Source organism: Lutra lutra, chromosome 16 (genome assembly GCF_902655055.1).
Source record: "Lutra lutra chromosome 16, mLutLut1.2, whole genome shotgun sequence".
Classification (NCBI taxonomy): Eukaryota; Metazoa; Chordata; class Mammalia; order Carnivora; family Mustelidae; genus Lutra; species Lutra lutra.
Window position 1 is genome coordinate 50804152 of NC_062293.1, and position 112405 is coordinate 50916556.

The following is a 112405-nucleotide window of genomic DNA, read 5'->3' on the forward strand; positions in this document are numbered from 1 at the left end:
CTGGGACCCCCGTCCGCTGGTGCATGTGAGCCATCGGTCAGGACGCCAGCCATCATGGTCACCATCCTACCCATTTCCGGTGCATGTTCTGTGGTCTCAGGCACATCCATGTCAATAGGAGCCATCACCCCGATCTGCCTCCAGAACTCTCCATCTTGCAAAACTGAACCTCTGTCCCTATTTGACACCAACTCCCCTGCCCCTGGCAACACCATCCTCCCTTCCGTTTCTGCAAATCTGACGACTGTAGGTACCTTTATGGGTGGAATAACATAGGATTAGTCCTTCTGTGACTGGCTTTCTCCACCCAGCATGAGGAGATGAGCTCACGGTTCATCCACGTTGGAGAAGGTGCCAGAATTTCCTTGCTTTTTAAGACTGAATGATATCCCATTGGACGCAAAGACCACGTTTAATCCGTTCATCCATCAATGGGCACTTGGGGTGCAGCCAATGTTTTATTTAGCTCTTGTGAGTAATGTTGCCATGAACGTGGACACACGGATCTGTTCACATCTCTGCGTTCAGTTCTTGGGGGGCTATACCCAGAAGTGGAATGGCCAGATTCTATGGTAATCTGTTTCATTTATGGAGGACACACCATATTGTTTCCCACAATGGCTGCTCCATGTTACCTTTTCCCCTGCACAGGGCTGGGGCTCTGGTTTCTCGCACTCCCAAGGATACTTCTCCCAGCTGGTGACCCACTCATCACAGTGGACTGGTGGGTCTCGTGCTGTGCTCCCCAAAACCCACTCTTCTTTCCCCACTGATCTGGGGGGCTACTTCTTCCCGAGGGCGAGTTCTACAACATTCCCAGTCCTGCACCTTTCTAGAATGTCCCCCAAGCTTTGGAAGTTACATATGACAAGTTCTCCCACAGGTCCCTCTGGAGGGACTTGTGAGCAGCCCTGGGCTCTCCGTCTTGCTCAAAGCACTGTGTTGGCCTGGGTACCCAAAAAGCCAGAGATAAAGGCTCATCTTGGCTGCAGGGACTTCACCCAGGTGTGTGGTTCCAGGGGAGCCTGAGTGAGACAGGGAAGGAAGAAAGCCAATGGGACGATGTGCTGCTGAGTGTGTGACCCTCGATCGTGGCAGCTGGCATCTGTGGGACCTTATGAGGACCAGCCGTTATGAAATGCATCAGGACCAGGCTGGCTGGTCTCAGGAGAGTGTAGCACAATGAGGTCAGCCTTGGCCTCTGCTGCGGGCAGGCTGGACATTAATGAATATATCCGGCTAGGCCCATGGGTAGCCTCCAACTCTGTCCCCATGGACGGCTTGTGGTGGGCTCATGGTGCATGCACCAGGGGGCTTGGACCCAGGCATGCTGACTCCACAGCACAAGTCAGCCTGTCCACCCAGTTGGCTTATTGCCCCCTCTAGTGGCCATAGATGTGAACTACACCACTTTGTGCCACTTCCAAGGCCATCCACTGGCCGGCCCCCTCCCCAGGTCTCAACTCCAATTTTTCAAACTTGCTTCTTCTAGTCCCTCAACCACTCAGCAAAGCCATTCACCATGGCTCATATGCTTGCACGTGTCCTGACCTCTGACCTCTCCTCCCCGCATACAAGGATGACCAGGCATGCTCCCTGAGGCCTTGGCCCACTCTGAAAATGGGGTCTTGCCTGTGATCCGCTCCACCAATCCGGCAGCACCATTTTCAGTTTTTTCCTTTTTCCCCCAAATTCCTTTTTGCTGCAATCGGCCAGAGACACTTCTGCTTATGGTAGATGACAATGGCCACAGGAATTCTTCCATCCCTGCAGGCGGGTGGTTTTGTAATCTGTTTTTGCCATACTTCCCGGGGCAGGGAGTCTATTTCTCCAGCCCTTGAATCTGGACTTGGCCAAGGGGATATTAGCAAACATGGGTCAGCAGGGGCTTGAAGGGTGCAACGGCCCTGTGGCACGTCCTCTTAGGTCCACGGGAGGACCTCTTAGGTCCTCGTGGCGTCCACGAGGCTGGGCTAGCCTGCCGGGTGATGACGGACAGGACGGCCAAATCATCTTCGATGCCCCCCGCCCCGGCTGAACATCCAGCGAACCCACACCTACAGGTGAAGCTCCCTGAATCACAGCACCAGCCGCGCGGAGCCCAGATGGGATCTATTTCCCTGCCCCGTCTTGGGCTGTCTTCACATAAGAGCATCCATGGTGTGGCTGAGAGGAGGGACTCTAGGAGGCGAAGTCCGAGGCAGAAGTAAGAGCAGCCCCGGCCCCCTTAGACTCTCCGTCTCTCCATCTCTCCTTTGGGACCAGCCCCAGGAGGGGGTTGAGAGAATCTTGGGGCAAGAGTTTCCCGGGGGGAGGGGGATGCGGTTCCAGACTCAGCTCACCACCTCGCTTAGAGAGGGAGCTTCTGGAAAGCACCAGGGGAGCTCTCTGAGCTTTGTCTTTGTGAGATTTGACCTTGCGAGCATCTTCTCTAAGATCTTCCTTGAGCTCTCTAAAGGGGTCCATGACAGGGACTCCTTGGCGAGGCCTTCCCTGTCTGCTCCCGTCTACTGGGCTTCCCTTCCCCTCCCCGATCCCCCCTCCCCCCACTCTGCAGGCACTTGGTCCTCTCTCTTGGGGCACAGTGAGGAGAGCCCAGACCCATGCCAGGTCCCATGGGCATCCAGGACGCCTCATTCCTGTGGGTGGCCGCTCACTGTCAGCCGGGGAACAGGACGCATGATTTCAGAGGGAACTTTCAGTTTACAGACACATAATACATTTATTTCATATTTTAGACATATCAAGAAAATAGAGCTAGAATGTTTGTGGATGACCGGCCCTGCAACAAGGCGTGGGGGGCTTAGTTTTGTGGAGTGAGCGTGCCCATGCTCCTTGCTGAGAGGAGGCAGGGGCCCAGAGACAGGCTTTCTGGCCTGTGTCCACGCTTGGATGCTAACTTTAGCAGTTAGAACAACTCCAAGCACCTGTTTCTAGGAATAAGGCCTCCAGCCCAGCCCAAGGGAGCATGGCGTTGCATATTTTTAGTATGAAAAGCAAAACGACCCCCATTTATCGAACCCTTGCTAAGTGCCAGTCATGGTGCAAAGCGCATTTTCCCCACAAAAACCGCTTTAGCAGGTACCCCTTGGCAGGCTCAGGAAGGTGAGGTGACTTGCCCAAGGCCACACAGCAAGACCAAGAAGCAGAGAACACCGTTTGTCGAAGAACCAAGAAAAACCAAATCGCTCCCCCAGAATGTCCCAGAACTAAGAATCGTGCAAAACATTGTGCCTTCTGTATGTTTGCTGACAGTTTCATGAATTGTTCTAAAGCAGCGGGGGCGCCCAGGCTTGGCTTCTGACCCACGGAGATCAGTTCACATCCGTGTGAGCTGGGTCCACTGGACACCAGGGATTCGCGAGGAAAACTCATCCTTCTTTGGGCACCACGGGCGTGTCCCGGTCGTTATTCCTTGCATCTTGGGTGCCTGCCTCTTGTGCCATAAATCGACATGCCAGTGACCAGCAAACTACCGCCTGCGCATCAGGCTGATACGTTAAGAGTGCTTTTTGGTTTTTTTTACATTTTTAAATGGATGGAAAATGTAAAAAAAAAAAATTATGTAACCCATGAAAATTCCACAAGATTAAAATTTCAACGTCTGTATAGAAAGTTCTATCGGAACAGAGCCGTGTCCGTGTGCGTATGCTCTGTGGCTGCTACTGGGGGAGGTAGGGTTGAGGAGCTGCAGGGGAGACCCCATTGTCCTCAAAGCCTGAAATCCTTACTGTCTGGTCCTATCCAGAAGGTTCGTGAATGCCTAGTATCTTGGACCACCCCGGCCCAGATCTAGATGTTTTTCGGACCCTGCAAGAGGAAACCGTGGTCTCTCCAACACGCTGCTTGTGTCCTAAGCGTCCCGTTTCCCAGATACACACCGGTTTTTGTATTCTGAGCTGACTTGCTCCTGTCCCCCGCTGGCTTGTTTGCGGGTTAATGTTGGCGTGTCGTTCATTCTCGGTGGAGGGCAGGGCTCGTGTCGCCGAAACACAGACGTGCCGAAGAGAACACAGCACAGGGCTGACGGGGGAAGAAAGAGAAGTGGCTTCGGGGCTGGCCTTGGTGGTCTGCGGGGAAGGTGTAGCTGGGAGTTCTTTTTTTTTTTAGAGGGAAAGCAATCATCTTAGCAGGCTGCAAGCCCAGCGTAGAGTGCGTGAGCCTGGGATTGGGATTTTTTTTTTTTAAGATTTTATTTATTTATTTGACAGAGATCACAAATAGGCAGAGAGGCAGACAGAAGGAGAGGGAGAGGAAGCAGGCTCCCCGCTGAGCAGAGAGCCCGATGCGGGGCTCGATCCCAGGACCCTGGGATCATGACCTGAGCTGAAGGCAGAGGCTTTAACCCACTGAGCCACCCAGGCGCCCCTGTAGCCGGGAGTTCTAATCCCGCTGCGGCCCCGTACCCAAGGGAAGGAGGCAGAGAAACTAGCGTCCAGGGGAGAGGACACCAAGGGCTCTTGGATCCACTTCCCTCCTCAGAGCTGGGTGACTCAGAACATCTGTGGCCCACCATGCCTGGGGCTCATTTATTCCACTGCTCCCCGGGCAGGCTCCTGACAGGTCACAGGGGAGGGGGTGTGGTGGGCACAAAGGGAATGTTCTTATTTCCCATTAGCCTTTCCCCCGCCTTATCCTCCCTGCGCTCCTCCTGGTGCCCCGAGGGGCTGGCAAGGTGTGAACCGCACACTGGACAGGGCCATGTTGACTGTGTGAGGCCATGGCGGGGGGGACACTAAGCAGTTCCTGGGCCAAGGGAGTGGAGAGGGAGTCCCCTGGGCAAGCCTGGCATCGAGGCTCCTCTCATCCGGGATGGGACCAACTCCCCGCTGTCCATTCTCACTGGCACACGTGGAAGTGAACAGGGAAACTGCAAAATGGGTCTAGCAGGACCAGTTTCTGAAACCTACTGCTCTCGTGCTCCAGCTCCAGGCCAAAGAGGGGCTGGCACAGAGCTGCGGGCTCACCGACTTCTTGAACTCTGCAGCCTCCTGCGATGCAGGAGATATTCCAAACCACACAGAAGCCTGCCTTTCCCCCTCCTCCTGGACATCACCAGAAAGGTGTTCAAGGACATGGGGGTGAGCAGGTCTGGGGCACTAGGCACATCACACGGGGAGGAGAGGGCCCTGCACACAGGCCCCCCATCCCAGCCCCCAGCCTGGCCATCCAGCCCCTACCCCAGCCATGGAGACTTTCTCTTGGGGGAGGGGTGTTGGATTACTCCCCAAGTCTGTTTTTCCATCTGAAAAATGAGGCAAGTAAGGGTTGATATGAGGATGGAATAAAGCAATAAATATTAGGTTGAAACAGACATTTGCCTAAAATGACAGATTGCCAGATTTGCCAGATTGACCCCAAAGGGCAAATAAGGGACGTGTGAACGCAGCTTGCCCGGTGGGTCCGCTGGGGAAGGAGCCGCACCCTTTCAGAAGTCGTCCAGCCGGAGCAAATGTGGTTCCAGTGAGCCCTAAGGCCAGGCCTTGCCCTGAGCAAACACACTCCTCCCCAAAACCAAACGGCAAGGGGCTGTGGACCTCCAGCGCTCACCCTAACATCTAGTGTTCCCAAGGGTAGGCACAGGCCCAGGGTGGCTCAACTTCGTGCTCAGGAACTTGTTCCATCCTCGCTGTGACTCCCTGATCTCTGTGCCCTTGACCACCCGCTGGCAAATAAAGACGCATGAGCCCAACAGCACATAGCTGTGCACGAGGCAGCTGGAGGCCCAGGGCACCCCCACGCCCGGGGAGGTAGAGAGCCGTTTCCAACGAACAAGGGGCAAGCTGGCCTCTCCTAGAGACAGATGCCAACTCCCAAAGAGCAGGACAGTCCCAGAGCAGGACGGTGCCAGGTGGCCTCCCCGAGGGCAGACTTTGGGGAGCCTCTGTGCCAGGGTGGGAGGTGTGGGGCTCCAGGAAGCCCCAGTGCAGAGTCACCTCTGCAGGCTCCTCGGCTCAGACCCATTCCTGGGAGGGACCCTGGAAGCTGTTGAGAGGGACACCCTGAACGAGAAAGATCTTCAGGGCACACCGAACACCGAGCTAAGAGCAGAGGCCCTCTGGGGAAAGGGGGTCAGCCTCGGATGAGTTCCGTCTGCAGGGCATGGACGTGGGAGCTCTCGCTCTGCTCAGCCCCTGTGGGGACAGCAGGATCTCTGCCTCCGTGCCTTCCTCTACCACAGTCAGCTCCCGATCACACCAACCCATCAGCTGTGTGGCTCTGCCTCTCTCACAGGAGCTGGGATTTTCGGGGCTGACTGCCCGTTTCCCGAAGGAGTGTGGTGCTTTCCCAGGCGGATGGCTTTGGATGGGGCTCCCTCTGGTTCCTGCAAGGAAAGGGCCATCTCCACACTCTCCCGGAGGCGTAATCTCACAAGGGCTTGGGGGAACCACGAAGGGGCATGAGTAGGTCCTGAGAGCTTCCTCGGCTGAAGATTCAAGGGTCCAGGCCCCAGGCGTAAGTTGTCTCGAGGCTCCGTAGAAGTCACATTCCACTCAGCTTCTTCCTTCTCACGCTGGGGAGACTGAGGACGCCCCAGCCCTGACAGTAAACTCCTCTCCGGGACTCTGTTAGTCCTCTGGGCGGGGAGAAGGGAGCGGGACCTCAGGATGCACAGGGTCCGGTACCGGGCGCACTTTGGGCAAACCCTGACCACACGGATACCCGGTCAGCTGATTCACCGGGCACTCCTCTCCTTCCGTCTGTGTGGTCGCTGACTTCCCGCGTTCTGGCTCGAACCTGGGCGGCAAGCCATGAGTGTGCTTGTGAAATCGAGGATACGAAATTAAAAAGGTACTCATGGAAACATAAAGCATTTATTATTGCTATAGTCAAGGCAAAATCTCTGGAAACAATTGGCCTTGATAATGGGGGTAGAATCAGAACCATTATTCATGAGTTTACAGTCTGTTCTCCGCCGTCCACACGTCACAGTTTCACACACGGCATCTACCACGGGACGGACCTTTGTTACACAAGAGGGAGAAGAACGAACTTGGGAGTCACAAAGCATGGCTTACCTACCTCCCTTAGTTACCTGACTTCAAACCAATCACTTGCAGTGAACCTGTTTCATCCTGTGCTGATTCAAAAAAAAAAAAGATGGGATGGGGCGGAGGGGCCTGAGCGAACCCAGCTGCTTGGAGGGCCTCTTGAGATAATGTGAGTGAGAACCAGGAGGACATAAATGAAATTGCCCAGGAGGCTTGAAAAAAATGATACAAAACAGAGTATTCCTAGTAACAGTGTTTGGAAGCCCTGCAGGGAAGGGCGGGAACCCCATCGCGTACCCTCCAAACGTGGCAGCGGGCGGGACAGTCACTGAGCATCCAAAATCTTGGGCAGGACAAAGGACATTAATGCCCAAGCCTCCAGACTCACAGAGGAAGGAGCTGGCTTGACAAGCCATGTAATATGGACCCAGCTTTACCCTAGAAACACTTTGTCAGTTTTATTTTACCTTAATATACATCTGTACACACAAGAATAAAAAGGCTATTACACAACGATTCCGTGAGTTTTACCTAGTTTCAAGAATAATGCATGCAGTTACAAATGAGAGGTAGAAACACTGTATTAAAGACCTAAAAATACAAACATTGTATAAATAAATGTTCAAATTAACTGCTGGAATTTCATACAGATAAATAAGGTAAAAATTACATTACTTCGTCAAAGTAAAGGAAAAACCATGTTTTTGTCTGTCTGCATCAGTATCTTAAAATTAGATTAATGCCAAAGAGCTTCTGTGCAATTTGTCAGAGTCTGGATTATGTTACCTAAAAGGGTAAAAATAAAAGGATTAAAACTGGAGAATGGTTTATTCAAGTATTCAAGCAGGTGCGGAATAGAAACGAAACCATACACGATGCAGGAACCATTTCTGGAGGGACGTGACCTGCCCGCGTTCTCCGTGACCAGCCGTTGGTGGACCGTCAGGATGGACACGAACCATGCACATTAGGCTGCAAAGAGCCGCCCGTCTTCCTAAGAGAAGACAAATCTCATTTGTCACTAACTTCATGGAGAAACTCCACATCACCAACAAGCCTTTAGATCACCAACCTTGTTTTGGCCCTATTAAAACTCTTGAGAGGATCCCGAGTTGGTATTTTTCTCTAATACTGCCCAAATAAACCTAGCCTTTAGTAAACCTAGAGATCACAGGCATCGATGCACACTCTGCATGCACAATAAAAAATACAACCGAAAGCAAACGGCCAGCAACTCAAAGACACCACTGAGAAAATCTGTATGTGTAGATGGATAGGTTAAAAAAATGCAAAGGTTCACATGAACACAAGTTTTTACCATTTAAAAGTCCACTAGAGGTTACATGTGAATTCTGGAAAGGGTGTGTGTATATAACATAATCAAGTAAAATATTTTAAACAAGTCCATTGTGCCTCAGTTAGTTTTAAATTGCAAAATCCAATACACAGGTGTTTTAATAAATTAGTGCAATATGAAAGAGTTTGGAAGATGAACATGTGTCCATATTCGATCAAATGGAAGAGTTCACCACTTCTGCCAAGAGCCTTCTCTCAGCTCGTTCTCGAGCTCGCTCTTCCTGGGCTGTCGACGGATGCGTGCTCAGGTTCAGACAAACCGACCCCAGTTATCACACTGCCTGGATGAGATGTCGATTTTTATTTTATTTTATTTTATTTACTTTATACCTCAGTAAACACGTGGAATTTCACACACTGCCCTGGTGAACTGAGTATAGAGCCACCTACTTTGTTCCCTTCTTAATTATCCTTAGGAATAACTGCACTGATCATTCTATTTCTAAGGTCCATTTATTGACCCCGTCAAAACTGAGAGCCAAGTGGAATACTTGTGCTTCTGCTTCTACAGAGAAAAGGGAAGGGCTGACGCCTCCAATAAGGCAGATTTCCTACAAGTCTGTAGTTTTTTTGGGTGGTTTTCCTTTTTGAAGTCATGCTTGTTCTTTGGTAGTCACCAGGTGGGAGACTAGGGTTTCCTGGGGCTGGGGAAACCCAGAACCCAAGCTGTCATCCCAAACCTCTCTTCTCAGTCCCACTGCTGGTCCAGGGATGAGCCTGCAGCTGCTCACAGGGTCGCGGAGCTACAACAGAGTGCTGACAATCTTCTTTCAATACTAGTTTTATCTAGAAATAAAATAAATTCATAATGAAAATCATGTCTATTGTCAAAACCAAAGCAAGGAGAACTGATGGGGAAAAAAAACAAACCCATCACCATTAATTCTCCACGTGCACCCTTGCCCCTGACCTTTCTTTGGCCCAAAGTTGGCCATTCTGAGTATTTTGTCTTCCTTCTGCCTGATAATTGTTTGCATGCAATTTCCAGCTCAGTGACGCGCAGTGGCAAAACTTAGGCTGGCACGTAAAACACAGGACATTTAGATCTGAATGGCCAGCTTACTCCCAAATGCAAGTCATTTCAGAACTGGCATCCCTTCGAGGCTGTGTGGTGTGAGCACGTACACTCCGAAGGGCCCACCATCCCCTCCTCAAAACCCAGGGCTTCTTTCTGATAAATGATACCATCACCCGGCAGCCTATCAATCTCCACTCTGCTGTCTATCCTACATCTACCCTGGAGTCTTCATAAAAGTCTTCAGTTATCAATAAGCTCACGAGGCTTAGAACAGTTGCCTTCATTATTATTAACAATAAAACCAAAGCTCTCTACAGACACAAACACACATCTGCCAACACGGTCATGCAGTGTGAAAATCCGAAGCCACCAGGACTTCATGTGCGTTATCTCGAGCCCTCGAACAACTCTCTCATCTTTCAGAAGAAGAAACAGACCACGGGTAGGGTAAGGGATTGGCCCAAAGCCAAGATCCAAACCCAGGCCGTATGGTGCCGAACTCTGCCCACTCCTCCTACTGCACCTGTAGGAGACAACTGGGTTGCCTGTGTTCTAAGTCGACTTACATTTATGTACATTTTCGATGTCGGCAGGGTCCTGGAGAATCTTAGTGAGGCCTTCCGGAAGAAGGGCTGCCTTATGGTAGCGATAAACGATGTCTTCGGTCTGCTGAAACATCTCATCCAGGGCGGCAGACTGAACCTGAAGCCAAGTCGGCAGAAATGAGAAGAGTCTCAACTTTTCCCCAAAGATACGAATCCATCTGGGCAAATGCAGCTTTTAATGGAATCTATCTAAAATTAACACATTTGACAAAATGATATCCTCTACCAAACTATATAAAACTCCAAAATTCATCAGAGAGGCAAAATAAAACAGGAGCTGCTTGACGAAAGAGTTTGTCTGCGATCTCACGTCATCTCAGACTCAGACACAGGACTCGCAAAACTTACGTTCCTGAACTGGCTCTTCTAGGACTGCACTAAGAAGCTTCTTTTAAACATACACTTTCACACTAGCGCAGCCTGACACTTCATTAAAGTACATTTTGTAATAATAATGGGGCGTCTGGGTGGCTCAGTGGGTTAATCCTCTGCCTTCGGCTCAGGTTGTGATCCCAGGGTCCTGGGATCGAGTCCTGAGTCGGGCTCTCTGCTCAGCAGGGAGCCTGCTTCCTCCTCTCTCTGCCTGCCTCTCTGCCTACTTGTGATCTCTCTCAGTCTGTCAAATAAATAAATAAAATCTTTTTTAAAAAGTACATTCTGTAATAATAAGTAAGTGGTGTTAGAAGTCATCTCTTGGGGGGGGACGGCCCGGGAGGTGAGGGCGCGGAGGCTGCGTGGGGGAAAAAAAAAGTCATCTCTTAGCCTGTTTTAACCAAAGCATTTTCAAAAGGGCGTAGTCGTTCATTTGTTCAGAGATGTGTGATGAGCACCTTCCCTCGTTCCCGGCGCTCTGCACATGGTGAAGGAGAGCGCACCGTCTAGAGGGACGTACGGGGCTGGGAAACATGGCATCCTAACGCCAAGGGATATGTGGTACTAGAGAGGGAGCCCCGAATGGTAGGGAATACAGGCTGGGTGCGTCTAACCCAACTATGGATGGAGAGAAGATCCGGGAAAGCCTTCAGGAAGTGGTGTTTAGGCTGAGTCTGGAGGAGGAGCAGGAGATGGCCAGGTGATGGGAAAGGTGGGGAGGAGCTTTCCAGAAAGAAGGGACAGCAGAAGTAGTCACAGGTTGTGAGTATTTCAGAAGTTTCCCCAACAGTATTCTGAAATGAGGCCCAGATGGCATCACTTAGGGTGAGTCAGCGAACCAGGACTTAATGCCCAACCTGAACGCAGTCTCGGTCACTCAGGAATGTGACGTTACCCAGTCAACATGGCATTTCCTAGTCAATGGACACGTTCTGCTCCCTCTTAGGAGGGCAACTTTGCCCGAACAATGCACTTCTGACTAATAAATTCCGTTCTTCTTTTTTATGACCTCTCCCTTCCCTTTTAAAAACCTTTGTTTTATTGAGCTCAGCAAAGGTCCCCACTGCTTGCTAGGTGGGATGCTGCCTGACTCGTGAGTCATTTAACAAAGACAGATCTCCAGTTTTACTTGGCTGAATTTTGTTTGTCAACATGCTCTTTAATCATTAAATGCCAGGACTGTCAGTAACCCAGTATCCTAATGTATTTGTCGATATCATCCGTGTCTTCCAAACAATACTTTAAAGTCACTTACAATTAAAAAAAATTGGGGTACAGAAAGTCCATTCTGAAAAGGAAGAAGAAAAAGCTAACTAAAGATAGTGCTAATATCCGTGAGTTTGCTGTGCAGCCTGGGCAAACTTACTCAAGCTACACTGCTCTTACTATCAGAAAAGAAAGAAGCACCGTGAGTGCTTTGGAGAGAACGTTTTCCTGGCAAACTTCTAAAAATCATATACCATATGAAGTCTTAATTCAGTACAGAGAGACAGAATGCATATTATTCATAGCAGTAGTTTAGAGCAACATAATATCTGTTATTTTTATCAACAGTTTATATTCCAAAATTATTTTCCTATGACTTGATAATGGCTTTCAAAATGAGGCCAAGGGTAACGTAACAGTACAATTCCAAGTGGACAAATTTGGAGGGGAAGTGGGAGAAAATAAGGTTGGTCAATAATTCCCCCCACTTAATAACTTCTTTTTTTTTTTTTTTTTAAATTTTTTTTTATTTTTTTTCAGCATAACAGTATTCATTATTTTTGCACCACACCCAGTGCTCCATGCAATCCGTGCCCTCTACAATACCCACCACCTGGTGCCCGCAACCTCCCACCCCCCACGCCTTCAAAATTCTCAGATCGTTTTTCAGAGTCCATAGGCTCTCATGGTTCACCTCCCCTTCCAATTTCCCTCAACTCCCTCTCCTCTCCATCTCCCTTTGTCCTCCATGCTATTTGTTATGCTCCACAAATAAGTGAAACCATATGATAATTGACTCTCTCTGCTTGACTTATTTCACTCAGCATAATCTCTTCCAGTCCCATCCATGTTGCTACAAAACTTGGGGATTCATCCTTTCTTTCTTTTTTTTTTTTTTTTTTTTTGCAGCTTTATAAACATATATTTTTATCCCCAGGGGTACAGGTCTGCGAATCGCCAGGTTTACACACTTCACAACACTCACCATAGCACATACCCTCCCCAATATCCATAACCTCACCCCCTCTCCCAACCCCCTCCCCCCATCAACCCTCAGTTTGTTTTGTGAGATTAAGAGTCACTTATGGTTTGTCTCCCTCCCAATCCCATCTTGTTTCATTTACTCTTCTCCTACCCCCTCGACCCCCCATGTTGCATCTCCTCTCCCTCATATCAGGGAGATCATATGATAGTTGTCTTTCTCTGATTGACTTATTTCGCTAAGCATGATACCCTCTAGTTCCATCCACGTCGTCACAAATGGCAAGATTTCATTTCTTTTGATGGCTGCATAGTATTCCATTGTGTATATATACCACATCTTCTTTATCCATTCGTCTGTAGATGGACATCTAGGTTCTTTCCATAGTTTGGCTATTGTAGACATTGCTGCTATAAACATTCGGGTGCATGTGCCCCTTCGGATCACTATGTTTGTATCTTTAGGGTAAATACCCAGCAGTGCAATTGCAGGGTCATAGGGTAGTTCTATTTTCAACCTTTTGAGGAACCTCCATGCTGTTTTCCAGAGTGGTTGCACCAGCTTGCATTCCCACCAACAGTGTAGGAGGGTTCCCCTTTCTCCGCATCCTCGCCAGCATCTGTCATTTCCTGACTTGTTAATTTTAGCCATTCTGACTGGTGTGAGGTGATATCTCATGGTGGTTTTGATTTGTATTTCCCTGATGCCGAGTGATATGGAGCACTTTTTCATGTGTCTGTTGGCCATCTGGATGTCTTCTTTGCAGAAATGTCTGTTCATGTCCTCTGCCCATTTCTTGATTGGATTATTTGTTCTTTGGGTGTTGAGTTTGCTAAGTTCTTTATAGATTTTGGACACTAGCCCTTTATCTGATATGTCATTTGCAAATATCTTCTCCCATTCTGTCAGTTGTCTTTTGGTTTTGTTCACTGTTTCCTTTGCTGTGCAAAAGCTTTTGATCTTGATAAAATCCCAAAAGTTCATTTTTGCCCTTGCTTCCCTTGCCTTTGGCGATGTTCCTAGGAAGATGTTGCTGCGGCCGACGTCGAAGAGGTTGCTGCCTGTGTTCTCCTCGAGGATTTTGATGGATTCCTTTCTCACATTGAGATCCTTCATCCATTTTGAGTCTATTTTCGTGTGTGGTGTAAGGAAATGATCCAATTTCATTTTTCTGCATGTGGCTGTCCAATTTTCCCAACACCATTGATTGAAGAGGCTGTCTTTGTTCCATTGGACATTCTTTCCTGCTTTGTCAAAGATGAGTTGACCATAGAGTTGAGGGTCTATTTCTGGGCTCTCTATTCTGTTCCATTGATCTATGTGTCTGTTTTTGTGCCAGTACCATGCTGTCTTGATGATGACAGCTTTGTAATAGAGCTTGAAGTCCGGAATTGTGATGCCACCAACTTTGGCTTTCTTTTTCAATATTCCTTTGGCTATTCGAGGTCTTTTCTGGTTCCATATAAATTTTAGGATGATTTGTTCCATTTCTTTGAAAAAAATGGATGGTACTTTGATAGGAATTGCATTAAATGTGTAGATTGCTTTAGGTAGCATAGACATTTTCACAATATTTATTCTTCCAATCCAGGAGCATGGAACATTTTTCCATTTCTTTGTGTCTTCCTCAATTTCTTTCATGAGTACTTTATAGTTTTCTGAGTATAGATTCTTAGTCTCTTTGGTTAGGTTTATTCCTAGGTATCTTATAGTTTTGGGTGCAATTGTAAATGGGATGGACTCCTTAATTTCTCTTTCTTCTGTCTTGTTGTTGGTGTAGAGAAATGCAACTGATTTCTGTGCATTGATTTTATATCCTGACACTTTACTGAATTCCTGTACAAGTTCTAGCAGTTTTGGAGTGGAGTCTTTTGGGTTTTCCACATAGAGTATCATATCATCTGCGAAGAGTGATAGTTTGACTTCTTCTTTGGTGATTTGGATGCCTTTAATTTCCTTTTGTTGTCTGATTGCTGAGGCTAGGACTTCTAGTACTATGTTGAATAGCAGTGGTGATAACGGACATCCCTGCCGTGTTCCTGACCTTAGCGGAAAAGCTTTCAGTTTTTCTCCATTGAGAATGATATTTGCGGTGGGTTTTTCATAGATGGCTTTGATAATATTGAGGTATGTGCCCTCTATCCCTACACTTTGAAGAGTTTTGATCAGGAAGGGATGCTGTACTTTGTCAAATGCTTTTTCAGCATCTATGGAGAGTATCATATGGTTCTTGTTCTTTCTTTTATTAATGTGTTGTATCACATTGATTGATTTGCGGATGTTGAACCAGCCTTGCAGCCCTGGAATAAATCCCACTTGGTCGTGGTGAATAATCCTTTTAATGTACTGTTGAATCCTTTTGGCTAGTATTTTGGCGAGAATTTTCGCATCTGTGTTCATCAAGGATATGGGTCTGTAGTTCTCTTTTTTGTTGGGATCCTTGTCTGGTTTTGGGATCAAGGTGATGCTGGCCTCATAGAATGAGTTTGGAAGTTTTCCTTCTATTGCTATTTTTTGGAACAGTTTCAGGAGAATAGGAATTAGTTCTTCTTTAAATGTTTGGTAGAATTCCCCCGGGAAGCCGTCTGGCCCTGGGCTTTTGTTTGTTTGGAGATTTTTGATGACTGTTTCAATCTCCTTACTGGTTATGGGTCTGTTCAGGCTTTCTATTTCTTCCTGGTTCAGTTGTGGTAGTTTATATGTCTCTAGGAATGCATCCATTTCTTCCAGATTGTCAAATTTGTTGGCGTAGAGTTGCTCATAGTATATTCTTATAATTGTCTGTATTTCTTTGGGGTTCGTTGTGATCTCTCCTCTTTCATTCATGATTTTATTTATTTGGGTCCTCTCTCTTTTCTTTTTGATAAGTCTGGCCAGGGGTTTATCAATCTTATTAATTCTTTCAAAGAACCAGCTCCTAGTTTCGTTGATTTGTTCTATTGTTTTTTGGTTTCTATTTCATTGATTTCTGCTCTGATCTTTATGATTTCTCTTCTCCTGCTGGGTTTAGGGTTTCTTTCTTGTTCTTTCTCCAGCTCCTTTAGGTGTAGGGTTAGGTTGTGTACCTGAGACCTTTCTTGTTTCTTGAGAAAGGCTTGTACCGCTATATATTTTCCTCTCAGGACTGCCTTTGTTGTGTCCCACAGATTCTGAACTGTTGTGTTTTCATTATCATTTGTTTCCATAAATTTTTTCAATTCTTCTTTGATTTCCTGGTTGACCCATTCATTCTTTAGAAGGATGCTGTTTAGTCTCCATGTATTTGGGTTCTTTCCAAATTTCCTCTTGTTATTGAGTTCTAGCTTTAGAGCATTGTGGTCTGAAAATATGCAGGGAATGATTCCAATCTTTTGATACCGGTTGAGACTTGATTAGGACCAAGAATGTGATCTATTCTGGAGAATGTTCCATGTGCACTAGAGAAGAATGTGTATTCTGTTGCTTTTGGATGAAATGTTCTGAATATATCTGTGATGTCCATCTGGTCCAGTGTGTCATTTAAGGCCTTGATTTCCTTGTTGATCTTTTGCTTGGATGATCTGTCCATTTCAGTGAGGGGAGTGTTAAAATCCCCTACTATTATTATATTCTTGTCGATGTGTTTCTTTGATTTTGTTATTAATTGGTTTATATAGTTGGCTGCTCCCACGTTAGGGGCATAGATATTTAAAATTGTTAGATCTTCTTGTTGGACAGTTCCTTTGAGTATGATATAGTGTCCTTCCTCATCTCTTATTATAGTCTTTGGCTTAAAATCTAATTGATCTGATATAAGGATTGCCACTCCTGCTTTCTTCTGATGTCCATTAGCATGGTAAATTCTTTTCCACCCCCTCACTTTAAACCTGGAGGTGTCTTCGGGTGTAAGATGAGTTTCTTGTAGGCAACATATAGATGGTTTTTGTTTTTTTATCCATTCTGATACCCTGTGTCTTTTGATTGGGGCATTTAGCCCATTAACATTCAGGGTAAGTATTGAGAGATATGAATTTAGTGCCATTGTATTGCCTGTAAGGTGACTGTTATTGTATATTGTCTCTGTTTCTTTGTGATCTACTACTTTTAGGGTCTCTCTTTGCTTAGAGGACCCCTTTCAATATTTCCTGTAGAGCTGGTTTGGTATTTGCAAATTCTTTCAGTTTTTGTTTGTCCTGGAAGCTTTTAATCTCTCCATCTATTTTCAATGATAGCCTAGCTGGATATAGTATTCTTGGCTGCATGTTTTTCTCATTTAGTACTCTGAATATATCATGCCAGCTCTTTCTGGCCTGCCAGGTCTCTGTGGATAAGTCTGCTGCCAATCTAATATTTTTACCATTGTACGTTACAGACTTCTTTTCCCGGGCTGCTTTCAGGATCTTTTCTTTGTCACTAAGACTTGTCAATTTTACTATTAGGTGACGGGGTGTAGACCTATTCTTATTGATTTTGAGGGGGGTTCTCTGAACCTCCTGGATTTTGATGCTTGTTCCCTTTGCCATATTGGGGAAATTCTCTCCAATAATTCTCTCCAATATACCTTCTGCTCCCCTCTCTGTTTCCTCTTCTTCTGGAATCCCAATTATTCTAATGTTGTTTCGTCTTATGGTGTCACTTATCTCTCGAATTCTCCCCTCGTGGTCCAGTAGCTGTTTGTCCCTCTTTTGCTCAGCTTCTTTATTTTCTGTCATTTGGTCTTCTATATCGCTAATTCTTTCTTCTGCCTCATTTATCCTAGCAGTGAGAGCCTCCATTTTTGATTGCACCTCATTAGTAGCTTTTTTGATTTCAACTTGGTTAGATTTTAGTTCTTTTATTTCTCCAGAAAGGGCTTTTATATCTCCCAAGAGGGTTGCTTTAATATCTTCCATGCCTTTTTCAAGCCCGGCTAGAACCTTGAGAATCATCATTCTGAACTCTATATCTGACATATTACCAATGTCTGTATTGATTAGGTCCCTAGCCTTTGGTATTGCCTCTTGTTCTTTTTTTTTTGTGAATTTTTCCGCCTTGTCATTTTGTCCAGATAAGAGTTTATGAAGGAGCAAGTAAAATACTAAAAGGGTGGCAACAACCCCAGGAAAATATGCTTTAGCCAAATCAGAAGAGATCCTGAATTGTGAGGGGGGAGAAAGGGGATAAAAGGGGTTCAGAAAGAAAGAAAAAAAAACTATTAAAAAAAAGAAAGCCGATAAAGAAAAAATATAAAAAGAGGAAAAAATATATATATATTAGATAAACTATTTAAAAAACGTTAAAAAAGAAAACGGTAAAAGTTAAAAAAAATTTAGCAGAAGAAGAGAAAAAGAAAAAAAAATTGAAAAAGAAAAAAAAATTAAATTAACTGCAAGGCTAAAAAATCATGGGGAGAAAGTCATGAGTTCCGTGCTTTGCTTTCTTCTCCTCTGGAATTCCGCCGTTCTCCTTGGTAGGTGAACTTGGTCCTGGCTGGGTTTCCCGTAGATCTTCTGGGGGAGGGGCCCGTTGTAGTGATTCTCAAGCGTCTTTGCCCCAGGCGGAGTTGCACCGCCCTTACCCGGGCCACGCTGAGTCATCCGCTCGGGTTCGCTTTCGGGAGCTTTTGTTCCCTGAGCGCTTTCCGTAGAGTCCGGAGGACGGGAATAAAGATGACGGCCTCCCGGTCTCCGGCCCGGAGGAGCCGAGAGCCCGGGGCCCCACTCCTCAGTGCGCCCTCAGAGAACAGCGCCAAATGACTCCCGTCACCCTGGCCTCCGGCCGCGCTCCGAGCTGACCGAGCCCGCGACCGGTTCAAGGCAACCCTGAGCTGAGAGTCACTCCTCGGCTCTGTCTCTGCAGCCGGCTTCCCCGTTTGATTACCGGTAAGCTCTGCGACACTGAGACACCCCCGATCCTTCTGCGACCCTGCGGGACCTGAGGCCTCGCTGACCCCGCCTGGGCTTCACCCCAGTTAAGCCTCTGGAGCGATGTCCCTCAGCGGAACAGACTTTTAAAAGTCCTGATTTTGCTCTGTTGCTCTGCCGCTCGCCGGGAGCCGGCCCCTCCCCCCGCGGTCTATCTTCCCGTCGCTTTGGATTCACCTCTCCGCCAGTCCTACCTTGCAGAAAGTGGTTGATTTTCTGTTTCTGGAATTGCTGTTCTTCTTCTCTTCAATCTCCCGTTGGATTTGTAGGTGTTTGCAATCTTTAGATAAGCTATTTAGCTGATCTCCCGCTACCCGAAGTAGTCTCAGCCTGCTACTTCTCCGCCATCTTCCACTTAATCACTTCTTTAACAGTCCCTAATTTCATCTCTACTTCAGAGCGATTCCCTCCCCATGAGACAGAAACAATATTTCCAATAGTACAACAATACAGTTGGAAAAGCAGATTTTACTTTGCGTCTTTACTCAGGTAAGGTCAGTAAGCAGTCGGGGCACATGCGCTGGTGAACAGCAGGATTTCTCCTAATGTTTTATTCCCAAGTTTCTGAAACAGTAGAAAATGCAGAAAATGCAGATCTAGCTAAAGCCTTTAGATGCGAAGTATAAAAAGATTAGACTGTGCCTAATGTGAGCAATTTTTAAGAGGTACAATAAAATGTCACCACATGTGGTAGCCAATGTCACTTAATGTGTTACTTGGGCTAATGACATCCAATTACCCCTGTCATTAAGAGGGAGTCACAATGTTTGGGGCTTGGGAATGGTTAAGGGCAGAAACTTTTTTTTAAAAGGATAACGTCAAAGGGCGCCTGGGTGGCGCAGTTGGTTAAGCCTCTGACTCTTGGTTTCTGCTCAGGCTGTGATCTCAGGGTCGTGAGACTGAGTCCTGCATCGGGCTCTGTGCTGAGCACAGAGTCTGCTTGAAACTCTCTCTGCCCCCGCAACTAGTGTGCTCTCTCTCAAAATAAATACATTTTTAAAAAAAAATAATAAAGGGAAAATATGAAGTAGGTATTCAACTCAGAAGATCGGCCTATATAATATTCAATATTTAAAAGGGTTACCATTTCTACAGCACAAGTATAGATGAGTTTCTCTGCAGTCACGCTGTTGATTTCATCAATAAATCTCTGTTTGTCAGAGAAGAAGCGATTCAGCTTTTCTGTAAGTTTCTTGCACATGGTGATGCAGAATTTGTATCGTTCATTCAGATTTTTAACAACTGGAAAGAAGTCGAGATGAGAACTAATTTTAATTTTCCTCCCAAAATAAAAATAAAGTCATAGTGACATGCACCTTTTCTGCCAATTTAAGGAAAGTGGCACTAAATGATCCTTGGGGGAAAAAAATGACCAGAAATCAGGTTCTTTCATGGGTTCTCTTCCAGTTAAGGAAAAGTTGAGAATAAAGAAAGCCCTTTTGGCTGTTCTCTGTATCAATTACATGGCAAGAGCACAACCCAGAAAAGTCAGCATCTTTGCCCATCTAAGAGTTTTTACTAGCACAGACTCCACATCAAACTCTCTCTCGGTGTAAAGGGGAAGAGGGCGGTGCGAGGGTGCGGGCGTGGACGCGGGTACTGTCGCACACCCCCTGTACCTTGTTTCACAGCTGTGGACGGGCTCAGCTTCCCGGACTTGATCTGGGCTTTGGCGAGATGCAGAGAGGCTGCTAAGAGCTGTGCGGCTTTCATGTATAACACCAGCTGCTCCACGCGCCTGCGCCGGAAGGAAGGCAGAGAGTGTTATCCCCTGAGCCAACGCGCCCCATTCCGCCCTCTACGCATCGGGTCACCAGAGAGCATTTCTAAAGGAGTATCATCCTCCTTGACATTTTTTTAAAAATATTTTATTTATTTACTTAACAGAGAGAGAGAGAGATCACAAGTAGGCAGAGAGAAAGGCAGAGAGAGAGGGGCAGGAGGCTCCCCTCTGAGAAGAGAGCCCAATGCAGGGCTCGATCCCAGGACCCCAAGACCATGACCTGAGCCGAAGGCAGAGGCTACATTTTTAATGCACAAATAACTCCTGAAGGGAAAAGGTTCAGCACAGAAAAAAAACGTGTGTGAAAAGACTCAAGAACCAATACAACCTCTTCATCATCAAATACCTTCAACAGTATAAGTCACAAGGAAGAGGCAATACTAAGGCTGCAGAATCTTGGAGTCTTGGCTCACAAGTGGAATCTAGGCCAGTGACATAACCAAGAGCTCCCTTGAAGCTCTTCATGAGACACAATCCCTAGTGTCTGACAGGACCTCCATCTCAGACACGAATTTACAGAAAGCAGGGAGAATTTGGAAGCGAACGACAAAGGGGGCACGTACCCCCAGTCTTTGCTCAGCTGGCTGATCTGGTCCACGACCACACTCTCCTGGATCTGGTACAAGGAGACAGCGGATGTGCACAGCTCCGGGTGGCCGCCCCGCACGGCCGTCAGGTCCAGCACGCACTCCGTGAACATCAGCATCACGTTGAGGTGGCGTAAGGTGTCTGTGTGTTCTCTCTGTGGCAAAGCCAAACTGTCTTAGAAACTTAGAAACTAAGAAGACGGGCATACTTGTTTCTGTATATACACCGCGGCCGAAGCTACCGTGTTTTTATACTTGCGAACATCAGAATGAGTAGAACAGACTACAGTTTTTAAATTCCCCAAAACTAGTAGGAAAATAAGCACAGGTGAAACACAATGTGGGTGTGTGGGAATTGTGTGCATGCGTTTGTGTGTATGGATGAGAGCCACAAAATTAAGTTTCAAAAATATGAGGTCACGTGCTTTTACTAGAAACAATAATGACAACAACAAAACTAAACAATAAAATCAACATCTGAGACAAAACATGACAAAATAAATACCGGGATTGAAAGGCTATTCCATACACTAAACCACACTTGTTGACAGGTCTGCAAATTCTACTGACTTACAGTTTGAGAGATGCCTTATTTTAATTTCCAGTGGGTTTTCAGTTCACAGTGATTCCTGACACCAAAGCTCTAAAATCTTGGTGAGCTGTCCAGTTAGTTAAAGAGGGGAGTAAGCGTAGACATAATAGCAGGCATTAAAAATGAGTAGTCTAAAATTAGTGTTGTTTTGAGATGTGTTTTTAGCTATAAATGTTTCTCGAAATCCTAACTAAGACTAAGCTTCTCATTCTCCTTTTATGATTAAAAAAGGATGAAAATCATTTCCTCGAGAAAAGAGAATAAAACCAATTAACTTGTGATGGTCTCCCTACTCTCTTACATATATATGTCTACATATACATGCATATAGCACTATATATTCTAATATACCGTTAAAAGTACTGGAAAGCAATTTGTGTCTAATTTGATTGAAAATACTCTGACAACTGCCTTTCCAATTGTAGCCCTGGGTTAAACACATGTTCAAAATTACGACTGAATTCACTAGGAAATCACTGATATATTTTGCATGCACCATTTTATAACTTCTCTGCGAAAGAACAGACATTCACACAAAACAGAAATGCTAGAGGTCCAGCATGGAGAGAGCATCTGTTCTCTGTTGGTCTGGAGAACTGATCATTTCGACTGGAAATGCAAGCCAAGTCAGCACCGTAATCAGCAGGAGGACACAGTGTGGGCTCCCGAACGATGTCCGGGAGGCAGGACTGAGGAACTGAACTGGCACTCCCTGTGCAGTCACCGAAGGAACCTCGCCTGTTCTCAGTCTGTGTTCGCAGGATTCTGATGCGGGTCTCCCTGCACAACTGGCTCCAGGAGGGCAGGGGCTGGTCTACCAATGCGAGCGTCTGCCTGCTGGGGTTATTTCTCCGGGTTAGTGACGCATCTAATTATGCTTGATTACTTTTTAAGCCTAAGTGTGTCATTTTTATGTTATAAAGGGAAGCAAACACTGAAAATAAAAAGTTCTGGTTTCAGGACCAAGATTATGCTTTCCAAGTCCTACCGATGGAAAGAAACTAAACTTCAGACGAAAAATCTGTATCTGTCGCTTCCTATCAACCAAAGCTTGTTCTGGATGAGTGTCACTGTCCACATTATTCTGAAAGCGTGTCAGCAGTGGCTTTCAAATAGAAAAGACAAGGCGAGGTAAAGAAAAGAAAAACAACAACAACAACAACAAAAACAAACAGGCACTTTGGGAGCAGTCTGCTCTCCCCCGCCCCCATGGCTAGAACGCCCTCCGTGGCTCTTCTCACCTCCATCAGTGTCTCCTCCGGCAGCTCCGGGGCTTCAAAGGTGACGAGCCCCTCCAGGCTTGGGGGTGAAGCACCATAGGGCATGTATCTCAGGCTGGGAGCAGCCTCGGCTCCTGGAGGGGAAGCTCCCCAACCGGGCCCCGGCGGGGAGCCCACACACACGGCGTGCTGGCAGAGCACAGGGAGCCCCCGGGGCTGCTGGAGCCGGCTGCAAGGGGACAGGACGGTGAGCACATGGGCCGGTGGGCTGCGTCCCCCACTCCCGCCAGGCCAGCAACCGTCACGGACCCCCCAGTGGAGCCTATGAAGAGGTTTTATTTCTCCAAGGTCAACTTTATTCCTTGTTTATACATCTATTTTATCGACATCATCATGGCTAGGTCGTTTTTTTTTAAAGATTTTATTTATTGATTCGAGAGCGAGTGAGCCAGAGAGAGAGAGAGAGAAAGAGAGAGAGAGAGATCAAGAGCAGGGGGAGGGGCAGAGGGAGAGGCAGACACCCCACCGAGCAGGGAGCTGGATGCAGGGCTCCTTCCTGGGGTTCCAGGATCATGACCTGAGCTGAGGGCGGCCGCTTCACCGACTGAGCCGCCCAGGCGCCCCTTCATGGCTTGTTTTAAACAAGTTTATAGCGTATACATTTCTCCCCGTAGCCCCATAGTCCTCCTCATCATAGAACGCAGCAGAGGCACAGCAGTTCCCTAAACTTCTGTATGTGATGACTGTCTGGAGGATTTACACTATTTCTGGTTTTTTAAGCCACAGATAACACTGTAATGAAATCTAAAGTTTTCCCTTCATTTGGATGATGCATTTGTGATTAGGTACTCTGAAGTGGTATTATAAACAGGAATGGGGTTACCGCAGGTCAAATGTTACATCTTCACAGCTCTTGTGACAACTGCCACACTACTTTCGACCCCAGGTGTGAGCACACACACAGACCCTACCACACCTCAGCAATGCTGGGCACCTCCATCTTCTAGCGCTGGCTTAGCTAACAGGTATAAAATGTCACTTTCTGAAAATGACATTTTACTATTATTAATACTTTCAATAATCCGAAGGACAAGATTATTGACTCTACTTCCTCTCTCACTACCTGTTTATAATCCTTTGCTTATAAATCTCCTGACATTTTGATTGGTAACTTACGTAGCAGAAGAGAATTTAAAGGACACAAGGTACAATACAGATGACAATGCTAAGTGATAACTCATTTCCAGTCCAAGCTAAATGCTTCCTTAATTTGGGGTATTAATAACCAATTTATAGAGAATGGATGATAAAACCAATCTACTGGCCTATCTAAATGCAGGTAGGGCTAAGTGCAAGATTAGGACCCGAACTATGAAAAAAGGTGAAACTGAGGTTTCTAAGAACAAAAGCAAAGATAAACAACCATCTACCATTTCCAAAAAATTTACCAGAGGTACTGAAATACGCCTTTAATATAAAGACATAACGAGCACCGCAGACGCGCCGCTCCTTCATCATGGAGAAGTCACAGGTACATTATACCACTATAATACAGTGTTATCAACATGCAGTGCTCTTATCTTACAAAGTTTCCCCCCTACAAATAACATCCCATTTATGCCTTATAACCCCTTTAAGGTCAAGAAAGTGATGATCTCAATGTCACTGGTAAGGAAACTGAAGTCCAGAGAGGCTGAGGGACTCGCCCAAGTCGCATCATCAAGTCATCGACAGAACACTGCACTCCAAACACAAGCCAAAATGATAATAAGACAATTCTTCACCTGAGGTTGTTCTTGTTCGAAGGACCATATGGGTACAAGTGGGGGCCGTGGCACTGTGTGGAGGAGATCCTACAGTGAACAGGACAGCTCTGGAACTTGCTGCTGTTCCTATAGGAGGTGCCAGTCCACCACCACAAGCTCCTGCAGGGGCTACAGCGAAAAGTTCACACAATGTTACGTCGCTTCCACGGTGTTTCGATTTGGGGGTGGGGTTACAGGGAGACCATTACTTTTATAGTTGGGTTTCTGGGGGCTTTTTTACATTAGGTACTTATTACTCTTAACATCAGAAAGTCAACACAGATCTGCATTAGTAGTATTTTACAGTACTCTCTTCTCAGCTGTGAACCTTCCTTACACCAAAAGTGACTCAGAGTCACTTCATAGACTTCTAAGGGACATGAGCTGCTGTCACACCTGTTAAGGATCATTCGAAAAAGTGGAAACCAAGAACTTAGGATAAAAATATGAGGGAAAGATGAAGGGAGATCAGCACTCTCCACGGTGTAAGAGCCAGAGAAAGTTGAGTCATAGTACACGTGGGCCTTGGAATTGCAGCCGTACATCTATCAGGAAGAAATGGGGGTGGACCCAATGTCAGGGGCCCTGATGGGTTGGTGTGGGTTAAAGGAAGGGAAGGTGGAGAGTCCCTCTCCACCAAACTACACAGAATCAATAAAAGGTGTCCAAAGCCTTTTCACACTCAAGCATCTCAAAAACATTACATTTCTGAGGACACAGAATGGAGGTGGGAGTTAACAATACAAATCACAAATTTAAAACCAGATACAGAAAAAACCTACCATCAGTGTCCATCCTATCCACAACAGAGCATAACAAACTTGAAGCATCTAATTAACAGAACAGAGAGTTTATACAAATCTCCTAGGAAGCCATGAACAGTAAGTGGAAATTAATTAAACAGTATCTATTTGTAGGTATTCCTGTATTTAAATATGATTATGGATGTATTTTAAGAGACAATGACCCTACTTCTTTTAAGGTCTTAAGTTTTTCCTATTATCAGCAGTTTTTATTTTCAGAAATGGAGACTTCATGATTAGAAAGAGAAATCTGTGATTTCGAAAGATGACAGTAAAGTTCATGTGGAAAAGAGAAGAGAAAAAGAGGATAAAAATGATCAAAGATGCATTTTATGCCTAAATGTTGTTTAGGGAGAAAAATCTGGTTTCATACACACAAACTTGGACTTAAATTACAACACATATTCATGCAGACCTTGCAAACCCTATAAATTTAAATTAATTTGTAAAAGGGGGTGAGACGTAATACGGTTTTTCAAACAAGCTAATTCCAAAAACTGTTCCAACTCGTAATGACTGACTTCTGGAAAACAGCACCAGAACGACGACTTTCAGAATGGCCGTGTTAAGTGTGAGCAGCATCAGAGACCTGCTTCTCAGTGCAACAACTGTAACTGGTGAAAATTAATTTTCTTATTCATTTAAGAAAGAGAGTGGGGAGTAGGGAGTGAGAGACACAGAGTCTTAAGCAGACTTGGTACTGAGCAGGGAGCCCAACATGGGGCTCGATCTCACGACCCTGAGATCACAACTGAGCAGGAACCAAAAGTCAGATACTTAACTAACTGCGTCACAGAGGCACTGTGGTAAAAATTCTCTCTTTAACAAACAACCACTTAGGGGCACCTGGGTACATGCACCCTTATGTTCAATGCAGCATTATTTACAATAGCAAAGATATGGAAGCAACCTAACTGTCCATCAACAAATGAATGGATAAAGAAGATGTGGTGTAGGTGTTTTACTTATACAGTGGAATATTACACAGCCGTAAAAAGGGATGGGCTCTTGCCCTTTGTGACAACAGGGATGGACCTAGAGGGTATTATGCCCAAGTGAAATAACTCAGACTGAAAAAGACAAATACCATGTGATTTCACTCACATGTGGAACTGGAAAAACAAAATAAACAAACAAAAAGCAGAATCAAACCTATAAATACAGAGAACAAACGGATGGTTGCCAGAGGGAGGGGAGGTGAGGGGAAAAAGGCAAAATGGGTGAAGAGGAGTAGAAGATACAGGCTTGCAGTTAAGAAATGAGTAAGTCATGGGAATAAAAGGTACAGCACAGGGAATACAGGCAATGATGCTATGATAGTGATGTATGGGGACAGATGGCAGCTACCCTTGTGGCGAGCACAGCGTAATGTATAGAGATGCTGAATCACTATGCCGTACACCTAAAACTAATGTGAACTTGTATGTCAACTATACTCAAATAAGAAAAAAATTTTAAGGTAAAGTATGATCATAATGTCTCATCAAATAGAGAATATCATTAAAGAGAGAGATTATAAAAAAGAACCAAGGCAAATTCAGGAGTTAAAAAGAACAATAACTGAAATTAAAAATTCACTACAGGGGTTCAGCAGCACATGTGAACTGGCAGAAGAAAGAATCCATGAACTTGAAGATAAATCGATAGAGACTGTACAATGTGCAGCACAGAGCGAAAAGAGAGCCTCAAAAGAACTAGGAGACACCACTAAGTGTACCTATGCATAATGTGGATTATATGCATGCTAGGGGTGCCAGGAGGAGAGGAGAGGCAGAAAAAAGCAGAAAAGAATATCCAAATTAATAATGGCTGAAAATTTCTCAAGTCTGATGAAAAACATCAATCTGTATATCCAGGAAGCTCAACAAACTCAACGGAAGATAAACTCAAAGAGAGCCACCCAGAAATCATAGTAAAACCGTAAAAGCCAAAGACTAGGAGACAACCTTCGGAGCAGTAAGAGGAAATCATGTGTCACATGCAGAGGTTTCGTTCAGTCTACAGCTCAATTTGGAAAGTACAGCAACTTAACAATATTAAGTCTTCTGATCTATACATACAGGGTTTCTTTCCATTTATTTATGTCTTCTTTATCTCATCACTGTTTTGTAGTTTCCAGAACCAAAGTTTTCTAGTTTACAAGTATAAATTTGTTCCTAAGTATTTTATTATTTCTGATGGTATCTTACACAGAATTGTTTTCTTAATGTCACTTTCAGATCGTTTCTTGCCAGTGTATAAGAAATACAGTGGATTTTTGGGTACTGATCTTGTACTCTGCAATGCTGCTGAATTTATTAGTTCAAATAGTTTTTTAGTGGATTACTTAGGATTTTCTACATACAAAATCATGCCATCTGTGAAGAGAGGTAGTTTTACTTCTTCCTTTCCAAGCTGGGTGTTTTGTTTTTTTGTTTTTGCTCCACTGCCCTGGTTAGAGCCTCTGATACAATGTAGAATAGAAGTGGTGAGAATGGGTATCTTTGTCTGTTTCGTGATCTTACAGGGAAAATATTCAATCTTCGACCTTTAAATACGACGTTAGTTGTGCATTTTTCATAGATGTTCTTTATCACGTGCGTAAATTCTATTTCTAGCATATTGAGTATTATGTATTACATTAACTGATTTTCATATGTGAAAGCAACTTAGCAGTCCAGGGAAAAATTTCACTTCATAAAATTTCCATTTCACAATGGAAACTCAAGGACCCAGAATAACCAAAACAATCTTGAAAATGAAGAACAAAGGACTCTCATTTCCTTGGTTACTATAATGGTATAATAATCAAGGCAGTATGGTACCAACACAATAAAAGACATATAGATTGGTGAAATAGAATTAGGATCCAAAAAATAAACACATTTATAGTCGACAGATTTTTCTGACAAGGCTAACAATGCAATATGGAAGAAAGAATAATCTTTGCAATAAACGGTGCTGGCACCACTGAATATCTACACACAAAAGAATGAAGTTGGACCCCTACATCACATCATCCACAAGAAAGTCAGTTAAAGTGGATCACAGGTCTACATGTAAGAGCTAAGATACAAAACTCTCAGGAAAGGGGCGCCTGGGTGGCTTCAGTGGGTTAAGCCTCTGCCTTCGACTCAGGTCATGATCTCAGGGTCCTGGGATGGAGTCCCGCATCAGGCTCTGCTCAGCAGGGAGCCTGCTTACCTCTCTCTCTCTGCCTGCCTCTCTGTCTACTTGTGATCTCTCTCTGTCAAATAAATAAATAAAAATCTTAAAAAAAAAAACCTCTCAGGAAAGAATACAGAGTTAGGCAAGGGTGTCAGATGTTATTTAAGAAGGGGTATCTACGGAAACCCAAAAAGAAAACAGAGAGGGTTAGCCTGACACCTACAGCTACAACAAACACTAAGCATGGCCTAACTCCTAGCCGGGAAAACAAAAAAACCTCGTAATATTTAATTCAATTCCTGCTATCCAATATATCAGGTCAGGCTTTCAAAAAAAAAAAAATTAAAAGATATACTTAATGGTAAAAACAGTTTGATGAAACAGAGCAATCTTCATAACCAGACTCACATATAGCACAGACTGGAATTATCAGACTAAAAATTTAAAATAAATATGGTTAATATGCTAAGGGCTCATTAGGGAAAAGTAAACAACATGTAAGAAGAGATTAGTAACATAAGCAGAGAGAATGGAAACTCTACAAAAGAATCAAAAGGAAACATTATAAATCAAAATCACTGAAACAGAAATGAATAATGCACTTGATGAGCTCCCCAGTAGATGGACATGGCTCAGGAGAGAAACAGTTAGCTTGAAGATGAGCCAATATCAACTTCCAAAACTGGAAAGCAGATACAAAGAAAATGAAAACAAAGACGGAATAGTTAAGAACTGTGGGACAGCTACGAAAGTATAGCATATATGTAAAGGGAGTATCAGAGGGGAAGAGAGAGAAAGGAACAGAGAAAATTTGTAGTTGTAATGATCGAGAAGTTTCCAAAATTACTGCCAGAACCAAACCACATTTCCGGGAAACTCAGAGAACACCAACCAGGATGAATCCCAAAAAAACTGTATCTAGACATACATCAAATTGCACAGAATCAAAGACATGGAAAAAATCTTGAAAGAAGCCAAAGAAAAAGCACCTCACCTATAGAAGAACAAGAGTAAGAATTACATTGGACTTCTCTTCAGAAACCATGCAAGCAAGAAAAGAGTGGAGTAGTCTCTTTGGATTAGAAACCATGTTCAATCAGATATTTGATAGTCCACATTATTTCCTTCTTCAGATGCTAATGGGGGAGTCAGTAAGAAATTATAGAGAAAATGAGAAAAGATGACAATGGTGAATCCCAAATTTAGGTGTATATAATAATCATGGGGAGAGTATTTTTTTTTTTGAGATTTTTATATGAGAGAGCATGAGCAGGGGTGGGGAGGGGCAGTGGGAGAGGGAGAAGGCGGCTCCCTGCTGAGTGGGGAGCCCAATGTGGGGCTCGATCCCAGGACCCTGGGAGCATCATGTGAGCTGAAGGCAGACACTTAACCAACTGAGCCACTCAGGAACCCAGGAGTTTGTTAAAAGTACTGATTCCCAGAATCCATTCCCTGAAAATTTGGTTAAATAAGTCTGGGTTATGGTCCACAACCTGCCCGTTGTTTTATTTTTTGACAAGCAGTAATCCAAGTAATCTAGTTGTGGATCTGTAGACATAACAGTCCCTGAAACAACTATGAAAAAGGCTAGGGGATCTCAGTGACCCATGGTATTTTTTATAGGATCTACTCACTCACTGTATAAGAAATGCTCAAGAGTACAAGTGTATTTAAGCTAACTTTGGTCAGTATTACCCCACCAATAAAAACCAATCTTGGGTCAGAAATCCTCCTAACTCATAACTGGTGGTGATTAAGACACCCCACAAGCATCTGTCTTGATGGGCTAAGACAAAAGATGAAGTGGCAGGGAGTGGGTGAAGAAATCTCAGGGAGTGTGTGAACAGTCAGCAGAAGCAGATAGGTAAAACAATTAATTTCTCCTGCCCTCCAACCCCACCAAAGATGTCCATGGACTAACATCTGGAACCTGTAAATAGGCTACATTACATGGCAGAAGGTAATTAAAGTTGCAGATGGAACTGGCTTAAACATAAAGAGATTATCCTAGATTATCCAGCGGGTCCAACGTAATCACAAGGGTCCATTAAATGTAGAATAGGGAGGCAGGAGGCCGGAGTCTAGACCGGCCATCGTTGCCTTTCAAGATGGAAGGGGACCCCAAGCCGAGGAATGAGGGCAGTCTCTAGATGCTGGAAAAGCCTAGGAAATGCATTCTCCCCTACAGCCTCCAGAAGGAATGCAGCCTTGTCAACATACTGATTTTAGCCCAGAGAAACCCACTGCAGGCCTCTGACCTCGGAAACTGTACAACGCTACGTTTGTGTGGTTTTAAAAACAGCACACTTGTGCTAATCTGTGGCAGCAATAACAGTAAACCAATGCACATACTAGCAAATTACCTACCTAGAAAGAAACCCCATTTTCTTACCTATATCCATTGGTCGTTCTGTATTTAAACTGTCCGTGCTGCCCTGATGTCCACCTAAAGGTATCTTCGCTTGTTGGTCTGATAATTTCCCAGCACTGACAGATCTAGAAAGAAGGCATGATGTTCATAATGGAAAGTATACTTTATATTTATTTATTTATTTATTTATTTATTTATTTATTTATTTATTTATCAGTCAGAGAAAGAGAGAGCACAAGCAGGCAGAGAGGCAGGCAGAGGCAGAGGGAGAAGCAGACTCCCTGCTGAGCAAGGAGCCTAATGTGGGACTGGATTCCAGGACCCTACGATCATGACCCGAACTGAGGACAGAAGCCACCCAGACATCCCTGGAAAGTATATTGTAAAAATCCCAGTATTTAAAATAATAAGGGAGATTCAAGGCAAGCCATAAAAGGGTTAAAAGGAAGTCAGAGAATAAGGAGACAAAAAATAGATACCAGACAATTCAGGGGAGAGACGAACTTCAATAACCCAAACAAACAAAAAGCATACATAGAACATTCAGGAAATTCAGTGAGGACTCTGTATTCAGTCACAGGAAGCACCTGTGGTTTTCAGAAATTCTAAATGTATACAGTTCATATCATTACCCAAGTGGCGTAGACCAGCTACGAAACTAATTTGGTCTGGTCTGTCTTTATCGTAGACATATATGTGCTATTGCAGTTTTCACACCGAAGGCTGGGAGGAAACGGTGTCTTTTACCTGCCAAACACCGTTTTGTTCTGCTGCTCAGGCTTCTGCCTCTCGCCGCCTTGAGCCAGGAGACAATGAGGGCACTCCCGTGGGTCACTCCCGTCTTTAGTCTGCCCTTCAGAGGGCCCGTGGCGAGTCACCAAGGCTAGCAGGTTGGAAGACGCTTGCGTTTTAGGTATTTTGAAAGGAGCCGTGGTCTGAGGAAATACATGCAAGCCGGTTACTACCCCACGTGCAGCATTCGGAATCGTCAGACCTAAGTCAGACCTCGATTCACATCCTGACTCTTCCACTGACAGCCTCTGCGGCCGTGGACAGCTCACTCGTTCTCTCTGGCCTCAACTTCCTTTCTTCGGGAATCAGTGGCATCATGTATAAAAAGCATTCGGCATGAAGTACTTAGACTGTGCCTGGCTCACGGCAAGTCCTCCTTAAATGGTAGCTATTCAGTATCACCATGAATCTCTTCTATCAAGCACAGTAGCCCCCATCGTGGCTTCGCCTTCTGTGGCCGACCCCGGTCTGGAAGCAAGTGATCCTCCTTCCGATACACCGGCAAAAGGTCAGTGGTAGCCTAACGCTGGGTCACATGCCTACATCACTCCCTCACTTCATCTCCCCACGCAGGCCTGCTCCCACCTCACATCCTCCGCTCCTCCCTCTCCCAGTGCCCCTCCGGCCATCACTTGTGCTTTCTCTCTCTCTCAAAAAAATAATTTTTTTGAAGATTTTATTTATTTATTTGACAGAGATCACAAGCAGGCAGAGTGGCAGGCAGAGGGAGAGGGAGAAGCAGGCTCCCCGCTGAGCAGGGAGCCTGATGTGGGGCTCGATCCCAGGACCCCGGGATCATGACCTGAGCAGAAGGCAGATGCTTAACTGACTGAGCCACCCAGGCACCCCAATAAATAAAATCTTAAAAAAAACTGCCCCATGATTATTATTATTATATATCTTCGGTGTATTTTGAGAGAGAGAGACCACATTCACTTAACTTTCACTGTGGCCTATTGTAACTGTTCTATTGTATTATCAGTTTGGTTATTAATCTCTCACCGTGCCTAACTTATAAATTAAACTTTATCGTACTATCTGTGGTTTCAGTCAACTGCGGAGGGTCTTGGAGCATATCCCCGGGGGACAAGGGGACTACTGTCGTGAGCTCAGCTAAGCTACCCCACAGCACTGCGGACTCCGCGTCACTCCATGTGGCCACACAGCTGCAGGGCCTTGAACGGACACCGGCCCCGCATGCAAGTGCAGGCCCTGGAGAGCAGACTGCGGTCACAAGTACATTTAAATTCTGGAGATGACTCCTCCAACACCCCTGGTGGTCTAGTCTCCCCCATGCCCCAGGCTTTCCCCTTGGATGCTGCACACACGAAGACTCCTGTGGAGCTTACTAGAATCCCAGTTTTTCAGCTCAAACTGACCAATTCTGCTTTAGCTCAGGAACCCCAAAGTCCTCCATCCCGGACCCTAATAAAGCCATGTGCCCCGGGTCCTGTCTCTGTCTGCACCTGCCTGGACATCCCCGTGTAGCCTCTGGAGGCATGCCAGGTACTTCTGCCAAGACACGTGAGCAACGGACTTCTCTGTTCCAGTCTCTCTGTGGTGGTCTGCTGCTGGACCTGAGCTCACCACACGGCACCCCGTGCTCCACGTAACGAACGTTAACTGAACAAAGTCGTCATGCCGACTAAAGAGCTTAAGGAACACACCTTAGTAGGAGAGCCAATGATGGTTGGTAAAGGAGTTTTAAAGAACCAGTCCGAACTGCGAGGAGAGGACCCCGTGTGCTTGGTGGGAGAGGTTCCGAGGCTGCCGGGCCGACTGGGCTGAGGTGAGTAGCTGTACCCAACCCCGGCGTGGGACGGGCACACGGGGTCCGAGTGCTGCTTTCTGAGTTTCTGCTTGTTCTGGTAGATGTCGGTGAGGGTCGGGGCACTCTGCAGCCTAGCACCCGACAGGAGAGACTGTGGTGACGGAGCCGGTGGCACTGGGGAACCTGCCACGGACATGCATACAGGTTAACCCAGAGCACGGGCAAACACTGAAGAAGTCAGAGGACAGTTCTCAAAATGGAAAGTCGAATGAATGTCATGTTCTTCAGGAGATAAAAATTGTGTATTTGGCAAGAGATGATTTTGGGGATAGGTGGTAATGGTGGTGGGTATGTTAGCCGCTCTTAGCAGCAGCTAGCAGATAACTCTAATTAGCACAAGAAAACTACATCATAAATGATCAATGTCAATAAAAACTACAAAAACCTGGGTGCCTGGGTGCCTCCGCTGGTTAAGCGACTGCTTTCAGCTCAGGTCATAATCCTGGAGTCCCGGGATCGAGTCCCACATCCGACTCCCTGCTCCGCAGGGAGTCTTCTTCTCTCACTGACCTCACTCCTCTCGTGTTCTCTGTCTCTCTCTCAAATAAATAAATAAAATCTTAAAAAAAAAACTACGAAAACCTCTGTTGAACTGAAAACAAATGATTTCTACTTTTTATGTGAATGCATACTTGGGGATATCAATGTATTACTCTCTTTTCCCACCTAGCAGCTAAAAGAAACTTTTCAAACCAATCCAGAATAACCTTTTATCTAATTAGATAATACACTTTTCTGGGATTTTATTTCACTTGCCTAAAAATCACAAGCAAATATGGATAGTTTAATTATTTTTATTAGTCTCATGAATGAAATTCATTTGTAACCTAAAGCGTCCCTGTTCCCCACAAAGAAAACCCTCGTCCACAGGAACTCTTGCCTCCTCAGGGGACACCGCAGTAAGAGCCTGAGAAATAGGGTCCTGATACGGTGAACGGCTGGAACGGCAAGAGGACTGCCCCGCACAGACCTTGTTGCCAACTTCAGCTCTACTAAGCCAGACCGGAGCTCCAGATACAAATTCTTCGGAACTTGTTGCAAGCCAAACTACCCCCAATAATTTATAGGTACGGACCTATAACCATAATCTTCCCAAAAAGGAAATTGTAGTTTTTGCTACTGACTGCTTCTAGCCTAATCTCATCCTAAATCTGGTATTTAATCTTTCAGAACTGGGTTCTGCCGACTCTGTGTGCGTGTGTGTGTACGTGTATATATGCATAAATATGCACATAGAAATAAATAAAATTAGTAGCAGAATGTTATAAATCTGGAAAAAGTTATCTAAGGTTTATTTTTAAGGAAACACAAAATATGAAAAACTGAAAAACTAAGAAAAGGTGCTTTCCTCAGTGACTCAGGATTCCTTTAATTAGCCAACTCCTCACATTCACATATAAAATTTGACTAATAAAAGTGTGATTTGCACATATCTTTTATATATTTTATATTAAAGCAAATAAACTATATTTCTTGTTTATCTCATGCTAACTAGCAGCTGTTATCAAGAACAGTATTAAAGGAACGAAATTTCATTTTCTAGATTGGTTTTCTTTCCTTTTTTTTTTTTTTCAAAGATTTTATTATCTACTTGACAGAGAGACAGTAAGAGAGGGAACACAAGCCAAGAGGGTAGGTGGGAGAGGGAGAAGCAGGCTTCCCGCCGAGCAGGGAGCCCGACACAGAGCTCAATCCCAGGACCCTGGGATCACGACCTGAGCCGAAGGCAGAAACCAACTGAGCCACCCAGGTGCCTCTAGATTGGTTTTTATTATCTACGTGACAATGACCAAAATTTAGCTCCGTTAATTAACAACTTCCAAGAGAAAAGATACCCAAAGGAGATATCTGATTAACTATACGATATGCTAAAGCCTATTAGACCAAGATCCTAGAAAGTAGGACAACAGAATATTTCATATCAGTTCTATTCCTTTGGTAAGGCTAGAAAAACATAACTGAAATCCACTTATAACAGGATTAAAATTATTAATATGCCAAACAGATCTCCTACCTGATGAGTTTCTACTCCTGGATTCGTGACCCTGAGGATGCCCACAGCAGCACTGACTCAGCTGCTCCGGAATGGTCCCAACTGTGAGCAGGGAAACGGGGAAGAGAGAGGATTCAAAACCAGTGCCGGAAGGAGCAGGTGAGCCATGCACCAGCTGCACCGTACATGACAGTCGGCAAACCCAGATGAGCACAGCTTTATTCCAGCGGGCACTTACTGACCAGCGTGCAGGATGCAGGGTGCTGGGCACACAACGATTGAAAGAACCACAGAATCAGCCTTGAAACAAGGGCAACAGGAAAGAAAGCCACGGGAACAAACCAATGCCTGCAACTGGTAGGTGACTTCAGACCGAGGAGGAAGGAGCTCGTGGTGTTGGAGGCTGTGGAGCTGCAGGGGGCCCAGCCAGGGGACTGCACAGCCGGCGGATGGCCCAGCTGCTGTCCTTCTGCACCCACCACGCTCCTGCCGCCCGTCCCAAGCCTTGCTCCCTGAGGCTGCTCACAGCCAACACCTGCACGTGGACGCGGCACTCGTTCAGGCTGGTTCAAGCAGGTCAGGAAATTTGGACCATCTAGGGCTTGGGGACACCCCTGGGGCCTGGCTAAAACGTCCTTAGAATTAATTCACTCTAGTCACTCTATTCAAGGTTCCTGGGCCCACTCCTCCTACCTCCCCCTCTCCCTCACAGGGGTCAGGGCTGCAACGAGGTCTGAAGGGCCTCCCCCAGAGCCCTCCTATCCCTGCCCCTCACACCCATCCCAGGCGCCTCCCCTGTCGTTTTGGCACGTCTCTGCAGCTCCCTTCTCTGCATCCACCTCTGAGAACCCAAACCAAACAGAGGAAGAGCTGGGAGAGCTCAGGGAGATAAAGCAGACAGGAGACGTAGGTCTATAACCAGATGGTTACACAGGCAAGCAAGGTTAGAGCCCGAGGAGGGGCCTTTTCCTTGAGGGCAAGGACAAGGTTTGGCTCTTGTCTCAGGAGACCCTGAGGTGCCCCAGGAACTGCTGAGGGGGTGAGGGAGGGCCAGGATTTTGTTCAGGGAAGATTTTTCAGCTAAACAGCAGCTTCGGAACCACTGCAATAGGAGTGGTGATACACATTTTTAAAAACTATCATTATGGTGGGGTTTTTTTTGAATCAGGGCTCCTGGGCATACTTCAATCCTTCGCACTCTGCCTCCTTTTGGAATTTCTTCATGTTCCCTACTCTTATCTCAGCAGTTTTGCCTGAGAGTTGAGCCCTATACAGGGGTATAAAAATTTACCTTTTAGAAGTAAAAAAAATACATATCTATTTATATGGGGGGCCCAGTTTGAGACCTGCTGCCCCGGGGCCCTCTCTGCCCCTGACCCCGCTCTGCCCCGTGACACCGGTGCCCTCTCCCTCAGATTCTGCAGTCTCAGCCGCTTTGGCCTGTCTTGCATGTTTTCTGAAGTTGGAGCATTTTGTCTCTCAGTTCATGAAACCTGTGGTTTTAGGTTCGTTTTTCTGTTTGTTTGGGGTTTTGTTGCCTGGGCTGTGGGGCTGCTCGTGCGGGGATCCCCGCTGTGCCCTGCAGACTTCCCAGGCGAGGTGGAAAGACCCAGGCTGAAGCTGCCACCATCTTCCTCCCGGAGCTGGAAGGCCCCCGGGGGACCCAAGCCAGCGCTGCTGTACACACGAGTGTCTCTTAATCCTCACAAATCTGAGTGGTCAGTAGGGTAGGTGTTTCACGCAATTATTATCTAGAGTTTCTGATTTTGTGCGTTTGGAGCCCAAACCCAGTGGAGATACTTTTTATCCATGAGATCCATTTCACATTTCCAACAGCCGTCCCGACAAAGATAAATGTATCTGGGGATGCTGACACGGGCCCGGGAGAAGGTCGAGAGTGGGCGGGGTACGATATGGCTCCCCGTCAGCTGAAACTCACTGCCATCATGAGCCACCGCTCCTAAAGACAGTGTCATGTCAGATCTGCCACAGTGGAAAAAAGGTGAAAACAACAGTTCCACTCTCCTTACCCAAAGGGGAAGGTGAGTAAGGCCTGGAAGACCCAGTGGAGAGTCTTCGTCCGACTGTCTGCACTGTGTCTGCGGGCGCCGGGGAGCAGGATCCCAGCCGGAGGAAGCCCAGTGGGCTGGTGTTGGACCTTCGTACCACTGCAGATCTGAAAAGAAAAATAAAATGACTCCCTTTCTGGCAGGTTCTGGGCTCTCCTTCCTTTTTTCTACAACTTCTTAACAACACGTCAGGGAGTAGAACTTTTAAAACTATGTAATATAATCACATGGAACAAATAGAAAACGTATAAAGTTATATGGCGTGAAGTCTCCCTCCCATCCTTATATTCTGTCTGCCTACTTCTCGACACTCCCTCAGTCCTACTCCAAAGGTTACCACTATTTTTAGTTTCTAAGATATCCTTTCAGAATTCCTTAAGTCATATACAAGCAAACAAACTGAAAATATAATCTTATTTTCATCTTGTTTTAACAAAGGTAATGTATACCATACCATTTTCTTTTTTTTGTTTGTTTTTGGTTCCCTTTATACACTTAAAATTACTGAATATCCCAGAAAAAAAATTTTTTTAAGAGAGGGAGAGAGAGGGGATTGGGGGTGGAGGGGCAGAGGAAAAGAGAGAATCTTAAGCAGGTTCCACACCCAGCACAGAGACCAACACAGGGCCTGATCTCACCACCATGAGATCATGACCTGAGCTGAAATCAAGAGACAGATGCTTAAATGACTGAGCCACCTAGGCACACCTATCCCAGAGTTTTTATTTATAAAACTTGAATCTATCAAAACTTACTGTATGAGAAGCTAAAACTGAAAACAACTGGTAATTAATAATTCATTAAAAGGAATAAACTTATTACATGTAACGTAAGATTATGAAAATTAATTATATTTTCCAAACAAAATAAACTCATGAGAAGCACGACACTGTTTTACATTTTTTTAAATATATGATGTCTGGCTCGGTAGCTGGGATTCTCAGAATTGTTTGTGCATTCAATCTTTTCTGTAGCACATATATGGGGGACTCGCATAGGAAAATCCAGCCTTACACGGACATGTAGCCAGAAAAGGGAGGAATATTTTGGTAGCCTTTTCAGATTTTTGTGATGCTTGTCTTGGAGACTACACCAAAACTCAGCCATTGGACTCCTGGATGATCTAAAAGAATCATTGCAATGTGGAATCTGAAACCATGCCAATGAAATTTTGTTTTACACCAGGCTCTAATCCTTTGCAAGGTATCTTGTGCTTGGACTAGATTTTTTTATCCATGCACGATTTTTAAACACTTGGCATTCTGAATGAGTATATGCAGGTATTCCAAATGTTGACATATCACACAGTATCAAAAAGTCACATCCATAACAAAATATCGCCACAAATCTTAACAGAAGTGGCCATCAAGGCATAAGAGAAGCTGTCAAGATCACAGTGGTGAATATGGTGAGTATATTTTCAAAAATTCTAATTTTTGCTCAAGAGCTCAAATTTTATGTCAGTTGTTTTCTAGGAACGGCAGACTTCGTTCAACTGTTTTCAACAAAATGGCTGCCCAATGCCCACAACTGATAGCTTGTCAGCTGTTCGCCCATGAAAAAATGGTGTTCCATGAAAAACAGGGTGAGTTCAACTTGCAACTGAAACAATCATGCAAGTGCTTTTCCTTAAAAGAACTACTCCAACGTGCACCAAAAGTGCTTTATGCCCACAAGCTACTTAAGGTTGCGATTTTCAGGGCGCCTGGGTGGCTCAGTGGGTTAAGCTGCTGCCTTTGGCTCAGGTCATGATCTCAGGGTCCTGGGATCGAGTCCCACATCGGGCTCTCCGCTCAGCAAGGAGCCCGCTTCCCTCTCTCTCTCTCTCTCTGCCTGCCTCTCTGTCTACTTGTGATCTCTCTGTCAAATAAATAAATAAAATATTTTAAAAAAAAAAGGTTGCGATTTTCAAAGAGAAATAGTAACTTTTACTGCTTCCTTAAAGACATTCCTTGGTACCACTACTGTGTGGTGGTAAGAGATATGAAAAATCACAGTGCATTTGGGTGCCACTACCTTGATGCATTTTAAGGCACCAGCAGTTTGCACGTCATTGCTTCTGTATCATTAGTGCATATGTCAACTTAGCGAAAAAAAGCAAAGAGTGTCCCAGTATCATTATGAAAATAGTCTTGACCTCATGAACCTTTCAAAAGGGAGTCACACACAAACCACACTTTGAAAATCACTGCTAATTCTGCTATTACTATGCTTTTCTCATTTTATAATATACCTTGGAAATTTTTCTACCTCAGTACAGAGAGAGCTTCCTTCCTCTTCAAGGAAGGTGCTCCACTGTCACAGACGGACGTTAAGGACTCAGTCACTTACTGGTGGGCACTTGGCTTATTTCTTATCCCCTGCTATTATCAAATTAACAACCTGTATATGTGTAGCTTCATACACAGGCAAGGACTGTGTAGCTACAGAATAAGTTACCAGAAGTTCTAGTGCTGGGCTCAAAAGATATATGCATTAATAATTTTCACAGGTTTTGCGCTAAAACATCCTTTGTAGAAAGCTCTCATGAGTTTTCATCTCATCCTATGACAGCGTGAATCTTTTTTCATTCATTCAACTATGCATTTGGTGAGCCCTTTTAATCTAAAATCATCTACTCTCCAATTCTAGAAAACTTTTTCTTGATTATTTCCTGGAAATTTTCTTCTTTAACTTGTTCTTTCTGGAATGCCCACATTCCCTAATGCTGGAAGAATATTTTTTATTCATAGTTTCCATCTTTATTTGATTCATCTATTTCAGATACAGCCTCAACTTTGTCTTTCAACATTTTTTTTTCAGTTATATTTTGGAATGTCCAAGAGGTCTTTTTGAAGTTGATGGTTTTCAACAGCATTCTGTTCTAATTTACAGATGCAGTCTCTACCCTACTTCTCAGGGTACACATTTTCCACATAAGCTTTCTTTTCTTTGTATTCTTGCTATTTCGTCCAGATTGCACTTTTTTGTCTTCAGCCTTACGCCTCACTTGCAGCCCTGCCTTCCCTGAGCTCTGGGGGCTGGGGTCTTGGGGGCACCATGGGGCACTCTGACGCTGGCCCTACTATAGCGGGGCCCCCTTTATCTTTTTTCTGTTTTCCAGAAAGGTGCTGAAACCTCTCATCCACTGACCATGTGTTCTTATCTGACTTAGCTTTGTGGACTTAGACCTTTTCGTTCTTGCTACCTTAGTGGTAGTTTCAGTTGGGTTTCAGGATGTAGAGGAAATAAATGATATGTAAATGATCTGTACAACCAGTGAGGTTTCATCTTTAATAAATTCTTCCTTAATTCTTAAGAGTTATTATATATATATATATATCCTACTATATCATCCAGCTAAGCTTAACCACCATTTAAATAGATTCATTATAGGGGTGCCTGGGTGGCTTAGTGGGTTAAGCCTCTGCCTTCGGCTCAGGTCATGATCTCTGGGTCCTGGGAAGAAACCCCGCATCAGGCTCTCTGCTCAGTGGGGAGCGTGCCTCCCCCTCTCTCTCTGACTGCCTCTCTGCCTACTTGTGATTTCTGTCTGTCAAATAAATAAATAAAATCTTTAAAAAAATAGATTCATTACAGAAGTTTTTTATTCTTCAGTTTTGTACACCTCCATGATACACACAGGTAAAGGATTATGTTAAACCACGGAAAGTAATAGATCTTTCAAAAACAACAAATTTTTTAAAAGAAAAAGAAGGGGAAAAAATACTCGCTTACCTTGGAGAACCATGTATATTTGTGCCAGAGCTGGCAGGAGATGTAAGATTCTGCTCTATGCGCTGATAATTCCTTATCTGAGTAGGAACTGGAATTGGTGCTGTCTCACTGTGAGGCGACACAGTGGGCTGACACTGACTGCAATGATCATGGATTGAAAAAGGAAAGAAATCCAAGTGAGACTGTTTCTCTTTCATTTGACACCTTGGTGATATTTAGAGAAAATTCTAGAAGAGACCAAATGATCACGTTCATGTGAATAAAAAATGATCATTTCAAAAATAAGGCCAAAAAAAAAAAAAAAAAAAAAAAAACCACACTGGAACTCTCCAGGCATTTATAAGCGTTTTGAGGACTAAGAATCGTAATAAGAACTGGAAAAACATTCCTCTGCAACAGTAGAAGTCTGTAGGCTGGCAAATTTTTGTTTCATCTGCTCACGTTCTGCTATTCATTATTATGTGAGGAGAAAAAAATATTTCTAGGAAAATATGCTGGGTAAAAGAACAGGAAGTTCAAGAGCAAAGATGACTGGAATGTTTACAAAAGTCATGAACGCAGTAAGCATTCCCAAAGAACTCTGACTTTTAAAAAGATTGAAAATAACACTGTACAACTCTCAAAGCACATGACTGATCTGAGGTCCACATGTTGAAGTGTTAGTGCTGGGTTTCTGTAATAGCCTCTCTCCTTGCTTTTCATAAATTTGGAAACAGTATGTCCTTTCGATTCAATCTACAACCTATCAAAAACATCACGGACAATACTGGACCTTAAAAAAGATGATTTATTTCATTATTCTGTCTGTCTATAATACTAAAAAGCCCCATGAATCTAACATTTTTTCTCAAATTACATTGCAGATATAAAGAGATCGGAGATCTAGTTAGCTAACAAACAGTATGATTATCTTTTAAAGTGTCACTTTAGGGCTTTCTGAACCATTAGACTATCTCATATTTAAATAAAAAGAAAATCTCATCCATCATAGAGATCGTAGCTGCTTTCCCCAATAGCCCAACCATTTATTTTGACTTCTCATCTTGCGAGGAAACTACATCTTTGGTAGTAATAATTTTATAATTTTATATAACTTGAAAATTTAAAAAATTAAACAAAACAAAACAAAAAACTTCTACTACTGGAAACTAAACAGTGACAAGTGTAACATTAACTATCTTTTAAATACAATGATTTGTGCTTTTAATATTTATATACCTAATTGTGAAGTTGATCTATAACCTGAAAATTAAACAAAACAAAACAAAAAACTTCTACTACTAGAAACTAAACGGCATTATAAGACTTCACTCACCAACCATAGTGCCTGCAACCCAGAGCACACAGGCCTTAGAGCCCAAATTCCACTGAAAGGCCAACCAGCAAGGCCATCAAGGATCAGAATGTGAAGGAAGAAATATCATCTTTCTACAGTCTCACTTCAATGAGTAAGTACACTGTTGGTGAAGCAAGTACATCGAGGGCTTTTTTTTAAAAAAACATATACATTTTCAAGTTCTGATATTTTCCTGTACTAGTTAATCACCAAAGGAAAATTAGAGTGGAATAAAATTACCCCAAGAAGTAAACTTAGCAACCTCATACATAATGCAAAGCCCCTGTCCCAGGGAATCTCAGGCAATCCTCCCCCAGCATGTGAGGATGTGAGCAGCCATGGCAGGTGTCCTGTAAATCTGGTGTCTGGACAGAATCTCCAAGCAGACTTGCTCCACCTACACAGTCTTCCCTGGAGAAATTCGCAGAGCACCAGCTAGCTAAGACCACTGCAGCCACTTTTCTGTCTAGCTTTATATTAATAACACTATTCAACCACCACCTGACTCCCTAAGCCCAAGGTGAGGAGAGGGCAGGTCTACGTAGGCCCCTAGTCTCCAGCACGAGTGGAAAGTCCTCTTTGACCTGCATTGAATACTAGAAAGACTAAGCAGTCTGCCCAAATAAATATGCTGTGATTTTATTGAAATGAAGAATTTTTGTCTAGAGGTCAGTATTTTCCTGGAAAGAAATACAGTGAAATATTTCAAAACAATTTCAATAAAAGTGAGGTTCTAAGGGAAGAGTGAGATATACTACCACTAACATTATAACGACTGGACTACGAGATGATAGTTGTTAGGACATGGAGCTCCAGGATTTCAATGTCTCTGCAGAGAATAGGTCTTGTTCCTGCATCAGACCATTTTGATTTTGATTCCCTATGGCCCGGGCGCAGATGGTGCCTTTCTTTGCTGCATAATTTTAATGTATTTGTAATAATCTGTTTCCACATGCACTTAATATCCTGTGGTACAGTGTATGATTTTTTTTAAACTACTCACTACCTCTCTCTGAACCCTTTTCTACAGCCCCTATTGTGTGTACTCCTGCCACAATCCCTGGGCAGCAGGCTGAGAGAGCAGCTCCCATGGGGGACATGCTGTTCCCTCTGAAGAGCAGAAGCTGACAGAGCCATTATACAGTTCTGCTATCACTATTGTTTCCCTCTCTTGGAAGACCGGCATGTCCCAATTCCTGTATAGAGTCTGAGACAAAAGTACCAAAAAAGCTATAGATCTATGTGATTATTAGGAACACATAAACATGCAATTTGTGACATCAGGAACATAAGGGGGAAGGGGAAGTAAACTCCCATACTCTCTATAGTAGAATTTTTGTATGCAACTGAAGTTCAGCTTAAAATGGATTGTTGTATTTTTTTTTTTAAGATTGTATTTACTTATTTGACAGAAAGACAGAGAATACAAGCTGGGGAGCAGCAGGCAGAGGGAGAAGCAGACTCCCTGCTGAGCAGAGAGCCTGATGTGGGACTCGATCCCAGGACCTGGGATCATGACCTGAGCCGAAGGCAGAGGCTTTAACCCATTGAGCCACCCAGGTGCCCCTTAATTTAATTTATGAAAAGACTTTATTTATTTGAGAGAGAAAGAGAGAGAGCATGAGAGGGGTAAGGGTCAGAGGGAGAAGCAGACTCCCCACTGAGCTGGGAGCCTGAAGCAGGACTTGATCCTGGGACTCCAGGATCATGACCTGAGCCAAAGGCAATCACTTTACTGAGCCACCCAGGCGCCCAATAAATCTTAAAAAAAAAAAAAAAAGATATTCCATGCAAATAGTAACCAAAGGACAGCAGGAGTGGCAATATTAATATCAGACACTTTCAGCCAAACACTGTTACAAGAGACAAAAAGAGACATTACTAAAGGGCCAATTAGCCAGGAAAGTATAACAATTATAAATATTTATGCACCAAACATCAGTGCTCCGAAATATATGAAGCAAGTATTGACAGAATTGAAGGGAGAAATAGACAATTCCACACTAACAGCTGAACAACTCAATACTCTGCTTTCAATAATGGACAGAACAACCAGATGAATGAGCAGTAAAGAAACAGGACTTGAACAACGTTCTAGACCCTGTAGATATAAACAGAACACCCTTCCCACCACGAACAGAAGAATATACATTCTTCTCAAGTGCACATGAAACATTTTCCAGGATAGACCACATATTAGGCCACAAAACAAATCTTAAAATTTTAAAAGACTGAAATCATACAAATTATCGTTTCCAATCATGATAGATAGAAAGTAGAAATCAACAGAAGAAGGAAAACTAGAAAATCCACAAATACAGAGAAACTGAACAACACACTCTCCCATCCAAGTACTAACCAGGCCCGACCCTGCTTAGCTTCCGAGATCAGACGAAATCAGGCGCGTTCAGGGTGGTATGGCCGTAGACTAAACAGCAAATAAACAAACAATAGGTCAAAGAAGAACTCACAAAATAAATCAGAAAATGTCTTGAGAAAAATGAAAATATAAATACAACATACCAAAACTTATGGAATACAGCAAAAGCAGCACTAAGATAGATGTTTATGACTGTAAATGCTAACATTACAAAAAAAAACCAAACTCAAGTCAAAAACTTAACTTTACCCCTCAAATTATAAAAAGCAAAACCTAGGAGCACCTGGGTGGCTCAGTCAGTTGGGCATCCAACTCTTGCTTTTGGCTCAGGTTGTTATCCCACGGGTTGTAAGATCAAGCCCCACGCTGGGCTCCATTCTCAGCAGGGAGTCTGCTTGAAGATTCTCTCCCTCTGCCGTTTCCCCCACTCACACACACTCAGGCACTCTCTCTCCAAAATAAATAATCACAAAAAAAAAAAAAAGGTACAAACTAAACCCATTTCCTAAAAAAAAAAAAAAGGAAATCATGAAGATTAGAGCAGAGATAAACAAAACTGAGAAAGCAGAAAAATTAAACTAAGAGTTGGCATTTTAAAAAAATCAACAAAACCAACACTTAGCTGGGTTAAGTAAGAAAAAGAGAAGACTCAAAATCAGAAATGAAAGAAGGAATGACAACTAATGCCACAGAAATAGAGAGGATTATAACAGAATACCATGAACAAACAAGTGCTTGCCAACAAGTTGCATAACCTACAAGAATCTGATAACTTTCTACAAACACAGCCTACCAAGTTTGAATGATAAAGGAAGAGAAAAATCTGAACGGACCATAACTAGTTAACGAGATTGGATCAGTAATCAAAACTTCCCAGTAACATAAAAGCCCAGACCAGATGTTTCACTGGTGAATTCTACCAAATATTTAAAGAATTAGCATCAACATTTCTGAAACTCTTTCAAAATATTGAGAGGAGGAACACTCCCAAACTCCTTCCATGAGTTCAGCATTAGACTAGTACCAAAGCCACGCAAAGATACTACCAAAAGACAAAAACAAAACAAAAACAAAAACCAGAACAGTTACCCTGATGAAATTTGATGTAAATCCTCAACAAAATACTAGCAAACCAAATTCAACAGTACATTGAAAGGATCATGTACCATGAGCAAATGTGATTTATAATTACCTACATTAATAGAATGAAAAACAAAAATCATATGACCATGTCAATTCATGCAGAAAAAGCATTTGACAAAATTCCAACATCCTTTAATGATAAAAAGCATTCAGCAAACTAGGAATAAAAAAAAAATTACCTTAACATAAAAAACACCATATATAAAAAGCCCATAATTAGGGGCGCCTGGGTGGCTCAGTGGGTTAAAGCCTCTGCCTTCGGCTCAGGTCATGATCCCAGGGTCCTGGGATCGAGCTCTGCATCGGGCTCTCTGCTCAGCAGGGAGCCTGCTTCCCTTCCTCTCTTTCTGCCTGCCTCTCTGCCTACTTGTGATCTCTGTCTGTGAAATAAATAAATAGAACTTAAAAAAAAAAGCCCATAAAAAAGCCCATAAAAAAATAAAGCCCATAATAATATCATACTCAATGGTTAAAGACTGAAAGCCTTTTCTCTATAGTCAGGAATAAGACAAGGACGCCTGATCTCTCTGCTTCTACATAGAATTCCTAGCCAGAGCAATTAGGCAAGAGAAAGAAATAAAAGGCATTAGAACTGGAATGGAAGATAAAGTTATTTCGTTCATGGATAACATGATCTTAAATGCAGAAAGCCCAAAATTTCACACAAAAAAAGCCATTAGAACTAATATATTCAGCAAAGTTGCAGTATATGAAATCAACAGACAGATATAAGTAGCATTTCTATACACTAACAATGAGCAATGAAAAAAAAATTAAGAAATCAGTGCTAAGATGGGATTGGGAGGGAGACAAACCATAAGTGACTCTTAATCTCACAAAAAAAACTGAGGGTTGCTGGGGGGAGGGGGGTTGGGAGAAGAGGGGTGGGGTTATGGACATTGGGGAGGGTAGGTGCTATGGTGAGTGCTGTGAAGTGTGTAAACCCGGCGATTTACAGACCTGTACCCCTGGGGATGAAAATATATGTTTATAAAAAAGAAAAAAAAAATTTTTTAATTAAAAAAAAAAAGAAATCAGTGCTATTGGGGCGCCTGGGTGGCTCAGAGGGTTAAGCCTTTGTCTTTGACTCGGGTCATGATCTCAGGGGCCTGGGATCAAGCCCCACATCAGGCTCTCTGCTCAGCGAGGAGCCTGCTTCCACCCCTCTCTCTGTCTGCCTCTCTGCCTACTTGTAATCTCTGTCTGTCAAACAAATAAATAAAATCTTAAAAAAATAGTATCGAAAAGAATAAAATACACAGGAATAAATCTATTTACAATACTTTTTACAATACTATTTTTTACAATTTTTATAATACTCTATTTATAATACATTTTACAATACAATACTATAATACTTTTTTGATACTATTTACAATAGTATCAAAAAGAATAAAACAGAGGAATAAATCTAACCAAGGAAGAGAAAGTCTTGTATATTGGAAACTACAAAACATTGCTGGAAAAATTATAAATAACACCCTGTCTTCATTGACTAGAAGATTTAATACTGAAAGATGTCAATAGCACCCAAAGTGATCTATACAGATCAATCCCATCCCTACCAAAATCTCAATGGCATTGTTTTGCAGAAATAAAAAAATCTATTCTGAAATTCATATGTAATCTGCAGGGACCCTGAATAGTCAAAGCAATTTTGGAAAAGAAAAACAAAACGGGAGGTTTCATACTTCCCGATTTCAAATCTACAGTAATCAAAACAATATGGTTGGCATAACGACAGACACAGAGACCAACAGAATGGAATCGACAGCCCAGAAACACACCCTTGCATATATGGACAAATGATCTTCAACAAGAATGCCAACACCACTGGATGGAGACACAAAAGACAGTCTCTTCAGAAAATGTGAAAACTAGGTATCCACAGGCAAAGAATGCAGCTGGACCCTTACCTTATACAATACACAAAAATTAGTTCAAAATGCATTAAAGAGCTAAATATAAGACCCAAAATTATATAACTTGTAGAAGAAAACACAGGAGAAACGATTCATGACACTGGATTAGGCAATGATTTCTTTAAATGACACGAAAAACACAACAACAGAACAAAAAAAAATAGACAAATGAGACTACATCAAATCTAAAATTTCTATGCTCAAAGGACACATCAACAGAGTGGGAAGAATATCTTTGGGATGGGAGAAAACATCTGTAAATCATATTTGGTAAAGGGTTAATATCCAATATATAAAGAACTCCTACAACTCAACAACAAATGATAGACAAATGGCCAATAAGTATATGAAAAGACACTCAAGGGGCGCCTGGGTGGCTCAGTGGGTTAAGCCGCTGCCTTCGGCTCAGGTCATGATCTCAGAGTCCTGGGATCGAGCCCCGATCGGGCTCTCTGCTCAGCAGGGAGCCTGCTTCCTCCTCTCTCTCTCTGCCTGCCTCTCTGCTTGTGATCTCTCTCTGTCAAATAAATAAATAAAATCTTAAAAAAAAAATTAAAAAAAAAAACACTCAAAAACCACTAGAGAGAATAGCAAATTAAAACCACAATGAGAGAAGAGAAGTCAAGATGGCGGAGAAGTAGCAGGCTGAGACTACTTCGGATAGCGGGAGATCAGCTAAATAGCTTATCTAAAGATTGCAAACACCTACAAATCCAACGGGAGATTGAAGAGAAGAAGAACAGCAATTCCAGAAACAGAAAATCAACCACTTTCTGCAAGGTAGGACTGGCGGAAAAGTGAATCCAAAGCGATGGGAAGATAGACCGCGGGGGGAGGGGCTGGCTCCCGGTGAGCGGCGGAGCAACGGAGCACAAAATTGGGACTTTTAAAAGTCTGTTCCACTGAGGGACATCGCTCCAGAGGCTTAACTGGGGTGAAGCCCAGGCGGGGTCAGCGCGGCCTCAGCTCCCGCAGGGTCGCAGAAGGATCGGGGGTCTGAGTATCGCAGAGCTTACCGGTATTAGAACGGGGAAGCCGGCTACAGAGACAGAGCCAGGAGTGACTCTCAGCTCGGGGTTGCCTTGAACCGGTCGCAGGCTCGGTCAGCTCGGAGCACGGCCAGAGGCCAGGGTGACGGGAGTAATGGGCGCTGTTCTCTGAGGGCGCACTGAGGAGTGGGGCCCCGGGCTCTTGGCTCCTCCGGGCTGGAGACCGGGAGGCCGCCATCTTCATTCCCGTCCTCCGGACTCTACGGAAAGCGCTCAGGGAACAAAAGCTCCCGAAAGCGAACCTGAGCGGATGACTCAGCGCGGCCCCGGGTAAGGGCGGTGCAACTCCGCCTGGGGCAAAGACGCTTGAGAATCACTACAACAGGCCCCTCCCCCAGAAGATCAATGGGAAACCCAGCCAGGACCAAGTTCACCTACCAAGGAGAGCGGCGGAATTCCAGAGGAGAAGAAAGCAAAGCACGGATCTCATGGCTTTCTCCCCATGATTTTTTAGCCTTGCAGTTAATTTAATTTTTTTTTTCTTTTTCAATTTTTTTTTCTTTTCCTCTTCTTCTGCTAAATTTTTTTTAACTTTTACCGTTTTCTTTTTTAACGTTTTTTAAATAGTTTATCTAATATAATATATATATATTTTCCAATTTTTATATTTTTTCTTTATCGGCTTTCTTTTTTTTAATAGCTTCTTTCATTTTTTTTTCTTTCTTTCTGAACCTCTTTTTATCCTCTTTCTCCCCCCACAATTCGGGATCATTCTGATTTGGCTAAAGCATATTTTTCCTGGGGTTGTTGCCACCCTTTTAGTATTTTACTTGCTCCTTCATAAACTCTTATCTGGACAAAATGACAAGGCGGAAAAATTCACAACAAAAAAAAGAACAAGAGGCAGTACCAAAGGCTAGGGACCTAATCAATACAGACATTGGTAATATGTCAGATATAGAGTTCAGAATGACGATTCTCAAGGTTCTAGCCGGGCTTGAAAAAAGCATGGAAGATATTAAAGCAAACCTCTCAGGAGATATAAAAGCCCTTTCTGGAGAAATAAAAGAACTAAAATCTAACCAAGTTGAAATCAAAAAAGCTATTAATGAGGTGCAATCAAAAATGGAGGCTCTCACTGCTAGGATAAATGAGGCAGAAGAAAGAATTAGCGATATAGAAGACCAAATGACAGAGAATAAAGAAGCTGAGCAAAAGAGGGACAAACAGCTACTGGACCACGAGGGGAGAATTCGAGAGATAAGTGACACCATAAGACAAACAACATTAGAATAATTGGGATTCCAGAAGAAGAGGAAACAGAGAGGGGAGCAGAAGGTATATTGGAGAGAATTATTGGAGAAAATTTCCCCAATATGGCAAAGGGAACAAGCATCAAAATCCAGGAGATTCAGAGAACCCCCCTCAAAATCAATAAGAATAGGTCCACACCCCGTCACCTAATAGTAAAATTTACAAGTCTTAGTGACAAAGAAAAGATCCTGAAGGCAGCCCGGGAAAAGAAGTCTGTAACGTACAATGGCAAAAATATTCGTTGGCAGCAGACTTATCCACAGAGACCTGGCAGGCCAGAAAAAGCTGGCATGATATATTCAGAGTACTAAATGAGAAAAACATGCAGCCAAGAATACTATATCCAGCTAGGCTATCATTGAAAATAGAAGGAGAGATTAAAAGCTTCCAGGACAAACAAATACTGAAAGAATTTGCAAATACCAAACCAGCTCTACAGGAAATATTGAAAGGGGTCCTCTAAGCAAAGAGAGCCCCTAAAAGTAGTAGATCAGAAAGAACAGAGACAATATACATAACAGTCACCTTACAGGCAATACAATGGCACTAAATTCATATCTCTCAATACTTACCCTGAATGTTAATGGGCTAAATGCCCCAATCAAAAGACACAGGGTATCAGAATGGATCAAAAAACAAAACCCATCTATATGTTGCCTACAAGAAACTCATCTTAAACCCGAAGACACCTCCAGGTTTAAAGTGAGGGGGTGGAAAAGAATTTACCATGCTAATGGACATCAGAAGAAAGCAGGAGTGGCAATCCTTATATCAGATCAATTAGATTTTAAGCCAAAGACTATAATAAGAGATGAGGAAGGACACTATATCATACTCAAAGGAACTGTCCAACAAGAAGATCTAACAATTTTAAATATCTATGCCCCTAACGTGGGAGCAGCCAACTATATAAACCAATTAATAACAAAATCAAAGAAACACATCGACAAGAATACAATCATAGTAGGGGATTTTAACACTCCCCTCACTGAAATGGACAGATCATCCAAGCAAAAGATCAACAAGGAAATCAAGGCCTTAAATGACACACTGGACCAGATGGACATCACAGATATATTCAGAACATTTCATCCCAAAGCAACAGAATACACATTCTTCTCTAGTGCACATGGAACATTCTCCAGAATAGATCACATTCTTGGTCCTAAATCAAGTCTCAACCGGTATCAAAAGATTGGGATCATTCCCTGCATATTTTCAGACCACAATGCTCTGAAGCTAGAACTCAATCACAAGAGGAAATTTGGAAAGAACCCAAATACATGGAGACTAAACAGCATCCTTCTAAAGAATGAATGGGTCAACCAGGAAATTAAAGAAGAATTGAAAAAATTTATGGAAACAAATGATAATGAAAACACAACAGTTCAGAATCTGTGGGACACAACAAAGGCAGTCCTGAGAGGAAAATATATAGCGGTACAAGCCTTTCTCAAGAAACAAGAAAGGTCTCAGGTACACAACTAACCCTACACCTAAAGGAGCTGGAGAAAGAACAAGAAAGAAACCCTAAACCCAGCAGGAGAAGAGAAATCATAAAGATCAGAGCAGAAATCAATGAAATAGAAACCAAAAAAACAATAGAACAAATCAACGAAACTAGGAGCTGGTTCTTTGAAAGAATTAATAAGATTGATAAACCCCTGGCCAGACTTATCAAAAAGAAAAGAGAAAGGACCCAAATAAATAAAATCATGAATGAAAGAGGAGAGATCACAACGAACACCAAAGAAATACAGACAATTATAAGAACATACTATGAGCAACTCTACGCCAACAAATTTGACAATCTGGAAGAAATGGATGCATTCCTAGAGACATATAAACTACCACAACTGAACAGGAAGAAATAGAAAGCCTGAACAGACCCATAACCAGTAAGGAGATTGAAACAGTCATCAAAAATCTCCAAACAAACAAAGCCCAGGGCCAGACGGCTTCCCGGGGGAATTCTACCAAACATTTAAAGAAGAACTAATTCCTATTCTCCTGAAACTGTTCCAAAAAATAGAAACAGAAGGAAAACTTCCAAACTCATTTTATGAGGCCAGCATCACCTTGATCCCAAAACCAGACAAGGATCCCATCAAAAAAGAGAACTACAGACCCATATCCTTGATGAACACAGATGCAAAAATTCTCGCCAAAATACTAGCCAATAGGATTCAACAGTACATTAAAAGGATTATTCACCACGACCAAGTGGGATTTATTCCAGGGCTGCAAGGTTGGTTCAACATCTGCAAATCAATCAATGTGATACAACACATTAATAAAAGAAAGAACAAGAACCATATTATACTCTCCATAGATGCTGAAAAAGCGTTTGACAAAGTACAGCATCCCTTCCTGATCAAAACTCTTCAAAGTGTAGGGACAGACGGCACATACCTCAATATTATCAAAGCCATCTATGAAAAACCCACTGCAAATATCATTCTCAATGGAGAAAAACTGAAAGCTTTTCCGCTAAGGTCAGGAACACGGCAGGGATGTCCGTTATCACCACTGCTATTCAACATAGTACTAGAATTCCTAGCCTCAGCAATCAGACAACAAAAGGAAATTAAAGGCATCCAAATTGGCAAAGAAGAAGTCAAACTATCACTCTTTGCAGATGATATGATACTATATGTGGAAAACCCAAAAGACTCCACTCCAAAACTGCTAGAACTTGTACAGGTTTGCCTCCCTCTATGTTTTTATTTCATTTTTCCTTCTCTTCCCCTATGACCCCCTATGATTTTGTTAGATACACATATTCTTGATTTGGCAATTTAATATTGTAAAGATCATTAACTGTTCCTGTATAGGTCTTATAAAATCAACCAAATACACATCAAAATCCCCAAATGTTTTTTTGTAGGATTTGTCAATCTGAAATTAGACTACATGGGGGTAAAAGTGGTCAAGAGTAGCCAGGGTGATTCCAAAGAATACTAAAATGCTCTCTACCATCACCCCTTCCCCCCCACACACACCACACACACACATACACAAACACACACACAAATTTAAAAATGATTATAATACAGACAAAAAGACCAACAGAATAGAACACCTTAAAACAAACCCAATTCTTTATATAAACCTAACAGGACAAATCTGGAATTGTCTATCAACAGAGAAAGGACAGAATATTCAATACTAAGATCCCTACCTTATTCCATCTACAAAAGTGAATTCCAGGTAAAGTTAAAGATGAAAAAAAAAAATCTTTATAAGTCACCATTATTCCATTGGGGCAGCATGGCACAAACTACTGATTGCCTACAACTTGTCTGTACCAATATTTTATAGATCCGAAGTTGAAAATTTCTAGAGCATCCATGTGGAAGAAACTCTGATACAAGGACATCTGTTACAATATACTTTGAACAGTGAAAAGATAGATATTATCCAGGTCAACCTCAGCAAAAAATGGAAAAACATGTGGTTTAGTTGTATTACAAAATACAGTTATACTATAAATTTCAGATATTAAAATAAACTGCATATGTATCTAGATATGTACCTAGGTATGTAACAAAAACATGAATAAAAAACTAAGCTATAGGAACGTTCCTTATACCATTTACTTAAAACTGTAAAAACACAAGAACACGGTATGTCATTTATAGATATAGGATATGCAGAAGTATACAAAACAAAATCTACAGTAAGAATTAACCTCTGGCAAGAGTGGAACAAGGAAAAGGACTTTAGCTGTACCTATACAGCATTTTTTATCCTTAAGAAAAGACATCTAAAAAAACATGGCTAAACACTGACATAAATAAAATTAGAATGGGGTGGATTTGTGTATCTGCTGTATTATTTCCTGCTTGAAATACTGCATAATTTTTAAAGTCTTAATTCCTTTTTTAAAATAGAAGAAAACCACCGTATGTTGGATTTTTACAGGGAACTCCCAGCTATCGGAGCACCGATGGTGAACCGCCCCACCTTCTCCTGCAGCCTTGTCCCTGGCTCCCCCCTCCCCAGGGGATACATCCCCAAAGCTGCTCTGGGGATGACAGCCTTCACACCTGGCATGATGCCTAACAGTAGCAGCTGTGCCATCAGTATCTGACAAACAACTACACAGACCTCTGGACACGAACTTCTCCAACCTGCACATGATCAACTTGATACTATTCAATTATCGAAGGAACCCAATTTCTCGTTTTTCTGATCCCGTTCCTTTACCACCAAACCACAGTTCCTTCTTTCTTGATGGTTTTGTCAACTTCTTTTTTGTAGGTTTTCTGGTGCCCTTTACTGCTCCTCAGAGCCCTGACCGTATTTAGTCAACTTGGATTCTGCTTCCTTTATAAAAATTCTCCCATATATTTGTGAAACTCATTCCTGACCTCATGCCAGTCTCTTCTGAAGGGCATCCAGACTGGTTTTAAATTCCCTTGACTCTTAAGGTGGTTTTTGCAACAGAGGTCTTCCTTTAATTCTGCTGACTTTTCTATTTCTTTCTGTGTGGATACAAACAGAATTTGAGATCATTTCCTGCAAACTTCTCATCTACCTTCAGAATCCAAATTACTGCTTCATGGAAGATGACTGAGCAGATTTTAGAATGGTAGGTATATAGTTCTGGGAATTCACACAACAATAAAGTGCCCCTTTGAAAAGGTGCCCTGCACGAGAGAGCATGATATAAAGGTTAAAAGTAAATGCTAGTCTAGTAAATTAAGAAATATAATGTGTACAAGTAGAAAAGATTCTCACATGAGTGGTCTGACGAGATGTTGTGTGGAACCAAAACAAAGTCATCCGTGTCACAAGAAGAGTTCTTGCTACTAGTACTGGCAGAATCTTTGGACACTTGTAGATAGTTGGGAGGACCCAATGGTGGGGAGGATAAGTTTTCTTCCTGAATATGCTGCATATCTGGAAGGGACTAAAATTAACAACATAAAATTAAAACTGGCCTAGTAATAAAATGCACGTCAGAATAGCCATTAGACTAAGGAATACTGTCTTCATAAAAGTGGGCATAAAGTTAATTCCATCTTAAAATTTTGGAAAAAGAAATCTCTTTGGAAAATCTTTCCCTTAGAAAAGCACAGTTTAAAGTGTCTTCATATAAAGATTTCTAAAACGTTTTCCAAAACTGTTCCTAAAAATATATCATACCACTTATCACGTATATGTCTCCCTCTCCTGACATTTCTGAGGTGTGTTCTCGTCATCTCAACATGCCCAGTTTTGGCTCTTGGCCTAGCAAAGCAGGTACTCAAGAACTATTCACTTGATGACTAAAACACTATGTCCAGGGACTTTAGACTAACAACATCCTGCACACATTTTAAAAAGTTTTAAACCTCCAGTGAAGAAAACATTATAAACGAAAGCAAGAGACCACTTTATGCAAAAAAGTAAATAATCGATAAGGATAACTACGTTCCAGCCTAGAGATTTATGTATGCTCACAGAAAACAAGATCTGGAAAACCTTACAGCTGTGGTACTTCCTTTTGTTCTTCTTTTGTTAGGGGGAGGAGTGGTTTGCAGGAGAAGACAGGAAGGAAAGGAAAGCATATAAAGGTATATAAGCAAATACACAGATGTAAGCAGTTGTATACCTGTGGCATTTGCCTATTTCAAGGACTCAAGTGACACCTCTAATTAATGTCTTGGTTACACAATGGTTTTCTGGAAACAATGAACTTCCTAATTTATTGGTTAAGTCCTCTATGACCTTGTTTAACCTTCGTTTTCTATTTAAGAAAAGGAAAATACTACACAATGCCCTTTGATCTTAAACCCATGTCCTAAACACCCAATTCACTGCTAGGGCTCCTTCAAATGTCACTGTGCAATGAAATCTGTATCAGATCCCCTATCGTGTGTGTGTGTGTGTGTGTGTGTGTGTGTGTCTGTGTGTGTATGACACACATGACATACAATCCCCTCATCACTTTTTAAAGAGACCGTATGTGTCTAGGTAATAAAGGGAAGGGACAATGGAAAGACTACCATGACCGATCATCTACCATGGACTAGACACCGCTGGGTGCTTTCCATGTCTTACCTAACCCCCAGTCCTGTTCTGAACCCACGTCATACATGGATACAAACAGCCTAGCTCAGAAGTTTAGGAAATTTGCTGAGAATCACACAGCTAAAAAAGCGCTCAAGCTGAGATGTGATTCCAAGCAACAATCCACAATTCCTTTCCAGTCGTTTAGGCAGTTCCTTCTCAAGCTCTTCCAAGCCTTCGTCAAACCGTCTGCAGTCCACAGCATCTGAGTGGAAGGGATCTTCTCCTTGCTCATCTCTCCACCCCACGCTTAAGTCCGGTGCCCCCCCACCTCCTCAGAGACCTGGACCAGCTCCCTCTGCCCCTGACGGTCTCACCCTCTTCCCTCTCCTCTGGTTTTCTTCCCCTCTGTGCATAAACACATTCCATTTTCTCACACCTCAAATCCCTGCGGTCCTCTTAATTACCATCTTCTCTCACTTCTTTTTAACAATGTTTCTCGAAATTATCAGTCTTCACTGACTCGAGCTCCTCCCCTCCTATGTATCGCTCAACCCACCATAACCCGCTTTCTGCTTCTCCTGTGCAGTCACACGGTCTTCACCAGGCTGGCCAGGCTCCCCCCGGCCACTTCGTGTTAGCCGCGCTCTGCTTCGCCCGCGCTGCAGACCACTCAACACTCTATCCCATCGTTCAGTGAACCGGCTTCTCCTCCCGCTTCTTAGTCTGTTCTGTGGGTGCCTGCTTCTCTTTCGTCCCTTAAAGGAGAGAGATGGAGTATGGCGTTCCCCAAGGTGCCACTCTGGACCCTCTACGCCTCACATTTAAAAAAAATTCTGTTCAGTTAGCCGCTGCACCGTACGTAATTAGCGTCTGATGCGGTGTGCAGTGACTCACTGGTTACGTGGAACACCCAGTGCTCATCACGGCCCGCACTCCTCACAGTTTTAGACGCACCGCAGCGACCACTCTCACCCTCCAAGTACCCCCTCACTTCTGCGGCCTAGATCTCTCCGGTGAGCACTGGACTAACTCCCCACCTTTCTGCTCCAAAAGCGTTGCTCCCCGCACTCCCTACTGGAGTGACTTCGCCATCATCCATCCATTCGGTCTCCTGTTCAAGCAGCTCCAAGCCTGGTGAACTCTACCTTTCTCTTACCTGGACCCCACCTTCCCTGTAGCTCAGGCCCTCATTCTCAGAAAAAGAAAAACAAACAAGAAAGGTGCAACAGTATGCAGGGGTTCTCCGTGCTCTAACAGAGAGACCACTCTACTCTCTACTGCTCTCAAGCCGCAGGCTTCCACCCTGCGGCGGCTCACAGCACCCCTCCTCCTAAAAGCACTCGGACAGCTCCCACAGAGCGAATCCCGGTCAGGAGACAGCAGCCCCTGCCTCTCTAGCTGCACCTGCCCCTCCGCTCGTCACCAGTGCTCTGCGTCCCCCAGCCTTGGACTGCTCCGAGGAGCCTTGTCCTCAGAACTTCCAGCAATGATGGAGACGGTCTACATCTGAGCGCCTGGTGTGCTGGCGACCTACTAGCCACAGACTGGCTGAACACTTGAAATGTGGCTAGCCTGACTAAGGAACAAAATGTTAAATTTCACTTAATTGTAACAAATTTAAGTGGGCCCGGAGGGGCTCCAGGGTTCCTTCAGGGCATCATGCTTCCGGGACTCCATGAATGGGAATTCTTCTGCCTATAATAACATTCTTTTACTAATTCACCTTGCTAGGTCTTTCTCCAAAAGTCAGCTCAATGCCCTCCCCTGAGCAGCCTTCCCAAGTTCTTGGTCTGATTTCACGCTCCCCATTCATGTTCCCACAGGCAATAATGAGACACACACATAAGCTTCCAATAGTGTTGCTTTATCTACCTCGTCCCACACAACTAAATTAAAAGCTCTTAATGTAAGGGACCTGGTCGTTTCATTCATTAGTATAACAGAACCTTACACAAACTAGGTGTTTATAAATGTTATGAAACCAAGAAACATGATCTAAACAGCATTTAACCTATAGCCACTATCGTAACTAAAAGACTGATTTGGATTTTTTTTTTCCTTTCAAGATTTCTCTGGAATCAAGTAGCAGCTGGGTATTTGTGTGAAAATGTAAAAAGAGAATGTTGTATGTGCATGCCTGTGAGTATCAACCCTCCACACGAGTCTACTCCAGCCATAGGAAGGAAGGGGAGGCATACATAAAATCATCTTTTTTTTGGCAGTTAACATTAAAAACAAGGCCTATTAAACCATCCCCTTTCTCACTATCTGGAAATTATACAGAAACATTCTGGATTTCCTTTTACTCCTCAGCTTTCCTTTTTCTCTTTTTATTTTCATTTCAAGCTGCCCTTTTTTTTTTTTTTGCCTTTTTTTTTTTTTTAAGTCAGCTCCATGCACAGTGTGGAGCCCCACATGGATCTTGACTCACGACCCTGAGACCAAGCCCTGGGTTGAGATCAAGAGTTAGATGCTTTATGGACTGAGCCACCCAGGTGCCCAACCATTAGCTTTTAATAAAAGCCTTCTAAAAATGGTTTTCCCACCAAAGTTTCTAGCATCTAAATATGGTTCCTCTCTCTCCCTGGCATGTCCTCACCTCTCTTAGCACTCCATCTCTTGGCCAGCAGCCTGAGCCGAGCTCCAAGTGCTCTCCCCTTCAATGCTGCCCACCCAACAGAAAACCCCAACTGGCTCTCTCCAGTCAAAGCAATCTCCAATTCAATGAACCTCCTACCGGACCCCCTCTTTCTCATTCCTTGGTCATCCTACAAACAGGGCTCCTCTCTTCTTGCTCTCTCCCACATCTTCTCATAATTAGATTCTTCCTGTGGTTCCTTTCTCAAGCATCAACTTCGCTTTTCACGTCTCACACCGCATCAAATATAGACTTCATAATAATAGCTACAATTTATCAAGCGCGCCCAAGGCTGCTGTTCAGAAGCCTGCCTTACAGAGGAGGGGGCCCCGGCTCAGCGCTGGAGCTGAGCTGCTCCAGGTGAAGCATGAGCAGTGGCCTGGCCAGCGCTGAAGCCAGATGGGCCTGGCCCCAATAAAGCCAACTGTCTTTCCATGCCAGTACACTTCCTCCGCGTTTCTCGCCAGTCACTCCAAATCCAGTGTTTTCTAATATTCCAGACTGAAGCAGGAAATCCACAACACTTTTTTCCCCTCTTAGCTTTTAAAAAAAAATTTAGGGGAATATAATGTCTTATTAGCCCATCTTCTTTTCTAACTAGGTTTAAGTCTGGAGGGTTAGGCAAAAAGGGTTTTCCTTGCCGGTTTTCAGACTCGTCTGTTTGCAGATCGGCTGCTTCAGCATCTGCCTTAGCCAGAGGCTGTTAGGTTTTCCTTGAAAACAACAGTAACAGCAGTTGCCACTTACTGAGTATTGTGTACCAGACATTATAGTAAAGTGCTTTTGCTCATTTACGCTTAAAAGAACCTATGAATAGGTCAATTACAAGCTTTCCCTATGAGAAACAGGCTCAAAGAGATTACGTCATTTGTCCTGGTTAATGCCGCAAGTAAAGGGTGCAGAAGCTCCAGTCCCATGTTCTTAAACCTCTGAGGTGAACCCACTAATTACACAAACACTTCCTCTTATGACCTGCCTCACCCCTCCACCGGCAGAATTCAAGAAATTCACATCTGCCAGGCTAATCTGGAAAACAGTCACCAGAGCTACACAAGAGCCCTTGGAACTTCAGCTGATGGGAAAAGCCTCAAGGTCACAGCCCACAGCAAGGAGTGGGGGAGGAGTCGGAAGAGGGCAGAGTGAAACCCTGGCAGCACAGAGCAGAAACTCTCAGGATCTAGAAGCAGCACTTAGCTGGAGGCAAGAGAGCCACAGAGAAAACGGCCTGGGAAGCCCAGAGGAGGGAGGCGGCTGGGTGGAGCAAGTCCTGAAGGGCTGGGAACCGGCATTCAGGGAACTGAAGTGCGAGGAATGTGGCTCCAAGGTCACTCACCACCACTGGAAATTCTATGTGCAATAAATATCCAGACTGATGCGATGATAGTTGGAGAAAATGAAGTTACTACCTCCCTGCCTCTGATGGGTACTCTGCAGCTGTCATCCTTTCCAACCCACGGGGCATGAAAAGTCGCGAATACTATACTCGCTGTTGAGAGGAAAATGGCCCAGGGGGTGACATTTCTGGCTGAAGCTTACACAGCTACAGAGGGCAGAGTGCAAATCTAGGTCCACTTGACTCAACAATAATGTTCTCTGCCCAAAGCCCAGCAGTAGCACTGGAATGTAAGTTCTAGTAAACGCTGCATGTCAGAAGGGAATCCACAATGTATCCCAGGCTCCCTTAGGGACAGAGGCAATAGCCTCACTCTGAAATTATAGTTAATAAAACCAAAACTTACTGGTGGAGAGGCAAAGCGACAGGATGGAGAGCTGCCACAGGAGCTCCCAGAGACGGAGCCAGCATACACGGGCACTGGAACTGGGCAGGCTGGGGGGAGAAACACAGGTGAAGAGAGATGTGGCGCTGCAGAGACTTACACAGCTCGTCTAAGAGAAAACCTGTCGAAACGACGACATCGCTGTGCTGGCCAGATTCATTTACCTACTTATTACAGCTCTTGTGGGTAAAACTAAACCTGCAGCAATTACTACAACTATTTCAACTGGGACTTGGGGAAAAAATGACTGGAATTCAATAAATAAGCTCAATGAAATCTTGAGTAGCACAATCAAAAATTAATTGTGACACAAAATACTAATTTTTTCCTTAAGTCTGCCTTCACTCTTCAAGTAAAAATGCAAAAAAAAAAGGGTACTCACATTTTTTCACTGAACTTGTTCAAGAAAAGGATGGCTAAAAAAAATGCTTCTGTAATGAAAAAGGAGAATGCAACCCTTAAGCTCAGGTTGAGTAGCAGACGGGTTAATCTTGTTGAGTATTTAACAGTGCCGAGATCATAAATAATTATTATTAACTTCTTTATGTAGCCTCCATCTCCGTCCACTGTATGAAGCCTAGCGATTTTTATAAATCGCTATAAAATGATCAGATTATAAATAATCTTAATCCACCACGAAAAATTTAAAGTAATAATTGTGAGTTGTGCAAACACCGTTACCAACGCGGCAGGCTCCACGAAAGCAGGCATGTTCAGGACCTGCGCTGTCCTCCTGCGAGGGGGCAAGGGGCTGTGAGCAGGCTCCCTGAAGTGTATACGGAAGCATGGCTGGGGTTAACTGTCCTAGAGGCAATCCAGGCAGCTGATTCATATAATAAATCCCATCCTTCTATCCCAGAAGAGATATTCCTGCAGCTCGTTTCACGTTTTTTTAAAAATCTGTAAGTCTGATTTAATTTCTTTGGCTGTCTACCAAGGATAAAACCTACATGATAAGCCTGCTATTAAAGGTAAATAAGTCAGCGAGGTCATGGCAGTTCATTATTTTACTTTAGCTTCCTGTGTGTTTAAAGTATTTCATTAATTCTTTAAAAAACCCATAAAGCTAATCTCCTGTCCCAGACCTATATGCTAGTAAATCTCACAGAGCAGGCAAGGAGGGCGGTGTGACACCAGCATGGGGTTGTAAATGAGGGAGGTACGAGATCAGGAAAAGCTTAACTCAGGGTCAGTCTAGCAGTATCTTCTACTCTGAAGGGCCCTGGGGGTCTACTGAAATAAATCGCCAAAAGCCACTCAGTGTAAATATCAGTTACAAGACTTGCTAAGGAATAGACATGTGGAGGGTTTTGAAGAAAAATATATTTCTACCAGAGATCATTTTTGGAATCAAAAATTACTATACATATACATACATTCTAGTTGACCTATAAGATTTTTAATGCTAATCTTTTTTAAGACTATTTATTTATTATTTATTTGACAGAGACCACAAGGAGGCATAGAGGCAGGCAGAGACCAGAGGAGGAAGCAGGCTTCCTGCTGAGCAGAGAGCCCAACGTGGGACTCGATCCCAGGGACCCTGAGATCATGACCTGAGCTGAAGGCAGAGGCTTAACCCACCGAGCCACTCAGGCAGCCCCTTTAATGCTAATTTTTACACTGTAACATCATAGGGATAAACAGAATGCATTGAATGATTGGAATACATTGAATGCAATGCTCTGAAAACCACATCCCAAATCCATTGCTACAGCAGGGAAAATATACAAATACTTAATATATAATCTAGTATTTTAAAACTATTATTGAGCAGTATGTGTTTCAGTATTGCACCTATTGCTCATGGTTACAGAGCAACTCTCAATTTAATTTCTCCCCTGAAAGATAAAAATATTTACCAAGTCCATGTGCAGAAATTTAGTTCCAACTTTACAAAACTTAAGGAAATACATGGTCAGACTATTTCACCTTGTCCCCTATATGGGAACTTTCAGAGCTATTGTCTACTGAGGACATTTGCTAAGACAACAAACTGAGTGATTCATATACCAGTTTATTTAATCCTCACAAACTTAACTCACAGGATTATCTTCCTTTTATGGACAAGGATAAAGCGCATAAAGGCCATGTATCTTCTCCAACGTCAAAGCTAGCAAGCTGAGGGACTAGAATTCAAACCCTGGTCTGTCTTATCCAGGAACCTATATGGACTTCCATAACACACATCAACAGACCAAAACTCTGGACTAAGGTTTTGCAAATCTCTACTAATATTACAACTAATTACTACAGGAAAAATCACTTTTTTTTTCTTTCTAAAAATGTCAAGATCAAGGTTAATTTAAAAAGCATTTTCACTGAACATGTCTTATGGCTTTTCTGGTCTGACATTTAAGTTGTGTTGTTTTTACATATGACTGCTAAGAGTAAGATCGAAAAGAACAATCTTTTATGAGATTGATAAAAACAAGTTAACAAACTGCCCCCAAAGAGGAGCTGAGACCCAGACAATTTCAGGGGAAAATGTTCTTTCAAAGCCTTCCAAGACTGGACAATCCCTATAGTATTAAGCATTCCTAGACCATGTAAAGTTAAAATACTCAGAAATTTTTAGCTTTAGGGGCACCTGGGTGGCTCAGTGGATTAAAGCCTCTTCCGTCGGCTCAGGTCATGATCCCAGGGTCCTGGGATTGAGCCCCACTTCGGGCTCTCTGCTCAGCAGTGAGCCTGCTTCCCCCCTCTCTCTCTGCCTGCCTCTCTGCCTACTTGTGATCTCTCTCTGTCAAATAAATAAATAGAATCTTTAAAAAAAAAAAAAGAAATTTTTAGCTTTAAATGATTGTATTATAAAAAGAAGAAAGGCTCAAGATCAGTGATACGGCTTCCACCTTCAGAACGTAAAAATCTGAACTCACGGCCTTGCAGAGCACCCAGAGCCCGTTCTCCCACAGCCCTCACACCACCGTGAAAACCAAACTGCCACGGAGCGGTCCCTGCCTGTCTCCTGAAACCCCATCTTCGAGGCCAGGGACTTTCCACCAGGATTCTGGAGTGTTTCTCCTCTTTGCCTCCTCCCAGATCTCCAAAATACATCCCCAGCCTAGACCTCTCCTCTGGACTCCAAGTGCCCTTTGGGCATCTGCACCCCTCCGTTAAATGTGTGTCTTCAGTTTAACAGATCCAAGCTGAACCCCTGCTTTGCCCCAGAGCCTGCTGGCCACAGAGCCTCAAGCATGCCTGTAACAAACAACTCGATTCCTTCACGCACCCAGGCCAGACACCCTGGAGGCATCTTTGAGTCTTCTCTCTCTCACACCCCACATCCAATTCATCTGTAAATACTACGGTCTCTACCTCCAAAATGATGCAGAATTCAAGGGACTCCCCACCACTTCCATGGCTGTTATTCCAGCCTACGTCCCTTCATCTCTCACTGGGGTAACTGCTGTAGTCCCCAGATTGGTCCCCGGGCTCCTGTCCTCACCGCCCCGCTCCACAGTCTGTTGGCAATAAGCAACCAGAATGATCCTTTCTAAAACATCGGTCAGATTCTATACTCCTGAGCTCACACTCCCCCATCACACTTTGAGCAAAAGCCCACGTCTTTAACTGGTCTTCTAACTGTTCCTCCAGCTGACACGGCACTCCCAGCCCTGGGCGTTTGTACTGGCTGTTCATTCCGCCTGGCAAGCTCTTCCCACAGACGTGCACACCGCCCACTGTCTCACTATCCCACTGTCCATCAATCAAGTCTTTATTCAAAGGCCACTTCCTCAGAAGGGGCTTCATGGAATTTAAACTTTCAATCCCCCCCATGGGCATTTCCCTTCCCTCTTCTTTCCCAGAGCACTTATCACCTTCTTTATGGTGCGCTGATTAAACTTTACCCCTTGTTTGCCTCTCCTGCATGAGAATATGTGCTATGTGATGACAGGGATTTTCTTTATTATTTATTACTCTATCCCCTGTATCTAGAACATAGCGAGCACTCAATAAATATTGACAAAATAAGGGAAGAAAAAAGATGAAGAGAAAGAAAGAAACTGACTTGAATTTTCTCCTGAAAACTCTGTAGTATCTTTTTAAAAACAACTTTTGGGGGGATACACAAAAATCAAATTAGAAAGCACACAGAATTTGAAAATATTACTTACCAAAGTCCATTCTATCTTTCTGGTTTCTCTGAAGCAAACCCAAGAGGAGATTAACCGAGTAAGGTGATGTTTCTCTGGGAATACTGGGGGAAAGGAAGAAAAAGACTCTTAAGTGGTGAGTTTATACAGATTAAACACATGACTTTCGCCTTCACGATGGTACGTGAAAATGTATATGTAGATTCACAAACACATCTTAAACCAAGAAGATCATGGTAAAGCCTCATTCCTTACAGAAGAAAGAAAACAAAAACAAAACACTAAGCCACTGCCTTTGAGAACGGGCATCCATTCGGGAGTTCCTGCATTGTGCTTATTGATATTATCTGAGTATGTGCAAGCATAAAGCATTCAGAAGCACAATCAGCCTGGCACTCATATTTGCCAGAACTCTCTATTAGAAAAGAGCCACCTCCTGTTGTCTGGTAAAGGGCACAGCTCCAATTCGAGTGAGCAATAATACAGCTTCCTAAAATCCACTAAGAAAAAGACAAACCAGTAGAAAAATGAGTAATAGGACCGTGCAATTCACAGAATAAAAACTACAAAAGGACATGAGACAAATGAAAGAGCACCAACTTTATTAGTAAAGAGAATAATGCAAATTAAAGAGCCAATTGGTCCCCTTCTGTTTGTGAGGCACCTGCTGTGATAACATCCCATGTTGGTGAAACCTTCGGGAAACAAGCACTCTGTCGTGGTGCTGCATTAGCTAATTGGGAGAGCATCCCTTGTGGTCTCCTAATTCCATGTCCAGGAGTCTATCCTAAAGAAATACACAGGAGTGTACACCAACACACACACACTTCACTAAACACTGTTTGGAGTAATCAAAAAATGAAAACAAGGATCTGATTAAACAAAATATGACACATTTAGCCATGGAACTCTATGAACCATTTAAAAGAATGAAGTTGACGCTAACTGGTGTCTATGATACACTGTACAGTAAAAAAAAAAGTTGCAGAACAATTTGCCAAGTATGATGTAATTTGTACGAAACATGTACGTGTACATATCTACAGGAGGTACAGAGCCAGCTCATGTCATCCTGGAGAGCAGGGAAGACCGAGGGAGGGACTGACCGCCTAGTTCACGCACATCTATTCTGTTTGTGTCTCCCTTCCCCCCAAGAACATGTAAAACTTCTGTAGTTTTTTTTTTTTCCCTTTTAAATATACTTTACATTTTAAAAAAGAAAAAAAAAATGGTACAGCACTATCCAGGCACCTATGATGCACCAGTAATTTTCGGATTTCTGGTTAAAATGAATGTTCTCCCATTACTGTCAACTGAAGAAAGATTCAAGACTGGAAACCGGTAACACGAGTTCAAATAATGCTGCATTCACAGACAGTAAAACCCAGCGTAACCAAACACGTACCTAGGCATTAAGCTCCTGTTTTTTTTCATAAAACATCCTGAGGTCTTGAGGACTATTGGCCTGTTTAAAAAAACAAAAAACAAAAAAAAAACAACAAGGTTTTATTCCCTAGACAATGGGGCAGAAAGTTCAAATCACGTGATCCACGCTCAAATGCTTGCTCTAAAGCACATATCTGAAAGTCCTGGGTTGCAGAAGGGGCCACAGATGGGCACCAGGAACTTAAAAACCTCTGGAACTTTGTGCGAATTCTGCCTATCTGGACTTAGGGTATCTTTGCCGAGGTCAGCCTCCCAGAGGAGCCGAAACTTAGGAAGAGTTCAGAACCACTACTCTGGCAGTCACGCAGCCGGCCCAACACCTACATTTTTATTGTGTAAAATCAGGGTATGTTTTCTCTTAGGGCTGCCAAGGGCACAAGGAAGGGAAAGAAACAAACAGTTGCTTCTCAGTCCCTCCTGGACAGCAGATGCCGCCCTCCCACACAGTAAGAGCTGCAGGATTAGTGGCGCCCCCCCCATCCGCCCCTCCCGCTGCCCCTCTGTACCCAACGGGGCTGAGAGGGTAAGTGTCTAAACCAGGCGGGACCTGATTTTACATCCTTTTTTACTCTGTTTACTCTGTTCCAGTTTTCAGGTTCAAGAAAACCTCTCTGTAACCGGCAGTATGAACTCATGGCGATTATTCTAGATGGCCCTCTTTCTGACAGGATGTGAGGGAAGTGGAGAAGAGGGGAAGAATAACCCCAAATCATGTCCACCAAAACTAAACCATCACCTCTCTCACCGAGCAGTGCCAGACCAGGAAGCTGGAGGCAGTTTCCGCTCATCTTCCGAGACCAGGCCTAGCCCTCATGTGGAGTGCAGGGCCTCCCACACCCAGCTAAGCAGGAAGCGCGGAACATCCCTGTTCACACCACTTCCCACCAGGGTGTCGTCCTGTCCCTGGCTAGTTGTCACCAGCCTGGGAAACATAAAGCGAGCTTTATGCCCAGGCCAACGACAAAGGGAGGGCAGATAAAAAAAGGAAAAGCAAAAGATGTTCTGGCTCACTATAGCAGTTTCTGCCTGTAACAAAATCAAAACAAGTCACAAGGGAACCAAAAACACCGTTTTCAAAGAAAGTATTCCCTGTTTTCTAAGTCAAAGGCAACTGCGAAATGAGAAGATCCCAAAACTGAGCACAGAAATAAAAAGTCCGGCTACCTGAAAAGGTGGTTTTCCAACTAGGCATTGATATATCACCGTTCCTATGCTCCACAGGTCTGCCTTAGCATCATAATGTTGAGACATAATAACTTCAGGAGCCTGGGGATAAAAACATACCAGACACATGCATGATGTTATTTATCTTACTAATATTGATAAATTAACTGGTAAAGTTCACACTCCTAACAATACTAAAATGAGATCACACTACGACACTTGCCTAATCAGGTGATCCTGCTGTGAGCTTAAACCACATTCGTACACTGGGATTTACTAGGAAATCTCAAAACAACATTGCATGAAACGAAGCAATTTATAGAAACAAACATTTCTATGTATTACTATTGGACAGCAATGCAGTAAGAGTATTAAGGTTATAACTAAAATACACACCAGCGACAACACAGAGGTGACTTCTGGAGTAGAAGAGTGGGATATGGGAAGAGGGAAAGATTTAAAGGACTTGGGCTGTTGCTGAAATATTTTACTTCTTTCTTGGGGGGAAAAAAAAAGATCAAGGCACATATGGCAAAATGTTACCTTTGTTAAAAATGGACAATAAGTACACAAGTGTTTGCTGTATTACCCCTGTTTTTCCGCTCATTTGAAAGCTTTTAAAATAATACACAAACTATGATGAAAATACAGTAAGGACTGTCTTAAAAGCAAGCCATTTGTCTTCTCTGCTGCTTTGTTACAGCTCTCTTCCCACCTCTTAACTGGATGCTGCTTCTTAAAAATGCCAGTAATCTGGATAAACATTAAACAGAAATGTCAAACACGCTCAAAGCCAGAGAAACTTTATTTTCCAGGAGTACGATTTTTAGCTGTCATCCCTGTAAGCTTCTCACTGACTTAGATCAGAGGAAATCCTTACTGAACGCAAGCCCATTTACATTTAGAACTGAGACAGGTACATGCATTTACTTGGCAGAATTCTGAAACTCCAGAATTAAGCTACTTCCAGGCCTGATGCTTCCCACTGGTCCGGAATTTTCATAGCCTTCCCTTTTCAGGCATGACAACATCCGTACGGAAGGATGAAGACGGAACTACAATTTTTCAGCTTTACCTCTAACACTAACTGAAAAATCTTCTATGACCCAGGGATCTTGTCAAGAGAAACAACATGAAAAGATGAGCATGTCCACCCTAAAGATGAAGAAATGCCCAAGAGGGTTTTGTTGTTGTTGTTGTTGTTTTCCCTAATATCACACACCAAGTACAGCATGACCACGCTTCATCAATCTGTATTTTCAATTTACTCTAACAAGGAATTTTTTTTTACCACCAATAACTAATTTTTTAAAAAACTTAAAGCTAAAAAGCTTTAGCTAAAAACTTAAGCTAAAGGAACTCCATGCTGGGTGTGGGGCCTACTTAAAAAAAAAAAAAAAATCAGCTAATGGGCAAAAGTGACCTTATAGTCCACTATTTTAAAGCAAAAGATGACTTAAAGCATTATCAGTAATACAATCACTGTTAGTAATACAGCAGTTTAGGCTATACATAAAATCACACCTGAACTAGAAACCAGCATCATACTTAAAATCCCAGTGCTAATGGCACCATACACAGGCAAGGACAAAAAAACTCACTCACCATGTACATTGGGGACCCACACAGTGTTGCAGCCATCATGTTACTCTGCAGGTAACGGGCAAACCCAAAATCCGCTAGTCCACAAAATAAAAGGGAGAAAAACAAACATACATTTACTCACACTTCACTTAGGTCACACCTTCAAGACACAAGAGGGCACAAAGGAACTGTGAGAAATTTGCAGCTTAGTGGGTAAGCCTGCCTGCCAAGGAAGAAAATTTCTACCTCAGTTTCTTTTATTTTTCTTTTTTTTTTTAAAGATTTTATTTATTTATTGGACAGAGAGAGATCACAAGTAGGCAGAGAGGCAGGCAGAGAGAGGAGGAAGCAGGCTCCCCACCAAGGAAAGAGCCCGATATGGGGTTCAATCCCAGGACCCCGGGATCATGACCTGAGCCGAAGGCAGAGGCTTTAACCCTCTGAGCCACCCAGGCGCCCCTCTACCTCAGTTTCAACAAGCTAAGGATGGTTAGTGGTCACCAACTGTACAAGTCCCTACTCTGCCAGTTTCGTACTCAGGGAGCGAGCACCAAGCTTTGTGAGAGAAAACGCTAATTGCAGTAAACGACTCATTAATACTGCTCTAAGTACCAGTGCCAGGCGGAGAATTAGTACTTCTTCTTTTCCCTTCTCCAGATCCAGATGTAAAATACATAAAATCAGAAACTTCCTTATTTTTTTAAAGATTTATTTATTTATTTGAGAGAGAGAGAGAGAGAATGAGCTGGGAGAGGGGCAGAGGGAGAGGGAGAAGCAGACTCCCGGCTGAGCAGGAAGCCCAGCGCGGGTTCCCTCCTTGGACCCCAGGATCATGACCCGGCCAAAGGCAGACGCTCAACCAACTGAGCCACCCAGGTACCTCCGGAAATTTCTTTCCATACTGGTTAAAAAAAAAAAAATTCTAACCACACAAAGAAAAGCTTAAAAAAATACCTAGGATTACAAACTGCTTCAAATAATTGTTAAAAAAAAAAAAAAAGAAAGAAAGAAAGGTTGATCTAAATGGTGTCTTAGATCCCTTGTGTTACAATTCCATGAGCTGTGAAGGGCCCAGGTTCTTCACTGCATCTACGACGACCATACATCAGCTTCCCGCTGATGAGAAGCAGAACAGCGTTTGGTGCTGGGAGCTGTGTTTGGAGTTCCTAACATGGGCCCCTCGGTTCTGAGACTAGGGGTAGGCTGCCAGTAATGTACAGGGTTCCCATATCCAAATGCACCTTGCTGAACTCAATAAAAATTTCAAAACTGCATCAACAAAAACCCATCATTCCAACAAAATTAAGCTAAAATTTTCTAAAACTACAGAGTCTCAAGGCTGTCCTTTGCATCAAACACTACATAGCCGTTTACCTATTTTGATGCGAATACTACTGACGGTGGATTTTCTGGCGATTCGCATATGACAGCAAGATGTTCTGGGGTTTGAGATCCCTGTGGATTATTCCTTTGCTGTGCAGAATCCGCATGGCAGCTGCGATCTGATGCAGAAACACCCTAATAGTATCTTCACTGAGAGTTCCTTTAGCTGGTAGAAAAGGAATCGCGTAAATATTTAAGCACACAAAATCAAATACCATCTGCATCTCCCATCAACAGAATCAGTTAATAACAGAGAGGGAATGAGGAACCGGGAGTCACATTTTTTTTCTGTTTTACTCTAATAATTTAAGTCTATGAAAAGATAGCAGACACCTCAAAACGTTTCACTCGATCTGTTGTAAAGAGAACTGATTTAATTTGCATCTCTTGTTTTCGCTGGTGTTTTTCTTTCCCCCGGTTTTTACCAGTGAGGTGCCCACGAGACTCTAAGCACAACAGGTACCCTGCAAACGGGAGGCGCCTCGGCAAACTAAAATAGAAGTGCCCCCTTGTTATCAGCCAACAGTCTGGGAGAAACGTCCAGATTTCATTCCGGGCATTATTGAGCACAATTAAAAGCAGGTGGGGTCAATGATGGCGACTGGGACCTTTTTCCACCACTTGTAGCTGTGAGGGGTCTGTGCTCCCACAGGGCTCTCCCTCGTCTTCCCTGCTACAACACTCCTGTCCCACCACACTGTCTCTCATCACTAGGCACCTTTAAGAAGGAACACTTCTACTTGTTTTCAGTACTATAGAGAGATGGTATGGACGTTACTGGAGGGTAGTCATAAGACAGTGGCCACTCCAGTATGTCTGTGTGTATGCTGGGGCATACGGAATGTTAACAGCTTGATCGGGAGTCAGGCTGCCTCTCTCCAAATCCCAGCTCCTCCACCTCCTCACTGCATGACCCTGGACGATGAACCCTCTGGGCCTACTTCCTCATCTAGAAAAGCTGGAAACAGACTAACCCATGGTGGTGTTGTGACAGTCAAACAAGATAGCACCTTTAGTAAAGAAGATTTTAGAAAAAGCCTGGCACAGAGTAACTATTCAAACATAATCAGTACACAAAGATAAACTTCTTATTACAATGGATCTAAAAGTCACAAGTGTGATTCCTTGAATCTACATTAGGGATTTAATATCCATGACCTCCCTACTAAATCAGTTGTGAACATACTTCTGTATGTGAACATACAACTCTAGAATATGATCTACATAAACTTTCCATATGCAATTAGAAGATAAAAATAATGTTATACTTGGGACAAATGAAATGTTTTAAGATCATTTTAGACATATTATTATTATTATTTTTTAAGATTTATTTATTTATTTGACACAGAGAGAAATCAGAAGTAGGCAGAGAGGCAGGCAGAGAGCGAGGAAGAAGCAGGCTCCCTGCTGAGCAGAGAGCCCGATGTGGGGCTCGATCCCAGGACGCTGGGATCATGACCCAGCCGAAGGCAGAGGCTTTAACCCACTGAGCCACCCAGGCGCCCCATTTAGACATATTATAATGACATTTTATGTCCTTAACATCTTCAAATAAGGTAAGTCCCCATGGTTTATAAATAGGTTTTTTTTTTTACTTTTTTTTTTTTTAATCCTTTGGGGCTCTTTTCTTGATGTTCACTGAAAACAAAAAGAAATATAAATACACTAAAACATATAAAAAGTGGTATCTTCCATATGCCATCCCTTGGAAATAAGCACTGCTAAAAATATGGAGCGTATTCTTCCAGATCTTAGTGAGGGGGTCAAACCAATGATTAGATCTTTATTTTGTAATGTTTTACTTAAGTTACTTTGCAAAAATTAGAGTGAACAGTTTTTCATTTCATTCATTTACATTTCATTCTAGGGCTACTTTAAATGACTGCAGCTGCTCAGAACTTGAATTTTTGCCTCATTACATACAATTGGGTATACTTAAAATTTATTTGCTTCAGAGTCCAGATTCTAGCACTGTTCTTGGGGGGGTGATGAGTGATCTAGTTTAAGCTGTTTTGAACACAAACTATAGTAAACATTCACATAGTTCTATGAACATGGAATGCATACTTCTCACACAACCCCATAAACTGAATTTCGCATGTTAAAAACTAAGTATTTCAAAGGCAACGGCCAACATCAAAACTGTTCCAAATAAATAAATTCTTGAGCAAGTTAGCCCAGAGGGAGGAGACTCAGCACAGCTGCCACACTCAATGAATCCTGCCAGAATGCATGTTAAAGTACGACTTGCTAATTAATTTAAAATGTTTTTAACTTACAATCCATAGAATCTGCTTTCTGTCTTTTGAAAATGTGAATGGCATTTTACTTATCAAAGCAAATTTTCTAGTAGCCACATTTTAAAAACTAAAAAGAAACAGGTTTACATAACATATATTTAATCTAATACACCCAAAACAATTTCACTTGTAATCAACATAAAATCCTCAGTGAGATATTATTGCTTTCTTCCCTGAAATGTTCAAAATCAAATACATTCACATTTGCACATTATCTTCGGACTAGCCCACACTTTAAGAGCTCTGTAGCCCCATGAGGTTGGTGGCTATCTTACTGGGTGGTTTAACTCTGGAAAATTCCTCAAGGAATTTTTCTTTTCTATGTCTTTACAAGTGTTTTCAAACAACAAGGGATTCCTTTAAGGACTGTGGCAGAGAGGGACCAGGGAGCGGTTCAAGGACTTGAACAAAACCACAGCAGTCAAGTGCTGTGAAGGGGGCCCTGCTGTAAACCAGCTTGTCTGACTCCAACACTCAAGCTCGTGAAGGCCTCACTCACAGGTCTCCTGTTCCAACACTCCTGCTCTGTAATATCAAATAGGAGCTCAACATAACGCAGGAAACTGCTGCGGAAGCTAACCTAAGTCTGCGACACCAGCAGCAGCGCCTGCATCAGCGAGGAGGATTTCTGTTACTGAGGGAAACTGATACTCTAATGAGGGCACCGAACTGATAGGGAGCCACTCATCTGACCCCGGTAGAAGGTGCTTTACCCGGATCACTGAGACCGGCAAGGAACTCGAGATTCTCTGACTGGGCAGGCAGAAGCAGGGTGTTTTCTAGCTTGAACTTCTTTCTGCCAATGGTCAATGAAAGTGCCTGTCTCACCGCATTCGATCTACTAGCAACTGACATTTGGGGGATATATATAAAATAAGGATTAAAAAAAAAGAATCTTAGTTGGAAAAAACACAAAACTACACATGCAATAAACTCCCAAATTCAAGGTAAGGGAGTAAGGACGGGAGTGGGACTAGGGAAGGACTCAGGCAAGGCTTCCATTATTTATAAGTTTTTTTTTAAATGGAGGCAGGGATACCAATTTCCTTCCTTCATTCCTTTCCTTCTTCTCCTTCCTTTCCTTCCTTCCTTCAGTCACTCACTCCCTCCTCTCCTTCCGCAACAATCAGCCAAAATCCAAGCTTCCAAACACTGTCTCTGTCCCCAGTGCCTCCCTAAGGCATGCTGGCTCCGGAGGGGTCCTGCCGCTCTTGCTCAGCTACTACGAAGGGCCCACAGCTGGCAGGGCAGGCGGGACTGGCCCGGGTAAGCAGGAGCCATGGAGCATCGGTCCCTTCAGGGCAGGAGCGTGCGGGACCAGGGGGGGTCTCTGCTCCCCTCAGGCCTGCCTCTCACCCATCAGGATGAAGAGGACTCCCGCTCTGCTCCTTCTCCGAGGTAGTTGCGGTGCCCAGCTGGCCAGCTGATGTATGCGGGCCTCAGGAGCTCTGCTGTTGGTGGACCGTGTGGCGTCCATGGTCATCGGCGTCCTAGGGTCGCCGCTGTCCCCTATGCACCCAGGCCCGCCGCCGCCATGGGCGGCAAGGAGCTTGGCGCCCAGGGGCCACCTCACCCACCACCGCACCAAGAAGGCACAGGGGCAACACTCCCAGGGCTCTTCCTATTAATCTTTGTGCAGCTTTTAAAAGTCAGTGATGTTTCATATTTCAAAGATTTTTCAAAGCTCACTTTCAGTTGCACTCCCTAATTACTAGGTGAAATTGAACATTTTAATTATGTTCTCATAAACTGTCCACACCCTTTGTAAGTCTTAGGGTCACCACCAACCGCCATGACCAGTTTAGAGGTTGAGATTTTTTTGCATATTTCCCTTGCATTTTAAGGGATCAACAGCTGGCCTCACATAACACAATTTTATTTTTTTTAAGATGTTTTATTTATTTATCAAGAGAGAGGGAGAGAGAGCAAGCACAGGCAGACAGAATGGCAGGCAGAGGCAGAGGGAGAAGCAGGCTCCCCGCCGAGCAAGGAGCCTGATGTGGGACTCGATCCCAGGACGCTGGGATCATGACCTGAGCCGAAGGCAGCTGCTTAACCAACTGAGCCACCCAGGCGTCCCACATAACACAATTTTAAAACATACTTGTGGGAGACAGACACATTTTGATCTGAATGCCTTATATCCATCCTGCCCATACACATTCTGGATACAGAATTTCAAGCCCATCCAGTACTAAAATCTTACCTCTGTCATGAAAAATTTCAATGTTACTTTTAATTAATCCTTTGTAACTTTTAATTTACAAGAAAGATTCACACTGATAAACACATTCTTAGGTATATTTTTTGCATTGTGATTTTTTTTCTTAATTTTGAAAGAAATGAAAGGGACTAAACATTCACTGCTGGCAACCCAGGAGAGTCTCTTGAAGATGAGAACCATCTGGTCTTTTTCTCTCTTGGGGAGAGGACCCATCTCTCCAACAGTACCAGAGAGAGGGAAGCACTTATCCACAAGTTTAGGAATAAAACCACAATAAACAACATTTGGTCAGCAAAGTAATCACACTTAAACAGATACACAAATATTTATTGGACATTTCTGTACAAGTGCAGAAAACAGGGTCAGTATTATTTTGAAAGTAACTCTGAGGATTCAACAGACCACAGCACTATCTTTATTGAACATTGACAGACAAAAATTACCTTGCAAATAATCTGCCAGGTCTCCACCATTGCAGTACTGATACATAAAAGAAAAGATAATTACAATAAGGAAACTGATTCAAGATTAATTCAAGTCATGATCACCTAATTTTAATTAAAAATAGTTTCTATATAATGTAAATCTAGCCTAAAAAATCAAGAATTATGGTATAAAGATTTTAAATTATATATTCCTTATAAAGTAGAATCTAAGTCACTAAATGGACTTTATTAATTCAAAATTTTAAACAACAATCTACTGTCCACTTTAAAGTACATATTAACCAGTAGGAATTTGAAGTAAATTAAACAGCACATATACTACTTACCTCCATCACCAGAAAGACAGAGTTGGGTAATTCCTGAAAAGTAAACAGTAAATAGAATTTAGAGAAAGAATGAAGCACAAATTTTAAAAAATAATGGCAGTTAATAAAAATACTATACTTATTAATTATTAAACAAGTAAAATAAAATCACAAAATCTATTAGTAAGTGAAATTTAAAATCCCAACACAATAATTTAAGCATCCCAACTTCAAAGCCAAGCCAAGTTTTGATGACACTAATATAGTCATTTGTTCAATTTTGTTTATGGAAAGAACTAAAGAAAGATTCATTGTTCGGTCATAGCTATGGTAAATTTGTGGGGGGCAGGAAGGAGTCTCTGCTCCTCAGAAAAGCACTTCCACTTTGGAAAGTTTACGATTTGAGCAATGATTGCATAATTCTATCTAGCAATGCTAAATGCACAATCTGATTTCTGGAATACATGACCCAGGATGATTAGGTTTTTGTTTTTCTGATTTTTATGTTTATTTGGAAGCAATCACATTATCTGGGAATTGTTGGCAAAGGAAAGACATTTATTTCCTCACATGTCTTGGTAACAGACTGATTTTTAAGGAACTGATTTCAGAAATTTTACTACATCTCTCAAAGTCATATACTATATGATATCCAGATCCGTTGCCTGGGTAAATCACAGACTGGCTTCTTGATTGTTCAATAATAATTTTTACAGTGTTAATTAAATTTTAAATTGTGCTTCCTATAGCCTAACTGGAGACAGTGTTCACATGTGATTCAAGATATAGCCTTTCCCAAAACCACTTGGCTTCACTTATATCCTAAATGTAAGAATGAGGAGTTCTGGCAGAGGATAAGAGGAGAGGTAAGGCAGTATCCCTCAGAGTGTAGTTCAAGAACCAGCGCCAATCAGGGAATTATTTGGTACTAGCCCACATGAGATAATTATAGAAACTAAACATAAGAAATTTTTTTTAAAGATTTTTATTTATTTATTTGACAGAGAGAGATTACAAGTAGACGGAGAGGCAGGCAGAGAGAGAGAGAGAGAGAGAGAGGGAAGCAGGCTTCCTGCTGAGCAGAGAGCCCGATGTGGGACTCAATCCCAGGACCCTGAGATCATGACCTGAGCCGAAGGCAGCGGCTTAACCCACTGAGCCACCCAGGCGCCCCAAGAAATTTTAAAAGGCTTAAAGCAATTTAACAAAATAATTTTATGTCTGCTAAACCTAATAATAAAAACTTTGGACAGCTGTTTGTAGGTCTTTCTTAACTTCATTTTTACAACCATTTGTTTTTATTGGATTTTATCAATAAAGTTATCAGGTCACACTAACTGGAAATAAAAACTGGCATCTCAGTGCTTCTAGTCTGGAGCTCTTCTGTGCAATGAGAAGCCATACATGGACGGCCACAGAGTGGTTTCACGGAGTTCGCCAAGGGTCTGGATGCCACAAGTCAAGAGCTAAATTACGTTCTGCAAGAAACTCTGTGGCTTGGGATGATTTACTTCACTTAATTCTCCAGAGGACTAGACAAAAAATTCAAACACACTGTACCCAATTCTTTGAGCCCCAGCCCCCGCCGCCCTCACACGGAGGCATTGGAAGTTCAGAAGAATGGCAGCGCCTTCTGCTCTGTGCTGGGGAACCAGGAACCACAGTCCTGCCCAAGCGGGATCACACCCAGCATGGAGAGCCAAGCCAAAAGCCTGAAACAGACAGCTGGTTTCCCTAAACAGCAGCACTCCCATGAGCAGGAAGGAAGTGAAGAGCCGTCAGCTCCCAGCAGGCCAGAAAAGCAAGTCTACAAGAAATACTTATTTCCTTTTATCATAAACAAAAACAAAAATACATTTCTAATTTAGCTAAATCATGTCTATGGTGAATCGGTCTATGTTTAGCCATCTAACCTGATCAAATCCATAACAAAATGCCTTACCATCCCTAAAAATACTGCGATCTCATTAAACCACAGTCTTCGTCTCCCTAAGTATGAAGTACAAAAATATTATCTCAAATCAGTATTGCTTTACCATACAATAGCCCACATCCTAACTACTTGAAGACAAGAGACAACTAGGAATTCCTTAGGGAGGGCTAACTGTTGACTCCACACGAAGACATGGAAAGAAATATTTTAACATCCTTGATGTCTCATGCAAGTCTTCTCTTGCCCACATTTAAAGCCATACAAACCTCCAAAGGTTCGATCATTTTCTCTTGAACACCTCCCTCCATTACAAAATGGTGCACATGTTTTAAGCGAAGCATATAAGACATCTGGAGCACGAGTAAGCTCCGAGAGCCAGGAAAGAGTCCGCAAAAAGAGCAAACAGCCACTCAGGGTGTCTGCGGACAAACTGAAACGCCGATGGTAGTCAGGAACTAGGGTGGGACTCGAAGAGGTACTTGGAGGGTAAGAAAGGCTGAGAAACGAGGCCAACGGGCCTGTGAGCCAGACCACGGAGGGTATCCCAAAGCTGAACACACATCTGATCTCCTGGACTAAAACTCAGGAAATCCTCATCCTCAACTCCTCCCCGGGGAACTTCCATCCACAGAATTAAACACAATGAATGTCAATTTATCATTTCCCTACTCAAACTCCTTAATAAGTTAGAAAATCCCTAAGGGGAAAAAAAAAAAAAAAAGCAAGGTATTATTATTAAGAACTCTATGCCAGAATACAAAAATTTAGATTAAAATTTAAAAAACCATTTGTTCAACTAAAAACACAATCCTCAGGATTATTCTCCTTGGGTTTACATTGTATTAGCCAGCCTGAGAGCATCCTATGAGGAAGCCAGCTTGGGTTATCATCTCCCTTACCAAGGGGTGGTGTTTATAAATAAAAAAATAAAGTCTTTTGGGGCGCCTGGGTTGGCTCAGTGGGTTGGGCGCTGCCTTCGGCTCAGGTCATGATCCCAGGTCCTGGGTTCGAGCCCCACATCGGCTCTCTGCTCAGCAGGGAGCCTGCTTCCTCCTCTCTCTCTGCCTGCCTCTCTGCTTACTTGTGATTTCTCTCTGTCAAATAAATAAATAAAATCTTTAAAAAAATAAATAATAAATAAAAAATAAAGTCTTTGAAGGATGCACAACAGTGGGTTTTTTCTGGAAAAAAGAAATGAAGGGAGCTATCAGCAGAGGGCATCTCTTTTTTTTACTTTATATACTGCTAGACTACTTAAATTGTTTTTCCACCAAGGGCCTATTCTGTAATTTGAAAGAACAATAAAGACAAAGTGAATTTAAAAACCAGATAGCATGACTAGGTGCTCTTTCCAGCAGAATTCAGATGCTCAGGATCAGAAGGGGAGAAACTAAAGTAGCAAAACAATTCAGTAAAGAGCATGAGGAAAAATTGGAAGCAAAGTCTGGACTCCTGACACCCACCCCTCACCATCTGTCTGCTACTCTTCCTGATTCATTCTCCACCCCTTCGTGACTCCTATGGGTCACTCGTAAAAGAAGAAAGAAAATCCTTGAACCTCCTAAGGGATGAGAGGTGAAGGGCTCTTGTTGTTATGTTAATCAGGTGACCGTCGGAGAGCCCCCAGGTCACCTAAGGGTGGCCTTTCTGTCCACTTGCATGTACCGACCAATCTTTGCCCACATTTTCCTTACAATGAACCTTGAAGTATTTTCAGCACTTTGGAGACGGTCTTTTGAGATTTACTCTAGGCTGTCTTCCCAGCGTTGGCCGCACTGAAAGCTCCTTTTCTCACTTCACCACCACTCATTTCTCTGCCTTTGTATTTTGTTATGGTGAGTGGTCAAACCTGGTCCATTCGGGACTTCCCGGCGCCAGGTGCTCATGGACCCTGGGGCCCAGTTACAAACTTAATAAGTGATAACAAAGGACCTCCCTAATCTAAACTCGATTTGCCTGTAATTCTTTAAATTGTCTGATTCTTTGCAACAGGCCCACAGAAGGTATCACCCTTTTCTGCAGTTGTACTCAACAACAGGTAAAGTTTGGGTTACCCTTCTGAAAATCAGATGAGCCCCTATATCATTTCTCTGCACATAAATTCCAGAGACCAAAGACATAAATACAAAAACCAAAACCACAAAGACTACAAGAAAATGGCAGAGGGTCATTTTTATAATTTCATAGTGGAGAACTCCCTACGTGATATGAAACCTAGAGGCTATTAAAGAACAGATGGGGGGCCTCAGGATGGCTGGTGCTAGTTAAACCACTGCCTTCCGCTCAGGGCATAATCCTGGCATCCCGGGATCGAGTCCCAGATCGGGTTCCAGCTCCACGGGGAGTCTGCTTCCTCTCTGACCTTCTCCCCTCTCATGCTCTCCCTCTCTCTCTCTCAAATAAATAAAATCTTAAAAAAAGAATTAAAAAAAAAAACAGATGGCCAAATACTACTATACAAGAATTTCCATATACCAAAGAGATGCTAAAAACTCCCTCCTCCCTATTGCCCCCCACCAGAAGAGAGACAGGCAACTGGGAAAAACATACAACAATACATACAACAAAGAGGCTGACAACTCAGATTTCCTCTTCTTCACCTCATAGAGCTACTATCAGCCCTGTCTCCTAAATGTCTCACCCATCCGTCTAGGCCTCTCCATTTCCAGGGGTGCCACCGCTATCACCCAGACCCCTCACCCATGGTGTCCCCGTACCCACCCCTGCCCATTCTCCAGAATAGCTAGTGGTTTACATACTTTAACAGCCACCTATGCCCACTGATTTATAACAGAGAATATCCCTTTTCCTAACCATAATGGTTAAATCAAATGTTTAAATGTATGTACTCCCTTACTGGCATTAAAGGACCTGGAATGCAAATTCATAATCAGAAGACTGCCCAAGCATTACAGAAAGAAAGAAAGCAGAAGTGAATACTCCCCCACAAAAAAAGAAAATCGCTTTTATTCCTCAATTACAAAGTGTTTATTGCAAGACCTTAAGATAGAACACATCTGAAAGAAGTAAACAGTCACCTTCATCTCACCATCTGAGACTGACCTGATAGTTTACACCTTCATACGTACACTCACACGCAAACAGGGCATATATTTACATTTTTGTATGTTTTAACATAATCCATTTCCACCTTTTTGCTTATCTCCACCCCTCCAAATAGTCAGTATTTCCAGCTGGTATGTTTCTTTTCACAAGTTTCTCGTAGTAAAAAGTGTGTATTTCTAATGGCAACATTCAAATATTTATTAACTGCCCACTATATACAAGACACTGTTCTAGGTGGTGAGGATAGAGACAGATGCCCTATTCTCGTTCAGCTTCAATTCTAAGAGGTAAGAGTCAGGGAGAGACACCAAACAAAAGAATTGAGTATATAAAATCTGTTAGAGGATGATGAGTGCTTTGAAAAACAAGTAGGGAAGGGAGACAGTGCTGGGGAGGGGACTGCAATTCTACTGAGGATGGCTGAAGAAAGCTGAAATGCATTTGTTGAAAACATAACCCTTGTGTAAAGACCTCAAAGAGGCTGAGAATATGTCTATATCCGCATACAGGAGAATATGTCTATATCCGTATATACGGTGTACCTGGGAAGAAAGGCCTTAGGGGAAAGGAAGAGGAGGGCCCTGAGAAAGGACTGCTACGGGGACCATGCTGGAGGCCCCTGTGGACAGAGCAGCAGCAGCAAGCCCAGGGAACTAGGAGCCGGGTCAGAGATAATAGGGTCATGCTGTGCAAATAAGAACTTGGGCGTTTACTTTGATAAAAATGGGGAGCTGCTGCAGAACCCGAGCAAAGGACCAACAAGCCCTGACTTACATAATCACCGGGACTGGTCTGACTGCAACATTAAGAATATTCTTACAGGATGTGGAAGCAAAATATTGTCCAACAGCATACCAAAAATGTTCTAACAACTCCCATTTCTACCAGCGATCCATGAGAACACTGTACACCTCCTCCTCATTTCCACCAGAAGGAACTGAGGCACTTTTTAATTTGCCAAAGGGATGTGTGAGAGGGGACATCTCACTGTTTCTTTACATTTCCCTGACCACTTGTTCATGAATATCATTTCATACATGAGCCATCTTTATTTCTCTTATGAGAACCAACAATTTGTATCCTTTGCTTACTGTCTCTTTGGGGTTATCTTTTCCTTACCAATTTGTGAGACGATTTATGTTTGAGATATTAGCCTGGTATCTGTTGTGTTGTAAATACTTCCTCTTTTTAAAAATTTTATTATGGTATAATGTATATTCATTAACATACACAGGTTGAAGTGTACGTTTCAGGGGTTTCGACAAATGGAGAGACCCATGTAACCACCCTTCCAATCGAAAGACAGATCATTTCCATCATCCCAGAAAGTTCTTTCATCCCCTTGGCTGTCCAGCTCCCTTGAGGCACCACCCTCTCCTGCGCCTTTCCCTGACTTCTACCACTCTCACTCAGTTCTGCCTCTTCTCGGAGCTCACAAACACGGAATCATATATGGGGGCTGTATATGGCTGGCTTCTTTTCCTCAGCACTGTAGAGGCCACTTTTAGGCAACAGGCTTGAGCAATGGAAACATGAGCCAGACAGAAAGACCCACAGTGACCACCACACTGCAAACAGGCTCCTTAAGCGACCTGCCTCGAAATGGCCACAGAGCCTAAGTGACCAACGTAACCATGTACATTTACCAAAAAAGGGAAAGTTCCATATGTGCCCCTACCTCTTTACTCTGCATTATAACTACAGGCCCCACCACTGCCTCCTCCAAAGACCTCCTCCTCTCCCTTCCGTCCTGCACGCTGCTCCCTTTTGGCATATTCAGCAAACGTCTACCTCCTCTGTTCCGCGCTGAGTGAATTCTTTCAGGACCTGCACCACAGGCCCCCACCCAATCGGGACATTGAAACACAAGCTAATGTTTAAAATTCATATGCTGTGGCAGGTATCAAGTTTGTTCCTTTTTATGGCTGTCAACTTGTTCATCGTACTATTTGCCATAAGGCAACTTTTGAAAAATTCTATAGCTTCTGAGTTTCTTGATTTAAAATACCTTTCCAACTCTTGAATTATAGTCATCTAAATATTATTCTAAGATTCTTGGGGCTCTGGGTGGCTCAGTTGGTCAAGCGTCTGCCTTCAGCTCAGGCCATGATCTCAGGGTCCTGGGATGGAGCCCCACATCAGGCTCTCTGCTCCGCGGGGAGCCTGCTTCCTCCTCTCTCTCTGCCTGCCTCTCTGCCTACTTGTGATCTCTGTCTGTCGAATAAATAAATAAAATCTTAAAAAAAAAAGAAAGAAAATGATGAGAATAGGGATCCATACTACTCTTTCTCAGAAAACTCAGCTTTGCCAGCACCATTTTATTAAATGAATCATCTTTTCCTCACAACACTAAAAATTACCTAGTGGTGGATATTTATCCTGACAATTGACAAGTATGCCGGTGAAGTACTCCTGACAATACTTATTTCGTGCCCAGAAGGCTCAAAGATAGGTATCTTTTGAAAAACAGAAATGGTATCTCTCTCTGCTCTTAAAAGTCTTCAGTGCCTTAGTGCCACTGAAGTCAGAATCAAGACTGCCTGTGGCCCCTGCCAGCATTAAGGCCATCACCAGCTACCACTCCCCTCCCCTCACCCCTGCACTCCCACCCCTGACCCAGGCTTCTCCCAGCTCCTCAAGCTCTCATCCTTCCCGTCTGCTCACACAGAAGACTTCTCTGCTTGGGGCTCTTACCTGCCCTTCTCCCACCTACCTAAGCCTGGCCGTCTCCCACTCTTCCATCAAGCTTAACACCATTTCTTCACCAAGTCTTCCCCACCCCACAAAGTGGGGAGCCCTACTCCCCTCACCCCCATACGCTTTCTTCTCAAAGGTCTTAACTGTCCTCTTCTCCTTCACAGCATGGTGCACACTTAGAATAAGTAGCTATTTGCTTCGTGTCCTCTTCCCCAATATGCTGGAAGCTCCACGATGGCAAGGACCATTTCTATTCTGTTTACCACTCTACTCCTGTATACTCTCATTAACTGATCCAAGAAATACTAATTACAAAGAAATCAGTAAGAACAATGAACACAACAAAAGCATCACAGAATGGTAAAAGGAAAGTCACAGAAGAAATACAAAAAAGCAAATAAAACATGAAAATGTCAATGTATTAATGATTTAAGGAAAAAAAAAAAAAACTAACCAGGTCATTAAATCAAAATAAATTGGTACAACCTTCTGCAAGGCAACATGCTAATACCTTTTACCAGACGATTCCATGACCAGGAATTTACTCTACAGGAACACTCATTTAAATTAGCAAAGATATGTACACAGCTTTCTCTGCAGCACTGTTTCTAACAGAGAAAAATAAGAAACAACCCAAATGGCCACAGTTGGGTTTTAAGTAATTATCATTTAGCCCTATGGTACTATGTTGATATGGAAAGGTATCCAAAATACACTAAGTCTAATAAAACGAGTTGCATTTATATAAAAATACTATTAAAAGTCCCTCACGGGCGCCTGGGTGGCTCAGTGGGTTAAGCCGCTGCCTTCGGCTCAGGTCATGATCTCGGGGTCCTGGGATCGAGTCCCGCATCGGGCTCTCTGCTCAGCGGGGAGCCTGCTTCCCTCTCTCTCTCTCTCTCTCTCTGCCTGCCTCTCCGTCTACTTGTGATCTCTATCTGTCAAATAAATAAATAAAATCTTAAAAAAAAAAAAAGTCCCTCACAAAGCAAAGCTTAAAAATCTAAGTATAAATGATTATAGCTGCATATATATATATTTTGAAAATTCAATTTATCTCTGAAAATTGCTATTTCTTTTCTAACTTATTCATGTTCACAATGATTATTTTAACTATGGGGATATATTAATTTTTTCATTAGGGAAAGCATGTTGCTTTTTAAGTGTCATCTAAACTGAAACTTGATTTTTTACAGTGTTGGAAGTTCTCAATTTATAAAAGTGTATCCATAAACTTTAGACAGATCCCCAAAATTGATGGTCCAGGAAAAACAATGTTTGTTTCAAGTAGATAAAATTACTGTACTGTCTCTACCAACATACTGTAAGCAATTAAGGAAGCAAATCTAAAATATTAGGTCAAGACTGTTTACTCCTTAGCCAAATGCTCAAAAGTGTATTTGACTGATATTTCATAAATGTACATATTTCTAGTAGTATACAATGCACAAAATACAAACATTTTAATGCAGTCATCTTAAAATTCCTGATTGTTTGATAATTCAGGTTTCTGAGTACTTGTTACTCCCAATTATCTCACTCTACAACCAAAGCTAGTGCTTAAGAACATTTTTCTAATAGAATGAAATATAAGTATACTCTCTATTTTCTGAAAGCCAAATCTCCTCTGCAATTGACAGGGTTGTCTGTGTTTCTCAAAAAATGGGAAATTATGAGTTAATATTATTTAAACGATTTTTGTACCAGGCACTGACTTGTACCACTTGGTGCCCTCTGTCTCCAGAGAGTAAGATGAACTACACAAACAGCTCTGAGGAGAATCAACATTTCAACCAGGGATGGTGAGATAAGTTTTAGTTTTGACTTTAAAGTTTTTTCCCATTTCTTGCTACGCTTCTTTCAATTTCTTAAAGGAATGAGTTACACCTATTTAAACAGATAATGAGCACACCCCACAGCACTCACATAGTCTGCACACGAAATTTAAATTGCAATTTTGGGGGAGAGTAATCACACACTACAGTCAAAAACTTTACAACTCTGTGTGCTATTTATCTGCCCTGGTGATTCCAACGCTAGAAACTGAACGTAAAGAATCCAAGCTATGCTCAGAATTTATTTATTATCCTCATAGCACTTTCTACAATGGAAAAAAAATGAAACATCTTGTAACATGGGTTTAGTTAAATACTTCGTAGTACGATAGGACTATGTGAAAAGTCACTACATGCAAAAAAGAAGCACATGAAGGACATTTTGTCCTTTTGTCTCATAGTCCATTTTGTGTCACCCCACTAAAATTAAGCACACTGAAAGCAAGGACTTTGTTTTACTCCCGGCTTTATTCCTAATCCTTAGAACAATGCCTAGCACATAGTAGTCACTCCAAGCTTTAGAAAACAAATGAATTCAAGTAATGGAAGTGTGCACAGAAAAGGTTTGAGCTAGAAACACATACAGCAGGCTCATATAACATGTCCATTTACTTTACTGGGATTCAACTGTCCAGACTAAGAAAAACAAAAGAAGGAAATAAAGTAAATCAAGCACCCTAGTCCTAGTGAGAATCCAGGGAGAAGCCGAGTCTGCCGCACCCCCTCCCTCCGCCCACAGATCTCAGATCACAGTGGCTCTCACACAGTGGCTACCACACTAGACAAGAGTGATTCTAGAATTTAAAACACAATATGGCCCCTAAATATAAGACAACTACTTACTCTGGTGCTCTGCCCCTCCCAAAATAGTAATTTTCTCCAAAATTAGGCATTTTAAAAGGATTTCCAAGGGGAAAAATATTGCCTTAGAAGAGAACCTCAGAACCTTGCCTTCCCACCTCCAAATAAAATTCAACTCTATTGTATGCCACGGTGATAAACACAAATATATCAGGGGATGAATATGTATGCTTTCTTTGTTTTTATTTTTTTCCTAATACCTCTACAATTAACAAATGTTGTTTTTGCAGTAAAAATAAAGCTCTGATTTTTAAATAGCCCACAACAGTCCTTTCTACATTTATTACAGAAATGGTAGGGAAAAAAAGAAATGTTAGATCTGGTATCAGTATTCCTCTCCTTGACCTAAAGCAACACTACTCCTGTAGTACAACTATAACTATACTCGTGCAGCACGTTATTCCCTCTATCCCTCTACACTACTTTAAACAGTTTTTTAGTTAATAAACATGTAACTCAAACTATATACCTTTCCAACAAGAATAAGGCAATTTTCTATTTCTATTACAATCCATTTAAATTTGTAAGAAATAGCAAAGTTCTTTACTGACATGCAAATTAAGAAATAATAATAATAATAATAATAATAATAATGAGGATGAGGTACCTGAACATCATAGAGTGCTACAATATTTTCATGCTGAAGTTCCTGTTAAGGAAATTGAGAATTTAAAATATGTGTGATCGCTCTAATAAATATATCTTAATATGCAAATAAATACTAAGTGTCCACACACATACACGTACTATATACTCTTTCTATATACTACACTTCCGTTACTGGATTAGAACAATTCAATCTACAAAGAATAAGAGGAAATGTGCCTAATCAAACTACCTGAACCCTAAATGCTTCTTCACCAAGATCGTTTCTTAGACTCTTAACAAGGTGAGTACTCTCATTGACAAAATAAATGTCACAGTTAGTAGGACCAGACTCTCTGGGGGGTCTTTCGAATTCAATATACATTTCTAACAGCAATAAAGGCATGAAATTCCAAAGTGCTTTTTAAGAGTACACTTTTTGCCTGAAAGAAAATAAAGCATGATTCTTAGCTCAAAGAGCTGTAATTCTTACCAAAAAGCTCTCCACAGAGTAGTAGTTTTGATGAAAGCTGGTGTGAGGTGAGAGCTCTTATGTTTACATCAGCTTGGGGAACAGAGTTAAATACACCTAAGCCAGTTTCTTCATTGCACAATTTTTCAGATTTTCTTTACTGAGCAAAGTGCTTTGTGACTTTCTAAGAAGTATGCAGTAAACAGGATTTTCCACATATATTTGAGTGGGTGACGATTTTTTTCCCCAAAGCACCTCACTTGGATAACACGGCTTGTGAGAGATCTAAAAAGACCACTTCCGAGCCATTTTTTTTTTCGATTTACAAGGAAAAAAGATTCTATTCCCCACCCCAAGTTACTCCCCCCAATACTTAAGTGTCACCTGAAAGAGATCAAGAGAAGGGCTAAACGGATAAGAAGACTGTGCCTCTTCTCAAACAGTAACACAATAACTAGAGAAAAGAAGAAATTAGAAGCTAAAATCAGTCTTCACAGAATCCCCCTAAGTGCTGGCCACAGGCCACAAACATCTATTCTTAAAAATAGCTTCCGAATACTCAAATGTCTCAAAAAACAGAGCATGCAAAAATGAGAGCAACAGGTGAAAATTCTCAAACCTGGCTCCAAGGGCCAAAATTACTAAAGATGTCATCGTGCATTAATTTAAAATAAGTTTTAACCCAGTATGAAATACCACATAAAGCAACATACCTTTAAGATCTTAATTTCCTTCCCAAGCAGTATTTGTGATTTTGACAAGTTCTTTTTATTAATACTTTTAATAGCTACCTCCCAATCAGTTTTCTGAAAAGGAAAAGTAGTGTTACTCCGGGAAATTGTTTTACAGAAACATCATCTACAAGGTGTTCTTAGCAAATTCATAAACACTGGGGGGGGGGGGGGGGGATGGAAAAGAATCTGAATCTCCAATAGGAAAAGGATTTCATAAATTAAAAGCTAATGTCCTACAAGACAGCCAGTAAAAGCAGTAACTACGAAGACCACATAGTAACCAGCAGGAAGTGAAATAAAGGACAAAGTTTACAGCCACTTTAAAGTTACAGAGAAATGCAGATAATAAACTGGAAGGAAGGCGGTATTTGATCGCCTGGCAAGATTTAGCCCTCTTTTAATTACTTTCCGTTGAGTTTGCGGTTATTCTCATATTAAAAGAAAGTAAGTTTTTATTACTCTGATAAGAAAAAAAAAAAAAAAAACCAGCCCACTTTTAACAGGCCCCTTGCGAACAACAAGAATTTGATTATTTCAAACGCCTCTGATTATTTCCACTCCCTACATGCTCTTCCCAATTTTTTTAGATTCGAAAACCTCGTGGGACCCTGTTTGTGGAACAGCAAGAGCTTTAAGACATTTTTGAATTTGCGTTCATGTTTACTGGGATGGAAAAAGGAAGCGTCCAACCATCTTTTCCACCCGCCAGTCTAACCCCACCAAGGGAAGGTGGTACGGGGCTCGTCCGCGCGTAGAGGAACCAATGCCGGGAAATGCGATACCACCCCGCCCCGAGTTTGAGAAAGTCTCGGGCTAACGGGAAACCAGCCCGTTTTCCGCTGGGTCTGCAATTATCGACTCAAAAGTGACAAGCCCTGGCAGCCCCGGGCACGGAAAAACCTAAGGTGCGTCCACGCCCGAGCCCCGAGCTGGGCAGGGGACCGTACTGTCCTTTCGGACTCGTATCCTGGGCACATTCAGGTGGAAAGGCAGTCCCCGCGGGCCAGGGCGGTGAGCCCCTAAGTGCACTCCGGTTGCCAGGCACTCTGCAAGGAGGAAATCAGAGGCCGAGCGGCCCGTCGGTAGGTGGAGCGCTGCCTAGCGGCTTCGGCCTCAAAACAATCCTCGCCCGACCAAAAACAAACCCCGCGACACTGACAGCGCGCACAATGGCAGGCCTCAGGGCGGCGAGCCGACCCCGGGGGGGCCTCTGCAACCGCGGCGTCGCCAAGTTTCAGGATCACCAGTCCGGCCACGGCCCACTAGACCCCGGCCTCGCCCCCGCCGGCGGGGCTCACCTGGCGGTGCCGCCCCCGGAAGACCACGGCGAAGGCCCCGTGTCCCACGAGGTCCCTCTTGCTGTACTCGAAGTCGCCCACCACCTCCATGGCCGCGCCCCCGGGGCATACAGCGGGCGGGCGGGCGGGCAGGAGGCGGCAGCGAGGCGGGCCGGGCTCAGCACCGCGGGCCCGCCGGCCCGGAGCGCGCCCGCGGGCCGCCGGACTGGGGCAGCCGCGGCCCCCGGCCCGAGCGGACACTCATGCCGAGAGGCCGGAGCGGAAACGGGGAAGGCCTCCGCGCCGGGCCGGGATCAGCGAGGCCTGGCCCGGCCCCGGCCGCTCCTCATGGCCCGGCCCGCCGCCGGCCGAAGGCTCCCTTGGCGAAGCGGCCTCAGCGCTGCCCGGCCAGGGGCGCCGCAGCCGTCACTGTGCGCCCCCCGAGCCGCACGCGCGACGGGGAGAGGTGCGGGGCTCGGTCCTCCCCATTCCCAGCTCGTCCGGCCGCGTCGGCCCCCTCAGCCCCGAGTGCTGCTGCGGAGTCGGCCGCCGCCCTAGGACCAGCACAACCACCGTCCGTACGCGCCTCCCTGCCTCACAGCGGGAGCCAACGCACACGCGCGCGCCGGCCGCTCCCGAGCCGACTGCCGGCCCTCCGCGACGTCAGCACGTCTTGTAGGACGCAGCGCCCGCTGAGGCCCGCTCCCTCCGCCAGGAAAATGAGTGCGTGCGGATCCCGGGGCGCGGCGCTGCCATGGAGGCCGGTCCCCCAGTGCCTCGCCCAGGCGGGGAAGGAGGGTGCGAGCCGTTGGAACCACAGCTCGTTACGCGCTGCAGCCTTCGTGCTGGGCCTGGGAGCAGATTCGAGCCTGCCACGCCCCGGGCTGGAACCCACTGGGAGGCGGGCTTTCGAAAAGCGGGTCTTGAACCCCCAACTGCAGGAGGGACCGGGCATCTCTTGCGCAGTACAGACCTCAGGGAACCGGTCAGAGCAAAGGAGCATATCCTAGAGTCCGGCTTTCCCCGCGCCCTCTGAAAGCGGAGGTCGTGCTGCCAAGCTGCGTGTCTTCCCCGACCTGTCTGGGTTTACTCCCCAGGGTCCCTGAAGATGTGGTCGGGCAGGGGTTTTGCACATTTTGGGGGTGCCTTGACTTCTGTGAGAAGCTGAGGACTGCTCAAGACCCTCTTCCCGGAGAAATGTTTATGCACGCAGACTCGGTATTGAATACATTTTCCACGGCCCTAATAATGAGAACCCCTGCTTCTAGCCACCAGATATCCTGCTAGTTTGCTCTCAGGCTTACCTTTGAATAGCTTTAAGGGAGCTTGCTTTTCTCCCTGATTATTGAAGTTCAAGTGTCAAAGAACTTACCTGGCAATTTTCCTCAAGGAAGAGTCTTACAAAACCTTTTTATAGACAATAAACTTAAAAATATCTTAGAAAACTCAGACCCCATATATCCCGGTATGTTCAGTTGTTTAGTATATTTGCGCTCAGGTTATCCCCTACCACCAGAATTACATTTCCCACCCCAGGTCCATCGCGGCAAACTGAACTGAAGGCGGCACAGAGATCCTAAGAACCTCCAGCTGGAATTCTCAGAGGAAGAACCTCCCTTCCTCAAACCTTCAAAATGTAGGGTCTTGGAACTCTTCTATCACTTCTGTGCATAACTACGTCATTCTACCCCTATCTCAAAATCTAGCCCAGGTGAGTGTTAGACACTATGGAGATCTGGAGCCTTCCAAACGGAAAAGCAAATGAAGCAAATATGCACAGAGACACAAAAATTCATCTGGAAATGATTCTTTCCCTGTTTGAAAGCTTCTTTATTGTAAATGTTTAAATATGGATATTTAAATAGGGTATAGGATATTTTTAAAGGCTTTTTGTATTTATTTGAGAGAGAGAGAGACACGGGATTGATTTCAGGACCCTGAGATCGTGATCTGAGCCAAAAGCAGAGGCTTAACAGGCTGAGCCACCCAGGTGCCCTGGAATATAGGATTTAATGTGCCAATCCCCCCCCCCCCACGACCACCAAAAAAATAGGTCTTCAGGAATGTGTCTTATGGGCTGTAGGATTCTGAATAAGTCACTTATAACTTCCTGTGACTCAGTTTCTTCACTTGTAAAATGAAGACAGTAACTGCCTCATCAGGTCCATCAAATGAGTTAAGCATGTGAAGCATTTAACCAGTGCCTGGGTTATCCAAAGAACAATTTAAGAAACTGCCAGGTAAGTAAAGTGAAGTCAAAGCTTTAGGCAGTACTTCCCAAATCCCAGACCGGTGCCCTCAGGACGGTTCCCCCGTCCCTCTTCTGTGTACTCCCCCAGTAGCTCTCCTGTGAACAAAATCAAAGCTGTTCAGCTCCAGGGATGGACCATCTATTCCCACATAAGGGTGGTTTATCAAACACATGTCTGAAGAATTCTTCCTATTCTTTCTACAATTCCAGAATTGTTCCCTACAGGAACAATTAGCATACATTTTCTGGATAGCAGGGAGCAATGGGGAGGTATACATCTAGACTAGGTCTGACAGCTTTTCCCATGTTGTACTTGGCAGTCAGCATCTCGGGGAGCACAGGGGGTACTTTCCCAGGCTGCCCAGAAAGTGGCTGAAGATGCTGCCTTCAGGGTCTGTGTGCCAAGACGCCCCTCTGGGGGTTAGTACCAGCCGGGAGCAGCACTCTGACTTTCCTGCTGGTCACCTCACTGTCCAGATGAGGACAGGTATACCCTTTGTCATCTAAGTCAATGGATATTTTACACATATCTGTGTCTAGGACCTTTTGTCATGAGACATAATTCATAACCTAGCCTTGTTCACAAGGTCCTATCCATTAGGAGTTGATGCTCACTATAATTAATATACAATTTTGAGCTGTTTATATTTAATGTCATTAAAATTACATCCCCAGGGGCGCCTGGGTGACTCAGTGGTTTAAAGCATCTGCCTTCGGCTCAGGTCATGATCTCAGGGTCCTGGGATGGAGCCCCACATCAGGCTCTCTGCTCCGCGGGGAGCCTGCTTCCTCCTCTCTCTCTGCCTGCCTCTCTGCCTACTTGTGATCTCTGTCTGTCAAATAAATAAATAAAATCTTTAAAAAAAAATTACATCTCCACACTAGGACATTACAAATTTTATTTGACAGAGAGAGAGAGAGCACTAGGAGGGGGAGCAGCAGGCAGAGGGAGAAGCAGGCTCCCCACTGAGCAGAGCCCTGGGATCATGACCTTAACCAGCTGAGCCACCAGGTGCCCCTCAAATCCAAATTCTTAAGGAAGGGATTCTTATTGACCCACCTTAGATGAGGTGCACTGAACAATCATCTTAAAGCCAGGGACTGGAGATGAGGGAAGCAATCCAAGTTGTGTAACTAGGACTGTTCCCAAGGCAAGTCCGCAGGTGTAACAGAGAGGTGGGGCAGGGGGTGTGGGGTGGGAGGAAGGTCAGAGAGATGCTCCCAGAAGAAGGGACTAGACGGACAACCCAGAAAGTATTCACCATGGGTCAAATCCAAGCTTTCTTCAGGAATGGAGGCAAGGGGGATTTTAGTTTGCTTCTGAAATCACTCAGCGTGACTAATCTGAATCACTTTCATTGGTCTTAATTTGTCCAGTTTAACTCTGTGTGTGCACATAAGTATAAATGTGCCTATTGATAAGCAATTGAAATGCGTCAGTGCTAGTCAGTAAACTGCATAACAGTAACCCCAATAAGAGGTAAAATGAATTACTAACATAAATTCTAGTATAAACTTCATCAGCCAAATGCTGTAGGATGTCATGGTGAGAAAAGCGCCTCTTGGAAAAGTAAATGTGAGGAACATTAGCAGCCCAGTCTCCTGGGCAGGGAAGTACTGGAGATCTAGGAGAATCGCTAGTTTATCATTCTCTTCAAATGACATCATTGCTTCTATTTCAGTTCTATTGTTTCTACTCTGCTCCTGCTGCTGAGGCTTTGAATTCTTGGGAATAGTTAGTATGCAGGGCTTTGGCATTTATACATGCATGAATTTATAATAAATTATTGAAATAAACACATAAAATGAAGAGACAACAAGACTTGGATATATTTTGTAAGGCTTTTAGGAAATATCATAGTCACAATTCTTCTGAATCATAAAGACTTCTTTCGGTATTATACCCAAAATAGGCTTCAGCCTAGGAATTTGCTGGTAATATGACAACTCTGATAATATGACAACAGCAAGGAGAATCTTTCCATATTGTTCAAGAACTGGAATAAAATTTGCATTTCTAAAATGACAAACAGTTTAATTATTTCACCCAAGATCCCGAGTAGCTTATTTTTGCTATTGCATAACTGTTGGACCCAAATGGTGCTCACAGTTTGGATCATTAAAAGTTAAAACTGCTGGTGGTACCTGGTGGCTCCATCATTAAGCATCTGCCTTTGGCTCAGGTCATTGATCCCAGGGTCCTGGGATCAAGCCCCGCATCCGGCTTCCTGCTCAGCAAGAGCCTGATTCTCCCTCTCCCATTCCCCCTGCTTCTCCCTTTCCCACTCCCCCTGCTTGTGCTCCTGCTCTCACTGTCTCTCTCTCTCTCTCTGTCAAATACATAAATAAATAAAATCTTTTTTTTTTAAGTTAAAACTGCTAAACATGTATTTCCTAGGAACAGCCATAATGTTCTGTTCATGCTAACAGGCAAAATACAGAATATTTGCAAACATCGCTGAGATAAATTGCAAGGAACATCATGAGTCAATTTTTTTCCAAGTAAAGCAACTGAAATATTAAAACTCCTAAAAGAAATATTTTATCGACATATCCTTGTGATCTAGAGCTTTGCGCCCTCTTGTGAAATGCATATCGACTGAAATGAGAAAACCCTGTCCCAAGTGGGTTTGCAGAAACAGGGGCTGACCCAGAGTTGGGCGCAAGGTGATTATTAGAAATTAACACGGGTGGCAGGAGGGGCTGGGAGAAACATTGGCAGAGAGAGAACTGGGATGCAGGCTTGACCAAGCCTGGGCCACGGCAGCAGAAAGCTCTGGAGCGAAGCCTCAGACTTGACTTACACTGAGCCAGAATGCCCAGCTCACCTCATCACCTGATAGAGCTGAGCTGCAAGTGTGACCCCTGTGGGCCAGGCTGCTGTCAGGCCTGAAGGAGCAGAGAGCCGAAGGCTAACCGAATTTCCCCAGCCAGGCAGTGCATCCTTCCTCCCCGAGCTCTGGGCAACACATCTCCAAGTCAACTCCAGTGTTTTGGAAAACTTACGGATCAGGCTGTACAATTTCTATCATTGTCAATGACACGCCTATTGTTTCCCATACAAGTATTTTTGATTTGCTTTGTTGTTGTTAAAGGAAAAAAAAAAAAAAAACAGTTTATTTTGGAAACTTTCAGAGGGCTGCTGTGCTCCATTTGTCCATCTGTTTATTTGTGCAAAAGTACCAGGCTGTGGGGCGCCTGGCTGGTTTAGAAAAGTATGTGACTCTTGATCTCGAGGTCGTGAGTTCAGGCCCCACCTTGGATGTAGAGATTACTAAAACAAATAAATAAACTTAAAAGAGGAGAAGAAGAAGAAGAAGAAGAACAACAACAACAACAACAACCAGGCTGCTAGGGTGGGCCAAGAAACTAAGCTTTGAAATTCTTCTGAATAGTTAGAAAGCCTCTCTGAGGCTGAGTATTAGTTCTCCTGCCTCTCCTGTTTCTTCCCAAGGGCACCTGCCCACTGTCAATCAGCTTGTAGCTTCTCCAGCCACACCCACACCCACTCATCCCCCTCTCAAGAGGCACTGTGTTGGGAAACCAACAAGGGAGTGTGGTGAACCAGGTCCCATCAATCCCAAGACCAAGGATCCTAGGGCTCTTCTTCCCCTGGTGGGAGCTGGACAGGAAGGGGAGTGGGACAGAGGGCAGGGATGGGGTAACCAGTCCAGAGGACCACAACCCTCCAGAAAACTCCCACAAACAACTAGCAAACAAAGGCACAAACCATTCCCAGTTCCACTTATTTCCTTCTCCCAGCGATGGGCTGGCCATCCTGGATTCCATCCTCTTCATAGTCTGGGAATCTGGACCAGAGGGTTCAGGCTGGGGGCAGACCCCTTGTGTCCCGGCTACACCATCCCCAACTGTGACCTCCATCTCCTCCTTGCTGTCTGCCTCTTCCTCATCTTCATCTGGCTCTCTGGTGGCCCTGCCCTTCCTCGGGGTGATGCGGGAATTCATGTCCCTCCAAAGAGCCCTCTCCACTCTGGAAGTGGAAGAAATGGTCTGTAGCTCCAGGCTTATGCGCAGCAGACTTCCATCCTCCTGAACACATCACACCCATTGGTCATGAGCTGCCCCATAAGCTTCCACCTTATCCCGCTCCTGGTCCCAGCTGGTTGGTAGGTCAAGGTCCAGTGAGTGAGCCCTTATTTTGCAGAGGTGTGCACTGGGGAAGAACTGCTCCATTGTACCCAAAGACACTTGGCCTTCTCCTGGCCATACTCCCTCTGAAACTGTTTTCCATATCCGTCTGCAAGGCTGGTCGGGGACCCTTAGGGCACTGGTGCATCTCCCCCAGGCCTGCCATCACCTGGCCATGGACCCCACGTACACGTATCTTAATCCTGTACTTACAGTGTATAATTGAAGGCTTGGAAGATTGTTTACTGGTTCTTATAGATGATGTGGTGCTAACGGGAATAGCATCTAAAAATCAAATCATAGGGGTGCCTGGGTGGCTCAGTCATTAAGCGTCTCTGCCTTCGGCTCAGGTCATGATCTTAGGGTCCTGGGATTGATCCCTGCACTGGGCTCCTGCTCAGCAGAAAGCCTGCTTCTCCCTCTCCCACTCCCTCTGCTTGTCTTCCCTGTCTTGCTGTCTCTCTCTCTGTCAAATAAGTAAATAAAATCTTCAAGAAATCAAATCAAATCATATATTGAATTTGATGGTCAGTGCTCCGGAAAAATGGTTTCAATGAGGAAGATGCATGTGAAAACCTCATTTTGTTTTGCACATGTGGTGCCAGTGTGATGCTAGGGAGAAAGTCTAGCATTTCAAAGTTTTAGAAAACTTTCAGATGTTTTCACGTGATGCTTAGTCACTGTGTTCAGTCATCACTGGATGATGCAAGACATTTGCAAATCAAGTAACACACTTCAAATCTTCCCTTGATAAATGTTGTAATTACTACCCTGTGCAAATAAACAGCAGGGGGAAGGAAATAAAATATTTGAGAGCAGGGATTGAAATAATGACAGCGGGATGAAGACTTGGATCTCGATAGATAGGCTGTGATCCTAGAATGACAAAGCAGTTAAAAAATTATATCAGTTGGAGTGCCTGGCTGGCTCAGTCTGTAGAGTGCCTATCGAGCGCCTATCTTAATCACGGGGTCGTGAGTTTGAGCCCCATCAGGAGGGTAGAAATCACTTAAAAAAAAATTCATTTGGGATGCCTGGGTGGCTCAGTTGGTTAAGCGTCTGCCTTCAGCTCAGGTCATGATCCTGGAGTCCTGGGATGGAGCCCCACATCGGGTTCCCTGCTCAGCAGGGAGTCTGCTTCCCCCCCCCATCTCATGCTCTCTCTCTTACTCTCTCTCTCTCAAAGAGATTTAAAAATCTTTAAAAAAAAATAATAGAAGAGTCAGTGCTTTACAAGATATTGCTGAAACTGCCGGATCAATTCAATGGTCCTCAAAGTGTGGATTCCTGAAGATTTCAGGCCATTTCAGGGTTTCCATGAGGTCAGACTGTGATGTCTTCCATGTATTTTCATAAAAATATGAGTTGCCCTTTATGTTGTATTAATATTGGCACTAAGTGCAAAAGCCACTTTTCTCAGTAAATTTGTTTTGGAAAATATAGTTATTTTTTTTACAATATGTTATTTGTATCCACTTCTAATGGGCTTATTATTGTTGTCTTTAAATAAATTAAGAATAAATTTATTTTGTGTTTCCTAGTTTTAATTTTTAATACAGTAAATATGTTGGGTCTTAAAGCTAAACAGTTTGAGAACTGCTGGATTAATTAAGTCCAGATAAAAGTGATTAAATATATAAATCTGAGGACAGGAAACTATGACAAAGCAGTGGGTGAAAGAGAAATAAAGAGAGATGGTATGCAATTAGAAATAAAACAGGGGTGCCTGGGTGACTCAGTCAGTTAAGTGTGTGACTCTTAATTTTGGCTCAGGTCGTGATCTCAGGGTCGTGAGATCAAGCCCCACATCAGGCTCTGTGCTGGGCCTGGATTCTCTCTCCCTCTGCTCCTCTCCCACCTCCACCCCCGCAAAAGAAAGAAATAGAAAGAAAGAAAGAATCAATCCCAAGGGAAAATCTTGGTTGTTTAATTACATAATAAGGAAATTATTTAATACACAAGTGACAATTATAGTAAACTTTTAAATCTTTCTATTTATCAAATGCTGAAACTGTTCAAATGATGTTTTGGCCTCATGGATTGAGGACGAACAAAAAGTCATAAAATTATGTCAATAGATTCAATACGACATACAAATAATCTTATATATACTTGATAATAAAGATGTTGAATATATTTTTAAAATCTCTGAGATTGGGGTGCCTGGTGGCTCAGTGGGTTAAGTGTCTGCCTTCTGCTCAGGTCATGATCCCAGGGTCCTGGGATCGAGCCCCACATCGGGCTCTCTACTCAGCGGGGAGCCTGCTTCCTTCTCTCTCTCTCTCTCTCTCTGCCTGCCTCTCTGCCTACTTGTGATCTCTGTCTGTTGAATAAATAAATAAAATCTTTAAAAAAATAATTAAATCTCTGAGATTATTACAAGGATTAAGAAAGGATTAAGAGTTAATATTTTAAGATTTTATTTATTTATTTATTTTACTGAGAGAGAGGAGGCAGGGGAGGGGCACAAGCAGGCGGAACAGCTGGCAGAGGGAGAGGGAGAAGCAGACTCCTCATTGAGCAGAGATCCCCCCACACACAAGCAGGGCTCCATCCCAGGATTCTGGGATCATGACCTGAGCCGAAGGCAGACCCTTAACCAACTGAGCCACATAGGCACCCCAACAACATAATTAATATTAAGAGACATTTGATACTTATTAAGAATATTGAAATTATTCTCAAATTAAGAATACTGAAATACCTTATGACTTCCAATTTAATGGAGAATTCCTAAGGAGAGTTTACTATATTCTCTATGGTTAAAGCATGTTCTGCACAGAGCCCTCATTTAACTAGTGACAGTCAGCCACATCAGAGAAATGATCATCCAACAATTTCAAAACATTAACAAATCATTCACGATTTTCAAAGTAATTTAATAAATTATGCTACATCGTATATGTGCTAATAAGAAGCTTTGTGGTATATTGTTTCATTTACTCAGATAATAAAACAGGATGTTTAAATTTATTATTATACTTGTATATTAACATATAACATTATTTATATTAAATAATATAATTAATAAATAAATAATTAAATTATTTATATTAAATAGAGGGGCGCCTGGGTGGCTCAGTGGGTTGAGCCTTTGCCTTCAGCTCAGGTCATGGTCTCAAGGTCCTGGGATCAAGCCCCACATTGGGCTCTTTGCTCAGCGGGGAGCCTGCTTCCCCTCTCTCTCTGTCTTCCTCTCCGTCTACTTGTGATCTCTGTCTCTGTCAAATAAATAAATAAAATCTAAAAAAAAAAAAATACTGTTAGATATTTTTAACATCACCCTGGATACAGAAATGATTAGGTCCCTGTCCTCAGTAGCCTCTCAAAGATGAATAAAAACTGTTCTAATAATCTATTGCTACATTGTAACAGTTAGTTGCTTAAAACAAGAAACTTCTTTTTTTTTTTAATATTTTACTTATTTGACAGAGAGAAACACAGTGAGAGAAGGAACACAAGCAGGGGTAGCTGGAGAGGGACAAGCAGGCTTCCTGATGAGCAGGCAGCCTGATGCGGCATTCGATCTCAGCACCCTGGGATCATGACTTGAGCCAAAGGCAGACGCCCAACGACTGAGACACCTGGGCACACCACTTTCCTTTTTTTTAATTGCTCACTGTTCATTCCATGCATTAGGAATTTGGATGGGGCCCATCAGGCATGGCTCATCTCTGCCCCACAAGGTATTGGCAGTGGTGGCGTCACTGGGGTTGGAAAATCCAAGACAGCCTCTCCTGGGTCATGGCTTGACCAGCTGGATTGGGAGAGTCAGATTCATTCAGAGACACCCTCAGGCCCTCCTTCAGCCACTGCCTCCACCAAAGGGCAGCACTATCCCAGCTTGCAGGTTTAGTTTTATCTGCTTTGTGTAAGGCATCTTGCACTCTGCGTGTGTATTCGAGAATCTTCCAAGTTGTCACTTCATTCTTGTTGCTTTTCTTTCTCTCTTTCTTTTTTTAAAGAGGCTAATTTCATCTCAGCCTGCAGTTTATTTTTTTTTTTTAAGATTTTATTTATTGGGGCGCCTGGGTGGCTCAGTGGGTTGAGCCTCTGCCTTCGGCTCAGGTCATGGTCTCAGGGTCCTGGGATCGAGCCCCGCATCGAGCTCTCTGCTCAGCAGTGAGCCTGCTTCCCCCTCTCTCTGCCTGCCTCTCTGCCTACTTGTGATTTCTCTCTCTCTCTCTCTCTGTCAAATAAATAAATAAAATCTTTAAAAAAAAAAAAAGATTTTATTTATTTATTTGATAAAAGACACAGTCAGAGAGGGAACACAAGCAGGGGGAATGGGAGAGGGAGAAGCAGGCCTTCCGCTGAGCAGGGAGCCCGATGCGGGGCTCGATTCCAGGCCCCCAGGACCATGACCCGAGCCAAAGGCAGACGTTTAACAACTGAGCCATTGAGGCGCCCCTTCTTTTTGCTTTTCAATACTGCATGGTACAAAAACACCCCAACTTGTGTGTCTGTTCTGCTACTGATAAGCATTTTTAAAAAAAATTTTTTTTTAAAGATTTTATTTATTTAGGGACGCCTGGGTGGCTCAGTTGGTTAAGCAGCTGCCTTCGGGTCAGGTCATGATCCCAGTGTCCTGGGATCGAGTCCCACATCGGGCTCCTTGCTCAGCAGGGGCCTGCTTCTCCATCTGCCTCTGCCTGCCACTCTGTCTGCCTGTGCTCACTCTGAAAAATAAATAAAATCTAAAAAAAAAAAAAAAAGATTTTATTTATTTATTTGACAGACAGAGATTACAAGTAGGCAGAGAGGCCGGCAGAGAGAGAGGAGGAAGCAGGCTCCCTGCTGAGCAGAGAGCCTGATGCGGGGCTCGATCCCAGGACTCTGAGATCATGACCTGAGCCAAAGGCAGAGGCTTTAACCCACTGAGTCACCCAGGCGCCACACTGATGAGCATTTAAATAATGTCCAGTTCAAGTCTATTACAAATAGTGCGGCCATGAGCACTCTGGGACATGAATCTTGGTGAATGTAGGTATGCATTTCTGTTTGGCATATACCTAGCAGTGGAGTGGCTGGGTCATAGCATGCATACTCAATGCTGATCGATACTCAGAAAGTACATTTCAAAGTGTATTCCAATGTCTATCCCCCCACCAGCCAAGGATGAGAGTTCTGGTTGCTCTTATTCTCACCAGTACCTAGTAAGGTCAGTCTTCTTATCACCTGGTGGCTCTGACTTGACAGATCAGCCTCCTTCTCTTGGAGAGCTGTGAGCCCCATTCTATGCTCCATGGAAATCCCACAGGGCTGGTGTCAGAGGCAGAGGGGCACCCACCTCCCCTCACCTCAAGGGATCCAAACTTCCTGCCAATTGGTCGGACAGACAATGATCTGAAAACCGGTGGAAGTTCATTTGGGGATATGGGTGATGGTTCTGTTCTCCCAGCTCCCTCAGAGTCTTGTGGCATCCCCAGACCCTGAAGCAGGAGACCAGAATCCACATCCTGATTCCTTCCTGCTCTGTTTCCCCTCATCCTTGTCATCACATACCCCAAATTCAGCTCCAGACACTGCACACGAATCATGTCCCAAAAGCATCAGCCCTTTCACACCTCTGAGATGTGGCTGCTGTTGGGATCCTTCTGCCTCAAACAAAACCTCTCTCCTTCTTAAAGGCTCAACCCAAGTGTCACCTTTCTGGAAAGTTCTTCCACATTCCCTGGTCCTTTCTGGATCTCCTCATGGCAAGTTACCGGTGTCTTGCATCAGGGTCTTTGCATCTGCTGTTCCCTTAGCCTGGAACTCTTTTCCTTTCACATGGCCAACCCCTCACCTCCTTCTTATCTGTTTTACCCCTTTGTCTCCCTAGTGTCTGTCTGCTCCCAGTAGAAAGGAGGCATTCTGGGGTCAAGGATTTGTGTCTGCATAGCTTACTTCTCTAGTCCCCGTGCCTAGGAAACTGCCCAACAAAGAGTAAAGGCTCAGTTTATTGAACGAATAAATTTTGTCTTTTAATTTACCCGTCATGCAGTGGCAGGGAACTCCCACAAGCCAGGACAATCTGTTGAAGGCAGAGCTAGAATTAGAATTAGAAGCAACTAATCCTATCTAGATGGAGTCCAATGAGACTAAAATGGTGTTTCAGGTGAATCTGGAAAATGAGTCAGGTGTCCTTGAGGAAAAAAGGCTCCTCAGATAAAGTTAGCAGCTTGTGCCCAGATCCAGCAACCGTACAGAGGCTCGTAGGGCTGGGATATAGGGATTGAGTAACGGATGAAGGAGCTGAAGCCAGAAGGTAAGGAGTGACACAACCTTTCTTCACTCAACAAATATTTGTTTATTACCTGGGCAAGAGAGAGGTTTGGGAGCCGTGACCGAACATGTATGAAATAAGGCAGTGAGAAGGGCTGAGGCAAGAGGAGAGAGGAAGTGGGAGCCATTGAGGCATCTGGTGGGAGGGTACAAAGAAATCTTCCCTGATCTTCTTGTTTGTAATATTCATCTTTACTTGTAACAAAAGCAATAGCAATTCATTGTAGAAAATTTTGAAAAGACAAGGGACATCTAGTCTGGGCATAGATACCACATCATTTCTTGCCCCATCTGTGTATAATTTTAGAAAACAAGAGGGGTCGTGGTAGTGTGCTTATTTTAAGCTATTTTAAGGTTTATTGATGTATTCTCATATGTAGATTTTCCTCCCCCAAAATACAAAGTATCACACTATATATGCCGGCATTTTGTTTTGCTACTCTTTTTAATTTTTCTTCTAATTTTGCTCACCTCCCTCTTCTTCCTCTTTCACAAGACACATGTCAGCAACCTATTACAGATTTTCCCCAGGCAAATATGGCCATATATAAAATTATTTAAACAGACGCTTATAAATATATATGTGGAAAACAGCCTTCCCGTATGTGTCAGAGTTTGACAAACACGAGATCACATAATAGACACTTCCTTGCATTTTGCTATTCTTAGATTATGACCTGATGTAATTCTTTCGGGTTAACTGGAGTCCATCTAGTTAACCCCCTTTTCATGGTTGCATAATGTTCCGCGGTGTTTGATGAAGAAAACAAAGGCAGGAAGAATGTAACCAAAAAAGAATCATCTTACAACATGTGGCCCTCTGATGCACATCTGAGCCACGTGGGACAAAGCATTTCTACTGGGTCTCACGACTAATGTTTTGCTAGACCCCAGAGATTTTCTTATCCCAACCCCCTAACTGATCAGTCCCTCCTCACAATCACAGCTGCACTTCTCTCTGCCCAAGGGTCCTGGCCCTGTGCTTTATCAAAAGCACTATTTCACACCATGAACCTTTCTCAAGAATTCTCTCTTGCCCACCATGCTCAATGACCCCACATCAGCGTGGAAGCAGCAGAAGACATTCAGTCACCCTCTGCTGTTGGACATTCACTGTTCCCTGTAGTGAGTGTGTGTGTGTGTGTGTGTGCGTGTGCGCGCACATATATTTCCCACTAGAAACCATGTTACATTACATCTATACTTTATGTATCAAAGCTTTTACTTCTTGGAATAGATTGCCAGGAATGGGATTACTAGGTCTAAAGACATACAAAGTTTTTTCATTTTAAAGATTTTATTTATTTGAGAGAAAGAGAACATAAGGGCAGAGGGAGAGGGAGAAGCAGACTCCCTGCTGAGCAGGGAGCCCGATACGGGGCTCAATCCCAGGACCCTGAGATGAGGACCTGAGCCAAAGGCAGATGCTTAACCAACTGAACCACTCAGGTGTCCTGGATATATGAATCTTACACTGTAATGGATTTTTCCATACTGCTTTCCTAAAATGCTACCACAGTTCCCATTTCTACCTCTTTAATGTTTTCCACTCTCAAGGCAATAAAATAATGTTTTGTTTTTCTCTAACGTGATTTTTTCCTAGAAACTAAGGAGCCTGCACATCTTTTCATATACTTGTAGACCATTTGGATTTGCTTTTCTTGGTGATTTAATATCTGGCAATGTGTTAGAGGTCTTCTTAGAACTATATGATACACACACACACAGAGACTTTGTCATTTGCCTTGAAAATATTGTTTTTCCAAATCCATAATTTATGTATTGGCTTAGTTTATGGTGTTCCTCAAAACACATTTTTAATTTTCAAACATGTATCCCGCCCCCTCCACCCCCCGCCATCTTCTGAGTTTCCTGTGTGAGTTGGGAAGTGGTTTTATTTTGCTTGTTTGTTTTTTACATTTGATTTTTTAATCCATCTGAGATTTATCTTTTCCTAGGGTAAAAAATGAAAATTTAACAACTTCCTCTTATTAAATAAGGCATCTCCATTTTGTGATGTCTCTGTCATTCTTTCTGCTTCTGTCTGCTGTGTTGGGCCCTAGGATGACCTTGACAGAGGCGGTGTGTATAACCAACATTCTGTAGGATGGCTGCATGGATAGAGGGTTAACTCTGAGAGTCAAAGTTCAAAACCAGCACAATGGCTCACAGCAGAATTCATGCAAGATGTCCTAGCCCTGGTTGGCTCAGCGGATGAAGCATGTGTCTTCTGATGTCAGGGTTGTGAGTTCGAGCCCCACGTTCAGTTTGGAGATGACTTTAAAAAAAAAATGGAGCAGAAAGTACAGAGATTTTTGCACATATACCCTGTTCCCACATGTGCACGTCCTCCCCAGCTGTCCACATCCAGCCCCATAGTGGGACACGTGGTAAGCCTACGTCAACACCCCATTCTTCCTCAGAGCCATAGTTTACTTTAGGGCTCACTGCCGGTGTTGCACACTCTGTGGGTTTGGACAAACATCAAAGCTGAGGAAAGCTCCCCTCTATTCCTGGTTTGCTGGAACCGGTGCTTGGATTTTGCCAAATGCTCTTTCTGGTTTACCTTTTGACAGTGCCACAGCCTCAGGAAACTGGAGTGATGCCACCGGTTCCTGAGACAATCTCTCAGCCTGACCTCTGGTTGCTCATGAAATCAGGCTTGTGTGAATTCTCTGGAGGGAGACTCCCCTTGTAGAGCCTTAGGGAGGACCGCAGGGCCCCCAGCTTCTCCTGGTGTCCCCTGCTCACCATCAAAGCCACGCTGAGGGCTAACCTCAGGCCCACAGCTTCCACAAGCTTCCTTCCCAAGAGGCTGGCATGTCGGTGCTGTGGCTGACCTCAGGCAGCTCAAAGGAGCCTGTTTTGGGCCCTGTGGTCAGGACAGAATGTTCACTTCCTTCTGAGTTGGGGGAAGACAGATAAACAGTTGTCACCGCAGTGGGGAGAGAAGGAAGACTCCTTCTTCCTTTGGCAATCACACAACCCCAGTAAATCCTCCCGATCAGAGATGCCTCAAACGAGGAGCCAAGGGCCTGCGTGGCCTGCTGGGTGTGCACTGTGGGAGCAGCCTCGGAAGTAGGGTTATTGGAGACGGGCTTTTTTTTTTCTTTTCTTTGTGACCATCTAAAGAAAACCAGCTCTTCGCCCTCTTCTGCATAATACACCATCAGGAACTCGGGACTGCATTACGAAAGGTTTCTCGAATCACTAGACTTCTCTCTCTGCCACCAGCAGCTGCTGAAGAATCAGCACCTTCACTTCTGCAGAGGACACAGAGGCCCAGAGAGGGGAAGGAAATGTCGAAGATCCCACAGCAGGGACACAGCATGATACGGGATAGAACCTGTTTCCATGCCAACAGCACAGTGCAGATACGGTCTGGCCTCCTGGGTGTGTCTTTTTCTACTAGCCTGAGGTTTGGACAAGTGGAGGAGTTCTCAGACTTCTTCATCTCAGGAACCCTTCAAGCCTCTATTGGTGGCTCTTGAGCTTTGAATGATTCTTACCTATGCGTGGTTTTGCACATCACACATCGGTAGTTTGGGAAATATTGGTTCATTGGGTTATATCGATCTTCCAAATGCTGGCACATTTTGTCTGATGGTATTAAAAAAAAAGTCGTATCTGTTAATCCACTTGCAGCAGAAATGCCTTGTAAACATGGGAAGCTCTCCAGGTCACGGTGGCAAAGACCGGTGTTCCAAAATTCTAAATTTTGCTTGAAAACTCTCATTCTTCTATCCTTGGCAATAAATGCTGTCAAGTGTTTTCCTCTCAGGGCCATTGGCTTGCTTCATTTGGTTTCCAGAAAATGTCTTTTAAGAGAGTCAGGTCTGGGGGTGCCTGGGTGGCTCAGTGGATTAAGCCTCTGCCTCCGGTTCAGGTCATGATCTCCGGGTCCTGGGATCGAGCCCTACATCGGGCTCTCTGCTCAGCAGGGAGCCTGCTTCCTCCCCCACTCCCCTTACCTGCCTCTCTGCCTATTTGTGATCTGTCAAATAAACAAATAAAATCTTATAAAAAAAGAAGAAGAGAGAGAGTCAGGTCTAAATACCCAGTCAGCTATTCGTTCGCAGTATTCTGTGATAAGTGTGGCGGGTTCTGCCAACAACCCAAACAATTGCAGAAGTGCTTTCCCTGAAGGCCACTGTCCTACTTGCTGTGCTGAAGTGTTTTATCCCTACTTCCCATTTTGTCCCCCGTGATATTAAAAAACATGGACTTGAGAGTTGATGTTTAGTATAATTAATAATTGTTTCTGCTTCACCAAAGACATTCTTATGGGAAACTTTTTCTTTTAGGACAGGTGCACGATGGTAGAGAATACGATGACTGCTGGTCCAGCTTGGTGCCACTGTCCAGACTCTTGCTAAGGTGCCGGAAGTTTCACCTACCATTGTTTTTGCCTTGTCGGTGCAAATATTCACATAGTGGAAAAGGCAGTTAATGTCTTAGTACTATTAGAATACGTAATTTTGACTGTGCAGACCTCCTGATAGGGTCTCAGGGCAGTCAGACACTTGTGAATCAGAACTTAGGGATTGCTGGGCTAGTACAAGAAAGGAGTATCTCAACGTCAGCCTCTTGCCAGGAGCAAGGAATATATTTTACTTACCTAAGACATAGGAAGACTTAGTCCTGATTCTGGGAAGATGGGCCCAGAAGACCATTAGCTTGGCCTCATTTAAAGCAAGTGTTTTGTTTTTGTTGTCTTTCCTCCAGCATCTCCTGGGCCATACTGCTTGGATCAATCCCAGCCCTTTTCTGGGAAGAGCTCACTCATATCTGGTGAAGACCAGTCCAGAACCAACCCTCCATGACTCCATATTGGATGCTGTGTGACGAGGTGCTCAGGAGAACTCAAACTGGGCACCAGGGAAGGTTTTCGGAGTAAGAGGCAGAGGAGGAAGTGAGCCAGTATTTAGAGGCGAGAAGGACTTCTTTAGGCAGAGCGTGGGGGAGGACATTTTAAACTGTAGGCTTTGCTTGAGCAAAGAAAGGCATGGGCTCAGAGGTGTGAAAGCCCATTGAAGAAAGCGTACAGAGAGGTATGGTTTAAAGTCTAGTGCTCTAAGATCAAGGCGGCTAGAACAGTCAGGGCATTAAATGCTATATAAGGAATTTGGGATTTATTCAGCAGCAACAGGGCTCATTAATGGTACCAGTGATCTTATATTTAAGGCAAATCCTTATTTTCCTAATGAATACATCTTTAAAAATTAAGGGATCGGGGTGCCTGGGTGGCTTAGTCGGTTAAGCATCTGTCTGATTTAGGTCATGATCCCAGAGTCTTGGGATCAAGGCCCGCATTGGGGTCCCTGCTCAGCAGAGAGCCTGCTTCTCCCTCTCCCTCTGCGGGCTGCTCTGCCTAAAAATTTTTTCTAAAAAAATTTTTTTTTAAAAATTAAGGGATCAACCTGTGTAAATTTAAACTTTTAGGAATGTCGATGAAATAGTCAGATGTCGAATTATAATATCTAATTTATTTAGTTATACATGCGTATTTAAAATAACATTATATACACTAATACATTAATACAAAATATTGCTTTTTCCCCCCATTCTTACATGTCAAGTAACAATTTTATTCAAAGTCTCTACATGCATCTTGGACGTCAATGTCTTCATCATATCCAGAGTCACTTTCTTCAAGTGTATATCCTTCAATTGCATCGAAGTTGTCTGAGATGCAGCATTTTAAAATACTTGTCTGGCACTGTCATTGGAAAGTTTGATCCAAGTCACATTAGGACAATTCTGCCCCATCCCCAACTTTTCATGTAGGTGCAGGTTTACAATCCTTAGAGCAAAAGTATTCACTTATTGCTTTTAGAAGTTGCTCCTTGAAAGGCTGGTTTACAAAACCTAACTCTTGTAATAGTGATGGCATACCCCTGGAATAATTACGAAGTTTCTTCCCACCCCCCTTTTCACCCATCTCAGTAGGAGGAGTCTGGCATCGTTTATCATTATGGTGGGCTAAAATGTGAGGAGAGATCAGAGGTAGTAGAGCAGTCGCAGGAGATGACAAGACCTCGTTATGGTGTGACTGAAAAGTAAAACATATTTTTGAGAACGAAGGAGGCCAAAGAGCTCTAAGCTGGGTTCCTGGGTAGGATCATCCTCATGGTCAGAGAAATGTTTTGGGGGTGGGAATGAAGCAGTGATGTATCAAGGCCTCGGAGATAGCTGGGAATGTCCTGGAACCAGGCAGGGGGTAGAGGCGAGAGCACAGCCTCCCCATGTAGCAATGGAGGCTGTGCAGCAAGGATATGGAAACAGCACTGGCCAGCAGCGGGCAGTCATGCCAATATGCCAATATGGAGTTCTGGTCCAATTGCGCAGGGAAGGGGGTGTTGGGACTGGGAAGAAAGGGTATCTTGAGGAAAGAGGTACATGCAGAATGGACACATTCTGCAGAAAGACTGAGATGATCGGAAGTCTGTGACTCACAAAGAGGGGTCCACCTAGACTGCCCGCAACAGGTTCCTCGTGCTTTCTCATTAATACTCATCGCATGAATCGTCCTAGTTTTCTAGACTGCAAAGAAGATGGGCAGTATGTGTGTTCTGGGGACTGCTGTACCCCCAGTAACGAGAAGAGGCATATAACAAGTCCCCAGGAAATACGTGCTGAAGGAAGAAACGGGGAGAAGGGAGACAGAGTGGGCAGAAAGGAAGAACAAGGTACTAGTGTCCAATGGGAGGGACTTGAAAAGGAGGACAGCAACGAGGGTCAGGAAAGGCATAGTCAAGACCTCAGAGGTCAGCTGGCATCAAGGAGCAGGGGGACATACTGGAAGGAAATGGACCAGACAGGGATTGCACCAAAGATTCCACTTGGGCCTTAGGTGTGATCCCAGCAGCCCAAAGTCTCAGCCCTGGAGAACATGTCAGGTGCACTGTCCCTGGCAAAGGCACAGGGAGTGGGGTGAGGGGGCGGTAAGGGAGGAGGGAGACCGTGGGGCTGAGACTAGACTGTGGCTTCTTCTAAGCCTTACCCCATGGGGAGACACTTGCCTCGATGTCCAGACCTGCTCAGTGACAGACAGTGGGGTGGTGTTTGGGTGTTCTTGGTGTTAACCTCTGAACACTAATAAAGGATGTATGTGCTTGTTTTGGTGATTTACGAGGCATAAGCCTCAAATTCCCTTTCTGCATAGCATGGACATCTCCAATAAAAGGGAATAGAAATAGTTCCCAATTTATAGGAACGATCTGAAGGCAGTGACTCTCAAAAGTCTGGTCTCCTGAGCAGCAGTAGCATCACCTGGAAATGTGTTAAAAATGTGAATTCTCAGCCTTTACCCCAGATTGACTAAATCAGAAACGGGGTGAGGCCCAGAACTCCAAGGTTTAATAAGTTTCTCCAGGGGATCCTGATGCATGAGAAAGTTTAAGAACTACTGCTTTAAAGCAATGGATGGAATGTTTTCAAGCTCCAGTCCTTTTCCAGAAACCTGCAGCGTCTGGTACACTAGTCTTTAGTGAGTACCAACAAGCATCAGGAGGAGAGAAGAGCCAAGGGTAACTTACAACAGAGCCAGAGTGGTGGGGAAGAGGGCTGGTTCACTGCCTCAACTGGCTTCCCGGGCCTCTGAAGCCTCAGCGCCCCCTCATAGGAGGGGAGAGTAGGTACTTACCTTTCCAGTGCCTGGCACAGTGTTAAGTACTCAGTCCTGCTGCTTGCTGCCATTATCATTCAAGCAGAACTCAGGAAGAGCTGATCACCTCGAGGCATCAGCTCAATGGCTAGCTAGGTTCTTCCAAGGCCAAGATTTTGTCCCACGCACGTGTAATAACTTTACACTACTAGCCTTCTTGTTTCTGGTTTCTAAGAATTCACACTTCCCAAAGCTCTGCGGGGAGCCCCAGGGGGCTGAGACCGATCCTGTGGCCTCTTCTCAGCCTACCCCACTCACAGAGCCTTGCTTGATGGCCTCAGACATCAAAGCGCCGCCCCTTGTTGTCAGGCAGGTGCGCAACACCTGTTTCTAGTCTCGCAGGGAGTAAATGGGATGGTGAGGCAGCCAGTCCTCGAGGGGCGGGTGCTTTCAGAGGAGCGACCCCTCCTCAGGCCCCTCTACCCTGTGGGTCTCCTTTCTGGGTCAGGAAAGCCTAGTGACCCCCTGCTGGGCCCTGTAAGGAAAGAGTGTTAAATCATAGGCTCAAAAGGCTGGCTTGAGTCCAAAAAACACCAGCGATTATAGATGGAGCTTCCAACTTCTATCTCCTTCTCAGTAGAATGGAAGCTCCAGGCGCCCTGGAAGCTTGTCTTATTTCCCGAGTCCCTGCACTGTAAACAGAGCCCGGCACTTAGTAGACATTAAAATACTTCGGAATAGGCAAACATTTGCTAGACCAGTGGCTCTGCTATTAGAAGGAACAAAGGTTGCTCTCCGTCAAGAGTAGGAAACCTAAGGTCTGGGTGGAGCCCACTGGGTGCTGGTGAGCACGCCAGGCCGGCCTGGCGCTGGGAGCTACGCACAGTGTGGAGGCCCAGGGTGCTGTTTAGCCAGGGCTTTTCCACGAGGTGCGTGGTGGACTCTTACTGTGACGTAGGCAGAGGCCAGCTGGGGATCATCTAGGGGTGAGCCTGAAGGCACATTCAAGATGGGGGCCCCCGATACCTGAAGTTAGGGGAAAGGCCAGTCACCACAATCCTATTTGCTCCTTGGCAATTCCCAGCTCCCTCAGAACTGAACTGAAGCCCATGTTTCCTAGGCAGCTTGCCCGCCCGCCAGAGGGCCCAGCTGCCCCAGACTATGCTCGCAAATAGCAGTGCTGTAGCAGTGGTGTAGATGCCTCTGGGGGGGTCTGGGGGGGCACTACCCACCCTTGGGCAAGGGGTTTAATTACTCCAGGTGAGTTCAGACACTCATTGTACCAGAGCAGGTGGTTAGAGGGGAAGACACTGAAGAAATATTTGGTTGCATAAAGTTACTGAGGCAGAAATAATCACTACCCCGCGTGACGGGAAAGCAGATGAACTTCTTCCTCCCTGAGCATGAATGTCCTCTAGCTTTTGCTCATATGGATCCTTCCAACACTCGCCACGCCATGGCCATTTCCGCCTGTCCCAAATCCATACAGTACCACACTTCTTACTCCCAGCCATTCCCAACCCTGCCCAAGCAGAGAGGCCTTGTAAGTGCCCACAGTGCTTATCCACCAGAGGCCTCCTACCATAACTGTTAGTGCCGGTCTCCTAAGTTGGAACCTTGAGGGTTTTGCTGGGATTTGCTCCCACTTACGGTTGCAGCCAAAGGCCAGACATCTTACCTAGCCCACGGAAGTGGTCAGCATGTACCTATTTCGTAATAAATAGGCAGTGGCCCTCCATCATTTGAAGCTTATTATCAGTTACTCATTGACAGAAATGCCCTCTAGGCACGTGCACCCAAATGTTTACAGCAGCCATGTCCACAACAGCCAAACCATGGAAAGAACCTAGATGTCCATCAACAGATGAATGGATAAAGAAGATGTGGTATATATACACAATGGAATACTATGTAGCCATCAAGTAACGAAATCTTGCCGTTTGCAACATGGATGGAACTAGAGGCTATTATGCTGAGCGAAATGAGTCAATCAGAGAAAGACAATTATCAGATGATCTCTCTGATACAAGGAATCTGAGGCAGGGTGGGGGGTCGTGGGTAGTAGGGAGGGAAAAAATTAAACAAGATGGGACTGGGGAGGGAGACAAACCGTAACACTCTTAATCTCAGGAAACAAACTGAGGGTTGTTGGGGGGGGTTGGTGGGGGATGGGGTGGCTGGATGATGGACATTGGGGAGGGTATGTGCTATGGTGAGTGCTGTGAATTGTGTAAGCCTGATGATTCACAGATCTGTACCCCTGAAGCAAATAATACATTATGTTAATAAGAAAAAAAATGCCCTCTATTTCTTGGTTTATTACAGTTGCTAAAAGCAGGGATGGTGTTTATCCTTTGGAAGGATAGGAAACATGGGCTTCAGGAAAGCATGAAGGGGTCCCAGTGCTGAGTAACTCCTCCCTACAAAAATGAGGGAGTGTCTCTTAGTTCCATTAGTTGAGGACCCCACTTTGAGAGAATTCACAAAACCACCAAAGATTTAGTAAAGAAAAATTCTCCCGAATGTAGGGGTATTTTGCAAACATGCTGAGGACACACGATCATGAGTTAATTAGAGCAGTCTGGTAGTACTTTAGTCAAGGTCCTTTCGGTTGCATGTAATAAAAAGTCACTTCGGACTGATTTTTGAAAACCCAAGAGGCATTCTAAGGATACCTGAGGGACGAACAGGGTCCACAGGAAGGAGGGAAAACAGATCCAGAAACCCGTGAAGGCCTCGAGGCTACTGAAGTAGCCGATCTGATTTGCTTGCACTCATGTTTCTTTCTACTTCTAAACCTCTCTGCTTGCCTGTGCAGGGCGGCTCACGGGTCTCGACTTTCTTAAGGGCCCTGCACAAGCTGCAATCCCAGAGGGTCTCTCTCCTTCCCCTTGCAAAACTCTCAAGATAAAGAAGTGTCTTGGGCCTGTCTGGATGAGAAGTTCGATGCTGGTCTCCTCAACTGGTGGGGAGGGGGAGGGGAAATGTCCCTGGGTACAGACATGGTCCCCTTTCCCGTAGGGAATGAGGGCAGCAGCAGCCTGAGTCAAGCAGGCACCCCCAAACAGTGTCAGCAGAGAGAGAGGTCTGCTGCTTCGGCAGGGGCTTAGCTGCTGGT

The 112405-nt window shown here is 43.8% G+C and overlaps 1 protein-coding gene and 1 pseudogene across 1 annotated transcript; both read right to left on the reverse strand.

The window, feature by feature from the left end:
- Nucleotides 1-6796: 6796 nt before the first annotated feature.
- LOC125086710 (serine/threonine-protein kinase ULK2-like) lies at nucleotides 6797-89171 on the reverse strand. Its single transcript, XM_047706042.1, is given in 29 exon segments — nucleotides 6797-9134; nucleotides 9933-10068; nucleotides 19477-19634; nucleotides 20012-20130; nucleotides 20739-20917; nucleotides 22596-22762; nucleotides 22765-22803; nucleotides 24359-24508; nucleotides 30722-30825; nucleotides 31448-31635; nucleotides 33160-33446; nucleotides 35338-35418; nucleotides 37347-37492; nucleotides 41103-41316; nucleotides 54930-55101; nucleotides 60564-60652; nucleotides 60981-61030; nucleotides 64717-64803; nucleotides 66105-66127; nucleotides 66129-66164; nucleotides 67310-67411; nucleotides 68915-68988; nucleotides 70268-70304; nucleotides 70306-70442; nucleotides 75247-75283; nucleotides 75576-75608; nucleotides 86554-86595; nucleotides 87717-87809; nucleotides 89036-89171. Coding segments are annotated over 29 exon segments (3129 nt in total). The 5' UTR covers nucleotides 89126-89171; the 3' UTR covers nucleotides 6797-9075.
- Nucleotides 89172-95010: 5839 nt separating this feature from the next.
- LOC125086711 (pre-rRNA-processing protein TSR2 homolog) lies at nucleotides 95011-95334 on the reverse strand (annotated as a pseudogene).
- Between the last annotated feature and the right edge of the window lie 17071 nt (nucleotides 95335-112405).